Source organism: Adiantum capillus-veneris, chromosome 25 (genome assembly GCF_014529385.1).
Source record: "Adiantum capillus-veneris isolate H3 chromosome 25, ASM1452938v2, whole genome shotgun sequence".
NCBI lineage: Eukaryota > Viridiplantae > Streptophyta > Polypodiopsida > Polypodiales > Pteridaceae > Adiantum > Adiantum capillus-veneris.
Genome location: NC_140955.1, coordinates 90238433 through 90382611, shown reverse-complemented (window position 1 = coordinate 90382611; position 144179 = coordinate 90238433). Strand labels below are relative to the sequence as shown.

At 40.8% G+C, this 144179-nt stretch overlaps 1 protein-coding gene and 1 pseudogene across 1 annotated transcript; both read right to left on the bottom strand.

Annotated features, from left to right (window-relative positions):
- Positions 1 to 96379: 96379 nt before the first annotated feature.
- On the bottom strand, positions 96380 to 124883 carry LOC147425263 (uncharacterized). The gene is made up of 2 exons (XM_086500806.1): positions 121284 to 124883; positions 96380 to 97165 (listed from the first exon to the last, which is right to left on the bottom strand). The coding sequence occupies exons 1-2, from the start codon at positions 124678 to 124680 to the stop codon at positions 96630 to 96632; spliced, it is 3933 nt and encodes a 1310-aa protein (XP_086356932.1). The 5' UTR covers positions 124681 to 124883; the 3' UTR covers positions 96380 to 96629.
- An 8542-nt stretch (positions 124884 to 133425) lies between these two features.
- On the bottom strand, positions 133426 to 138977 carry LOC147425262 (uncharacterized; annotated as a pseudogene).
- Between the last annotated feature and the right edge of the window lie 5202 nt (positions 138978 to 144179).

Sequence of the window (144179 nt, the reverse complement as noted above, 5' to 3'; positions counted from 1 at the left end):
AAGGGCTATAAATAGGGAGGTTGGGAGGTGATCATTATACTAGTCCACCCCTTGATGTTAGTTCCATATTGTAAGGTTTCCAATTTTTGAAACCTTAAAGATTGAATAAAGCTTAATCAAATTGATATGATTATTGAAAAATCAATGTAGAATTGTCCAACCTTGGCAGATATTGGTATTTTTGGAACCATAATCATGACTTTACTATGGTTAGAAATTTTTATAACTGAATCCCGATAAAAACTAGCACAGCTATGGCCATTGGAAGTTTATATGCTAATTACATTAACTAAAAAATTTGTAGGTTTTAGTAATCATTGTTGTAAAAGACTTTTATCATAAAACCCCTAGATGTTTACAAATATGTTCAAAATTAATCATGTAATGGGTCAAAAAATAGCAGGGTCGATTAAGTGCATCTGGGGGCTGAGTGGAGTAGTAATGAGCCTGCCCAGGCCAGATAAAGAAGCAAGTGGTGCTAGGGGGAGGCCGAGGGCTGCCTTGATGTGCAAGGAACTGCCAAACACAACCTATGAGCCCTAAAAAGCTATAAAAAGGCCCCCCATCTTCACAATTAAATTAAGACTCATAGTCCTGGCCGTTTCTCTCTCACCTCGAGAGAACTCTACTAAAAAATCACTAGAGAGCAAAAACTCTAACGAATTATCCAAGATAATTAGCCTAATCTCTTTTTAATTAGCAAAATTATGTAATTTATCTTTATTTTCTTAATCTTAATCTAATTTTAGTCCTAATATGTCTTAATAATAAATTAAATTAGGATTAAGGATATTAATCTAATTTATTATTAAGCCATATTAGGACTAAAATTAATCTTTTTGGTCTTAAATTAAGGGTAGTTATCTTAAATAAACTTAGATTAGTACAAAATAATTATCAAAGTTGGATTAGACTATCAACAAGCTAGGAAAATTATCTCTTAATTTTTTAATTATTTTTTATAATTAATTAGGTAGAAATTAGCTGTTTTAAGCAAAAAACTTATGGAAAACCTACTTAATCAGCTTAAAAATTCTTAAGCTAATTATCATAGTTAGAAAATACTATTAAAAACACAAGGTAAATTAGTCATTAATAGATAATTTAATCTAAGTATTTAATTAAGTTGAAATTAGCTATTTTAAGCAAAAAATTAAAGAGGGGAATTAGTAAATCATGCTAGATAATTATGTACTATTTATCAAAGCTAGATTACATGTTAAAAAAGTCGTGGTAGTTATCTTAAAATTACAAAATTAATATATCTATTTATCTAAGTAAGATGAGACTAATTCTAGCTATAAATAAAAAGGGAAAATTAGCTAAATTACTTAGATAATTATATATTAATTATCAAAGCTAGAAAACACTATTAGGAAGCCAAAATAATTAGGCCATACAAAAAAAATTACTTTAGATAATTAAATAGGCTAAAATTACCGGTTTTTAAGCATAAATTAAAGGGGAAAAGTAGCTAAGATACTTAGATAATTATATAATAATTATGAGAGCTAGAAAACACTATTGAAAAGTTGGGATAATTAGGTCATGCACAAAAAAATACTTTAGCTAATAAATTGGGCTAAGTTTTTTTATTTTTAAGTATGAATTGAAGATGGAAACTAGCTAAATTACTTAGATAATTATCTAGTAATTATCAAAACTAAAAGTTACTATTAGAAAGAAGAGATAATTAGCCTCTGCACAAAAAATTATTTTAGCTTATTACTTAGGCTAAAAGTTTTTTTTTCAACTATAGATTAAGAAGAGAAATTACCTAATTAATATATATAATTACATAGTAATTACCAAAGATGGAAACTAGCATTAAGAAGTTTGGATAATTATCTTACATATAGATAATTAGTTTAGCTAATTATCTTTGCTAATATTGTCTGATTTTGACTATAACTTTAGAAAGGAAATTAGCTAATTAATTTATATAATTATATAGTAATTCTAAAGATGAAAAATAGCATTTAAAATTTGGGATAATCATCTCAAGTATAGATAATTAGTTTAGATAATTACTTGAGCTAATATTATTTGATTTTGATTATAAATTAGATGGGAAAATTAATAAAACAATTTACAAGTTAGAAAGGTAATTACCAAGGTTATAATACATCAGAGATCATTATCCCACGATTGGATAAGTAGTTCATAAATTACTAAAGCTAAATTAGGGTATTTTTGAAGGGATATTAAATAAGAAAACTAGTAAAATAGCTTTGATAATTATAGGATAATTATGGGAGCACAATAATAGTACCAAGAAGTTAAAGAAAAAATATCTCACCCAGATATTTATCAAAGATCCCTTTTTTGGGTAAAAGAAATAAGAGAAATTATTCAATTCTCTAGTCGATTAAGTATCCTTTTATAAGGCTATCATCATGGCTCCGGAGAGGACCCGGTGAAATTCTCATTCCGATGAGGACGATGCAACTCACAAGAGGGCTAGGGCGTCCCATGACCATGAGGTTGGGCTGTAAGGTACATGTTATACAGAAAACGACACTAATAGACATTCTGTACAAAATGACAAAATTGCTTATGCACACCTGCCTATAGTGGAAACGGAGGCCGAACTGAGCCCAAATCAAAAATCCGAGCTACGACCTGCGAACGCTCACCAAACCTCACTATAATCGAAGAAAGTGAGCAGGTGTGTGCCCGCTCAGTTTCTCCTATTTTCGGGCAGTTTTCACATCAGGTGCAACATTTACCATGGTTGACAACAACACAGATGTCTTCAAAATGTTTGTTGTTGAGGACAGGTTGGATGGGGACAATTACCCTATGTGGGCTTATATGATGCAACACGTTCTTGTGTCAAAGGGTGTCTGGAATATTGTGCAGGGCATTGATGTACGTCCTGGTTCTGAGGATGTAGGCGATGTTGACGATGTTGCAGGTCTTGCTGCAAGGATTGCTGCTATTAGAGTTGTACTCATTGGGATGTAAAGGATGTGCAGGCTCATGCATTTATTGTGTTGTCTGTGAAGCATCCCATTGTTCCTCACATCCGTTCAGCAAAATCTGCAAAACAGGCTTGGCATATTTTGGCTGGTCTTTATGCAAGTCACAATGAGGCTAAAACTGCTTTGTTGCGTAAAGAGTTGGAGTCAAAGATTATGCATGAGGAAGATGATATCGACACTTTCCTTGCTAGTGTCAAGGATTTCAATGAGCAACTTATTTCTACAGGTGAAGTCATTTCAAACAGTTCCCTTGTGCAGACTGTTCTTGATGCCTTACCAGATTCTTAACAGACTTTTGCTAGTACTTAGAGACTTATGACCAAAGGAAATCTTGAAGTTGTCAAGTTTGATGCATTATGCACATTGTTGTTGCAAGACTCACTTTCCAAAAAAAACAGGACTAGACAATGTACAGTTGAACAGGCTTTTATTGCTTCTCAAAGAAAGGGTGGTAATAGCAATGCAGCCACTTCTTATGGTTCTGCGGTGAGTGGCAAAACTTATGTTCCCAATGCTTCTGTTGGCAGCACATCGTCTGGAAATTCTAGTGATAAGGGCAAAAAGAAGATGCGTTGCCATTATTGTAAAGCTAATGATCACTTGATCAAGAAGTGTCCTAAGTTAAAGACCAAAGAGGCTAAGAAGAAAGAGGGTGGTTCCACTACAAATGCTGGTTTCACTACAAACGCAACCATTGTTGAGTCTTCTGTAAAAGGAGATTGTAATGCTGATGTTGATGTAGAATGGGCTTTTAGTGTAGAGTGCACTTACAATCCTACTGTCCATGATGTATGCATGTCAGTTGTTGTAAATTCACATGTGTAGTATTTTGATAGTGGTGCTACAAAGCACATTACCTCACATCATGGATTGTTCACCTCTCTTGAGTCTGCTATCCCTCATGGGAATTTAGTCACTTGTGCCAACAATGCCTCTTATCCGGTTCAGGAAGTTAGAAAGATTGTGCTTACTGCTGCTAATGGTAGTTCTTTCACACTTGTTGATGCACTTTATGTACCTGGGATCAAGAAGAATCTTTTCTCTGTATCTGCACTTGCTAGACTTGGACTTGCAGTCAAATTTGTGGATGGTAGATGTACAGTTCATGATCTCAGTTTTGGTGATGAAATCGTTGCATCTGGGCTTTTGTGCCGTGGGTTGTATAGCTCACTTTGTATCACAAGTGTGGACACAATTTTGCAAATGTAGTTGTCAATTCAAGGGCTATTTCAGATGCAAAACTTTGGCATGCACATTTTAGTCATCTAAATTTTGCCAGCTTGCTTTATTTGCAGAAATCTGATATGGTTGCTTCTTTGCCGCCTCTTGAAGCACCTGTCAAACATGTTTGTGAAGGCTGTATTTTGGGTAAGATGCAACATTCTAAGTTTCCAAAGGATGGTTCAGTTCGGGCCACATGCAAGTTGCAGCTTGTGCATAGTGATGTTTGTGGGCCCATGCAAACTCCATCCTTGGGCAATTACCTTTACTCCGTGACTTTCATTGATGATTACTCCAGGCATGCATGGGTATTTCTGCTTAAAGCGAAGTCCAAAGTTTCTATGTGCTTCAAATAATTTCTAGCTATGGCTAAAAATGTCTTGAAATGTACTATGGGCACCCTCTGTTCCGATCGAGGGGGGGAGTATATGTCTCATGAATTCAATGCATTTCTGGCTAGTTGTGGGATAAAACACCAATGTACAATGCCTTATACACCTCACCAAAATGGTATTGTTGAGAGGGAAAACAGGTCACTTATGAAAATGGCACAATGTATGGTCAAAAGTCATGCTTTGCCGCATTCGTTTTGGCTTGAGGCCATCATGTGTGCCACTTATGTACTAAACGGGTGTCCTACAAAATCAGCCTATTACTGATGCATATGTACATGATGTACTTGATGAGGAAAGGGCTGCAAATGAGTAGGCTAGAGGTATGCCAAAATGGCTGGTGCAAACTTTGCGTGACAGTAGATTAAATGAACCTTTGTCTAGTCGTACTCGTTCAGGCTCTCGCCATGCATCTTATGCATCAAATTGTTATGCTTTGGCTATGTCTAGCTTACATGATGTTGAGGAGCCTCTGTCTTTTGATGAAGCACAGGATTCAAAAAATTGGATGGCTGCTATGCAATGAGAATATGATGCACTTATAGAAAATGACACATGGAATTTTTGTGATTTGTCTTCTGGAAAAAAGGCCATTGGTATGAAGTGGGTTTACAAGTTGAAACGCAAGCCGGATAGTGAGATCGATCACCATAAGGCTCGACTTGTTGCAAAGGGTTATGCACAACAAAAAGGCATAGATTATGAAGAGACCTTTGCTCCCACTTGTTGTATGACTACTGTGCGTTTTCTATGTGCATTGGTAGCTCATTTTGGTTAGGATGTACATCAATCAGACATTGTTATTGCTTTCTTGAATGGTGACATATTTGAGGAAGTCTATGTAACACAGCCTTGCGGTTTTGTCAAGAAAGGACAACAGGACAAAGTGTGCAAATGTAACAAGGCTTTTATGGGTTGAATCTATCTCCTCGTGCTTGGTATGAGAAAGGTGACACACATTTGGTCAAACAAAACTTTTGTAATAGTCCAATAGAAAGCACATTGTATGTAAAGTGTGAGGGTGATGTACTTCTCATTGTGGTTCTTTATGTAGATGATTTGCTGATCACTGGACCAAATGAGAGACATATTGCTGAATTTAAGGCTGATTTGAATGCTACTTTCAAGATGAAAGATTTGGGTTTGTTGCATCATTATTTGGGAATAGAGTTTAAGCAGTGTGATGGTGGTATTGCCTTTTGTCAAAAAAGTTACATAGAGACATTGCTATGTAAGTTTGGACTTGAGGATTGCAAACCTATTGCCACTCCCACGGAAACAGGTTTGAAATTGAGTCTACATGATGCTGGCAACCCTGCTGATGTCACTGTTTACCAAACTACTGTTGGCTGCCTCATTTATGTATGCCACACGAGGCCAGATATTCAGTTTTCAATCTCACAGGCCAGCAAATTTATGCATAGCCCACGGTCTAAGCATTGGCAGGCTGTCAAGAGGATTTTTTGCTACCTTAGTGGAACTTTACGTCTTGGTTTGTTTTATCCCAAGGGGGATCATTACTACCAGATTTACATTCTTTTTTGGACTCAGATTGGGCTGGTTGTTTTGACACACGAGTGTCCACAAGTGGTTTTTGTCTCATGCTTGGTAGTTCATGTCTATCATGGTTGAGCAAGAAGCAACCTACTGTGGCCACTTCGAGTTGTGAGGCTAAGTATAGGGTAGTCTTCACAGCTACGGTTGAGTGTGTATGGCTCAGACGCCTTATGGCTGATTTGGGTGTTGGACAGGACACTTCCAGCACTATCTACACTAACAGTCAAAGCGCATTGGCATTTGCAAGGAGCCCAATTTTTCATGCTCGCACAAAGCACATTGAGGTGCATTACCACTATGCCAGGGAGAGGCTCTCAGCAGGAGAGATCAACTTGGCTTATGTGCCAACACAGGACAACCTTGCAGATATTTTCACAAAGGCATTGTCTCGTGAGAAGCTCAAAGATTTCCGCAAAGCTTTGGGCTTACTCCCCTTTGTGGACTGATCATGTCCTCGGGGAAAGCTCAAAGCTTTCCACAAAGCTTTGGGCTTACTCCCCTTTGTGGACTGATCATGGCACTTCCCTTTATTCATGTGCCAGCTCTCATTCACCGCATCACTCTAGGGGGGATTTGTTACCATATACACGTGGTAGTGATGTGTGTGAACACACTAGGACCGCCGGAGCATTTTTTCCCTCTTTAGCAGGTTTTTTCCCCTGTGTAATGTATATACGCCCATCACTCTAGGGCTATCTATCTTTCCATAGCACACCAAGTAACACACTCGTGATTGTGTGCTTTGAGCTTCCTTCATCTTCTCCAAGCTCTGTGTGTTTCTCTGCAACCCTAATTTCAACAAATTTATTGTCCTATTTTTGTTGCAAGACAAGACTAGGTCTTCTTCTAGGGCTCTAGACCCAAGCCATTGTCAATGGTAAAGATCTATTCCTTGGATTTTTCTTATTTAGAGACTCTGATTTTTATTAGGCCTAGAGACCTGTCAAGAACCCCATGCCAATTTTGGCGTCGGTGGGTTGGGGATCTCACAAGTGGTATCAGAGCATGTGTTAATTAAAGTCTTGGGCCTAGGAAAAATTTTAAGGTGTTTGGTTGAAATAAGTGATCTTTGACAAATTCAATTAAAGAGGTATTTAACTTATTGAAAAGAGGGAGAGAAATAAAGAGAGAGAGAAAGATTTCCACCAGGCCCACCACAAATCCATGGATTTCAACATTAGGTTTATGAGGGCTTGCTCCGACACTATTCAAATCAAAAAAGCGTGATTAAATGGCTAGATAAGATATTTTCTCCATCCACTTGGAGGATAAGCTGGTCAGGATCTAGTGGAATTTTCTAATTGATGCGGGAGAGTTAGAAGGTCTAGCACTAAATATGAAGAGACTCAAATGGGCTGAAGATCTTCAAGTGATTGAAGTATACTTTTCATTGGGACAGAGAATCCAGAGGAAGCCTTTGTAGTGGATGGTGCCCAAGTATCACAAAATCAGTGGATGTTTGATCATGTGTCTAAAGTAATCTACCCAGCTAAAATTAGACCCATAGGTGTAGGCGCTAGTTTTAGTGGACCAAAAGATGTTGTATATTTTGATCCTATATCTGATCCATCCAAAGTCCACAAGATTCTAGTATAGGATTGTCATTGCCTTTGTACATATTAGGATCTTCATGGATTGTATTAACTCTTGTACATACTATGGTTCTCGATCGTGGGTATGCTATAAGCAGTTTTGTTTATGGTTTGGCAATTTTCTTCATCCTGTGTGCAAAAGTTTTGAGTATGAGATAGTTAAAAGAATACGTAAGAGAGATTTCTTCTAGTACTAAATTCCACAAATTCAATCTCAGGATAATACTCGCGTAAATAGCCTTTACACTGTTACTCAAGAGAAAAAAAACTACTACTAAAGCAAGCCCAACTCCCTACCTTCAAGGGAAAGGGACCCAATTTAGAGCGAGATGCCAAAGCGTGGTTAGATGCTATGGATGACTATTTTAAAGCTGCAGGAACTGCTCAGGAAAACCAAACAATGTTAGGTATGTTCCATCTCAGCAAAGATGCCAAACTTTGGTGGAAGAAACATTGCAGAGATAATCCCACGAGTAGTCCGTCGTGGGAGAAAATGAAGCTGGCAATCAAAGAACTCTATCTCCCTCCTCCACATCAGGCTATCAAGACGAATGAATTCTTTGGTCTAAGCCAGCTAGGACTTTCACTAGAGGAGTACTACACCAAGTTTGTGTCTTTATGACACTATGCTCCCTAGATGACCATGGAGCAACAAATTTCCCGTTTATGTCAAGGCCTCAACAAATCCTTGAGTACACGTCTTGAAGCTATGAGGCATATATCAATTCAGGACGCCCTTCTTAGGGCCAAGTCTCTTGCAACTGAAGGAATCATCTCTACAAGGAACTATAAAGGATTTAATATCTTTAGGGGAAGAGTCAGGGGAACTTTCAACCAAGGAAATCAACAACGTGGAGTAGCTACAGCAGTGAACTTGGAGCAAACCTTCCCAAAAAATCAAGAAATTAAGGGTTGATCTAGCAAATGAGAAAGAGATTCTCAATAGTGAGACAAGAATTTGAATTTGAGAATGAGGTAGTTATCAAGAAACCAATTCACATTCTTTGCACACACGATAGCCTTCCTTGAAAAATGACCTAGATATAGAAGTATTAATGTACAAGAGTAATAGAAATCCAAAAAGAATTCTTGGTATGATACTTCTTAAAACCCTTTACATATTGTTGGTCAACCAGGTTAGAGCACAGAGGGGGTACCTCTGGTGCAATAGTGGAAGCTTGTGCCGAATGCAAATTGCTCAAGATCGCAAGAACACGCCGGGCGCATTCAGATTGGCAAAGCTGGAATACATGATACTTGTTGAACGCTGATTGCTTTAAATGGTCGGTTAGATCGAGCGCGTTTATGTTGATAAGGTGGATATATGGATCTTTTATAGAATGGATTTAACTTGTTTTTTGAGATGATACAAATGGTTGTGAAGGATTTTAAGATGGTCTCAACACTGAGAGTTTCTTGGGGAAAATTTAAGTAGCAAGTAATCAGTAAGGACTTGTAGAAACTCCAACCAGATTGTACCCTTGGAAATAGAAAGAACTCTTAATCAGTAACACTTGGTAAAATGCAAAGACTATCCCACTGAAGATGCCACATGAGAGGACAAGGTATCACTTCTCAAAGATTTTCCCAATTTCGGTTGAGATGAGGACATCTCAAATCCTTAAGTTGGGGTGATTGTAAGGTTTCCAATTTTTGAAACCTTAAAGATTGAATAAAGCTTAATCAAACTGATATGATTATTGAAAAATCAATGTAGACTTTTCCAACCTTGGCAAATATTGGTATTTTTAGAACCATAATCATAACTTTACTATGGTTAGAAATTTTCAGAACTAAATTCCGATAAAAATTGACATAGCTATGGCCACTAAAAGTTTATATGTTAATTAGATTAACTAAAAAAATTTAAGGTTTTGGTAATCATTGTTAACATATACATGTGGTAGTGATGTGTGTGAACACACTAGGACCATTGGGACATTTTTTTCATTTTTAGGAGGTTTTTTCCCCGTGCATTGTATATACGTCCATCACTCTAGGGCTATCAATCTTTCCGTTGCACATTTAAGTAATACACTCTCAGTTGTGTGCCTTGAGCTTCCTTCGTCTTCTCCACGCTGTGTGTGTTTTCCTGCAACCCTAATTCCAACAATTGGGATCAAAGCAGGTTGCATCCTCCCGGGCTTAGTCGCTCGCAGCTCCAACACATGCCTGCTCACTTTCTCCAATTTCAATGAGCTTTGGCGAGCGTTTGCAGGTCAAAAAAAAAATTGGGAGTGATTGTAGAGCTCAGTCTACTGATATTTATGGTTCGTGTTCATTTCGGCCTCCGTTTCCACTACAATTTTTACAACGTCTCTGGTGTCGTATTCTCTTCTCTATCTCTCAGTCTCATGCACTTCCTTCCATTCATAGTGTCCATTCACTTTGTTTGTGTCCATTTCACTCTCTCACTAAAGGAACGGAAGGCTCTCCCTTCCGTAAGTAAAAGGAACCTTGAGCACAGTTCGGAGCACTCATCTTGAGCAAAGCTCAAACATTCATTCCGCTGCACCTTACATTGATATCAGAGCTTTGGCAGTGTTCTTTATCACTCAAGGAAAGAACCACAAGAATCACAAGAATTTTTTTGCTTGTTGAGGTCGCACGAACCCAAGTTTTCTTGGGCGTGTCGATTCCTAATCGTGTTTTTGAAGAGTGATAGGAATCCCAGGAAAGAAGGGCTTGTCCACCCTCCCCTTGTGCCTCTTTTCACTCATTGAGAGAGGACCGTGCACTTAGTGGCCGGCCAATCGACGTGAGGTGGGAAAAAGAAACCTTGGTGTGAGCGCAAGGCCGCCAAGGGGTGCACCCGCGGAAAAGAGCAGAACTTGGGTGAAGAGAAGATCCTTCTCGAACACAAATTGCAAGCAAAAGAAAACCCTCAAGAACCTCAAGACCCTCAAGAACCCAAGTACCCAAGACCCACAAGAACCCAAGTTCCTCGTGAACTTAAGAACCCAAGACCACAAGAATCCACATGAACCCAAGACTTCAGTGGATGGTCATCACTTGAAGCGGAATGGATACTTAGCTTGGAGGTGATGAGCATGAGAGAGGCGAAGAAGAATTTTCCCCACCAGGAGGTTTTTTCAACCCTCCCCCTTTCCCATCTATGCCAAGGATTGCACTAACTCCTATGGAGGAGTTGGAGTAGATGTTTATGGAAAGGAAGTTAGAACATGAAGCAAGAAATGCAAAAAGAATGGCAGAAATGAATCACAGACACACGGAAAGAAAATCAGAAAGAGAAGCAGAAAGAAAGGCATCCATAGAGCATGAGCATGAGCAAGAGCAAGCATGATACATGCAAGAGTTCTTGCGACTCTTTTCTCAAGTGTAGGTGCACTTTGCACAGAATCGGGAAAAGGACACTCTCTCAGTCTCTACTTCTCCAAAGCAAGACACACATGATTTGCATGATGATGATTTGAATGACAATGATAAGCATGATGATTTGGATGACAATGACAAGCATGATGATTTGCATGATCAAGATGTGATTTCTCACAAGCATGATGAGTTGCATGAAGAAGATGTGATTGTTCACAAGAAGAATGATATGTTAGTTGATACTTTCTTTAGTGATTACAGCGATGATCAATCACAAAGAACCGATCTTGGCTCTTGAGTCGAGGTCCAAAGAACCCGCACAGGACGATTCGACCAATCACAAAGAACCGATCTTGGCTCTCGGGCCTAGGTCCAAAGAACCCCCACAGGAAGTACTATATGTTCGAATGATTTGTTAGCATGCATTGTACGAGTGTTTCATTCGTGATCGTTTCTTGTATTTTAGTCAGCATCTTTATGTGATCCCTTTTCCTCGGCATGACATATTGTATGTTGAGCATGTTTCACTCATGAATGAGCACAAATGTATGCGGATTGTTCATGAAAATCTGACAAGTGTGCATTCACGGAAGTCACATTCCATGTCTCTAACTTGGCATGACACATTTGTAGAAAGAGCACATGAAAGTATGAACACCAAGCATGGGCATTTCCATTGTGAATTGCCACAGTTCATTGCTTTAGATCAGAAGAGGACGATTTGATCTCATTGTTTGCGTGTGTGTGGTGAACGGTTTGCACTCCGTCTATTTGTTCATCTACATTGCATGCACAGTCTTTTAGGAAGACGAGATTTTTTCTAGTCACTTTACATGAAATAGGTATGTTCATGTTTTTGTGTTGGAAGTGGTTTCAGGAATTTTCAGCCTTGGATATTCTTGAAGAAGGTAGACGCATGACTATTGACGAAGTAGAAGCATTGAAGGAGCCACAAAAAACTTTGTGTCACTTTTGGCGCGGCTCAAAGAAGAAAGCATTGCAGACCTTTATGAAGTTCAAGTACCGCACAACCCACACATCAGTGGGCCGGTGAAGAGTCCCTTCTAGGATTCCGGATGTTATTGGTGATCTCCCTCGACACCATATAGTTCGGTACTAGTACCTCACTTTGAAAAGGAGGGGATGTCACGTGACACATCCAACCCTATGTGTCCGTGGACAAGCTACAGCAGGACAAGGGTTCAGTCAGTCCAGTCGGTCTAGATTTAGAAGTGATCTAAAACTTTTGTGAGTCTATTCGTAGATCGTGCATGCCCAGTCACTTAGTGTAGATGCATATCCTCTGGTTGCACACAGCATGATCATAAGCATTCCCATCAGAATCCTTCAGGGGAATTTTCCAGTTCATTTAGCCTATTTTCCCTATTTTTGACATTTTTCACTTATTATTTTTAAGTGACTTCTGTTGGAAAGTAGGTAGGAAAAATTGAGTAAGTTTGTATATAAGCAAACCTAGACTAGCACTAATTGGAGAAGAGGCAGCAAGAGCACCTTGCTCAATAGGCAACTTATCAACAAAACCCAAGAGGCCTAGCGTTTTTGCTCCATAGCAACCACCTAGTGTTTTTGGACCACATCAGCCAGCGTTTTTGCACTTGCAGATTCCGATGACAGCAGAACATCAGATCAGCCAAGAGTTTTGTATTTGCAAGACAACCGGCTGTAGCAGATCAGATTTTCAGTCCTAGCGTTTTTGGTTTGCAGATCAGCCTCGACGTTTTGCATATTCTCCACGACGAGATCTCAAGAAACCTCAGCGTTTTCAGTTTTCAGCCCTTAGACACCGCGGATCAAGTCCCAAAACTCACAGTAGTTCCTCGCCGCACGGTCACTTTTCACAAGGTTTACAGTTTCAGCCCGAAAAACGCAGATTTCAGCATCTTAGTTTTCAGCGCGTCGTCATCGCATCGTCGCCATCGACATGGTCACCAACATAGAGTCAAAATTCAGTAGATTCAAGATTTGCAGATTTCAGCCCTTAACGTTTCCAGATTTCAACCCGTCTCGTCGTCGTCCACATCGTCGTTGACATCGTCGGCAAGTCCAAGCATTGTAGATATTTGTGCAATCATAAGTAGACAGCTCTCGCCATAGAGAGTGGGGCCTTCGGAGGAGGGTTTTACAACGTCTCTCGTGTCATATTCTCTGCTCTATCTCTCAACCTCATGCACTTCCATTCATAGTGTCCATTCACTTTGTTTGTGTCCATTGCACTCTCTCACTAAAGGAACAGAAGGCTCTCCCTTCCGTAAGTAAAAGGAACCTTGAGCACAGTTCGGAGCACTCATCTTGAGCAAAGTTCAAACATTCATTCCGCTGCACAGGCAATTTTTTCATTTAGTGTAGAATTTTTGTCAGTGCCTTTTTTTGCATAACATTCCTATACAATCTACTGCGGGTTGTGCTATATATCACGTGCTGGTCTCGCTCAGTTTCTCCTCATTTCGGGTAGTTTTCACATCAAGTGAAGACATTTTCCATGGCTAACAACAACACAAATGTGTTCAAGATGTTTGTTGTTGAGAACAGGTTGGATGAGGAAAATTACCATATGTGGGCTTACATGATACAACATGTTCTTGTGGCAAAGGGCGTCTAGAATATTGTGCAGGGCATTGATGTATGTCTTGGTTCTGAGGATGTAGGGCGATGTTGAGGATGTGGCAGGTCTTGCTGGAAGGATTGTTGCTATTAGAGTTATTTTGCCTATGGCAGAACAAGCTCGTTGGGATGTAAAGAATGCGCAGGCTCATGCGTTGATTGCGGTAGTGCACCATTACTCCTCACATTTGTTCAACAAAATCTACAAAACATGCATGGGATATTCTAGCAAGTCTTTATGCAACCCGCAATGAGGCTAAAATTGCTTTGCTGCGTAAAGAGCTAGAATCAAAGATTATGCATGAGGAAGATGATATGGATACTTTCCTTGTTGGTGTCAAGTATATCAATGAGCAAATTATTTCTGCAGGTGAAGTCATTTCAGAAAGTTCCCTTGTGCATACTATTTTTGATGCCAGATTCTTACCAAACTTTTTCTAGTACTTGGAGACTTATGACCCATGGAAATCCTAAAGTTTTCAAGTTTGATGCATTATGCACATTGCTGCTGCAAGAGTCACTTGCCAGAAAAAATAGGACTAGGCAGCGTGCAGTTGAACAGGCTTTTATTGCTTCTCAAAGAAGGGGTGGTAACAGCAATGTATCCACTTCTTATGGTTCTGTTGCGAGTGGCAAAACTTATGTTCCTAATGCTTATGTTGGAAGCAATTTTTCTGGAAATGCTGGTGATAAGGGCAAAAAGAATATGCATTGCCATTATTGTAAAGCTAATGATCACTTGATCAAGTAGTGTCCTAAGTTGAAGGCCAAAGAGGCTAAGAAGAAAGAGGGTGGTTCCACTACAAATGCAGTCATTGTTGAGTATTATGTGAAAGGAGATTGTGATGCTGATGTTGATGCAAAACGGGCTTTTAGTGTAGAGCGCACTTACAATCCTATTGTCCATGATGCATGCATGTCAGTTGCTGCAGATTCATATGTTTGGTATTTCAACAGTGGTTCTACAAAGCACCTTACCTCACATCGTGAATTGTTTACCTCTCTTGAGTCTGTCCCTCATGGGAATTTAGTCACTTGTGCCAACAATGCCTCTTATCCGGTTCACGGGGTTGGAAAGATTGTGCTTACTACTACAAATTGCAGTTCTTTCACACTTCTTGATGCACTTTATGTACCTAGGATCAAGAAGAATATTTTGTCTGTATTTGCACTTGCTAGACTTGGACTTGTAGTCAAATTTGTGGATGAGAGATGTACAGTTCATGATCTCAGTTTAGGTGATGAAATTGTTGCATCTGGCCTTGTGTGTCGTGGGTTGTAGAAGCTCACTTTGTATGACAAGTGTGAACAAAATTTTCCAAATGAAATTGCAGATTCAAGGGCTATTTCAAATGCAAAACTGTGGCATGCATGTTTTGGGCATTTGAATTTTGCCAGTTTGCTCGTTTGCAAAAATCTGATATGGTTGCTTCGTTGTTGCCTCTTGAAACCCTGTCATACATGTTTGTTAAGGTTGTCTTGGGTAAGATGCAGCGTTCTAAGTTTCCAAAGGATGGTTCATTTAGGGCCACATGCAGGTTGCAGCTTGTGCATAGTGATGTTTGTGGGCCCATGCAAACTCCATCCTTGGGCAATTACCTTTACTTCATGACTTTGATTGACAATTACTCCAGACATGCATGGGTATTTCCTCTTAAGGCGAAGTCCGAAGTTTTTTTGTGCTTCAAACAATTTCTGGCTATGGCTGAAAATGTCTCGAAATGTACTATGGGCGCCCTTCATTTTGATCGAGGGGGGGAGTATATGTCTCATGAATTCAATGCATTTCTGGCTAGTCGTGGGATAAAACACCAATGTAAAGTGCCTTATGCCTCAGCAAAATGGTGTTGCTGACAGGAAAAACAGGTCACTTATGGAAATGGCACGATGTATGGTCAAAAGTCAAGCTTTGCCACATTATTTTTGTCTCGAGGCCATCATATGTGCCACTTATGTACTTAACATGTGTCGTATAAAAGCTTTGCAGTCTATTACTCCATATGAAGCATGGCATGATAGAAAGCCTTCTATTGAGCACATGCCTGTTTTTGGATGTTTGGCATATGCTTTGGTGCCACAAACACGGCGCAAAAAATTGGATGATAAGGCTAACAAATGTATTTTTGTTTCACGGGATGTAGTGTTTGTGGAAGATTTTCTTCAGCCCTTGCTGTCATGTACTAGAGACAATAATGTAAGCTCATAGGACATTTATGACACTTTGTTGCCTCTTTCCAGTGGTGGAAGTCCAAATGTAAATTCCAATGAGGCAAATCTACAGCCTATGGGGGTTTTCAAAAATGATACAGATCAGCCTATTACTGATGCAAATGTACATGATGTACTTGATGAGGAAAGGGCTGAAAATGAGCAGGCTAGAGGTATGCCAAAATGGCTAGTGCATACATTGCGTGACAGTAAATTGGATGCACCTTTGTCTAGTCGTACTCGTTCAGGCTCTAGCCATGCATCTTATGCAACATATTGTTATGCTTTGGTTGTGTCTAGCTTACATGATGTTGAGGAACCTCTATCTTTTGATGAAGCACAAAATTCAAAAAATTGGATGGCTACCATGCAATCGAAATATGATACACTTATAGAAAATGACACATGGACTTTATGTGATTTGCCTCTTGGCAAAAAGGCCATTGGTACAAAGTGGGTTTACAAGTTGAAATGCAAGCCAAATAGTGAGATCAATCGCCTTAAGGCTCTACTTGTTGCAAAGGGTTATGCATAGCAGAAAGGTATAGATTATGAAGAGACTTTTGCTCCCACTTGTCGTATGACTACTGTGTGTTTTCTATGTGCCTTGGCAACTCATTTTGGTTGGGATGTACATCAATCAGACATTGCTACTGCTTTCTTGAATGGTGACATATTTGAGGAAGTTTATGTAACGCAGCCTCGCGGTTTTGTCAAGAAAGGACAAGAGGACAAAGTGTGAAAATGTAAAAAGGCTTTGTATCGGTTGAAGCAATCTCCTTGTGCTTGGTATGAGAAAGCTAACACTCATTTGGTCAAATGAGTCTTTCGTAACAATCCTACAGAAAGCACATTGTATGTCAAGCGTGAGGGTGATGTACTTCTCATTGTTGTTCTTTATGTGGACAATTTGTTGATCAATGGTCCCAATGAGGCACACATTGCTGAATTTAAGGCTGATTTGCATGCTACTTTCAAGATGAAAGATTTGGGGTTGTTGCATCGTTATTTGGGCATATAGTTTAAGCAATGTGATGATGGTATTGCGTTGTGTCAGAAAAGGTACATAGAGACATTGCTATGTAAGTTTGGACTTGAGGATTGCTAACCTATTGCCACTCCCATGGAAACAGGTTTGAAATGGAGTCTTCACATGACGCTGGTGATCCTGCTGATGTCACTCTATACCAAATTGTTGTGGGATGCCTCATTTATGTATGCAACACAAGGCCGGATATTCAGTTTGCAGTCTCACAGGTCAGCAGATTTATGCATAGCCCAGGGTCTAAGCATCGGTAGGATGTCAAGAGGATTTTCCGCTACCTTAATGGCACTTTACATCTTGTCTTGTTTAATCCCAAGGGAGGATCATTGTCGCCAGACTTACATGCTTTTTTGAACTCAAATTTGGGCTGGTTGTTTTGACATGCGAGTGTCCACAAATGGTTTTTGTTTCATGCTTGGCAGTTCATGTATATCATGGTTGAGCAAGAAGCAACCTACTGTGGCCGCTTCTAGTTGTGAGACTGAGTACATGGCAATCTTCACAGCTACGGTTGAGTGTGTATGGCTCAAACGCCTTATGGCTAATTTGGTTGATTTGGGTGTTGGACAAGACATTGCCAACACTATCTACACTGACAGTCAGAGCGCATTGGCAGTTGCAAGGAACCCAGTTTTTCATGTTTGCACAAAGCACATCGAGGCGCATTACCACTATGTAAGGGAGAGGCTCTCAGCAGGAGAGATTAGCTTAGCTTATGTGCCAACATAGGACAACCTTGCAGATCTTTTCACAAAGGCATTGTCTCGTGAGAAGCTCGAAGCTTTCCGCAAAGCTTTAGGCTTACTCCCCTTTGTGGATTGATCATGTCCTCAGGGCATGGCACTTCCCTTTACTCATGTGCCAGCTCTCGTTCACCGCATCACTCCAAGGGGGATTTGTTACCATATACATCTGGTAGTGATGTGTGTGAACACACTAGGACCGTCGGGGCATTTTTTCCCTCTTTAGGAGGGGTTTTCCCCCGTGCAATGTATATACGCCCATCACTCTAGGGCTATCAATCTTTCCATTACACACTAATTAATACACTCTCAGTTGTGTGCCTAGACCTTCCTTCGTCTTCTCCAGGATGTGTGTGTTTTCCTGCAACCCTAATTACAACAAACATTGCTGTAAAAGACTTTTATCAATAAAATCCCTAGATATTTACAGATATTTTTAAAATTAATCATGTAATGGGTCAGAAAAATAGTAGGTTCGATTGTGTGGAGCAGTAATGAGCCTGTCCAAGCTAGATAAAGTAACAGGTGGCGCTAGGGGGAGGCTAGAGGCTACCTTCAATTGCAAGGAACTACCAAACATAGCGTATGAGCCCTAAAAAGCTATAAAAATGCCCCCCCCCCCCTCTTCACAATTAAACTCAAACCGGGAGTCCTGGCCATTTCTCTCTCACCTAGAGAGAACTCTACTCAAAAACCACTAGAGACAAAAAAATCTAACTGATTATCCACGATAATTAGCCTAATCTCTTTTTAATTAGCAAAATAATGCTAATTTACCTCTATTTTCTTAATTAATCTTATCAATTAAGAAGATTAATCCTCTTTATATTATAAGCTACTCACTTAACTCTTAATATTTTTCTAATTGCTTAGATTAAGATTAGGGATATTAATCTAATCAACTATTAAGCCATATTAGGACTAAAATTAATCTTTTTGATCTTAAATTAAGGATAGTTATACTAAATAAAGTTAGACTAGTATAAGATAGTTATCAGAGATAGATTAGATTATGAAGAAGCTAGAAAAAATATCTCTTAATTTTTTGATTAGTTTTTGTAATTAACTAGGTAGAAATTAATTGTTTTTAATCAAAAAACTGATGGAAAACTTACTTAATTAGCTGAAAATTTCTTAAGTTAATTATTATAGTTAGAAAATATTGTTAGGAACACGAGGTAAACTACTCACTAACAAATATTAATCTAAGTATTCAATTAAGCTAAAATTAGCTATTTTTAGCCAAAAATCAAAGGGAAAAATTAATAAATCATGTTAGATAATTATGTGCTATTTATTAGAGTTAATTTACATGGTAGAAAAGTTGTGATGATTATCTTAAAGTTAGAAAATTAATATAGCCATTTATTTAAGTCAAATGAGACTAATTCTAGCTATAAATTAAAGGGTATAATTAGCTAAATTACTTAGATAATTACATAGTAATTTTTAGATCTTGAAAACACTGTTAAGAAGCTGTCGTAATTAGACCATGCACACAAAATAATTAGTTTAGCTAATTAATTATGCTAAAATTATCTATTTTTAAGCATAAATTAAAGGGGGAAATTGGCTAAATTACTTAGATAATAATACATTAATTATTAGAGCTAGAAAACACTAATTAAAAGTAGGGATAAGTAGGCCATGGATAAAAAATTAGTTTAGCTAATTAATTAGGTTTTAAAAATTGATCTTAAGCATAAATTAAAGATGGAAATTAGCTAAATTACATGGATAATTTTATAGTAATTATCAGAGCTATAAACTACTATTAAGAAGCCAAGATAATTAGGCCATGCACAAAAAATTAGTTTAGCTAATTAATTAGGCTAAAGTTTTTTGCTTTTGACTATAAATTGAGAATGGAAATTAGCTTATTAATATATATAATTACATAGTAGTTATTGGAGATGAAAAATAGCATTAGGAAGTCTCGATAATTATTATAAGTAGAGATAATTAGTTTAGCTAATATTATCTGATTTTGACTATAAATTGAGAAGAGAAATTAGCTAATTAATTACTATAATTTCATAGTAATTACTAGAGATGGAAAACAGCATTGGAAAGTTAGGATAATTATCTTAAGTACCAATCATTAGTTTAGCTAATATTGTCTAGTTGTGATTATAAATTAGATGGGAAAATTAATAAAAAAATTTACAAGTTAGAAAGATAATTACCAGGGTTAGAATACATCAAAATCCACCCGAGATAAATATCCCATGATTGGATAAGTAGTTTATAAATTATAAAGCTAAATTAGGGTATTTTTGAAGGGAAATTAAACAAGAAAATTAGTAAAATAGCTTTGTTTATTATAGGATAATTATGGGAACACAATAATAGTACCAAGAAGTGCAGGAAAAAATATCTCACCCAGATATTTATCAAAGATATTTACTACGTCCAAAAATCCCTTTTTTGGGTAAAAGAAATAAGAGAAATTATTCAATTCTCTAATAAATTAAGTATCCATTTATAAGGCTATCATTATGGCTCCGGAGAGGACCCGGAGAAATCCTCATTCCGATGTGGACGATGCAACTCACAAGAAGGCTAAGGCATCCCATGACCATGAGGTTGGGCCTAGTAGTAGGCCTACCAAGGAGAGTCTTCAGGCGCCAGCACAGCAGCAGATGGCCGATAAGTCCCAAGTGGATTTTCCATTATTCAATTTTTTCTTTAAATAGTTTAAGCTCTTTCATAAGTTAGCATTGCATATGTAAGGAGTAAGTAAGAATCAAAAAAAGAATAATTGGTCAAAAAACGGAAGGTAACTTTCAAGAAACCAACGTGCATTGTTTGATAATTAGGAATGAATTGTTTGGATTAAAACTAGTTCAATTAGGAAAGATATGTTTGATCATCCTTAAGACAGCTTGTCTTAAGACACCTACGGCTCCTTGGTATATTTTGATGAATAAAGATGGCTTTCCAACCACGGATAAGTCGCTTACCCCCATAAACAATGAGTTTCTACTCTCTGTCATGTCTTGATGTTTCTACATAAGTTAGGATACCATTTTTATCCTAGGGGAGCCGTCTGATTATATGGGCAACTGGTTTGGTGTATGGGCACCCCGAACCTTGGGTGGGGATTTATCCACCCCGGATTTTGAATAAGGAATGGGTGCCATTCTTTCACCCTTAGGTGGTCTTGAGACAAGAAGAGTAATGGTCATGGTTATTATGGACAATGTTTTGATTGACAATACCCTATCTTAAGTTTAAAGATGTTTGTTTGCTAAAAGAATGCTTTTCAATGTTGTCTTTGATACTTGATTGAAGGAATCACTGTGACAAAAAGTTAAAAGAAACCATTATTTTAAATGTTAAAACAATGTGATAGTAATTAGGAAACCAAAGAATCATGTGTAAGTGCGGGGTGGTAAGTGGGGATTGACTAAGGTTTTCAATCATGGATGGGTGGACCTGATTATTCAAGTAACTATCCATCCCTGCACAGGGTTAAAACTGGTAGGAAAGATATGTTTGATCATCCTTAAGACATCTTGTCTCACGAGACCTTCGACTCCTTGGTATATTTTGATAAATAATGACGGCTTTCCAGCCACAGATAAGTTGGTTACCCCCATGAACAATGAGTTTCTACTCCGTGTCATGTCTTGAGGTTTCTACATAAGTTAGGATACCGTTTTTATCCTAGGGGAGCGGCCTGGTTGTATGGACAAATGGTTTGGTGTATGGGCACCCGGAACCTTGGGTGGGGGTTTATCCACCCGGATTGTGAATAAGAAATAGGTGCCATTTTTTCACCCTTAGGTGGTCTTGAGACAAGAAGAGTATTGGTCATGGTTATTATGGACAATGTTTTGATTGACATTACCCTGTCTTAAGGTTAAAGATGTCTGTTTGCTAAAAGAATGCTTTTCAATGTTGTCTTCAATACTTGATTGAAGGAATCACTGTGACGGAAAGTTAAAAGAAACCATTATTTTATATGTTAAAACAATGTGATAGTAATTAGGAAACCAAAGAATCATGTGTGAGTGCGGGGTGGTAAGTGGAGATTGACTAAGGTTGTTAATCATGGATGGGTGGACCTGATTAGTCAGGTAACTATCCATCCCTACACACTAGAAATATTTTTAAAACTTCTTCACTTGGAAGAGAAGTCCACCAGCAGTTGTGCTCTCACATTTGTTTGGGGGAAAAAAGCGTTGGTTGACGATACCTTAGCCCAACTTGTGGAAGTTATAGGGTCGAAATAGTTTTGGACTTTTAATTTGTTGTCCCGTTTCCGCTTTGCAAGATGGGACTAGGTCTTCTTCTAGGGCTACAGACCCAAGCCATTGTCAATGGTAAAGGTCTATTCCTTGGATTTTTCTTATTTAGAGACTCTTATTTGTATTAGTCCTAGAGCCCTGTCAAGGATCCCATCCCGATTTTGGTGTCGGCGGGTTGGGGATCTCACACGTACTCAATTCGTGCTTGACTCTAGTTTTAAAACCAATTTTAAGTCTTTGCTAACAATGTAGTCAGCAATGATTTGGTATTGATGGTTGATGTCACAAGCCACGCTTGTGCTTTGAGTACGTAAAGTGCACACACGAGTCTATTGCATATCACATTCTCATCAAAAAATAAAAAACCAACTATGTGCCTCATGAATTTTGCATGTCAATTTACTTTACCGGCCACATGGCCTATAGCCTAACTATGTAGCCCAACATTGGGTACTATGATCGTGCTTGAACAATGATTTGATTTCTTTGCTCGATGCCGAGAGCACGGTTTGTCCAAATTTCCATGCCAAGGCCGTTTTTGCGTGCATTTTTGACACCTTGTTTTCTGTAAATTTTTACATATGAACATGATGACTGATGTCAAAAGGGTGTGTGGGCTTTTTCTTTGTGGGTTTTTTAGCATGCTTTAGTAGGCACATGTACATGCAGGGTAAGTCGTTAGTGTAGCGCCAGCTGTCGGGTTATTGTAAGTACCCGTTAGTAGGTTTTTTGAAGTGAAACTTGTATATAAATAAAACTCATTTAAAAACTTTAAAAATCTCAGCCAAAGTTCAAACATTTGCAGGTTTTATCTCCTTGTGCCTCCTTGATGCTTTTGGATGTAGCTTTTGTCCTCACCTTGCCTTCTCTACGTGTAGTCGTATCGGGGCAACTCTTTGTTTGCGTCGATTTTTCATGTAGCGACGTGTAGATTCAATTTTTGTCATCTACAGCTTTCTCGCAAGGCATTTTTCAAGATTTTTTTCAAGCTTTAAAGTGTCCCAATTGGAGTTATGCTCTTCAAATTACGAATAGTTCTCTGCAGGGTTATGGCTATGGTAGCCTAGTGGCAAATTGCGTGCAGACAGATTGGGAGGGCATGTATCTATGAATTGTGGAGTTGATGTTGAAATTGTGGGTTTGTGATGTTCAATTTTGAAAGGGGAGTGTATTGTAAATTGGTACTTTGATAGGGTTCTGGTCCTATGTGCTATGGTCCTTTGGGTGGGCGTGTGCTTGTAAATTCCCAAGGGAGCATAGGCCTTTTGGTTAGGGTTTACTAAGAGTGGTTTTGATCTAATTTTTAGTGATGAGGCTGAAGTTTTAATGCTCTTGAGCTATAAAGCTATAGAGGTGTGCCACTTTTTCTTTGGCCCAACACACCGGTATCAAGAATCTTATCTATTTTTTTGTAAAAATTGAATTATATTTGTAGAAAACAGATATCGTGATGGCTTCGAAGACCGTGCCATGGCTTACTAACATGTCCAGCCTTTGAATTAATTTAGAACTATTTCTCGTTCTGTGCTTGTGGGAGAGAACCCTTACCAAGATGGGGTGGGTTTCCATGCTCGACTTGAGGATGAGAGAGAGAGAGAGAGAGAGAGAGAGAGAGAGAGAGAGAGAGAGAGAGAGAGAGAGAGAGAGAGAGAGAGAGAGAGAGAGAGAGAGAGAGAGAGAGAGAATGCATTGCCATGCAAGCTCATGCAAAAATCACGACCTTCCCCCCCTCTATGACTACCAAGCTCCCTGAGCTCTGATACCAGTGAAAGACCCCAGGGAGGTGCCTAGAGGGTTCTCCACCCCACCTCCCATTGTATAGGCCCTTGTCCATCCTTTTTAAGAACCCCCTATCCGCACCTAACAGTCAGCCCTTGGCCTGAGTCCATGACCCCCCTGGGTTTTCCCTTGGCCTTACATTAGTGAACGACCCCAGGGAACTGCCTAGATGTTTCTCCGCCCTACCTACCATTATATAAGCCCCTGGACATCCTTTTTTAGAACCCCCCTATCTACCCTAGCAGTTGGCCCTTAGCTTGAATCCATGACCCCCTTGGGTTTTCCATTAGCCTTACATTACTCCCCTCTTAGAGAAGCATTTTTGTCCTCAAAAACAAAAGTGTTGATAGCATCATAAAACAAAACATGAATATTTTTTATAATGGCAACCGGCATGGATCCAATTGTCCGTATGATCAGAATACAATTCAGTATGAGGTTCAATGAAATCAAGACGAGTGTCTTGATTTTTCACATTGTTGTATATACTCCATTTAAAACTTTCTTGAGTATAATAAACAAATTATCACAACTAACATGTACCAAAAAGAGTACCTCTTTTTACTTTCCATGAAAGTAACTTGCTGACATAACTCATCAGTAAAGTACAAGTCCTTTGACTTACTATCATTCTTCATTAGTGAACAACCCCACCATAACCGGTGTTCAAGGTTGAGAACCTCTGATTTAAACAGGAAGAGGCTAAACTTAGTCGCAACCTGCTTTATCGCATGGTAAGAAACCTCCAAGTAGAGAGATCAAGTGAGAGAGAGAGAGAGGGGGGGGGGGGGGGGGGGGGGGGGAGAGGGAGAGGCTAAACCTAGTCACAACCTTCATTTTTGCATGGTAAGAAACCTCCAAGTAGAGAGAGAGAGAGAGAGAGAGAGAGAGAGAGAGAGAGAGAGAGAGAGAGATTATGAGGGAGAGGGAGAGGATCTATGGTGCTCCAAGCCTTCTCCTCCACCATGGCTTCCCTCAAACCCAAGCTCTGATACCAATGTAAGCAGACTTGCAAATAACCATCGAATCCTCCTATATCTAAGCCCCTAGCCCTTTGGCTCTTAGTTATATATAGACTCTTATATTACAAGTTTTTCCAGCACTTGTCGAGGCTGTGCCCTCCTAGTCCTACCCTTGGCATGATAGTAATCCCCCCTTGGAGAAGCATTTTTGTCCTCAAAAACAAAAGTAATAAGTTCTTCTCAAGAACACTAATGTTTTCTAGAGTGGCACCTCTCAGAGGTCCAATTTTTCATGTGACACAATACACTGTTTAATAGGAGGTTCACTGAAACCAAGAGACAAATTTTGATTTTCTACATTGTTGTCCTTGTGTAACTATTGGTGTAACTGCCAACATAGTGTGTAGACTCTATTTATAACTCACTTGACTATTGTAAACAAGCTACCACAACTAAGAGGTGTCTAATGAATTACTAGGTTTTGGACTTTATAAAGGTACTAGAACATGCAGTAATACCTCTTCTCAACTTTCCATAGAAGTGACATGTTGACATAACTCATCAACATGTATTAAGTTCTTGACTTGCTGTCATTTTGAGCAGTTGACAACCCCAGCAGAACTTGCGATCAAGGTTGACAAACTTTACAATAACTTGCAAGAGCTGAACTAGTCGCACCATGCTTTGCATCATGAGAAGTAAAGTCCAAACTACAAAGATAATATTTCCAGTTGGGTTGCTTATTTCTAATGTATGCTCTTAGCATATCCTTGTTAACCCTCACGGCTCACGGACACCCTATCACCTATGAGACAGACGTTGTAACCTACGGTGGACATTGTATTATTTATTTGGTAGAGTCAGGTACCGGGCTTGTCGGTCCAATAGGAAAAGGGTAAGAGTGATCGCCGATGAGAGGCGCACTCTAACTGGGACATTCAAGGGATTAGTTGGCTAAGCATGGGCGTCCAAGTGTGAATGGGGTGAGCTCATATAAAAGCCAACTAAACCTAAAATTCACTTATTCTCTCATTTGTGCAATAGAAGAGTGCTCTTGCTCCATCTCCATCTCCATCTTCTTCTTCTTCACCTCCATGTGTGTGTGTGTATGTGTGTGTGAGAGAGAGAGAGAGAGGGAGAGAGGGAGAGTGCGATCGAGCATTGTGGCAGTACGACGGCGGTGAAGCGGTTGAGCGCGACGTAGCGGCATCTCCTTCTTCTTCGCGGCGAGGAATCCTCCACAGCAAGAGCATAGAGCGGTGAGTGACACACCATTGCCCTCTTTTGAGCTTACTAGTTAAGCTAGTTGTGTGCTTGGAGCCGTCTGTGGCTCGCACACAGTGTTAGGCAAGTCCCTTGCTTCGACAGTTTGGCAAGGAGTGCACATTTTTGGTGCCGCTGCCGGGGAACCGCTTTGCACTAAGCCCAAGAGGCACTTTGTGCTTCTCCTATGAGTTGTTTGTAGTAGGAAAGAAGAGGAAGAGGAAGAGGAATGAGTTATTTTTCTGCAAGTTGTTAATTTCTGTATTGTCTGCAAGTTCTGTGATTTCTGCATAATGTTGTGTTTTCTGTTTGCACACAGTCTGTACACAATTTTCTGTCAAGGTTTGCCTGCACACAGTCTTTGCACAGTAAGGTAGTGAGAGAGGAAGTAGATGGACAGTTAGCCCACTGTCAGTAAGCAGTTAGCAGAGTGGTTAATAGATTAGTTAGTAGATTAGTTAGTGGTTAGCAGCACTGTTAGTAAGTAGATAAGGTAGCGAGCTGTCTGTGAGTTGTTGACAGAGAGGTTAGGTAGGTGTTGACAGTGTGTGTGGCCAAGAAAGGGTCAACTAAACCGCGCACGGTCGTCGCCTAAAAAAAATAAAAAAATAAAAATAAATTAAAAAACCAAAAATATTTAAGCGTGAGTGACTGGGGGACTACACTAAAATTTTGATCGGGATCGGGATCGGGATCATTTCCCCAAGCCCAAGCACAATCCCAAGCCCAGGCCCAGGCCCAGGCCTCAGTCTTATGATATATAATAGACTCACTCTTATATATATACCCTACCCCCTCAAGAGGGAATGAGAGCATGTGGGGCAAGTCCTCCACTCTCGTCCCTTCTCTTCCCACTTGCACCCTTAGACTTTCTAATTTGGGCCTAGTTCCCTACTAGAAATTGACGGTTAGGGATTCTGAGGGCATAAAGTGACCAAACGGAGGGCTGTAAAGCACGGCACGTCCCTCTGACCGAGACGCTCGTTTTGAGCTATCATACGTTCTATTCTATAGCTAGGTCAGAAAAAAAAGGACCAAAAAATCAAAAAATAAAAAAAAAATTAAGAAAAGACTTGGGTTGCAAAACACCCAAAAATACTAGGTGAGCAGCCTTCACGGGCACTCACTGACACTTTTAAGGGATCCAAGTCATATGAACCTACGCTCTGGACGAGTGTTAGAGCACGAGCATATTGGTAGTGCCTCCACTTACGCGGGCACCCATTATTCCTCCACCCTAGGTTCTGGACCTTCGGCCGGGACTCAAGGTAGCGTGACCCAAGATCCTCATATCGCGTCTAGTGATTCTTCCTCTGACTACGAAGTCATGGAGGGGTATCCTACACCAAATCCTGATAGTTCAAGTCAAGACATGCATGCCATGGGCCCACGGCCCGGGTCCAGCGTGTTTAGCCGCTTAAAAGAGACCCTTAGTAGAGCTACTCACTCCGAACATGCGGTTAATAAAATAAATGAAGAGAGTGGGGAAGTAAATTCGTCATTCATGCCTAAAATAGACCCTATGCTTCTTGAGAGTGTGCATGTGAATGTTCCATCCACTGCACCTCCTGATCCTTTAGGACTATCTCCCTCTGAGATGTTACTACCCGATGGTAGGAGTCTTGCCGAAGTACAAGAGATCGAACGCTATATGCAAGCAACAAGGGAGAGGGAAATTGAGAACCTACGAAGGCTAGAACAAAGTCGAGCCCTGAAAGCAAAGGCTCCTATGACAACAATCATGCCAGCCGAGCAACCGAGTGCTCCCAAGGTAGCAGTCACGGAGGGGCAAGCGATGGGGAGCAATAATGCTTCCACTTCGAGGGAAACCTCCAACACGCCAGGCCTAGATGGGATATTCCTAAATGAAAATTAGGAGTATGACCTACAAGCAGAAGCTTTAACTGATCGGTACACAGGACACACCTATCATGTGGGTTGGTTAGATGTTCTACAATCCACATCGGGTGCTACTAGCATAGATGAGCAACAACAGAAAGTCTGTGATGTCCTCCATAGGATTGTCGAGTTAGAAAGACAGAACACAGGGATCAACAGGCCTAATGAGATTCTTGGATACGGGAAAGGCCAACCAACCAACCCTATCACAAATGGAGACTCCCTCAGTGAGCCCCATTGATCCTCCATATGTTGTTTCTCCAGGAGCCTCAGTACAATCTGAGCCCACAAGTGGCAGCTTTACCTTCCCAGATCTAGCTCATCTTTCTCTTAATGACACTACGGCTACCATGCATATCCCAGTGGTGAGCATGACAAGAAGTACACCATGGAGTTCATTTGTTAACACTGCGCCGATGCCTAGTAGCACAATGCCCCCAACTATACCTACATGTATGTATCAATCGTGTGCACCTGTCGTACCTCAACCTCATGTAGCTCCTACACCTCCGATTATTCCAAGAGCTTACAATCCACAATGGCATTATCCAAGCTCTTATACAAGTGGAGCCATGCCATTTAATAATAACATGCCATACCATGCACCCCCTTATGCCTAGGGCCACGCTTGTAAACTTTGGACCACCGTCTGGTACACCACCATACGAAATATGGGACCCAAGAGCCGCGCGTATGCCAAGGCTAAGGCCAACTCCCATCTCACATGTGGTTCCAGGAGCACATACACCCGTTATACCTGCTCGAATAGGAGATTTGGCAGCATTTGCTCAAACTATCGGTCGCTCTATTGCGGAAAACATGCGTAGTGCACCTGATAGAGAGCCTAGGAGCAAGGCAGTTCAAGTAGCTAAGCTCACACAGAAATTCAGTGGAGACGGATATGCTAGAAAGCATATGGAAGTCTTTGAACATGTGTGCGATTCCTTGGAAGAGCGCAATGAGCTACATAAGTGTAAGGCTTTGAGTTTGACCCTAAGCGGAAAGGCTGGAGATTGGTATAGAACCTTAAGAGTAGAAGAGAAAACGATATACTCTACTCTTAGGAGACTGTTCTTAAAAGAATACATATGAGAGGGAGTACTTTGGGGTGTAGCCTCTCAGCTCCAGAAAGCCCAACGAGAAGAAGGTGAATCCGTGAGAGACTTCATTAGTCGCCTAAAGAATTTGAATTCTCGATGCAATCCAAACGAGCCATTCAACAACAACCAATTGCTCGATAGATTCATTAGGGGACTACGACATGAAAGTATCTATAATGGCCTAGTCATTAGAGGTATCACTACTTGGGAAGCAATCACCATGAATGCAATCCAATTGGAGGATAATTTAATGATTACAGGAGAAAGAGTGTCTGCCGAGCAGAAGTCTAGTAGCTCGCAAGCGTCAGGGCATGAGCCAATGAAGATAAAGCCAATCGTGAAAGAGCAAACGATATCTGAGATGACTTTGGCAGATCTCACCAAGGCCATCCAAGAAAGCCTTAGGGGTAATCGTGCTCCACAAAACACTCATATGTATCCAAGAAGGGAGCAACAATGGTGCCCAATTTGCTTGGGCCCACATACTACGAGTGAATGCCCTACTTTCAGAGTAAAGTTTAACGGGACTTGTAACGCGTGTGGTAGGTATGTCCATCAAGCGAAGGATTGCCTAATGCTTAAATGCATCATGGAAAATAGACCGCCTATAGCTTGGGCAGACTCACCTCGAGTTCCTGCATTGATGCCTACCCCACCCATGGAGCAACAGTTGCCATTACAGCACATGGTCCATAGAACCCAAAATGTGGTCCAAACCACACCGTTGCCACCTCCAGTGCTAGGACCGCAACCCCCTCATCCAAGAGTTACACCTATGAACCAAATAGGTTGCGAGTCATCTAGTACTTATGTACATTGCGAAGAGGACATAATCTCTAGTATCACCTATGGAGTCGACATGCTTGAGGAGTGTCCCATGTACTATATGGAAGACCATTGGGGACAAATCAAACCGGTATATCAAGCTACTCCGCTAGCAACAAGAGGCCAAAACATTAATAGTTTTTCCAGGAGACCACCTCTTCAGTGCTACGAATGTGGTGGACCACATCGAGTAGTTGAGTGCCCCATTAGAATGCAAATGAATGCTGAACTAATGCAAACAAGTCAAGGGAGTGCATTGGCAATGCTAATAATCACTTGTAATCGTTGTGGCATAGATCATTTGATCGCACAGTGTCCTAACAATCCAAACGCACCGAAAATCACACCATTGAACTTAATAGAGATTGTTGATGGGACACCACCAACTATAAACATAGCACCAGTGAATGCACTCACACGGTCGATGCTCCAAAAGTAAAATCACATCCTCGAAGAGAGAGAGATGCTACATCCATTGGCCGAGCGAGAAAGAAGAAAACACGAAGAAAGAAATCCCTTAATGCTTCTAGCTCAAAACCTAGTTCAAAGACTAACATAGAGACAGGAGAGGATCCCGTGTATATGAATGACCCTGAGGATGACTCAGATTCGATAGAGACCACGGAGACCAAAACTGTTACTACAAAGGAAAAAGCCAGTGAGGAGGATCACGAGAGGGAATTACGACGAACACCAAAAGAGTATTCAAAGTTAAACCACCCAGTTGCGAACCCCCAAGATAAGCCATGAGAGACAAAAAATGAGGATTGCAAGAGAAAGATTGGAACCTATCCAAACCCAACAGTGGAAATTGAACGAGTCCAACAACTAAGGGGTTTGGTGGAAGAAACTCAACGAACATTAGAACCTGAACCCAAACATATCCAGATGTCGGACACAGTGTTTCCCACACAAGTTCAACCTCACAAGAACTACAGGCCGTTAGCTATACCCAGTATCATTCGGGAAGAGAGTGAGGGTAGGACATCTGAAAGTGGACACACACCTTTCCTACTAGAGAGAATGTTTGGTGAGGGAATGCCCGACTCCCTTGAGGAAGTGGATTCCATCTTCACCATTCTCTTGTCAGGGTCCTACGTCCCACAAGATGCCATTAAATGTTTCCAAATTGATGGATTTCATGTCTTCAGAAGTTAGAACCACCATCATGTCCAAACTATATAAAGACCCCGAGCTAGTCTCAGCTCTTCGAGCCTTCCTCAATGGAGAATTACAGGCCGGATTACCACAATTTGCACATATGAACAAACCTGACTCGGTAATGAATGATGAGGAACATTTAGCACCACCATCTGACCTAGCGGGACATGAATCTGTAATTGAAATACCCGTTAACAAGTTGGGGCAATACTTTGAAGGTGATGAATTTAATGCTACTCTACCAATCACTACTAAAGGATTAACTGTAAAGGGGGTCCTTGACGGTGGTGCGGGAGTCAGCATGGTGACAAAGAGTTGTTGGGAGTCTATGGGGAGACCTCACCTTGAAGCCACAAGCGTAGTGGTAAAAATGGCTAATGGATCTATTGTTACGCCTATTGGAATGCTAAAGGATCTCAAAATCAAGGTCTTGGGACACAAGGTAAGGCAGACTTTCATTGTTATGGATTTTTCCAAGGATCCTATGTCATTTGAGATGATCTTAGGGCGTCCATTCATGAGGGAAGCAAAAATGGTGCATGACTGGTCCAAAAACCACGTCTACTTACAGTTCCAAGACTCTGTCATTCGAGGTGATCTTTTAAGTGGTCGAACGCATCCTCTAGGAAATAAATTCATCATTGATAATCGATCAGACACAACAATTCACTCAGCTCCATTACAGTATTGTTACACGTGTAACAAAGACACGGATATTGGGGAGAACTCTCCTTATATGGATATCCTACCCAGAATGGCTGAGTCAGACAATGTCGATTGGGTGCACCTAGAGGAACCTATAGATACATGGGGAGCTAGAGGAACAACCTGGGTAACACCAGATGGGGAAGAGATACCACACATTGCACCAGTAAATATGTTAGGTGTAGCGCATGTAACATCCGATGATAAGAAAGAGGCACACCTACCTGAGAGTGAAACCGATGATTCCTCAAAGGCTTCAGGCCAATACACATCAGAAATGGAATCTCAGGGAGAAATGGATTCAGAACCTGAAGAAACATCGAGTGAACCAAGTATAGAAACTGAACACTCAAGGCCTAGTACGACCATCTATGGTAATTTATATGAGAGTGAAGAAGATACAAGCGAAGACCTATCAGGCGAGTCGAGTTCAAAAATTTACCAAAATCAAAACCTTAACAAGAAACAAAGGTCATATAAGAGACGACGATATCTAGCAAATGTGAGAGCTAGGATAAACAAGGAAAGATCTACTGCAGAATGGCTTAGCTATCTAGGGGCATGTGATGCTCATCGAAAGCTAGTAGACAATTGGGGTGAACATCTCCAGAGTGTCATGTGGTGCAGCCCGCGACCCATTAACCTCACTCAATTGGAGGTTACAGAGCCGAAATTGAGTCGAACTATAAGAAGACGTCAAAACCGAGAGTTAGCTCAACAACAAAAGGAGGCAGAACTAAAAGAAAGGTCTCCATCAGGACAATAGCCTGCTGACTTACATACGGCTCCTGAACATTTTAAATCTTATACCACAGGGGAGCGAAAGGTTGTGTATGCCAAAGCCCAACGAATACCTACCAATGGAAGCATTGGAGTCTTTGATGGTCCATCGGTAGTTAAAGAGATAGAATTAGCAGAACCAGGTGAGGAGTCTAAACCAGTATTTATTGCTCAAGACCTTACCGAAACTGAAGAGGCTGTACTTAAGGAGCTCCTCAAGGAATACAAGGATATCTTTGCTTGGACATATCATGACATGAAGGGCATTCCACCTTCTGTGGTGCAACATACAATTCCCATGATCAACATTGCTAAACCCGTCCAACAACAACCCTATCTAATGAATCCTAAGTACGCCAAAATTGTACAAGAGGAGATTGAAAAACTTATCCAATGTGGATTCATATACCCTATTGAGCACTCAGAATGGGTTTCTCCAATAGTCATTGTTCCAAAAAAGAATGGGAATCTAAGAGTGTGCGTGGACCTCAAGAAAGTTAATGCAGCTACTAGGAGAGATCATTATCCCTTGCCATATTCAGAACATGTGCTTGAAAGAGTTGCGGGCAAGGAAGCTTATATTTTTAGATGGGTACTCTGGTTACAATCAAATCACAATTGCATTAGAGGACCAAGCTAAAACTGCTTTTATCACAGAGTTTGGAGTGTTTGCATTTCGTGTTATGGCTTTTGGCTTAACAAATGCCCCTGCTACATTCCAACGATTAATAAACACTGCGTTTAAAGAATTTCTAAGGGAGTTTTGTGAAGCTTTCCTAACGACCTTTGTGTTTATTCTTTTGGAAGAAGCATTTGTTATATCTACGAAAAATATTTGAAAGGTGCAGATTTTATCGCATCTCATTGAACCCTTTCAAATGCCAATTTTGGGTTAAGCATGGAGTCATTCTAGGGCATATAGTGTCCAAGAACGGGATATCCACAGATGAGAGTAAGATTAAAGCCATTGCCGATTTGCCACCACCTACTAACTATAAAGGAGTTCAAAGATTTATGGGCCATGTTGGTTATTATCGAAGGTTTATTTTAAACTTTGCCGAGATAGCGGGTCCATTGTACAAGCTTCTTATCGAGTTTCACTGGACGGAAGAATGTCATCAATCTTATGAGTTATTAAAGAAGGCCCTAACAAGTGCTCCAATCCTGCGAACACCTGATTGGAATGTACCTTTTCATGTGCATATTGATGCATCAAATTTTGCTATTGGGTGTGTTCTAACTCAACCAGGAGAACATAAATTGGACTACCCTATTAGCTTTGCAAGTCGCCAATTAAATGATGCCGAGATGAAATACACTACTACAGAGCGCGAAGGTCTAGCTATGATTTACGCAGTAAAGAAATTTCGCTATTACCTTCTTGCTACCAAGTTTGTGTTTTATGTTGATCATCAAGCATTGCTATATTTGGTAAACAAGCCGTGTTCCACAGGTCGAATTACACGATGGTTGTTAATTCTTCTTGAGTTTGACTTCACCGTTGTTGTGAGGCCTGGGAGGAAACATCTCATGGTGGATCATTTATCTCGTATCCCTAATGGCGAAGCTCCTACGGGGGTTGATGATGAATTTCCTGATACTCCTTTGTTCATTGTTGAGACAATGCCTGAATGGAGTGAAAAGATTGTTAACTTCTTAGTTAATGGTTTTCCACCCAAAGAGCTGCGAAAAGATATAGCTCGAAAATTAATCAAGGAATGCAAACCCTATTGCTTACTGGCGGGAACTCTCTATAAGAGAGGAAAAGATGATGTTCTTAGACGTTGTGCCCGCGAGGATGAGTATTTATATATTCTACAAGAGGCACACATGGGCGTAGCTGGTGGTCACTTTTCAGGAAAGTTGACTGCCCGAAAGATCTTACAGTCAGGCTATTGGTGGCCCACTCTGTTTAAGGATGCATCACTTTTTGCAAAGGGATGTGATGAATGCCAACGCTTCAAGAAGCCACAAAGAAGTGATAGGATGCCTCTACATCCCATCAAGGTAACCCAACCATTTGAAAAGTGGGGCTTAGACTTTGTAGGACCGATTAGTCTGGCTGCACGTAACACGCAATCACGATATATCATTGTGGCTACAGACTATGTAACCAAATGGGCTGAAGCAAAAGCAACACGAAAGGCGGATGCAAAAACAACAGCTAAGTTCCTCTTTGAGAACATTATCACACGTTTTGGATGCCCCTTTGAACTTGTGAGTGACAATGGAACTCATTTTATAAATGAAGTAATAAAAGAACTCACATCAAACTTCATGATATCTCACCACAAGTCTACACCCTATTATCCCCAAGCAAATGGCCAAGCTGAGAGTACCAACAAAACTCTCATCTCCATTTTGACAAAGACAGTTGAGGCTCATTGCACTGATTGGGACCTAAATCTTACATCAGCTTTATGGGCTTATCATACTGCGTATAAAGTTACTATTAATTGCACACCGTTTAAGATGGTGTATGGCCAAGAAGCAGTTATGCCATGGGAGTTTGTCATTCCTAGTCTTCGAGTAGCTTCTCAAGAAGGTTGGGATGGTAACCCCTTAGTTGAGCGATTATATATTCTGGAAAGGCTAGATGAAGAGAGGCAATTAGCTGTGCGAAATGCTCTAGTGGATAAGGATAGGAGAAAGAAGTGGTTTGATAGCCATTTAAAGGATAAAGACATCAAGGTTGGTGATAAAGTTCTTATGTACGGGGTACGTAAAAATTGAAATACGCTGGTAAGGGACCATATCGAGTGTGTGAAATTACCCCGCAAGGTACCATTCGTGTGGAGACTCTAGATGGAGTTGAAACCATTGGATTCCTTAATGGGAGTAAATTCAAAAGATATTATGATCCTCTAAGCCAGGAAGAGTTGCAAAGCATCCATCAAAAGAAGGCTGCCAAGGAACAAGCATAGCTTTAAAAAATCCAAGCAAGAGTTGAGGCTCAAGAACGACAACAACGTCTTAGACGCCAACGAGAGGCTAATCTGGGAATCACGCAAGCATTTTTTGAAGACACAGATGACGACTCATTAGAATCTGAGCCACCCCTACGATACCCAATTGAGCTAAATAGCCCCTATGGGAAAGTACTATACAATGCCTTATTAGATACGGGAGCTAAACACAATTTATTATCCTATGGAGTTTGGTGTCAATTAGGGAAACCAACCCTATCCCCGAGTACGATGCAAGTCAAGGGCATTAATAAAAAGAAAACTGCTATTCTTGGAGTCCTTCAGACCCCTGTTGTCTATGACAATGGAAGCATAGTGCAGAGGTTTCTAGTCATGCCCGCGGGAGCTATGGAAGGCAACGTAAACATTGGACGCACATGGATGTTGGCAACCAAATTGCACTATTGATTGGGATACTGGTAGTGTCACGACGCGACCACCGACTCTAACCCCTATCATTCAAGCAAAGTCACCTACGTTGCAAACTCTAGCAAAGTTGAAGAATAGCCAACATTCACAAGCCAAGGTGGTTAACTCGTCTTTGCCGGCTACCCATGAACCTAGCACTTCAACACTTGTAGTTGCAGCAAGCAGTAATATTGCAAGTACTCAACCTGCACGACCTAAGAGTACATATCAATGGGTCCCCAAGGTCTTACTTCCAACTACCTCAACCCTCCCATCCATTCCAAGAAAAAATTTCCCCGAAAAACCAAGAGCGCGCCCTAGGAGAGTCAAGACCAAATCACGATGGATTCCAAAACAACTATTAGAAGCCCAAGGCTACTATGATGGAAATGAGCAAATTTGGGTACCTAAACGTAAAATGTGTCCTTCCCTATCAACAACAAACCCATATGAGTCAAACAATGTAACGCTAAAGCCAATGGCAGACCGTGGGAAGGGAAATATCACAGAATGCTACACACCTAGTCCAGAGCTAGTTTGGGCTCCAAGGCAAAACCAATTTATTCCACCTAGCTCAGGAAGGGGGGAGTTCCATGAAGCTTCTAGCTCCTCATGTAATACATCCATAGAGGTAACAGCTTCTACACAGCCTCCACCTACAATAGTGGACCTCCATGAAGCTACAAAGGAATCCACACCTTCCAGTGTTCAAGAATCACCTAATGAACCACTTCAAGTTCGATCCTGGGAGAGTACCTTACCACCCTTGCAACTCGACGAGGCACCTAAGGTAATAGACAACTACTGGCAAAAATCTTCACCTATAACAACTTGGAACAACTGGTTTCAAAGGGTGACGACATCATTTCAAATGATATGATTTACCCAAGGAAGGGGGGAGTGTTTGTGGACATCCATTATTCACTTGCTTCCCTCTCAACCTTTCTCCCTGACCTCTTAATCTCCAATCTTAGGGAATGTATATATAAAGCCTTATACTCACAAAAACAAGATAAAAAAGTAAAAGAGCAAGAGCCATAACACAAATCATAAAAACAAATTATGCACAAGAACACGACCCTTGTAATATTTGCACTCTAACCATCATCTATTTGCGTGTACAGATATGGCTAGTACGCTAGAGTCATCCACTCCTGCCTTGGGTGAGAGGTACCCTCGTTACTTTTCACAAATATTTCACATAGTCTTTCCAGTGCTTGCATGTGAATGGGATTTGATAGGTACGCTAGCATGTGAGAGGAATTTTGAGGAGTTAGAATGGTTGATACGTCTCTTGACCACGTCTGATCCATACTTAGTAGAGAGCGTTTCTCCCATTGCACAAGCCTACCCTTTTGATCAAGATGACTATAGGCGTCTAGTGACCTTCTTAGTAAACATGGGCACCTATGATGAAGAAGAAAATTTACAGGACTACACGGATGGCACATATGGTCTCATGGATGATGACTTTGTTTATCTCGACGATGAGGATAGGGGTTTAGCCTTAGGGTTTCCCCCCAACCTCTACAATATCCTATTCCCTTGACTCTCTAGGGGAGTGCAAATAATTAGGTTAGGGTTCCTTATGTTTTTTGTTGTGTTCAATAAGTGTTGGTACCTTTTCCCACTAATGTGCCTCCTGGAGGTATTCCTTTTGTTTCCTAGTGTGTACAGGAGCGTGTTGCTATTGATAGGATTTGGACCTTCATGAAATCTTTATCTCAACTCACTCTTCAAATCAAGCGCGACCATCGACACAAACAGGTGTTTCTTGTCCATTAGCATTGCCCCTTATTTTTTTTGCATCTATGATTGTCTGCTTTGATTGTGATTGGTAGGATAATATCCAGCACATTTGCTTAGTAACAAACATTTAATTCAATGTAATTTTTTGTCATAATCACTTGTCTAGGTTTAAAAATCAACCAGTCCGACTAAGCTAGTTTGACCAAGTTAGGTGTTAGAGATCTTCTCTTAATACCATGGGGAATGCCTTCCTAATAATCAATGGTTACTTAGGTTCTTAATCCGATTTAGGCAGCATTGTGTGAAATGTACTAGGGATTTCTAGTGGGCTTGACCCTATTGACCTTTCGCTTAAGTATTATAAAGGGAGTTTGCTAGTGTGATGAGCCTGGGAAGGTGTATCAGTGTTATATGACTCCCCAAAGTTACAAAATTAAAATGCTGAAAATGAACAAACAAAAAATCAAAGTGCCACAATGTAAAATCTTAAGCTGGAAGAGAAATATTAGCTTGATTTGGTACTTCACTCACATGTATTGCCTATGGTACTAGAGCCCTAGAGGTTCCCAGTGTGGGCGCTTTTCCTTGAAAAGCAAAAAACCCAAGGTATACAAAATAAGCACACACATCAAATTGAATCACTGTGAAAACACTTTGGGGGGTCAAAGAAAAGGTAATCAGTCAGGCGATGATTTCATGAGAAATTCCTTTTATCGTAGCTTAACTACAAGGTCCTCTAGGTATAGCCTCTAGTCAGCCCTCGAACATGAAATACTTGGCTCTCGCGATTAAACAACTTAATTAACCAGAGAAAATTAAGAAGCTTACCCATGGTATTAATAGTTGATCTCTAGTGCCTTTCGACCGTTAAATTAGCGACCCCAGACTTGTTTAATTTTTTACCTTTACATCTGTTTATGCATTTGATTACATTGCAATTTAATGCTTATTGCTGACAAATTGTTTAAAATTCTGTTACCAATCAATTGTCTACCTAAAATTACATATGCTTTTTAATCGCTTATGAAAATGCAATTACTGTGCAATGTTGTTTGATTTTGGAGTGACTAATGAAGGCTAAGGACATTCATCTCAAATGCTCTTCCACCTCGACCAACGAGCTTCAACTCAATAGCTTTCGAGGACGGAATCTACATCAAGAAGGGGGGCATGTTAACCCTCACGGCTCACGGACACCCTATCACCTACGAGACGGACGTTGTAACCTACGGTGGACATTGTATTATTTATTTGGTAGAGTCAGGTACCGGGCTTGTCGGTCCAATAGGAAAAGGGTAAGAGTGATCGCCGATGAGAGGCGCACTCTAACTGGGACATTCAAGGGATTAGTTGGCTAAGCATGGGCGCCCAAGTGTGAATGGGGTGAGCTCATATAAAAGCCAACTAAACCTAAAATTCACTTATTCTCTCATTTGTGCAATAGAAGAGTGCTCTTGCTCCATCTCCATCTCCATCTTCTTCTTCTTCACCTCCTTGTGTGTGTGTGTATGTGTGTGTGTATGTGTGTGTGAGAGAGAGAGAGAGAGAGAGAGAGAGGGAGAGTGCGATCGAGCATTGCGGCGGCACGACGGCGGTGAAGCGGTTGAGCACGACGTAGCGGCGTCTCCTTCTTCTTTGCGGTGAGGAATCCTCCACGGCAGGAGCATAGAGCGGTGAGTGGCACACCATTGCCCTCTTTTGAGCTTACTAGTTAAGCTAGTAGTGTGCTTGGAGCCGTCTGTGGCTCCCACACAGTGTTAGGCAAGTCCCTTGCTTCGACAGTGCGGCAAGGAGCGCACAATCCTTTAGCACCAAGTCAATACATACCAACTGCCCATCGTCTTTAGATGAGTGATAGTATACATTGTTGTATCTCCCCAATCATTTATAAACAATCCTCCAAAAATGACTCAGAAAAGTGCGTTCACAAAATGACTTACAAAAATACTTTTGAATCTATATAATCTATACAAATTGTGATCAAAAAACTTGGTTAGAGAGTGAACTTGTTTGGACTAAATGTATATAATTTAGTCAATCTATCTACAAACACACATACCGAGTTCTCACCTTCTATGGTAGTTGGTAGATCTAGAATATACGTTCTAGAATTATTGCATCTATGGTGCAAGATGCTTTGTAAGATATCATGGCCATGAATTTGCATGCCCTTCGAAACAAGCTTGTGTTAAACACTAGGGCCCATAACACCCAGTGTGCATGCATTCAACACAAACTTATTTGAACTTACTTTTTCATGACTAGCCTTTTTGTGATACGTACGTGAAAACCTTCCCACAAAAGTTGAACCGTAATAGAATGTGAAAATTCAATCACATCTAAGTACCAACAATGAAACATTTTCATTAACAAAACATAGCCTTGCTATATCTATAAAAACCATCCATTAGTTTTGTATACCGTACTTGTAACCTCAATAATTTTGTGCTTAGTACCCAACAATTTCTCGCCATTGAAATTTCTCCCAACATTATGTGCTCAAAATGGTCTAATAAACGGATGCGACCGGCAGGTAGGGAATTTTTTTCACACATCATTAGGAAACAGGCACCAATGTCAGTCCTAAGAGACTCATATTCTCCACATGCGGAATATGTCTCATAAAATGATGTCAAAAAAAGAAATGACAACTAGCAAGTACAAGATGTACTTGTGTGTGGAGGTAACTTGAAATACTTACCAACAAGAGCAAGAGGGACCCTCATGAACCTCACTCCACACTGGTTAAACTAAAGTCCATGATTTCTTGGACCATGTTTCACACCTTGTGACTAACAACATGTACCAAACAAAACTCTACCATATAGGCCTATCATTGCAACGTGTAGAAATTCACTAGTATAATACTTTTCCAAAGTGTTCGTGCAAAATGGGAAAAACATAAACATCCCATTATAGGAACACATAATCAAAGCATATACAAACAAGAACAACCAAAGTGCGTGATGGAGATTAAGTTAGAAACATATCGTAGAGTACCAAATCCCTGCTTCAAGTGGCTCAAAACTAACACAACCTATCAACTGAACACTAAAGAGAAATTATTGAATAGACAAAGACAGTTACCTGATGATTATTGTCCTTGTCTTGGCAATCTAAAACCCTTGGTAGATTCTAAATGATACGATGATTACTAATTAGTGGTGGATAAGAAGATCTTTCCTTGAAAGTGCAAGTGTGAGGTGCCAAGAATTGACCATCAAAACTTAGTAGTGATTTAGTAATTGCAAGTTGGGTCTTACCCCAAATTTTTTCTTCTATAGACACTCTCAATGCTATAGACAATGTAGGATCTCCACTAAACTTGGAATCGTATTCACAAGTAGATCTTTAATGGACTTGGAAGTCCATAATCTTGGGTTTTTTATGGAAAGCCATGATTCTTGAAATGTTTGCTTCATACATACACCTTGGTAGAGATAAGCCTTTACAACTTTACCAACATGTATAGATGAATCAAACATTTCAGACAACATGGCTATCCACAAAAAACCCAAGATTATGGACTTTCAAGTCCACCAAAGATCTAGTTGTGAATACGATTCCAACTTCAATGGGTCTCCTACTTTGTCTATAGCTCTGAGAGTCTCTATAGGAGCACGGTTTTGGGGTAAGACACAGCTTGCAATTACTAAATCACTTTCTAAGTGTTGATGGTCAATTCTTAGAACCTTCACACTTGCACGTTCAAGGAAAGATCTTCTTATCCACTAATTAGTAATCATCGTATCATTTAGAATCTACCAAGGGTTTTAAATTTCCAAGACAAGGACAATAATCATCAGGTAACTGTCTGTATTCAATACTTTCTCTTTAGTGTTTAGTTAACGGGTTGTGTCACTATTGAGCCACTTGAAGTAGGGTTTTGGTACTCCACAATATGTTTTTAACTTAAACTCAACATGTATTTGGTTGTTCCCGTTTGTATATGCTTTGATTATGTGTTCCCAGAATGGGATGTATATGTTACTTCCATTTTTCAACAAAGACATGACAAGGTCCTGTTGGAGCAAAACACTTTGAGAAAGTATTGTACCAGGGAATTTCTAAACTTTGCAGTGATAGGCCTATATGGTATGGTTTTGTTTTTCACATGTTGTTAGTCACAAGGTCTGCAACATGGTCCAAACACTCATGGAGTTTAGTATAGCTAGTGTGGATTGAGGTTCATGATGGTCCCTCTCGCTCATGTCGATGTGACTGTTTGAGGTTACCTCCACACACAAGTAGATTTTGTACTTGCTAGATGTCATTTTCTTGTTTTGACATCATTTTATGAGACATGTTCCGCATGTGGAAAATATCGGTATCTGGGATGGACATTGTTGCTTGTTTATAATGATGTGTTGTGATAGAGTCCATAGGTGCTGGTCACATCAGTTTATTAGACCATCTTGAGCACGTAGTGTTGGGAGAAATTTCAGTGGCCAAAAATTATTGGGTACTAAGCATAGACTTGTTAAGGTTACAAGTATGGTAAAGAATTTTGATGGATGGTTGTTTATATATATATTAAGGTTATGTTTTGTTAATGAAATGTTTAATTGTTGGCACTTAGATGTGATTGAATTTTCACATTCTATTAGGGTCCAACTTTTGTTACACGGTTTTCACGTACGAACCGTAGATAGTCTAGTCATGAAAAAGCAGGTTCAAATAAGTTTGTGTTGAATGCATGCACACTGGATGTTATGGGCCCTAGTGTTTAACATAGGCTTATTTGGAACGGCATGCAAATTCATGGACATGATATCTTACAAAGCATCTTGCACCACATGTGCAGTATTTCTAAGACGTATATTCTGGATCTACCAACTACCGTACGAGGTGAGAACTTGGTATGGGTGTTTGTAGATAGATTGACTAAACTATATACCTTTAGTCCAAACAAGTTTGCTCTTTAACCAAGTCGGTTGATCACAATTTGTATAGAGTATACGGATTCAAAAACATTTTTGTAAGTCATTGTGAACCCACATTTACGAGTCAGTTTTGGAGGACTGTTTGTAAATGGTTGGGGAGAAACAACAATGAATACTATCACTCGTCTAAAGACATATGGGCAATTGGTATGTATTAACTTGGTGCTAAAGGATATGCTAAGAGCATGCATTAGTAATAAGCAACCAAACTAGCAAGATTATCTTTCTAGTTTGGAGTTTTCTTCTCATGATGTAGAGCATGTTGCAACTAGTTTAGTTCCTGCATGTTATTGTCTAGTTTTCATCTTTGATCCACAATTTCTGTTGGGGTTGTCAACTAATCAAAATGACAGGGATTCAAGGACTTAATACAGGCTGATGAGTTATGTCAGCAGGTCATTTCTATGGAAAGTTGAGAAGAGCTATTATTGCATGTTCCAGTACCTTCAAAAAGTTTGGAACCTACTCATTTGTTAGACACCTCTTATTTGTGGTAACTCGTTTACAATACTGAAGTGAGTTATAGATAGAGTCTACACACTATGTTGCATTTAAGCCAGCTACACCAACAATTGCATAGGGACAGTAATGTAGAAAATCAAGATGTTTCGCTTTGTTTCATTGAACGTTCTTCTGAACTCTGTATTGGACACATGAACAGTTGGACTTCTGAGAGGTGCCATTGTGGAAAACATTGGTGTTTTTAAGAAGACCTTACCACTTTTGTTTTCAAGGATGCACATTCTTCTCCAAGGGGGGAGTAATATCAGCCAAGGTTAGGACTAGGGGGGCATGGCCTTGGCAAAGTATTCAACAAACTTCCAATATAGGGGTCCATATGTAGATAAGAGCTAGTGGGTCAAGGCCCTCGATATAGGAAGGTTGGGTGGTTATTTGTAGGTCTCTCTCCCCTCTATCTTACATTGGCATCATTTGGAATCCGCCATGGGTTGTAGATTTCCAAGACAAGGACAATAATCATCACGTAACTGTCTATGTGTATAATTTATCCTTTAGTGTTCACTTGACAGTTGTGTCAATATTCAGCCACTTGAAGCAAGGCTTTGACACTCCACGATATCTTTTTTAACTTAATCTCAACATGTACTTTGGTTGTTCCTATTTGTATATGCTTTGATTACGTGTTTTGAGAATGGGATGTATACGCTGCTTCCATTTTTCTCAACAACAAAGACATGACAAGGTCATGTTGGAGCAAAACACTTTGGGAAAGTACTATACTAGGGAATTTTTGAACTTTCCAGTGATAGGCCTTTATGGTACGGTTTTGTTTTGCATAGCCATTGTGGATTGAGGTTCATGAGGGTCCCTCTTGCTTATGTCAATGAGTGTTTCAAGTTACCTGCACACACAAGTACGCCTTGTACTTCCTAGATGTCATTTTATTTTTTTGACATCATTTTATGAGACATATTCTGCATTTGGAAAATATGAGTCTCAGGATGGACAGTGGTGCCTAACTTGGGTTGCAGGGGTGGTTTTTTTACTCTAGCCACTTTTTACCAAATTTGAAACTATATTTGGGCTCCTCTTTGAATTTCTGATCTGTAGAGTATCCACATGCCATACTTTTATCCATTGTATTGACCTCTATGCTGGAAAAGACAAAAGGTTGTATATGTGGCACCAATTGAGGTTGGAAGACCAAAGTATGATGGAAATTTGCAGTATGTCCCCATGAGACAACAAGGACAACCTATTTAAAGCTTTCCACTAAACCCAACACAAGAAGTTATACCCACGGGAGGAATGAAAAGAGCTCACATTTTGGGGAAGCAACCTCCATTATGAGGCAACAATGCTATTCTAGTATAATGATGCATCCAAAAGAAATGACGGAGGAGCATGCAATGGTGCCTCTATAAGACCCTATGAAGAATCTGGTTCTTGAAGAGCGATAGAGGAAGGTTGGTATAATACTGAACCACAAAGTTCCTATGCACAAACAAATATACTAAGCACAGTCAGAACACCCTTACTATTGTTTATTTCAAACGAGGGGGCTAGATCCACCAATGATGAGAGCTCCTCCACCTTGCAAAGCAGCGAGAGATGACATAAATAGGGAGCACATGAAAATTGTAAAAATGAGTGTCCACAAGACCAAGAGGGATTGGTGCTACCACCAGCCTAATTCACATAATGTAGTGAAAGGGGGGGAGGGGGGGGGGGGGGGGGTTCCTTGAGGACTGCCTAATAAATCCCAATAAGAAATGAAAAATACCTATGAAGTTCATCAAAGAGAAAACCAAGAATACCCATTAAGGTAGCAACAAGAGCAAAAGAAAAACTAGAAGAACTAGAAAAAAAATTAATTCAGATAACCAGATTGGTAGTTTTTTTTGCCAACAATCACTCTAGGACAAATAGTATCAATTTGGTTCTTTTTTGGCAACAATCATTGTAGGTCCACTTCCCAGCTCCATAGTACCAATTTGGTGCTTCTTTGGATTTTGCATTGTTCCACAATACAATTTTTTGGTTGCAATGCCCAAAGGTATGGATGCACATTCTCAATTTGGTACATTTGATTTTCGCCCAAACTTGGTAGTGTAATACCTAATTAGATTTTGGAAACAAATTTGGTGCCTTCTGTATATCCTGCAAAAGTACCAAACTAGAGAGATTGTACCAATTTTGTCTCTTTTGTGTATCTGAAAAAGTTTCCAATTTGGTACTTTGAATCCAATTTTTAATTATGCAATATATAAAAAAGTACCCAATTCGGTATTGCAAGTTACTTTAGGTGCGTCTGCATACTACCTAAAGGAATCCACAATACCAATTTGATACTTTTGGGAGATTCTTACACTCAAATGTATAGTACCAAATTGGATTTTTGGTGCTTTCAATGTTACCTACAAAGTACCAAACAAGATGCATAACACCAATTTTGAAGCTTCTTGGAAAATGGAAAGTACCCCATTTGGTAGTATTGAATTACATTGGCACAATGCGCATAAAAGTTTTTTTTTGGTGCTATGAACTCAGCTTGGTACTATGAAGTGTAAGGGAATGTACCCAGTTTGGTATTGTGTAAGGTGATTTGAGTTTGCCTACATATAACAGTCTCAAATTTTCACTTTTGGGCATAGCTGACACTTGGTAGTATAATACCAAAATAGGTTTGGAAACAAATTTGGTGCCTTTAGAGTATCCTGCAAAGTACCAAATTGGATACATAGTACCAACATTGGCGTATTTATCTACCCAAAAAATCCATCTTGGTACTAGGATCTAGTTTGGTAATATGGAGTTTAAAGAAAAATAGAAAATTGGGTACTATGCAGGGTGCCTGCATAGTACTATAGGGGATCCATAGTACCAAAGTTGGTGCTTTTAAGCAGCATAGTACCGAAGATCATATGCAATTTAATTATTTTGGACACCAGCCATAGTACGTAGTATAGTTCAAAAAACAAAGTATCTGCTTTTAGGGGACTTGCATAGGTCACATAGAACCAAATTTTGGTGCTTCTTTGCACCCAATTTGGTACATGATCTAGTGGTGGGACAAGGAGTTGTCCTTGCCCTCGTGCTTTCACAAGCATCTGTTTTGTAAGTATGTCAAAGTTTGTGTAACAGTATTCAAGACTTCCTTCAAACTTGAACTACTAATTGGCAAGGTTGTAATAGAGTCTACACACTCTGTTGGATTTAAGCCAGTTACACCAACAGTTGCACAGGCATATTTATGTAGAAAATCAAGATGTTTCTCTTGGTTTCATTGGACCTCCTAAATTGTGTGTTGGTCACATGAACAACTGCACCTCTGAGAGGTGCCACTGTGGAAATCATTAGTGTTCTTGAGAAGATCTTACCACTTTTGTTTTCAAGGATGAAAACACTTTTCCAAGGGTGGAGTAATGTCATGCCAAGGGTAGGACTAGGAGGGCACGACCCTGGCGAAGTATCGGACAAACTTGCAATATAGGGGTCTATATATAGCTAAGAGCCAGAGGGTCAGGGGCCTAGATATAGGACGGTTGGGTGGTTATTCATATGTCTCTCTCCTTTATCTTACATGTTAAGTATGGAGCCTGATTTACCCTTGTAATTTTATGTGGTAAAAGCGCACATTTGTAAGGCCCCCATTATGAGGAGAAGCCATCGTGCGTGAAGGAAAATCACTCACCGGAAACCAAAATTTTCACGGACAAGAATCAGGGGCAACTTTAGAGGCCTCGGGGGTGGAGCCCCCCGAGAAATTTTTTTTCGCCGGAATATTATGGTCGGACGGCGGCCGGAAAGTGGTCAGAAAACAACCAGTCGGTTGGCCGGTGGCCGGTAGTCAATGGTCAATGGCCGAAAGTCAATGGCCGGTGGCCGGTGGCCGAATTCAAAAACGGACTTTTCTTCTCAAGGGCGGCCACACATGGGCGGATTGGAGGGTCCGATTTGGACTTATTCGAACAAGGGCAGCTACACATGGCTGTCTCTCATAAGAGAGGGCAGCCCTTTTGGCCTATAAAAGGAGGCCATTTCTACACACATTTCATAGTGTGAAGTTGATGCAACAAGGTGAGTGTGAGGTGGTGAGAATGAAGCAAGGCGGGAGCTCTATCAAGGGTTTAATCCCTTTGTAAACTACTTCTTCTTTTGAAGTGCTAAAGCCATTGAGTGGATGCTTTCCCATGGACGTAGCCCACATTGGGTGAACCACGTATATCGTGTGTACTCTCCCTCTCTCCCTACTCTATAATCTCTTGTGTGTGAAATCTATCTCTCTCCATTAAGTAATCTACTCAAAAATCTATTTAGCTACGTCTTATTTCCTAACAACTGGTATCAGAGCAAGGTTTGCTCGTAGCTAAATTATCTCAAGGAAAGGATTCCTTGAATTGAGTGGGAGTTATGGCGGAGGAAGGGAAGCTCAAGATTGAGAAGTTCAACGGCAAAAACTACGAACATTGGAAGATGCAGATTGAAGACTATCTCTACCAAAAGGACCTCTATTTTCCACTAGGCGGTCTTGCGAAGAAGCCCGCAACAATGGCAGATGAAGCATGGATTGTCCTTCATCGAAAGGCACTGGGAACAATCGGTTAAGCTTGGCGTCAACGGTGGCCTTCAATGTTTTGGAGATGAAGACCACGGAGGACTTGATGAAGTCACTTGACGACTTCTACGAGAAACCATCGGCATCCAATAAGGTATTTCTTATGAAGCGCTTATTCAATCTAAAGATGGCAGAGAATGGTTCAGTTGCAGAACACCTAAATGACTTTAACACAAACATAAGTCAACTTCGATTAGTGAAAATCAATTTCGATGACAAAGTGCGAGCTCTCCTTATACTATCATCTCTGCCGGATAGTTGGGACAGCCTTGTGATGGTTGTAAGTAATTCTATCTCTGGCACAAATACTCTTAAGTTTGATGATGTTGTGGGTGTTCTCCTAAGCGAGAAAATGCGAAGGAGGAGCACAGGAGAATCATCAAGTGCTGCACTATCAGTGGAAACAAGAGGAAGGCCTAAGGAGAGGTTCAAAAACCAAAAGGGTCGTGATCGCTCAAGGCGGAGCAAGTCACGCACAAAGTCAGTTCTTGAATGTTGGAACTGCGGCAAGAAGGGCCACGTCAAGAAGGATTGTTGGTCCAAGAAGAAGAAGGAGACAGAGTCTCAAGACAACAAGCCAACATCGGAGGCCAATGTGGCAGGTAAAGTAGAGCAAGATGCTCTAATTCTCTCATTAGACAATGTGTCTATTTCTTGGATAGTAGATTCTGGGGCTTCATTCCATGCGACACCACACAAGCAACATTTCCAAGACTACACCAAAGGTAATTTTGGGTATGTATTCTTGGGAGATGAAGAAGCTTGTGAGATTGTCAGCAAAGGTACAGTTTCTGTCAAAACTGCTAACAAAAATGAATGGAAGCTTAAAGATGTTAGGCATGTTCCTTCTCTTCGCAAAACTTTGATCTCTACAGAACTTGAATTTCCCAAAAAACCATGTTCACATCGTTATGACAAAAAACATTATGAAAATGATGCTTTAGATGATCTACAATATCTGCTACACAATTCATTCTCCATGCATTTTGCCTCAATTTCTCATGCATCAATTTATCTTTATTATTGTTGTTGCACCATCGTGATCCCCCTTACCATGAATGAAGAAATTCCATTGCATATCCAGGCCATTAAGCTAATAATACATGGACACAAAGAAGAAGGGTGCCTTAATTTGAATTGAGTAGTAGCACAACCAATTGACCAAACCCAATGTATTTTCAAGAAGCTAGACCCGTGATCTTTCAACCATGCATTAGGTAATAAAATGTGGGTGGATTCCAAGCCTTACCATATCTTTGAGAGCAAAGAGAGAACCATAGACACATAAAATGTCAATCCGTGGGACGTAGCCAACCTAGTGCATGGAGACAACAAGATATAGTTAACCTCTCAAACAACCTAGTCTATCTCATTAATCCAAAGTGCTAATCTCAAGTGTGTCGAACAAAAAAATCTAGTCCATTTTCTCATAAGCCTTAAGTGATGTAGTGACAATTACAATACTCCAAATTCACTCAAACTTACTACAAGCATAGGCCACACCGTAACAAACATCCCATGTAGATAAATCCCTAGTACTTTGAATTCCCTCAAAGTTGCTACAGCAATACGCCAAACCATAACAAACATCCCATCTAGGGAAATCCCTATTTTGACACTTTGGAAAAATCATTCCTAATTTATATATCATATTTTTAGCAAGTCTATTTTGAGCACCTAAAGCACTCTATAGAATCCTCTAAGTGTGCTTTCTTTACCTTTATGCTCATAATTTGATTTAGACATGCAAAATGCAAGCTATGAGCAAAAGTGGAATGTAGACATATGTACTCGAAGTAGCACAATATTGTGAGAAACTTACATGGAAGCGGAGAGCGTTCATGTTTGGAGGTGATAACAACATACAAGTGCCCACCTAGCCAAGACGCCCGTTGGGTCAGCCGGCCAAAGTTTTGATGTGGTCACATTATCTTTCCAATGTTTAATACATCAAACCCTGTCAAAGCCTTATGACAATCGTCTATGTCAAGTCTAAGTCAAAGATGTAATTTTTCCAATGATGAATGTAAAGGTCCATGAGAAGTTGGCCGCCGGCCACTTTAGAAAGCCCTAGGTATGTAATACACTAAGGTTAGTGGGAAAGGGAGATTCTTTTTTGAAGATAAGTGACTATTGCGTTACGCACTGAGAGCTACCTCTTTGCTCCATCTTGTAATCATCGCTTCTGTGGCTACGATAACCCAAATTCACTTTTGTTTCTTGCATTGTGTTCCTCTTACTCTGCTCTTTCATTCAAGTGTAAGCATTCAAGATTCGGTGAAGGTTTCAAACGCATCTGTTTAGGCCTTAAATCGCTGTTTTGAGTATTTATATACGTATTTATGTTGTTTTGACCCTAAGAGAGGCTTTAGGGACCCAAAAACAACCCGTTAGGATCATCCATTTACTGTTTTTGTGTATTGTGGGACGAACGATCGCGATCTTTGTACCTCTTCAGAATGCTGTGACAATGATAGGATATGTTTCTTATAGTCCCCTGTAGCTTCCCTTAAAATTTCGTGCGATTCCAATATGATTTGCATGGTGAACGGGCGTGATGACTGTAGAGCTGTGTAGAAGGACATAGACAGATTACTTGGCTTTAGGGCGATTGATTTGCTTGTAGGTTAGTAGTTGCATCTCTTCGAGTTCACTTCATTAGGGTTGACATCCTAATGAGTTTCCATGCCTCATCCGAGTCGCTTCCCCTGTATCGATAATTTTATGTTGATGCTTGAGAGCTATGCTTTGGACGTCCGTCGCGGCGACCCGCAAACATTGGCGCCGCTGCCGGGGAATGAATCTAAGGTGATGAGTGACCAAGTGCATATTCAGAGTTTTCTTATTGTTCCAAAAGATAATTTCCATTCCATTTACATTTCAGTGAAGCACCTACACAGGTGTTTAGTGCTTAGTGGAGTCTAGGGTCGGTGGACTGGCTGGATCTACTCTTGAGAGATATAGGGAGTTGTGAGTGAGGTTGCTTTAAGCATTTTTTCTCTTCAAATTTCTTTGTATTGATTGAGTACTGATCCATCATCCGTTTTTAATCCTGTTTGTTTTGTTTGATTCATTTTCTTATGTTCTTTCATTTCTGTACTTAGGAGTAGGATAAGTAAATCACATTCCAGTCAGATTTGGGGCAAAAGATAGAGTCAAAAACACCAGAAAACCATAACTTTGGCAAAAGGGCCATAAGACTCTGAAATTAGAAAATCTGACCAAACAAAGCTGAAATTGATTCAAATCAGAAAGTGATAGCACCAAACACTGGGAAATACTTGTTAGAGAGAGCCTGTAAAATTTCATCAGATTTGGCTCTGGTACTACGATCGCGATCGGTGTACCTCAGTGTCAGAATTGTACAAGATTTGACATGTGACTTCCTGATAAGATTCTAAACAAGTTTGTCTAAAGCAACCACACCCAAAAACATCAAAAATCAAGGAAATCAGGCCACTTGGGTAAAACTAGCCTGACAGACCCAGAAACTGTAAAATATTGACTTTTGGTGATCCAAATGCAAAAAGACTTGGGGGATAGCCTTAAAACATTAGTGTCTACAAGCATGCCAAATCTGGTCTAATTTGGGCTCAGAACTACGATCGCGATCGGTGTACCTAAGTGCCATATTTTGACCAGATTTCATATGTGGGATCCTCAGGTGTATACAAACATAAAAGTCTAAAGGACCTAGAGCCAGAAACCTCAAAATACCTGTCAAACCATCTGAATACAGATCCAAGTCAAAAACTGCTAAACTAGCATAGAAATTGACTTTCAGTAGACCAAAACACATCAAAACTGGGAAGAAACCATGCAGAGGGATAGCCTGTGCATAGGACAAGCCTAGGTATCTCTCATATCCCAAATCAAACACCAAAATCAAGTCAAACTGATAAATTTGGGAAAACAGACACTTCCAACCAAGAAACTGTAAATTCTTGACTTTTTTGAGTTCAAATTCAAAAGTGTCTGGCAGGTAGTTTTGAAAGAGCCTAGTGAAAAAGCTGGTGAAGTTTCATCCAATTTGGGCTCCAAACTACGATCGCAATCGGTGTACCTCAGTCCCAAATTTTGACCAAACTTTACCCACACATACACCTAGGTTATATAAGATACCAGGAGTTTTCAAAATTCAAAAAAGTGACCAAAATAGCCAAAAATAGCAGACAGTCAGAAAACCACTGCAGTAGACCAAGATCTGGTAAAAACTTGTCTTTTTCTTGTCCAAATTCAAAAAGATTTGGGGAGTAGACTGTACACATCATTGTCTACCATATCCACAAGTTTCATCCAATTTGGGCTCAGAACTACGATCGCGATTGGTGTCCATAGTGACATTTTGAGTTGAGACTTGGTGAGTAGGTAGCTATAACTAAACAAAGAACTTTCTCAAAAGAACCAGGGTCAAAAAACCAAAAGACAGTTGTCAAATAGGGCAAACACTGATCACTAATCCTTCAAACCAAAATTTTGAGAAAATTCAAGTTTTTGTGATCCAAATGCAAAGTGGGGTTTGGGGATACACTAATCATACCCATGTCTATCAACTCCTAAAATTTCATGCAAAAAGGAGCTGGAACTACGATCGTGATCGGTGTACCCCAGTGACATGTTGGATTGAAAATTTATGAGTAGGTAGCTGACATCTAGTGCAACATATTTTCCAAAAGGAGCAAGGTCAAAAAAACAAAAGAAAGTGGTCAAAAGTCCCAGTTACACAATCAGGCCAATAACTGCAAAACCACATGGGATTTGGGTTTTCATTGGTCAAAACATCTCCAAATTCAAAAATACAAAGACACCTGGTATCAAGACATCAAGGGCTAGCTACTGTGCAAAAATCTTCCAAATCTGTGACATGGGGTCAACGATCGCGATCGGTGTACCTCTACATAGTGAGGGTATTTGACTTCATAAGTTTGTAGACCTACTTAAGTACATCCCAAATCTCAAGTTTGAGTGAAAAATACCCTCTGGAAGCCAAGATACAAGCACAAAATCTCTTTGTGTTCTGGTCCTGAGACTGTTTTGAGTGTTGTTTCAAGTGCAATTCACCAAAAGTGCTCTAACTTTTTATAGACAACTCCAAATTGAGTCAGGTATAGCTAGGAAGAAACCTTGCGGGCAATAGCACACACCTAGAGCTGAATTTTTCTAGTTTCCTAAATCCAAACTTTTAGGGTACCCCAAGACCAGTTTCCAGAGACCAAAAAAGTCATAAATTCCTGACTTTTTAGAGACTTGACCAGGGGCAAAAAGGGATTGTGGCTTTGCCAAGGTGTTCTTATCAAGGACCATCTTGAGAGTATTGAGTGAGGGTTAATCATGACAACTCATCCATCATTAGGGTTTCCCACTCAACTCAGAGCTATGCCACCTACACAAATAGCCAGAAATACTGCAACACCTATAACAAGAGGGTTGAGACAAGACCATGAGGCTTATCAATCATATCAAGCCAAACCTCAAGTCATGGCTCATGGATAATTTTCAAGTGATCATGTAGCTCATTGAAAGCCAAACCAATCAACTAAAATGCAGGAGTTTGAAAGAGCAAAAGTGGAAATTGCTGGAGACTTAGAAGAGAAGCATCCTCTAATCAACAAACCCAACGTGAGGTTCATCAAAACCAATGAAGCCACGAGAGTTCTAACGGATTACACTTATGATGGCCTTTATAGGTTACCTATTGGGGATCAAAAAAACTTCTATAGATGTTTAAATTCCATCATTGAAGAGTTGACAGACTACAAGAACCTCTATGCCTTCACATACACAAATGACCAGGGAGTGCAAGTTCTAATGGTAGATAAGTATGGACGAGAGTACAAACTTATAAGCCCAATTGAGCTAGAAAGACATACATACATGGGTACTCCAATCTCTGCTTACTACTTTCAACCGAGTGTAAGCATACCAAGGTTTTTGGAGACTGATTGGCAAGAAGCTAACATTGAAACTATGGGATCAAATGGACCTCAAACATCCAAAATAGCTATTCACAGAAGTGTAGCTCCTACCTCATTGAGTGGAACCAAGAGACCACCAATTAGACTTACAAATCCATCAACATTTCCAAAACATGTCTCAAAGGGGATTCCACCAGGATTTGCTCCAAGACGAGAAGAAGGAACGAGGGATGTCTTTGTGAGAGACCCCAACACGCTAAGATACATGGTTGAACCAGAACCAATGAGACCATATCAATTGGCCAAATGTGTCAAGAAGAAGTATGATGGATTAATGGATCCATACGTACATGCATCCTTGTTCAAACAAGTGTTAAGAGCCGAACAAGTATTGTATTTTCATACACAGTATGAGGGATTTGGCTTAACCTTGGAAGGGATAGCATTGAATTGGTTCCAACCGTTGTACAAAAATGCCTTCTCAAACGTTGAACAATTGTTGCAAGAATTTGTTGTGGAGTTCTCTAAAAGGGAATCAAGCATAACACAGTGTCCCAAATCTATGCATTCAAGCAAAAAGAATATGAGAGAGTGAAGGAAGCATCGCTACGCTTCAAACAATATATAGAGAGATGTCCGGAACGCGAGTTACCACAGGATGAAAGATTATCAATTCTCTTCATAGAGGGTTTGAAAAATGAAACTCTCAAGAAAGATTTGCAATTAAAAGGATGTACTTCCTTTGAACAAGTCACGAGAGAAGCGTTATACCTAGTTGACAATTGTAAAGCCTATGGCGAGGAAATTGGTGATACAAAGATCACTATGGATAATGCTCCTTTAGCATCTAGTGAAACCAACACAAGGCAAGTGGTTGTGTCTCAATTAATGACCAACCAAGATGAGCTAGCAGCGCAAGTAGCACAACGAATAAAATGGTGTGCCATTGAGCAAAAATGGATCAATCATGAGATGAGTGAGTGCTACTATAATCAAACCTACACGAGGGGGATAATATTGGGATATCAAATAGAAAAACAAATTCCATTACCAAATCATCCATTAATTCAAAATAGGGTTGTAGCAAGGGCTTTACAAAGAGCTGAGGTATCACAACCTAGGCTAGGGCACGAACCTATGAGAAACTCTATTCATTGAATGAGAACACTTTGATGTTCATAACCAATCAAGAGCGTAGACCAGAGACCATCCTGGCTAAGCACGAACAACCATCAATTGTGCCACCAGTGACTCAACAAGATGGACCATGCTACAAGTGTGGAGGTAATCATTGGGCCAAGAATTGTTCTTGTGTAGAGATAATTGGATATTGTTTGGAGTGTGCCATTACACATGTTGTTCCAAATTGTCCAAAACACCCAAAAAAACAGGGGAAAACAACAGTGAATGTTGTGGGAGTGGTACCTTCTCCAAGTGGATTAGAGGCAGAACCCAAAATTCCTGTGAAGGTAGTGACTAGAGCCCGAGCAAAAGAAAACGTTGAGGACCAAGCTAATGAGGAGAAAGATCAACAACCCAAACAAGGGGAAACAGCTAGTGTGTCAGTGAGGACTAGGAGAAAATCCTAGAAAGCCAAAAGAGACAGAATTAAAGCAAAAACAATTACAAATCAAACTGCACTACAAACAGAATTACAAGAGACAAAGGAGCAGTTAAAACAAGAACGGGAAAACAAAACGGTGGTGAGCGATAAGGAACCAAGGAAGGCGTCTTCCGGAGGATCTATGTTGGTAGACAAAGTCCTAGAGCCATTAGATGTTGCACTAGAAGCGTATGAGCCTAGATTGAAACCCAACCAAACCCTAGAGCAACGAGGGATGAAATATCCTCATGCTGAGGTAGAGACTGAGAGGTTGAAAATATGTAAGGAATTGGTAAAAACTGCACAGGCAATGATGGAGCCTGAAGCACCAATTCCACCTCCAGAAACAAAATTAAAAAGTGTTGGATTTGAAATGCCTAAGGCAAAGAGAATCACAAAAGGATGTGCAAGCAAAGACTGCAACACAAGAAACCAACAACCTAGAAATTCAACTAGATGATCAAGTAGTGGCCAACAACACTAATGATGCAAGTTCAAGATCACAATTTATGGCACCTATCCCAGAGATAGATGAGCCATGGCCAAATGAATTGTGGGAAGCAATTAGAAGTGCAAAAGATGGAAGTGCGACTTTCCAATCTGCACCCATAACTGAGGTCAATATAGGGCATGAAGTCTATCAAGAAGACATTCAATCTCTAAATGGAGATGCAGGGAAGGAAGTTTCAATTGAAAGCAAACCAGAGTCCTTGAAGACCTTACCCTCATACATAGGAGAACACGAGGCAGACTCAGAGACTAGAGTGGTGCCATCTCAGAGGAAAGCCATATCCAAGATGATGGATACAAAGAGTATGCAAGAGTTGATGTCAGCTCCAATCCAGTGCACCATTACTCTATCTGAACTGCTTAAGATTAGACCACATGTATGGGATGAAGTAGGCAACAATTTGGGGAAGATGGGATTAAAGATACCTCTTCAAGATCTACCCTCAAATGAACAATCAAACAAAACTCAACAAGAAAGTGCAAACGCTAAACCTGTGCCAATAAACAAGGTGGGGGAATATTGCGAATGAGAAGAAGGAAACACCACCTTATATGTGGAATACAAAGGAGTTAAAACATTGGCTATACTTGATAGTGGGGCTAGAGTAGCCATAGCCACAAAATACATTTGGGAAAAATGGGGTAGACCAGCGCTTAGGAAAACTAGAATGAAGCTGCAACTTGTAGATGGATACACAGAAAAACCTCTGGGTATCCTAGAGAAAATTATTGTGACTTCTTGTGGAATTGAATATGAACATACATTTGCAATAGTAGGTTTTGGAAAAGGGAACAATTTTCATGCATCAACTTAAGACGGTTCAAGATTGGGGCTATGACTATATCTACTTGAAACATAAAAAGATCACCACAAAAATAAGCATAAAAGACCATAGCTATAGAGATGTGAATAGAACTCCTTTAGAAGAAATTGACTCTACTATAGTCAATGGGAAAGAGATACCTACGTGGCTACAAACCAAACAAGAACTTTGGATGTGTGGTGCTTCGAAGTGTGGAAGCTCAGTGAAGGAGGATTGCATCCTAGAAAGATCAATGGACGATGAAGCTTACATACCGGAACCATTTTCAGAGGAGTTATTTGAGCCATTTGGATGGAGTCAAATATTGGCAACCTTGGATGTGTGTGTAAATGAGCTAACTCCAACCAAGTTTTGTAATGAAGAAGGCTACGACCTAGTTTCATGTTTTATGTTGAAAGTGTTGAAGGAAGCTAATGAAGTTTGTGAGTGTGAAAGCAGAAAAAGTGAGACAGATAGCTACATCCTGGAGCATGAGGCAAAATTGAAAACGAAGGAAGCAGAGCAACCACAAGAATATGTCATTATTGACATACCTGAAGAAACAACAAAAGCTGTTTCAAAGAAGCCGACTCCAGAAAAAGTGCAAATGAAAGTAGATGAAGGAGAAAAGCTTCCAAGTTCAATGGCAAATCTTCAACAAACACAAGATCAAAAGAAGAACAGGGACAAGGAAGAAGATAGACTATCTCCTATGATAATCAAATTCAGTATATGCGGAAAAACAGGACTCAAAATAACATGTTCAACTGTGATAGATCCAGAAGCAACAAAGAATCTAATGACTTATGGAACGTGGATCATGATGGGAAAGCCACCAATCAATGAGCTAGAAGAAACAGTTTACACAAGTTCAAAAATGCCGATTCCTAGCTTTGGAGTGGCAGAAGTTGTACTCAAATTGAGTACCGGGGAGTATAAAGATACTTTCCACATAATCAACTCCCATCATATCAAAGAGAGTCTAGTCCTGACACAAAGCTAGAGGAACATCTTCTTTCGACAACAATCAAAAGCTTCAACAACAACAACGGTAAGACTCCATGAAGCTTCTCAAATCCATGCAGAGAAGAAATCGCCAACCATCGCGGAAAAAGGTAAAGCAAAGGTAAACATTGAAGTATATCAACCTCGCCAGACGACTTTACCTTCAACGAGCCTCCATCAAATTTCCCATGAAGCCTCTACATCAAGAGCCACACCATCAACAATGCAATGGAAACCAAAGCAAAAAGTCTATCAACCAAAGTTCCAATCACAAAAAAGCATCCAAAAGAAGCCAAAGAATGTCAACCAAGTGTTGGTATCCAAAGAGCACATCCAAGTCAAAGACCCAGTTTGGATACATGAAACACAGGTTCAAACACAACAACAAAAGGTGATAGGGTGGGTAGCATCAAATGAGTCAATCATTGCTCAAGGCTACTTCGAAGGAAACATTAATGTTTGGGCCAAAAAGCCTAAAGTAACAGCCTGGATGTACTCACCTCAAGAAATAAGTTCTACAATGAGCGAGCCAAGCTATCAACGGAATAAAAACAACTCAAGCAAGAGAAAGAACAACAAAAAAGGACAGAAGAAAAGACCTTCCAAGAAAGCAACACAACAAGTATGGGTACCAAAGTCAAACTTCAACGAAGCTACCCAACACAAACAGATGCAACAGTGGATGATTCCAGTTAAGCTACTTGAAGCACAAGGATTCTATGAAGGTAACACCCAAATATGGTTACCCAAAGTAGTTGCTCAACCTAGAGCCACTAAGACCAACCAAGTAGCAAAGGACCCCACACAAAGACAATCAACAACAACAAAGAGCCAATGGAGACTAAGCACAACCAAGGGAGAAACAACCTCAAAATGGATCCCTCGTCTTCTACTACAAAAGCAAGGCTTTTACAATGGTAATAGCCAAGTATGGATAAAAAAGCCTAGTGTCCATCAGGTCAAGGGAGCAACTCATGAAGCAAGAACAAAGTGGGTCCCAAAACCACTATTGAAAACTCAGGCTCTTCACAAAGAAGAAAAAGTAAAGGTACAACAATGTGGCCTCTTTACGGAACATTCCATGCAACAAAAGAAGCTAGAGGTGTTGAAGTATGCCAACTTACTTGAAAAGATGGTGGCATCCAAAGACCACAGCAATGATAGAGGCCTTAATCTCAAGAACCTATGGCATTGGGTTTCAGGCCATGAACAGGTAAGTCCAAGTTGCCATTAAAAATACATGGCATAAAAGTCAAGAGCCGGGCAACTGAGCCACTAAATGAGCAAGGCATTAATCCCAAAGCTTCAAGTAATATTCTATGTGGCTAAGAGTCTTAGCTATTCTAGGTACTGCTCAAGGTGGAGGAGTTGAGCATATTTATGTTGTGTTCCTCATGTTGGTATAGGTGAGCATAAGAGTCCAAGTCTATGTATTTTAAGTTTGGTAAAGTGAAGAAGAGAGTCCAAAAGACACTCACGCACTATGCATAGTGAGTAATGACTGGAGAAGCTTCAACATCAAAAACCCTTCTTGGAAATGTGGAATCTATTGAGATGTCCTTGGATATCACATGTGCTACATTTGTTCCTTGAAGCACCCAACAACTCATTTTTCACACCGCATGATTTTCTTGAAAGAACTTTTGTGTGCATATAGAGTGTCCCATAATTTTCACTTGCACTACGCACTCTTACTTTATTTCTCCCAAGCACTCACCTTGGATGAACAGGTACTCAACTTCCAAGTGTTCAGCCCCAATAAGAGCGTATACCAAAGGCATTTTTTTCCCACTGGGTTTTTCCCTTTGGTCATTCAGCTTCTAGACTCTAATTTAGAAACACCCATCACTATTCTATTGTATATGGTCCTTCCATCAAATGAAACAAATAAAGAATTTGTTACACGATCTTCAAAGAGATAAAGTGGGGCCACATTGTTCTCAACTACACTTCGACAAGAGCAACTCTTATCTTCAAAGATACCAACAAAGCTCTATTGACAAAGTGGCAAAGAAAATCAAATTGGAGATGCCAGTGCACACATGTCAAAGTCTCAAACATTTTGAGGTACGAGCTCCAATAAAAGGTCAATTGCACCAGGAAGCGAAGTATCCAAAGAAGCAAGTATCATCTACCAACTACACATATGGAAAAGTAAAGCAGGATGTGCAACAGCATGCACAAATGCCTCGTCCACAACATCCAAATCACGAAGAACACATGTTCATCCATCAAAGGCAAATGGGCACCCCATTTAAACAAGCAAACCATGCCAGATATAACTCAATCAAGGAAGGGGGGAGTCTCATCAACAAGAAGACCTGACTTAAAATGGTCGTGTCAAGGGATGACACGAGCTAGGAAGGGGGGAGTGTTTGGAGGTGATAACAACATACAATTTCCCACCTAGCCAAGATGCCCGTTGGGTCAACCGGCTAAAGTTTTGATGTGGTCACATTATTTTTTCGATGTTTAATACATCAAACCCTGTCAAAGCCTTATGACAATCGTCTATGTCAAGTCTAAGTCAAAGATGTAATTTTTCCAATGATGAATGTAAAGGTCCATGAGAAGTTGGCCGTCGGCCACTTTAGAAAGCCCTAGGTATATAATACACTAAAGTTAGTGGGACAGGGAGATTATTTTTTGAAGATAAGTGACTATTGCGTTACGCACTGAGAGCTACCTCTTTGCTCCATCTTGTCATCATCGCTTCTGTGGCTACGGTAATCCAAATTCAGTTTTGTTTCTTGCATTGTGTTCCTCTTACTCTGCTCTTTCATTCAAGTGTAAGCATTCAAGATTTGGTGAAGGTTTCAAACGCATCCGTTTAAGCCTTAAATCACTGTTTTCAGTGTTTATATGCGTATTTATGTTGTTTTGACCCTAGGAGAGGCTTTAGGGACCCAAAAAGGACCCTTTAGGATCATCCGTTTACTATTTTTGTGTACTATGGGACAAACGATCGGGATCTTTGTACCTCTCTAGAATGCTGTGACAGTGATAGGATATATTCCTGATAGTCCTCTGTAGCTTCCCTTCAAGTTTCGTGCGATTTCGATAGGATTTGCATGGTGAATGGGCGTGATGACTGTAGAGATGTGTAGAAGGACATAGGCAGATTACTTGGCTTTAGTGCGATTGATTTGCTTGTAGAGTTAGTAGTTGCATGTCTTCGAGTTCACTTCATTGGGGTTGACATCCTAATGAGTTTCCATGCCTCCTCCGAGTCACTTCCCCTGTATGGATAATTTTATGTTGATGCTTGAGATCTATGCTATGGACGTCCGTCGCGGCGACCCGCAAACAGTTCACTTGCAAAATGCATATCTATGCTTGGAATTGAAATTTTACTCCATATGAGAGAGATACAAATGGAAGAAGTAAGAGGGTAGTCACAAACAACAACGATAGTGGTAGCTAACTTCGTATCATTTAAAACTTAGGTTATTTTTACATAAGTTGGTTTTTATACCTTAACCAGGGTTCAAAAATGATGGGTGGACTCAAAATGGGGTAATGTGGTTTGGGAATGATTACAGACATACGAGATCAAAGTTGATCTTGAGAAAAAGGCTCAATTGGCTATAATGGACCCAATTTGGGACGCAATTGGGGAAAAATTGGGCATTTTTCTTTGGGTAGGTTGCTTGGGTGTAAATCTTGGGGGCCATTGGAGAAAAATGTTGAGTTTGGCCATGCTCGATATGTGTGCCTAATGTGGTGCACTTCAAAAAGCACAAAAAGTGCTTGAGGAGCTTGTTGTCCAAAATGTTGCCTCTTGGAGTACATCAATTGTGTGGTATGCTAAAAAAATGAAGTGTGAAGTCTTGGCAAATCCTTGGTTGATAAATATGCAAAGCAGGAGCTTGGCAATGTGTTGTTCAAAATGTATGTCTTTTTTGGCCACCCAAGGGCACTATAGGGTTTGGAACTTAATGGATGGGTTCCCTATAGAGGTAATAGTATGAATGGGGGGGAAAAGTAGAGAAACTATGATGAGTGAGCAGCACGCAGGGTTTCATGGAGGATGATGGAGCTTGCATTGAGTTGTGCCTTGCTTGGATGGCAGCAAGAATGAGACAAAAACTACTAATGAGCACACCATGACACTTCTTTTCATCATTACTCCCAATTTTTTTTATGTATGCGGATTTTCAAGCTTTCTGCATCATCAAGATTCTTCCCACACTATCTAACATCGTCATGAAAATAGCAATGAAGGGATGCTAGAAATAGGAAGTGGAAGGAGCTAATTGTGGGGATTGGATGGTAAGAAGAGGGATCTTTTTGCATGAAAAAAAAGACAACGAGCAACATGGGAAAAATAACAGTAGGGCAAGGAGAACAAGGGAGATAGGGAGGACTCTCTCTCTCTCTCTCTCTCTCTCTCTCTCTCTCTCTCTCTCTCTCTCTCTCTCTCTCTCTCTCTCTCTCTCTCTCTCTCTCTCTCTCTCTCTCCCCCCCCCCCCCCCCCCCCCCCCACATAGCCAAAGGCCTCTTGCCTTCCCTGATCACCTCTTGAAACCCGAATACCCCAACATCTTTAGTGAACCCGATGTGAAGTGAGGTAAGTGGAGAATATTATCAGAGGAATATGACTACACCATGAGGTAGCAATGCAATAGATGATGTGGCAATTTGTTTCTTTTATGCAACAACAATAGGTTACCCAACAACAATTCCATTTCAATGAGACATACAAGCAGAATGGATAGTTATTTGTGAGGATTTGAAAAACCAGGTTTGATTGAGCATCTATTGCTTCTAGAAATATTTAAAGTTAATTCATATAGTCTAGCAAAAATGCCTAAAGAAAATGAAGCCGAGACAAAGCAAGAAAAGTAGTATAAAAAGAATTAGATACTACAATGAAAGGAGTAAATTTGATGGGTATGATGGCGAGGGATATCTTACATGCTATAGTTAGAGATGGAGCCAAGGGCATCTTGGTTGAGCACATGATCAAACAACTTGAAAAATTAGTAGCTCCAAAATTATGTGAGAAAATATAGGAACTTATCAGCACATATAGGGAAATCTGGACAAATTCTATATAAGCTATTGTACTCGACCGAAGGGGGGGGGGGGGGGGGGGGGGGGGGGGGGGCACTACAATAATAACGTGGAATTCCATGCCTTCAATATTTGAATACTCAAGCCCTAGGGAGGTATAGTCCATCACTTAGTGGCTAGTTGCAAACAAAGAACTAACCAAGCCAAGGTGGGCATTCAAGTGTGGAACCAAACTTCAACAACCTTGAATAAGTTGAAGGTGTCTCCTAAAGTCACAGGAGCAAAGAAAGGTGCCACAAATGAAAGGCAAGACAAAGGGGCCAATAGAATAAATAGGGGGGATCCTTCGATCACAGAGGTGGAAGAGATACCTGAGAGCCTAGATTTGTTTTCCATGTACAAAACTCTTATGTAGACAAACCATATGCTAAGCCAGTGGGCTCATTTACTTGATTAATGCATTACAATCTTTACCATTTACGATGTCATGTTTTTACTTGCAATACTCTTTGTCATTGTTTTGAAAAGCTTTATGTTGTCATTCAAATAGTGATTAATTGTGTGCACTTGTCTTGAAATACTACATTTTCTCCCATTTTCTAAGCCCCAAAGAAATTTATGTCGTTGTGACTCGGGTTAGCCAAGAACTTTTGTAATTGACATGTTCTTGTACATAATTGGATATCAATAGTGGTTGGTAAAAGGATGGTCATGAGGCACCATAAAACAAAGCAAAGATCATTATTTGTATTTCTAAATATAGGACATCCAAATCTAAAATGTGGAGATGAAACATGTAGTTGCTAATAGTACAATCAACCTTTATGGAAATTAGGAAGAGAATGGGTATAGAAAGGCTTTTTTATTTGGTAGTTTAAATACGTACTTAAAACTTTATCAATATTTGACCAAAGGCTAGAATGGTCGGGTGTCTTAACACTAGTCTTAGGATGTATGTATGGAAGTTCCTTGGGCCAAGTTAGTGATAGGCTTTAAGACATATGCACAAAAGTGCCTTGAATCAACTTAGTGGCTTATGCCACATAACTAATGCTAGTTTTTGATAATTCGACCATAAATTTTGTATACAATATGAAATATTCATGGAAGTATAGCTATATGTTCAAAAAATATGAAATATGCACAAAAGTGCTTTGAATTAGGTTAGTGGCTTAGGCACATAGCTTATGTTAGTTTTTTGGTAATTTGACCATAACTTCTATTTACAATATGAAATATTCATGGAATTATAGTTATAACATGTTAAAAGAATGATTATATTAATTTCAAAGGATCCAAAAAAAGATTTTTTTCTAAAAATAGAATATTATGCATTAAGTTGCAATTTATATTAAAGCTTAAATGAGTATTGAATTCCATCAATCTTTATTGAGACATTGTAGAAGTTTCACAACTTTACTATATACCTAGAAATGGAATTTTCAAAAAAGTTTAAGCCAACTTATGAAATATATGACCCGCATTGATGACTTACTAAAAGTTTCGATGACTTGACAGTTTGTCCCCTTAAAGATGGACATAAAAATATGCTAAGTATGGAGCTTGATTTACCCTTGTGATTCTTACTCTAGAAAAGCACATTTGATTCTTACTCTAACCCAATTTGACCTAGGCTTCTGTGCGTCATGGCGCACAGGGTCCTTTTTGGGCTCCTCAGGTCCTGAAACAACCCCCGACATGGTTCTTCAGCGCATATCATGTGTGATATGGCCATAATTTGCCTCGGGAACATGACTTGGCATGGAATTTTTCTCTTTCTGGCCTCAAAAACGTAGCATGCAACTTGATTATGGTGCAGTAAACACCTCCATACTTTAATGGACCCAACAAGTCATGGTGGAGTAAACACCCACTTTGATGAATCCAACAAGTCCCCAATGTAACGCATTTTTCTAGATATTTTTCAATTGACCCCATTTTCCCAGATAAGTCAAATTCTTGCAAGAGGTTACACAAGACTAGACCCTTGGTGAACATGCCAAAGTTTAAAAGAGGAAGAAAATTGCGGCTCAAACCACAAAGGAACAGACAGCCCCAGAGAGTGAAGAAAAAAGTATAAGAACAATGTCCTTGCATGGAAACGGTAACCATCTCCTCCCTCACCACCAATGAATAAGAAGAACAAGAAATGAAGAGTCAACATAGTGGCCTTGCATGAGATTAAAAAATATTAAAAAAGCACGAAGACCACAATTCCCAAAGCGCCATTCTAAAGGCTAGAGCATGAATAATTTAGAAATTTACTTATACTCTCAAAGTCCAAGAGTCTTTGAAATCTCAAAAAAGAAATTGATGACTCTCTATCACGATTGCATGCAAAGTGAGTAGATATAAGTTTAGCCTCTCTTGTATCACCTAATCTCCATCAATAACTCGATCTATGTAATACGTAGGGCCAAATTCCTATAGGAGAACACGTTTCATTGCGACCTCTTCATGCTCATTTATAACTTCAATGTCATAATAATCAATATCTAATTCTCCTAAATGATTTTCTCATGTTAAACTGATCATTTAATATGGGGAAGTGCCAAGGGAGAAAAAGCTAGAATATTGGTTAAGCTAGTAGACCGGCCACAGTAGGGATCCAAAGGAGGGAAAATAGGGATCCAAAGGGGGGGTCATTTGCAAAAGAGCCATGTGCAACAATGGGCTAAAAAGACCCTAAGGTTCAGCCCATTAAGACTTCCAAAATGCTAAGGTTCCAAAATTCAAAGGTTGTGTCCAAAGGTCAACCATGGGGGGAATTGGATGCTTTGTGTGTGTACCAAAAGTCTTTTCAAATCCCTACATAGGAGGGGGCGAGCCTAGCTTGTAGGGGATGAGAGAGAAAGTCACACACACACACACACACACACACAAGCTCCCTTTACATAAAGGGAATGAGGGACACATGTCAGCTCCCTAGCCCAGATGCCCACAAGGTGTACCCAATTCCTATTGGATGGCCTTGGAGGTGGACCAATGAGAATTAGGCTAGAGTAAATCTAGTTTAATTAATTTAAAAACACTTAATAAAAGAACCAATGGGACTTAAGTCCTCTAGAAGACTATTGGACAGTCTCCCAAGGGGTCCAATGAGCATTCAGCAGCCCAATGGCTTGCCTGATTCCTATTGGCCAGGAGGCAAAGGGGTGCAATGAGAGTTTAGTTGAATTATTAGATTACCTAAAACTCTCACAAAAGGGGAAAGCGGGACACATGTCAGAAGGCTATCACTTATACTTCTTAATTACCATTGGCTAGGCCTAGGGAGGTCCAATGAGAGTAGAGCATGAGCAAATAGCAAGAGGGGTCGACCAAGAGAGAGAGGGGGATAATTTTTGCAAGGCATTATCACACACACACTCACAAAATCTCATGTATGAAGTAAAGAAGACTCTCTCTCCTTCTCAAGCTTTAATGGAAAGCTTATCACCTACTCCAAGCTTGTGAGAAGGGAGGCCTACACCAACAACTCTTGGCTTTGTGATGCAAATCCAACCAAGAGCCAAGCTTCAATGCATGCTCATCTCCTCTACCATGCTAATTACTAAGCTAAGCTATGCTAATATGAGTGATTATGTGAGGAGATGTACATCTTTCTCGTAAGAATACTCCTTCTTCCTTTCAATCTACTCGCATACCCTGCTAGCTCTCACCATCTTTGAAGGTGTGTGAGGTATTGGGTCTGAGACCGGGGATAATTGATGTTGTGTTTGCTAAGTGTTTTGCTTAGTGCATGAAGCTTTCATCTTCATTGCACTAGCTAGTCTTGAAGGAACACAAAGAATTGTATTGTACAATGTCTCTCTTGATGGGAGAAACCATAATACAAAGCCTTTTGGAGGGGGAACCGGCTCCATGCAAATCAGGTCCTCAACTGTTGTCAATAGCTTAATTTCTCTCTCTTTCGAAAATATTGTTCATGCTATCTAACTAGGTGTTATGATTTTGTGCTTCATAATGGAAGCTTTAAGAGCTTCCATTATGAAGCAGTTTTTGGCCACCGATGCCAAAGACAAAGTACTCACCGAATGGCTACAACTCAAAGCCACTGTCTTCAAAAAGTTGAATTTTGGAGAGCAAAAGCAACAAATTTGTGCGGGCTTAACCGAAGAAATGGCGGAGTATGTCAACTCCCAAAGGCCACGTACCATATCGGCGGTAATACACCATACTATGGTGGCCTCTCGAATCAATTTCCAAACAGGGGCTAAAAGAAATAATAAGCCCACGGTAAACAAGGGTTCCAACGAGCCTAAGGGGAAGGACAATGTCCAAAAGTCTCTTAAGGGCAACTCCAACAAAGCTAAAGAGAAGGGAGTTTACAAAGGTAAAAACAAACTCTCTCCTGAAGAGCTTGAGCGTTATCGCAAGGATAACCGGTGTTTCAAGTGCGGCGAACAAGGGCATGCGTACCGCGCTTGTCCCCAAAAGAACAACCTCCAAGATCCTCTTAGAGCTACCTTGGTTGAAATCCAAGAGGAGGAGACTCACCAAACTCACCACAAAGGATCTCCTCTATGCCATGCTTGGGGAAAGGTAAGAGAACATGATGCTTTTATTCTCTTTGACCCTGGTTCTACTCATAATTTTATATCTATAGAGTTGGCCACCAAGCTAGGCATACAAGCCTATGAGATGGGAGATGTTCTACCCGTAGACAGTGCTTTCAAGGGGCAAGAAGCTTCATTCACTCCCTTAATCGGGAAATTGAGGCTTCATGTCCAAAGCTATGTGGACAAAGAGGACTTCTTTATCTCTCCTCTAAAGCATGAAGATGTATTCCTAGGGGCACCATGGTTTGATCACCTGGCTGCCCATATTAAATTCCCTGAAAGGAGAATCTCCTTTAAGTTCAGGGAAAAAGACATGTATATAGATGCTAAGGAAATGGGTAACACTATCCCCATTGTACATACACCAGCTTTCAACAAGTCAATAAAGAGCTCTATTTCCGTGTACATGATTTTTGTTGAAGATTCTCAAAATGAACCTAATGCTTTAGCAAAAGAAAATAAAAGCAACCAAAAGGAATTAGAGTTATCCAATTTTCTCAAGGGGTTTCAAGATGTTTTTATTGAAGACATCCCTTGTGAGCTACCTCCTAAACGAGGTAATGATGACCATGCAATTGAACTTCTTCCAGGAAATTCACCGCCTAAAAAACCTCGTTATAGAGTTTCTCAAGCTCAACAAGAGGAGATTATGCGGCAAGTGCATGAGTTAGTTGAGAAGGGCATGGTTAGGCCTAGCTCATCTCCATTTTGCTCACCTGTGCTATTAGTGCAAAAGAAAGACGGCACATATCGTATGTGTGTCGACTATAGAGCACTAAATAGGATCACTATCAAGAATAGGTTTCCCGTTCCACAGGTAGAAGACCTATTTGATAAGCTACAAGGATCGACCTACTTCAGTAGGATTGACCTAAAAAGTGGCTATCATCAAATAAGGATAGTTGATCAAGACATTGTAAAGACCGCATTTTGCACCACATTTGGTCTTTACGAATACATTGTCATGCCTTTTGGCTTGACCAATGCACCAGCCACATTCAACCGCTTGATGGAGAAGCTGTTCAGGCCTCATCGAACCTTCACTGGAGAGTTCTTTGATGATATTATCATCTACTCTAATTCATTAGACGAACACAAGCAACACCTCCAGGTAATATTTCAAGTTTTAAGAGAGAATAAACTTTATGTTAATCGAAAGAAAAGTGAATTTTTCTTGCAAGCGATTCAATATTTAGGTCACATTATCTCTCAAGATGGGATCCAAATGGATCCATCAAAGTTAGAGGTAATAAAAGCATGGCCTAAACCAAGGAATCTTCATGAACTAAGAAGCTTTATAGGCATGTGTGCATACTATAGATGCTTCATAGAAAAGTTCTCACAAATTGCGGGACCATTACATGACCTAACAAAGAAAAGCGTTAGGTATACATGGTCTTCTAAGGAGAACAATGCTTTCAAAAAGCTTAAAGAAAAGCTTATCTCTCAACCTGTGCTTACACTACCGGATCTCTCAAAACCATTTGAGGTCTAATAATGCTTGTGGTGATTGCCTTGGAGCTGTTTTGCTCCAAGAAGGGCACGTTATAGGCTATGAAAGTTGAAGGCTCGACTCTGTTGAGCAAGCTCTAGGCATTTATGAAAAGGAACTCCTTGCAGTTCTACATGCCTTAGACTCATGGAAGCACTATTTATTTGGGGACTCCTTTCATTCTGCGAACCGATCACCAAAGTCTTAAGTACTTCATGACACAGACCAAGCTCTCCGACAAACAAATGAGGTGGGCAAATTTCCTTTCGCAATTTCATTTTCATATTGCTCACATTGCTGGCAAGCATAATCAAGTAGCTGATGCACTCTCAAGACGACCGAGAGTGAATGCGGTTTCCATAGCAACTCACAATGATCTATCTTCAATGATAGATGAGTATGCTATTGATCCCGAATTCAGAGATGTGATTTCAGCCTTGCATTAGGGAAGAAAGAAGAACCATTTACTTTACAAGTTGGTTATATTCTCTATGGCAATAGACTATGTGTTACTAACTCACTACGTGAGAAATTAATGTATGAATCTCATGCTCCACCTTATGCGGGGCATAGAGGGATTCAGTCTACCTTAAAGGGAATTGAAACATATTTCTATTGGCCTACCATGAAAGTGAACATACAAGAGTATGTTTCTAAATGTGTGGTATGCCAAAAGACAAAATTTGATAGAGGGAAGCAAATTGGATTGCTTCAACCCTTGCCAATCCCTAATTCACCATGGGAGAGCATATTTATGGATTTTATCTTTGGATTGCCTAATTCTATCCATGGGAATACGGGAATATGTACGATAGTAGACAGGTTCAGTAAACAAGCTCATTTTATACCTGTCAAAAAGACTATCAAAGCCCATCAAATGGCAACCCTCTTCATTTCACAAATTTTCAAGTACCATGGCTTGCCAATGTCCATAGTGTCGGATAGAGATCCTAGAATGACCAGTAATTTTTGGAAGGGTCTCTTTGAGAATTTAGGCACAAGGCTAAACTTCTCTTCGGCCTATCATCCACAAATGGATGGCCAAAGTGAAATAGCTAACCTAACAATTCTCGATCTACTAAAAGCCTATGTAACGGAAGTAGATCAAAGATCCCAATGGGAGAAGTACTTACCCTTAGTGGAGTATGCTTATAATAACACTGTACATACTTCCACGGGAAAAACACCTTTCGAGGTAATTGAGGGAAGATCAAAAAGTCCCTTTCTACTTAAGGTACATGGGAAGATCTTTGTTGCAGATGAGTATAGCCGAGACCTACAAGAATCTTTTCAAAAGATTAAGGATGCTATCTCTATCTCACAACAAAGGCAAAAGTCTGCTGCTGACAAGCACAGAAGATCCCAAGCCTTTAAAGAAAATGATTGCGTCTTATTAAAGTTTCCCAAGGCTCGATTAAGGCACACGACGGACAAGAATCCTACGGGACACCAAAAGTACTATGCTAAACTAGCAAAAAGGTACTATGGTCCCTTCCAGATTCTTAGTCCAATCAATGAGATGGCCTATCAACTCAAGTTTCCCAATCATTGGCTCATACACAATGCTTTCCATGTGAGCCTATTAAAGCCTTACAAAGGAGAGCCACTTTCAAGAACCAACTATTGAAGACCCACCGGAGATCGAGGACCAAGATGAGGTGTTGCAGCCCGAATCCATTCTCCGATATGAAGACAAGGTACTAAGAGGCGGTAAGACTATCCGACGATATCTTATTAAGTTTAAGAATTATCCTTTTGAAGATGCTAGATGGATGCAAGGCATACAATTAAAGGATAACCTAAACCTTGTCAATGCTTACAATGCTTCCCAAGAGTAAGAAAATGTACAAAATGTTAAAAATGAACAAAGTTTTTGTCTTATAAGACTCTCTTTTTCTTTATTGTGCACAAAAATGAAGTAGTATGCATGCTTAGATCAAGTTTGTGGAGATGACGTCTCCCAAACACCAAGTAGAGCTTGTCACTCTACTATGGAAGATTGATAGGACTAATGTGCAGACATGCTTGCGGCAGCCTCAGGCTCTCAAGCGCCAAATGGACTAGTCATCCAGTGTGGAATGATGTCGTAGGGTAACATAGGGATCCTCTACCCACTAAGAAAAGGACTCATGAATATGATTTATCTTCTCTACACCATAGTCGAGGACGACTATGATTTCAAGAGAGAGGTAATGTCATAATAATCAATATCTAATTCTCCTAACTGATTTTCTCATGTTAAACTGATCATTTAATATGGGGAAGTGCCAAGGGAGAAAAAGCTAGAATATTGGTTAAGCTAGCAAACCGACCACAGTAGGGATCCAAAGAAGGGAAATAGGGATCCATAGGGGGGGTCATCTGCAAAAGAGCCATGTGCAACAATGGGCGAAAAAGACCCTAAGGTTCAGCCCATTAAGACTTCCAAAATGCTAAGGTTCCAAAATTCAAAGGTTGTGTCCAAAGGTCAACCATGGGGGGAATTGGATGCTTTGTGTGTGTACCAAAAGTCTTTTCAAATCCCTACATAGGAGGGGGCGAGCCTAGCTTGTAGGGGATGAGAGAGAAAGTCACACACACACACACACACACACACAAGCTCCCTTTACATAAAGGGAATGAGGGACACATGTCAGCTCCCTAGCCCAGATGCCCACAAGGTGTACCCAATTCCTATTGGATGGCCTTGGAGGTGGACCAATGAGAATTAGGCTAGAGTAAATCTAGTTTAATTAATTTAAAAACACTTAATAAAAGAAACAATAAGAATTAAGTCCTCTAGAAGACTATTGGACAGTCTCCCAATGGGTTCAATGAGCATTCAGCATCCCAATGGCTTGCCTGATTCCTATTGGCCAGGAGGCAAAGGGTTCCAATGAGAGTTTAGTTGAATTATTAAATTACCTAAAACTCTCACAAAAGGGGAAAGGGGGACACATGTCAGAAGGCTATCACTTATACTGCTTAATTACCATTGGCTAGGCCTGGGGAGGTCCAATGAGAGTAGAGCATGAGCAAATAGCAAGAGGGGTGGACCAAGAGAGAGAGGGGGCTGATTTTTGCAAGGCATTATCACACACACACTCACACAATCTCATGTGTGAAGTAAAGAAGACTCTCTCTCCTTCTCAAGCTTTAATGGAAGGCTTATCACCTACTCCAAGCTTGTGAGAAGGGAGGCCTACACTAACAACTCTTGGCTTTGTGATGAAAATCCAACTAAGAGCCAAGCTTCAATGCATGCTCATCTCCTCTACCATGCTAATTACTAAGCTAATCTATGCTAATATGAGTGATTATGTGAGGAGATGTACATCTTTCTCGTAAGAATACTCCTTCTTCCTTTCAATCTACTCTCATACCCTGCTAGCTCTCACCATCTTTGAAGGTGTGTGAGGTCTTGGGTCTGAGACCGAAGATAATTGATGTTGTGTTTGCTAAGTGTTTTGCTTAGTGCATGAAGCTTTCATCTTCATTGCACTAGCTAGTCTTGAAGGAACACAAAGAATTGTATTGTACAATGTCTCTCTTGATGGAGAAACCATAATACAAAGCCTTTTGGAGGGGGGACCGGCTCCATGAAAATCCGGTCCTCAACTGTTGTCAATAGCTTAATATCTCTCTCTTTTGAAAGTATTGTTCATGCTATCTAACTAGGTGTTATGCTTTTTGTTGCTCTCTCCACCCAAGCACTCTTGTAATTCTCATTAGGAATCTATTCTAATGAAATGCCCACTATGTTTATGCTAATTTCCGCTACACACAAGTTTTTAGGCCATTAAAAGTTACATCAACCTCCCCAATTCTCTTCTCAACAAAGATTGCAGGGGGATCTTGCTTGCTTTTGCCCTTGTTTTTACCCCTCTCCATGTCCTCAAGCACAACTCCTCAAGTACCAGCAAATCTAGGACCATGTCCCAATTAAAGAGTTAGGTTCCTATAAATCCCATGCTCAATCCCCGATGAAGTCATCTTAATCCTCTACCTTGTTCTCCCTCTTATCATGCCCTTTGACAAATATCAGCATGCAAATTAAAAAAATATTGTCATATTTGCACATATGCTTTAGAAAATCAATTGATAACCATATGCTTTAAGTCCTTTAAAAGGATAACATATTCACACATGTGTGCCTCCATGCACTACTTAAAAAACATTTACGCACTAAAATTTGAATTTGAAATTAAAATTTAGTGGATAAAATGAATAAAAAACTAAGCTTGTGCACTTGCACAATAATACAACTGTTGCACACCATTTTCTAAGACTTGATTACTTTTAATGTTGACATGCTCACATTAAATTACCACAAGAGTCACCTAAATTGAATTAAAAATTAAAGGAAATTACCTTAAACTTTACAATCAATATATGCACAGATATGGGATGTAAAAAAATAAATTCATTAAGATAAAACCCTGTGGTTGAGCTTGTACAATGATACATCACGGGAATGAGATGTCCTTACAAATAAAACCCTTGTCCTACTATTCACGCAAAAAGAATACTGCTCAAGGAATGTAAATGAGATACTCACAAAGATTGCTAAGATGTCAGTCATCATTGATACAAATATTGAGCACAATATCAGTGTGCATATTTAAAGGTCCACAGTCTCTCAATAAAAATATCGAAGTCGAACAACTCTCATAGCCCCATTGTTTGCTTCCATCTTCTGTACGAAAACTTCATTGACAAGCCTTGCTTTGTAATCGTATCCACATCCCAATTTTAACCAGTAATAGAGCACTCATTGTGACATAAGCATGGATATAGAAGAATTTCAAAGCTCTCAAGGTAAACATTTTGTATATAGAAATTTGTCAAGGTGTGCATGGATAGCTTCATAGATGCCTGTAAAAGATTCCACTAGCTCCCACTCTACAAAGCTAGATGGAAAAATATATGAAAGAAAAACACACCAAATCATGCACACATTAAAAGCAACCTAAGAGTTAAATGCATATAACAATACAATCCAAAACATTCAAATAGAAGTAGAATACATACAATTTCAAGAAATCTAGGTTGAGATAAGATGTGTCAAGTGAAAATTGAGAAGCTATACACACATGTTGTACCTTTGCCAAACACTTGCCATCTGAGTTTGATTGAAATCCACAATTTCCCCTTTCAATGATGTGTTTGAAAAGCCATATTTCTGCTTGACACATTGTGTGCACCTCTTAAATTTCATTGCATTTTCAACCATATAAATAATTTTTTGTCATGATAACAAGCCAATAATTTCTATCATCTTGCACATTGTTGCAAGTTAGGAGTCAATAAAACTCCCATATTAACAAGCACCTGAAGAATTCATGAAAGGAATGCAACACACCTTGAGGAAAAAATCAAGATTAGTTCAAATACACAAATATTCTTATTGAGGCATAACCAAAAATGCTAAGGTGTATGCAGACAAACAATGGTACTGCTACCAATCTCTACATACAAGATGGAAACAAAACTCAATATTGTGAGTAAGCAAAGTTACAAGAACATTGGAAATAGAAATGAAGCTCACTATTCTTACCAACACATATGTTGAAAGAAGCCTGATGATTTTACCAAACAATGCTCCTATGAAAAACCTCCAAAATGATATGGATGAGTGCGGGGAGACCATTTCAAATTGAGATGAGGAAGACGGACCAAGGACGGTGTTGATGACGATACTCTAGAAGTAGCGAGTTCTTCAGAATCTACAACTTTATATAGAGGTTTGGAGGTGAGGATGAGTGATCAACCTCACCTTCACACCTAGATGAGGAAGAACGACCAAAGAAGGTGTTGATGAAGATACTCTAGAAGTAGCCAATGCTGCATATCTACAGCTTTTTGTAGAGGTTTGAAGGTGAGATTGAGTGATCCATGGAGAAGGGAGGTGTTCATAAAGATACTTTAGAAGTAGAAAGTGTTGCAAATCAGATCTTTCTGTAGAGGTGTGAAGGTAAGGCTAAGTGATCAATGAAGAAGGGAATTTTCAAACCTCTATTGCAAGAGGTGTGAAGGTAAGGCTAAGTGATCAATGGAGAAGGGAATTTTCAAACCTCTATTGCAAGAGAAATTTGGAGGGAAAATTGGGCTTGAAGAAGGAGATACAAGTTTCATATTTGGAGGGGAGAGAGAATAGATATAGCACCCTTGGAGAGATTAATGAGGAGAGAGAGAATGTAAGCTTGTTTTTTGAAAGACCTCTTTTAGGGGGGAGGTGGATGGGAGTGAGCAGCCTCTCTCGAGAGAAAGAGTGGATTTTTACTCCAACTTTATGGAAAAAGATTCATTTTTTTTATTCTCTCATTTTATTAATAAAGAAAGAACCCCTCCACCTCTAGGCCTATAAGTTTGACCACTCACTTTGAGGACCTCACACTCCCACCATTACAATCGACATGGAAGTACTCCATTTGCTCATTTCTTAATCTCATTTTTAATCCCATGGAAAATAAACAGGCCCTCCTATACCCCATTCCCTTCCTAATGTATTGTGTCCATGGAGTACTTGACCAAATGGGATGAGGCAAGAGCTAGGAAGAATGATGCTCGAACCACTACAACATTCATGTATGAATGCATATTCACGAGGTATGGACTTTCTATTGAGCTTCTAAGTGATCGAGGATCCAATTTTCTCAATGAGATGATAGAACACTTGTTGAACGAATTTATGGTGATCCATACCAAGTCTGGACCCTAACATCCTCAAGCGAATGGTCAAGCCAAACATACAAACAAGATCCTAAACTTTGTGCTTACCAAAAAAAAAATTACAGGACGAACCAATTGATAAATGCATCTTCATTCAACCTTGTGGCCTATAGGGTGTCATTCAAGGCATCCTTGAATAAAATTCCTTTTAACTTGGTCTATGAACTAGATGTGATATTGCCCATGGAATTCTTGCTACCCACTCTTAGAGTTTCACACGAGTTGGATTGGAAAGGGCACAAGTTGTCAGAACAATTCGAGAACTTAGAACAACTAGATGAACATAGACTAGCAGCCATTGATTTTATATATGCACAAAAACAAAAATAAGAACAATTTTTAAATTCACATATGCTGACAAAAATCTTCAAACAAGGGGATCTGGTTCTAGTGTACTCCCTAAAACACCACATACCAAAATTCAAGAAAAAGGGACACAGTCCTTTTGTCATTGAGAGTGTTTCACGAAGTGGGAAATGTCAAACTAGCTACATCAGATGGGGAGATCATGGAATACTAGATTAGTGGATACCGACTTCATAAATATCATCGACCTTTAACCAATGATCTTTTGCAAAGAATGCATGCAGCCAAGGAACATACGCTTAAATGACAGCAGGTGATTGACGAAGCCCAAGAAGAAGCACACGTGAGAGTTCTGAAGGGAAAAGTAGTAGTAATGCAACCAATCCCTCAAGCTCTACTCGTCAATACTCTTTAGATTCGACCCCTAGGAGATGATGAGGTGGAGATAGATGACGAATGGTAGGATGGATTATGACCTTGAAGGATGGGTTCAAAGTCAAAGCACTAATGGAGACAAGTGCATGGCTCAACATGTTCAACTACTCAACATACAAAAGAGCAACAACCCAACCGTTGGAACATTGCAGAGCACAAGTCAAAGGCTTCCATAAAGAACTAACACCAATATTGGGTTTGATCAATCTTAACATTTTTGTCCATGGATTTGTATGTCCACATACCTTTATTTTTATTCTGGATGAGCATATGAATGAAGATATTGTGTTGGGATTTCCTTGGATGCGCACCTATAAAGTTGTTCAAGACAGGGATGACAAGGTCCTAGAGTTAACGCTCAAAGGTGGAAAGCTAAGAATTTTCTTTGCTTATAGCTGTGAGGAGTGGAAAGCTATTCTCAAGTCTCTGACACCACCAGACAACAGGGAAAGCTTAAAGCCAGTAGCCAATGTGCATTACCAAATCCCTTTGCACAATGGACAATGGAGATAGAAAGTGAGGAAGGAGAGAGCATCGAGATAGGAAATATGGATGTCCCTTCCCACTATAAAGAATTCACCATCGAGGGCAGGAAGATAGTGATGACTCAACCAATTAGGGAGAGACCATATGTTTATGTATATATATATATATATTTGTGTGTGTGTGTGTGTGTGTGTGTGTGTGTGTGTGTGTGTGTGTGTGTGTGTGTGTGTGTGTGTGTGTGTGTGTGTGTGTGTGTGTGTGTGTGTGTGTGTGTGTGTGTGACAATTAGACAAAGAGGCTAGTGATGGCCAAAAGGACTCCTTTGGCAAAGAACTCTCCTCCCACAAGATCAAGCCCTAGAAGGTCACCCATGAAGGTCTCCCAATAGAGAGATCGAGGGCTACTTAGTGCTCCAAAACGGAGTACTGAATAAGTGGAAAAGGGCAAAGGACCCATTAAGGTTGATAGCTAGATATTCCTATAGGAGTGAAGATTTTCCTACGAGCCAAGTTGAAAACTTGCCCATACCAATAGTTGTCTAGTATGTGGGGCTCCTCCAACTTAAGCACACAAAGAGGCTTCCACACTGGTGGACTCAAGAAGAGTTTAAAGGTCAAATTCTACCTAGTAATTGTAAATAAAGATCATTAAATGTGTTTATATCAAGTGAAGAATTTAGCCCTTTGTAAAGAAAAGACTCTACATCTGTATCTACAAAGAGTTCTTGTAGTGCAAAAGTAGAGTCTGAATCAACATCAAAATAATCATCACCCTCCTACATATGTAGTTGCATATGGCACCCATATACTTGCATGCTTCTCTCCTTAGAAATCGCTGGTTTGTCTAACAACACTACCAACTTGTCAAGCAAACACTGCTTCAGTCAAGTTGTGTTTGCCGCTCGATGACATCTGATAGCTAAGTTTCAGGTGCTAGATCTTGAGTATCTCTTTTTGGGCAATCTCATGATTCTCAATAAACTACACGATTTGGCAGGTCTCTTTCTCTATAAAAGTTTGAGAAGATTGATTCATTTCTGCTTTGACATGAGCACCTATTAGCTAGGAGCACTCAGGCTCTGTTCTTCTCATCTCCTTGATGAAGTTATGCAAAGAAAGGCTTCTATTTAGGGCATTTAGCTTAGAAGTTTCCAAGGTTTGGAATATGCTATTAGCATATGGACTTGGGAAAACTTGGCAACATGTTGAATTGTTTTTTTATTGGAGGTCGTATGAATCAAGCCCCAAGGGCATACAAGGTACATCTGAAAACTCTAAATTTCTCAGCATACATGGCTACGAGCCACATTAAACAATTGATCTAGAGGGGCATCAAGGTTAGAGAATTTCACATTCTACTTGTATTTATGTCTTACAATTTTCATTTGGATAAGATTTCTCTACTGTGCAAAGCAAAGTGCTTTGATAGACTTATTGCAAAGCAAGGCTTCTATTTTGTGCCACAGTACTATCCATTGACTTAGGATCAAGGATAGTGACACACCGATTTGACAATAAGAGGATATAAGCTCACAATTACGGTTGGCAATAACCAATTGTGATGTCTCCATGCTAGTACGCATTGTGCAAGGCATGTATGACATCTACTCACATTGGAGACCATCATTGAAGCCAAGGGCTTATCATACTATTTTTTGATACGCATGCATGGAATGCTAGTATTGTGGACTCATTCCCCTAAAGCATGGTTTACGCTTCCGCTATAACATCAGCTACTCTATTTAGAAAGAGTTGAGGCTGGTATCATTGCTTGTGATTGTTGTATATGATTACAACAATGAGCAATTTATGTGCACAAGGTGCTAGCAATATAGATGATTCTTTTTGTGGATAGAAAGTAAGCAAGGCCTCGCTATCAAGCAAATATTTCATGGGATGACATGAACATATCAAGAAAACCTCCTAGTAGGTAATCTCATCTTGAAAATCCACTATAATTACTTTCTTTGAAGTGTTAGGAATCATTCTCTTCTATTTGAGGAGAGATATGATCATTTTGAGATTTAGTTGTGAATAAGATTCCAACAATGAGATGATCTATGCTTATTGCAACATTGATTGTGTCTCTCAGAGTAGTAATTGTACGGGTATGACCCGTCTACTATACAATCACTCCACGGTAGTTGAAGGTCACAATTTGATCTCATCACGGTTCTCCTTTCAAGGAAAATAGTCCATAAGCTGCCAAGGGGTAGTAGCCAAATTCAACTTCCAAAGTTGACTTCAATCACTATTAGACATGGTACACTGTGTTGGCCAAGGTTGACTACTAGGTTGAGCAATTTTCATACAGAGTCTAACCAAGGGGTTTGAAATTATCAATTTTAACCAAGGGGTTCAGATTGCAAAGACAACACCCAGGGTTACCTGTGCAATACTACTTGATTTTCACTAATCCTTCAATTAGTGTTCCTATGCAAACGAAAATTTTCTTATATGCATTTGACTACGAGTAAGTGAATGCTATGTTCAACCTCCAGATTTGGTTTTATTTCATTTTTTAATATGTTTTGATTAACTTTTTCGAGTAGGATGTTTAAGCTTCACTACTTTCATCCACTTTGCTCCTCAGAGACATGACAAGGTCATGTAGGAGCACATACTTTAGAATGAAGTGTCCTAGCTACATTTTTGCATTCTACACCGAAGGACCTACATGGTAGGGTTATATTTGGCACATGTTGTCACATGAGGAGAAATGTAAGGTTTTCAAAAATTCCAGATTGATTACACTGTGGCTAAACTATACTTACAACTCATAAACACAAAAAGTGAGAAAGTACTATTCCGAAATTAATTAAGATTGGGATTTTTGGAATCTTAAGCAGGGAAATACTATAGCTAGAAACTTTCAAAATTCAGTTCGGACAGAAATTGACCCAGATAGACTCTCCGGAAGTTTTCACTGTTAATTTAACCCCTTAAAAATTTAAAAACAATAGCCAGTAATTATATCACATGGCCTTATGGATAAGAAATCACATGGCCTAAAGATTAATCATTAGCTATCCAATCAAAATTGGTATAGAACCCATCTACATTAGCAGACTTGCACTGCAAGCTGAACAGGGGTGGCCAGGAGAGTTCAAAAGTCCACAGAATCCAGTGAGCAGCTTGGGGGGGTGCCTCCTCCTTTGTAGGGCTTAATTGGATTGGCCAGAGGCCCTGTACACACTAGTCCTAGGCACCAGAAAGCTATATAAAGGCCCTGAAGCTCTCATTTTACACACTCTCCGGGAATTCCTATCATTTTCTTGAAAGAAGCTTCACAGAACTCTTAAGAGATAAAAACTCTTGAAGAGGATTAGTCCAGGTAATTGGGATTAATGAATTAATTAGCAGTTAAGCTAGGTTTAATTTTCTCTCTCCTAATTGTAAATTAGGAATGATTAGGCCTCTTATTATTATTAATTACTCTTATAATATCTAATTAAACTAAGTAACCTTAATCCTTTGATTTTTAACAGTAATAGTTAAAATAGCTTGATTTATGTCTTAAATTAAACATAACTCCTCGTAAATAGCTTCATTAGTCTTATGATAATTTTCAAAGCTTATTTACATTCTTATTAATCTGTAGTAATTATTGAAAAATTAGGTAATCATTTTACTAATTATTAGAGGTAATAATTGATTATTTTTGTTAAAAAGTAAGTGGAAATATTAGTCAATTAGGCTAAATAATTTCAAGATAATTTCTAGAGTTAGAATACATTATTAAAAATCCATGGTAATTAGCTTACCATAGAGAATTAATTTAGCTAATTATCTTAGTTAAAAAATCAAATTTTTGAAGGTAAATTAACAAAGGAAATTAGAAAATTAGATAAGATAGCTTTGATATAACTTTCTAGAGTCAAAATACATTATTATAAAGCTATGATAATTATCTTAGCCACAAAAAAATTAATTTAGTTAATTATCTTAGTTTAAGAACCATGTTTTTAAAGGTAAGTTAAAGGGGGAAATTAGTGAATTAGATTAGATATCTTTGAGATAATTTTTAGAGTTAGAACACATTATTAGGAAGTCATGATAATTAGCTTAGCCATAGAAAACAAATTTAGCTAATTATCTTAGTTTAAAAAACACAATTTTTGAAGGTAAATTAAAGGGGAAAATTAGTAAATTGAATTAGATAGCTTTGACGTAATTTTTAGAGATAGAATACACTATTAGGGATCTGTGATAAATAGCTTAGCTATAGAAAATAACTTATCTAAGAATTTGGCTTATTTAGAATGAATTTTTCTATAAAACTAATTAGGAAAATAGCTAATATAATTAAGTATTAACTACTAGAGCTCAAAAATACCCTTGTAATACTTAGATAAAAATTTCATAGCCTACTTTATAGCTAAGGAGCTATTAGGGTTAAAACATGTAAGTTGGGTCCTAGAAAAGGGATAGGAAAATAGAAAAGTAACTGGACAATCAAAATTAAAAATATTCAAGGATTGGATTATGTTGTTGGATCAGTCCTAGGGTTTTTTAAAAGGGAAAAAAAATTGTTACCATAATCTAATGTCTGAAAATCCTTTTCAAGGATATTAAGATGGCACCAAAAAGGACACGCACCAGCAGCGAGGCAGAGGAGGAGTATTCGCCCAAGAGGGACAGAGGTACGCATGACCATGAGATTGGCTCTAGTAGCATTCCTTCAGATGAGGCCATGCATCCTCATGAGGTACAGCAGATGGCAGCTCCTGACCAACCACAGGTGGGTTTAAGTTATTAAGGTTCATTTAATTTTTGTAAAGGGTTGAAATAATTTAACATTGCATACGTTAGGTAATGGTTAGAATCAATAGGAATGAGTAAATTGGCTAAGAATGGAAGAAGAAATCTTCCAAGAAACACCAAGAATTTGTTTGAGAAGGAATAGGAAAGAAATGATTTGGTTGGACTGGGTGAATAAGGAAAGAACTGGTTGACCATCCTTAGGACAGCTTGTCTCAAGATCACCCCTGACATTTCGATGTTGTTCTCTTAGGTGGAGAGTAATGAAATCTATGTGGCTTCAGAGCAGTCAGCTACCTCCATGAGTATGGAGTCTCTACTCCACTCATGTCATTGTGGCTTCAGAGCAGTCAGCTACCTCCATGAGTATGGAGTCTCTACTCCACTCATGTCATTGTGTCTTTAATGTTAGGATATTGTTTTTATCCTAGGGGAGTCGCCTGGTTGTATGGGCAACTAGTTAGGGTGTATGGGCACCCAAACTTTGTTTATAAATAAGAAGAGGTGTATGGGCACCTGAGACTTGAGTTTTGGATTAAATAAAGGGTGTATGGGCACCCAATGTATAGGTGATCTTGAGACAAGTAAAGTGCTAGTCAGATTTGATGTGACAATACGGGTCTTAAGACAAAGATGTTGTTTGGAAAAGAATGTCTGAAATGTTGTTTTAAAGGCTGCTTGAATAAACAATGTGATGGAAATAAGAATAAACCATTATTTTAAATGTAAAATAACGTGGTAATAATTAGTAAAAATAATCTATGTGTGAGTGCGGGGTGGAAAGTGGGGATCAACTAAGGTTGTTGATCAAGGACGGGTGGACCTGATTAGTCAGGTAACTATCTTTCCCCGCCATAGTAAACGTTTATCCTGCTTTCCCATTGTAAGAGGAACCTTTCAACGGATGTGCCCTCACTTAAGTAGATGGAAAAAAGCGTTCACAAAAGAATCCTTAGCCCTATGCGGAGGCTTAGGGCCGGAAAAAAAAAAGTCTTAGACCTTTAAGGTTTTATACCGTTTTCGCTTGCGAGACGGGACTAGGTCTGTTTCTAGGACTATAAGTTCAAGATATTGCCAATGGTAAGAACTTATTCTCTGGATTTTCCATACTTAAAGACCTTGTGTTCGTTAGGCCTAGTGACCTGTCAAGGGTCCCATCACAACTTGTAGAGTTGTGGGTTGGGGACCTTTCAATTGGTATCTGAGCATGAGTTAGGAAGATCTTGAACCTAGGGGAAAAGGATAACAACCTTAGGGTTTTATAAGTAGTTTTGCAATTATAATTGTAGAATATTTTGAAATTAGAATTTCCCTACCAATACAAGAAAATGTCCACCAAGCTTACCGGAAGTTTATGATCTTCAATATCATGTTCGAGGCTACTTGCAAATCCAGTAAATTCTTATTTCGCAAGAGCATCATGCAATTACTAGACGAGATGTTTTCTCCTCCTCCTACGTGGGGAATCAGTTGGTCACAGTTTGGCAGAATTTTCCTGATAGATGTGGGAGAGATAGAGGGATTGGCACTAAACTTGAAGAGACTCAAATGGGCCGAAACACTTTGAACCATTGAAGTTTACTTTTTCAGTGGGACTGAAGATTAGGATCATACCATTAATATAGATGGGATAGAGGTGTCTCAAAATCAATGGGTATTTGATCAAGTAGCTAATGTTATATACCCAGGTAGGATCATACCCATGAGGGTAGGCCCCAAGTTTAGAGGGCCAAAAGATCTTATATTTTTTGATCCCGTGTCAGACCCACTAGTAGTTAAGAAGATTTTGGTATAGGAGTGTTACTATCTTATCAATAGTGTGAGTCCATCTTGTACATAGTATGAGTCAGGGATTGTATTAACTCTTGTATATACCATGGTTTTATAAAAATGTCTTGCTTTGTGTAAATCAATAGAATGCTTATGGTGATTGTTGGATTTTGTTTTGTTTGCATTTAAGTTTGAAAGTATATACATGGATTGCAATTTTGTATGAAAAAACAAATTATTCTTTAAACACTAAAATAATTTCATTAATTAAAATCTTAGCACAATGCAAAAAGCCTTTACACTCCCACCCAAGAGAAGAAACTATTGTTAAAGCAGGTTCAACTCCCGAACTTCAAGGGAGAGGGACCTAACTTAGAACGTGATATTGAAGCATGGCTTGATGCCATGGACAATTATTTCCTAGTAGCAGGAACTACTTCAAAAAATCAGGCAATGCTGAGAATGTTTTGACTCACTGGAGATGCTAAACTCTGGTGGAAATAGTATTGTAGGGATAATCCTTCCATTAGTACGTCCTAGGAGAAAATGAAACAGGCAGTAAAAGAGAGATATCTTCCTCCGGCACATCAAGCTATAGGAATGAATTAATTTTTTGCCCTCAGATAGTTAGGGCTCACTTTAGAAGAATACTATACCAAATATGTGTCCTTACGGCGCTATGCACCACCGATGACAATGGAACAGCAGATTGCTCGCTTCTTCCAGGGCCTTAACAAACCTTTAAGTACACGCTTAGAAGTTATGATGCCCACATCAATTCAAGACGCCCTTCTCAAAGCTAAACCTCTTGTGGCTGAAGGAAACCCCCCTGCAAGGAACTATCTTAACTAAAACAACTTCAGAGGAAGGGCGAGGGGAAATTTCAACCAATAAAATCAACAAAGGGCAGTACAATTGCAGCAAATATAGAACAAAATTTTCCAAATGTCAGATGTTATGGATGTAATCAAATGGGGCACTACAGGAACATATGTCCTGAGGAACAAAACCCTAGAGTGGCTGCTGGGACAATTTCTCAGTCTCAGACAGGCCAAATTAATCAAAGAGGAGGAAGAAATGGAGAACGAGTCCGAGGAAGAGATAGAGGAGTTAGAGCCTATGTTGCAGTGGGAGAACCAACCTTGATGAATGAAGAAGATGAAAGAGCTACTCTTTTTGCCGCCATTGATAATCCTGGAGCTCGGGAACAGTATGCAGTCATCCAAACTACTGCAAATAAACAAGGTGAACAATTTGAATTACTTATAAATTGTGGTAGTACACTCTCTCTTCTCTCCCCTAAATGCTTAAGAAAGCTGAGATTAAACCAATATCCAACCAAGAAATTAATAGTAGAACTAGCAAATGGGAAAGAGCTTCTATCTCAATTTACAACAACTGGGAAAGTAGAATTTGGACTAGGAGGAACCCTTACTTCATCTTACTTTCGGACCCTACCAGTGGGTATGTATGACGGCATTCTAGAAATGGATTGGTTAATCAAAAATCAAGCCCACATTCATTGTGCTCAAGCAAACCTATCCTTCAAAAATCACTTAAGTGAAGAAACTTTACTACAAGGATCCAATGGGAAGCCTAAGGCTCATTTAGTTAAGGCTAGCCAACTTTTGAAAGGGTTATGCAAGGGGCAACAAATCTTTGTAGTAAAACTCAACAAGGCTGATGACTCAAAGGACAACCCAACTCCATAATGGCTTACGGAATTTTCAGATATATTTCCAAAAGATCTCTCAAATTTACCTCCCCCAAGGGACATAGATCATGAAATAGAAACCTTTCCAGGGAGTGAACCAGTTTCAAAGAGACCCTACAAAATGTCACTCCCAAAAGCTATTGAATTAAAAGAACAACTTTGCCAACTTATTGAACAAGGGTTCATACGACCAAGCATTTCACCTTGGGGAGCGCCTATTTTATTCCAAAAGAAGAAGGATGGATCTTTACGTCCCTGCATCGATAATAGGGGACTTAACCAGGTATCTGTAAAGAATAAGTATCCCATTCCTCGCATCGACGAATTACTTGATAGACTACATGGTTCCAAGGTATTCGAAAAATTGACCTCAGTTCAGGCTACTATGAAATCCGGATTAATGAAGCAAATATTTATAAGACCGCATTCAACACGCAATATGGGCATTATGAGTTCATAGTAATGCCTTTTGGTCTTACAAACGCCTCGGCTACTTTTAATCAACCCATGCAAAATATATTCAGAGGATATTTAGATGATTTTGTATTGGTATTTTTTGATGATATATTTGTGTACTCCAAAGATGAAAAAGAGCATGAAGGCCATGTACGTAAAGTACTTTATCTTCTACGCCAACATCAGTTGTATGCTAAGATGAGCAAATGTGCGTTCTTTACTCCTGAAGTTAGTTACCTCGGGTTTATCATAACACCTGAAGGAATATCCGTGGATCCTGTAAAGGTGAAGGATATAGTGGAATGGCCGACGCCAAAAACTCTTAGTGAAGTCAAAGGGTTTTTAGGCATCACAGGATGGTACAGAATATTCGTCAAAGATTATGCCCTGATTGCTGCACCCTTAACCCATCTACTCAAGAAATCGTCTAAGCTTTCATGGTAAAATGAGCAAGAGGATTGTTTCAATCAATTAAAATAATATCTTACCTCACCCCTCATACTCAAACTTCTTGATTTCACCCAAGAGTTTGAGGTAGTTACAGATGCAAGCAGCCTTGCTGTAGGAGGAGTTTTATCACAAGAAGGCCGTCCCGTAGCTTTTACCTCTCGGAAGTTAAGGCTTCATGAACTAAATTATGCAACTCATGACCTTGAACTTTTGGCCGTCATTGATGCTTTCCAATTATGGAGACACTATCTCCTAGGACGTAAGTTTCAACTAGTCACTAACCATCAAAGTCTAAAATGGATTTTTACACAAGCAACATTAAATATGAGGCAAAGAAGATGGATAGAGCTTTTACAAGAATATGACTTTGATATAAACTATAAACCAGGAAAGGACAATGTGGTAGCCGATGCCCTCAGTAGGAAGGCATTTCTTGGGGCCATTTCTATGGTCAACCATCCGGTCTTGGAGAAAATTAAGGAAGCTTCTGTGGAAGATAAAGTTTATCTTCAGCTCCTTGATATCCTTAGCCATGAAAAGTCAACCGAATAAGAAAAGACTATGTCTAAGGACTATTCAAAGAAATATGGGCAGTTATATTATAAACAACACTTATACATTCCCAGGAATTCAGCTTTAAAGGAATTAATTCTATATGAGGGACACAATTCCCCAGTAACTGGACATCCACGTTATGCAAAAACTCTTAATGCCATGAGGAAGAGTTATTTTTGGCCAAGAATGAAGGGTGAAATACTTTGTTACATTAAACAATGACTTTCATGCCAAAGGATTAAAGCAGAAAGAGTAATTATGCCCGGAAAGCTTCACGCTTTGGACATTCCACAAATGAAGTGGGAATTTATCAGCATGGATTTTGTTACCGGACTTCCCAATGTTCAAGGTGGTTATGACTCCATCATGGTAGTAGTGGATATGCTCATTAAAACAGCTCATGTGATGCCTGTAAAAACAACTTATACAGCCGCGGATATAAGCCGTCTCTTTGTTAAAGAAATTTTTTGACTTCATGGGCTGCCTAAGAGCATAATTAGTGATCGGGATGCCAAGTTCACTTCTAAGTTCCGGAAGGCTTTGTTTGAAGCTTTGGGAACACAACTATGTTTCAGTACAGCCTATCACCCTCAAACAGATGGCCAGACAGAGAGAGTAAATCAAGTAATCGAAGATATTCTCAGAGCTTATTGTAGCAAAGAACCAAAAAAATGGATACAATACCTTTCCTTGATGGAGTTTGTATATAACACCTCATTTCATAGAAGCATAGGAATGTCACCTTTCAATGCTTTCTATGGACACGAATGCGTATGTCTCTTAACACTAGGTTAGTAATGGGACACTTTTATGTCCTGGGACACTTTTATGTCCTGTTAAGTGACCATTTTCCTTGAATTATGTCAAGAGTTTCAAAATGGATTTTAAGGTGCTATCTATCTAGAAAGTTGTCTCATGAGTTGAAAAAAACTCGACATTTTTTTGGAATATCAATTCCATCTTTAACATTGTCCTTGCACAACATTTCACAACCTAAACTGTGTGAAAAAACGGGTCCTGTTTTTGGCTTTTTTCAACTTTTTGCAGCTATACCACTCTAGAATTCATGTTTGTGAGGTCTATAATGCTATAGAACTATCTTTAGTAGTCCTCAACATGTCCTAATGCTTCTAGGGAGAAATAAATATTAAAGTTGTAAGTTATGACCAAATTACAAAAATTGTCAAATCCTGCTTTTTAGCCAATTTTAGCTCTTCTATGATTTTTTTGGTGGATTTCATGATATCCAACGATGGTTGATTTTTTCAATTATAGAAGAAAACAAAACATTCTAGTATATCAAGTATAGCTTTTTTAATATTGTTAGTTTCTTGTGACAACTACATGCATTTTGTAGGTAGTAACCATATCTAGTCACATAAGGATCAAATTTGGCTAGATATTGAATAGTTTCTATGGGATTCTACAACTCATAATGTTGAACCCAATTTTTTCACGTTTGCTGTATTTAACACTTCATCTTTGTCCCCAAGATTCCCCTTGGTAATAAATGTATTATTCTTTTGACATGCTTCATGGCTGCTTATGAACATAAAGGACAATAGGGAACTAAGAACACATGCATATATTATTTGTATTGAGCGTGGCTATAGAAACTTTGATGATAGGTTTGCAGAATGGTAAAAATTCAACTTTTTTGTACCTATTTATTTTGGCAAAACAAAAAATAGTGAGTGAGAAGCAATCATATGTTCTGATCACCAACCCATTGAAGTTAACTAGGGAATTTATCTCAAGTCCTACAAAAATCCCTAATCTTGTTTTTATGCAACAAAACGTAAGAAATGACTGTTTTGATGAAAATGCACTGGTCCATCAACTTTGGAGGCTTGGTGTGACCAAAAGATGAGAAATTTTACAAGTTTCTTATTTTTTCCATGTGTAGTAGGCCTTGAACTATAACCTCATGAAAGGATTTTACAAAATGAGTGGATCTACTATGGTTTTGGAGGTTTTTTTCAAAACCCTGAAAGGAAACTTTTATGTCCTGTTAGGTTACCAACCTAGTGTTAAACTTCTCGGACTGAACTATAAGGGTGGAAGCCACAAAGAAGATGTTAGAAGAAATGTAAGATCATACCAAAGCTATCCGACAGGATATTCAAGCTACAAAGGATCGTCAGAAACACTATGCTAACTTGAAAAGGTCAAATTGAATTTTCAAACAAGGGGATAAGGTTTTTCTACGCGTTCGACCAAAGAAAAGTAACTTGACCCTCAGAAATTTCAAAAAGCTCAGTCCCCCGATATTGTGGTCCATATGAAGTAACCAAAGTACTCAGCGATCAGGCTTACAAGTTAAAACTTCCTGAACATATCAAGGTTCATGATGTGTTTCACATTAGTCTTTTTAAACCCTATATCTCTAACCCTAATCATGCTTTGGATGATGAGAAAATTGTAATGTTGAAGCAAGGAGTCCTTGAGCTTCAACCAGATTGTGTACTTTAAACAAGAGAGAGAGCCCTTAGAAATAGAATAATTAAAGAATATCTTGTAAAGTGGAAAGATTATCCCATTGAAGATGCTACCTAGGAGGATGAGGCTTCCCTTTGTAGAAATTACCCTAACTTCTGTTGAGATGAGGACATCTCAAAAATCTAAGTTGGGGAGAATGTAAGATTTTTAGAAATTTCAAATTGATTATACTATGTCTAAACTATACCTACAACCCATAAACACAAAAAGTGAGAAAGTACTATTCCAAAATTAATCAAGATTGGGATTTTTGGAATCTTAAGCAAGGCAATACTACAACTAGAAACTTTCAGAATTTAGTTCGGATAGAAATTGACCCAGATAGACTCTTTGAAAGTTTTCACTGTTAATTTAACCCATTAAAATTTTGGAAATAATAGCCATAAATTATATCACATGGCCTTGTGGATAAGAAATCATATGGCCTAGAGATTAATCATTAGCTATCGAATCAAAATTGGTATAGAACCACCTAAAGTAGCAGACTTGGGCTGCAAGCTGAACAGGGGGTGGCCAGGAGAGTTCAAAAGTCCATAGAATCTAGTGAGCAGCTTGGGGGGGCGCCTCCTCCTTTGTAGGGCTGAATTGGACTGGCCAGAGGCCTCGTACACACTAGTCCTGGGCACCAGAAAGCTATAAAAAGGCCGTGAAGCTCTCATTTTACACACTTCCTGGGAATTCCTCTCATTTTCTTGAGAGAAGCTTCACAAACCTCTTAAGAGAGAAAAACTCTTGAAGAGGATTAGTCCAAGTAATTGGGATTAGTAAATTAATTAGCAATTAATCTAGGTTTAATTTTCTCTCTCCTAATTGTAAATTAGGAATGACAAGGCCTCTTAATGTTATTAATTACTCTTATGATATCCAATTAAACTAAGTAATCTTAACTCTCTGATTTTTAACAATAATTAGTTATTACTATTATTAAAATAGTTTGATCTATGGCCTAAATTAGGCATAAATCCTTGTAATTAGCTTCATTAATCTTATGATAATTTTTAGAGCTTAATTACATTTTTATTAACTTGTAGTACTTATGTGAAAAATCAATTAATCATTTTACTAATTCTTAGAGTTAATAATTGATGATTTTTGTTAAAAATTAAGTGGGAATATTATTTAATTAATCTAAATAATTGCAAGATAATTTTCATAGTTAGAATACATTATTAGGAAGCCGTGGTAAGTAGCTAAGCGACAGAAATTTAATTTAGCTAATTATCTTAGTTAAAAAATCATATTTTTGAAGATAAACTAAAAGGGAAAATTAGTAAACTAAATTAGATAGCTTTGAGATAACTTTCAGAGTTAGAATACATTATTAAAAAGCCATGATAATTAGCTTAGCCACAAAAAATTCATTTAACTAATTATCTTAGTTAAAAAATGTTGTTTTTGAAGGTGAGTTAAAGAGGAAAATTAGCTTAGATAAATTTGAGATAATGGTCACAGTTAGATTACATTATTAGAAAGCTTTGATAATTATCTTAGACATAAAAAATTAATTTACCTGATTATCTTACTTAAAAAACCTATTTTTGAAGGTAAATTAAAGGAAGAAATTAGTAAATTAGATAAGATATCTTTGAGATAATCTTTAGAGTTAAAATACATTGCTATAAAGCTGTGACAATTAGCTTAGCCACAAAAAATCAAGCTAGCTAATTATCTTAGCTTTAAAATCTTATTTTTGAAGTTAAATTAGATTAGCTATCTTTGAGATAATTTTCAGAGTTAGAATACATTATTAAGAAGCCATGATAGTTATCTTAGTCATAAAAAAATAATTTACCTAATTATCTTAGTTAAAAAACCCTGTTTTTGAAGATAAATTAAAGGGGGAAATTAGTAAATTAGATTAGATAGATTTGAGATAATTTTCAAAGATATAATACACCGGTAGGGAGCTGTGATAAATAGCTTAGCTACAAAAAATCAACTTATCTAAGAATTTTTCTTATTTAAAATGAAGTTTTCTAAAAAATTAATTATGAAAATTATGAAAATTAGAAAAATAACTAATATAATTAAGTATTAATTACTAGAGCTCAAAAATATCCTTAGAATCCCTAGATAAAAATGTCATAGCCTACTTTATAGCTAAGGAGCTATTAGGGTTAAAACATGTAAGTTGGGTCTTAGAAAAAGAATAGGAAAATAGATAACTGGACAATCACAATAAAAAATACTCAAGGAGTGGAGTATGTTGTTGGATCAATCCTAGGGTTTTTCAGAGGAAAAAAAAAATTGTTACCATAATCTAATATCTGAAAATACTTTTCTAGGATATTAAGATGGCACCAAAAAGGACACGCACCAGTAGCCAGGCAGAGGAGGAGTCTTCGCCCAAGAGGGGCAGAGGTGCGCATGACCATGAGGCTGGACCTAGTAGCATTCCTTCAGATGTAGCCATGCGTCCTCCGAAGGTACAACACATGGCAGCTCCCGACCAATCCTCACAGGTGGGTTTAAGTTATTAAGGTTCAGTTAATTTTTGTAAAGGGTTGAAATAATTTAACATTGCATATGTTAGGTAATGGTTAGAATCGATAGGAATGAGTAAACTGGCTAAGAATGGAAGAACAAACCTTCCAAGAAATATCGAGCATCTGTTTGAGAAGGAATAGGAAAGAAATGATTTGGTTAGACTGGGTGAATAAGGAAAGAACCGGTTGATCAACCTTAGGAAAGCTTGTCTCAAGATCACCCCTGACATTTTGATATTGTTCTCTCAGGTGGAGAGTAATGAAAGCTATGTGGCTTCAGAGCAGTCGGCTACCTCCATGAGCATGGAGTCTCTACTCCACTCATGTCATTGTGTCTTTAATGTTAGGATATTGTTTTTATCCTAGGGGAGTCGCCTGGTTGTATGGGCAACTAGTTAGGGTGTATGGGCACCCAAACTTTGTTTATAAATAAGAAGAGGTATATGGGCACCTGAGACTTGAGTTTTAATTTAAATAAAGGATGTATGGGCACCCAATGTATAGGTGATCTTGAGACAAGTAAAGTGCTAGTCAGATTTGATGTGACAGTATGGGTCTTAAGACAAAGATGTTGTTTGGAAAAGAATGTCTGAAATGTTGTTTTAAAGGTTGCTTGAATAAACAATGTGATGGATATAAGAATAAACCATTATTTTAAATGTAAAAGGAACGTTGTAGTAATTAGGAAAAATAAGTTGTATGTGTGAGTGCGGGGGTGGAAAGTGGGGATCAACTAAGGTTGTTGATCAAGGACGGGTGGACCTGATTAGTCAGGTAACTATCTTTCCCCGCCATAGTAAATGTTTATATTGCTTTCCCGTTGGAACAGGAACCTTGAACGGCTGTGCCCTCACTTAAGTAGAGGGAAAAAAATGTTGAAAGAAGAATCCTTAGCCCTATGCGAAGGCTTAGGGCCGGGAAAAAAGAAAATTAGATCTTTAAGGTTTTATACCATTTTTGCTTGCGAGACGGGACTAGGTCTGTTTCTAGGGCTATAAGTTGAAGCCATTGCCAATGGTAAGAACTTATTCTCTGGATTTTCCATACTTAAAGACCTTGTGTCCATTAGGCCTAGTGACCTATCAAGGGTCCCATCACAACTTGTAGAGTTGTGGGTTGGGGACCTTTCAAGAAACATGGTCCAGGAACTCATGGAGTTCGGTTTAGCCATTGTGGAGAAAAGATAATGAGGGCACCTCTCACTCACGTCATAGAGTGTTTACAGTTACCTCCATACACAAGTACATCTCGTCCTTGAAGGATGGTCTTCTTTCTGACATCCTTATCTGAGACATATTCCACATGTGGAGAATATGAGTCTCTGGGACTAATAATGGCACCGTTCTTTGAATGATGTATCGTGACTAACATCCCTTGGTGATGGTCCATTCCATTTACTCGACCATTTTGAGCACATTGTATCATGAACAATTTCAATAGCAAGAAATTGTTGAACACTTAGTAAGACTTGTTCAAGTTACAAGTATTGTTAAATAATTTTAACGGATGATTGTTTATACACGTAGCAAGGTTATGTTAAGTTGATGAACTTGTTCATTTGGTACCTAGATGTGAGGGATTTTCACATTTTATTATGGTCCAAATATGTTGACACGATTTTCACATTAAAAGTACTTAGCTCCTTTAGTGAGCCGTGAGCATAACATTAGCATTAAGCATTGGCAAATATAGTTATGGATATGCAGGCTTGAATCTATTTTTGCTAAATACAAGCACACTAGGTGTTATGGGGCCCTATTGTTTAGCAAAGGCTGATTTGGAACGGCATGCACTTCCATGACATCAACAGCTTCTAAAGCATTTTGCAGTCTTGGTGCACTATCTCTATGGCATTATTTGTTGATCTGTCAGTCACCAATAGAGGTCATGTCTCAGTTTGGATGCTTGTAGATCAACTCACTATAATTAACCAAGATGGTTGTTCCTAAAATCTTATTGACTAATCAACAATGATGCAAGGAATTGTAATCCCTATTTGCCAGTCATTTTGGAGGAATGTTTGTAAACGGTGGGGAAATACACCTCTGTGCTTTCAGCTATCTAGAGAGGATAGTCCCTTTACTAGTCTCAACCTTGTGCTAAAGGATATGCTAAGCGTGTACGTTAGCACCAAGAAATCCAATTGGGAAGATTATCTCTCCAGCTGGAGTTCGCTTACCATACAAGAAAGCATGTTTGCGACCAAATTTAGTTTCCTCATGTTTAAGTCAGCTTCGCAACCTTGAATATCAGTTATGGTGGGATAGTTTACTGATAAAGGTTGATAAAAGGGCAAGGACTTATAATTTATTGATGAGTTACGTCAGTCACTTACGTTCATGGAAAATGAAAAGAGGTACTCTTTTGGGTACATCATCTAAAAATAGGAAAAAGTTGTCCACCTACATGTGAAATTAGGGCATACGAATGGTCAAAGTGATGGGGTTTTCTTCCATCATGATTAACGTTATGTGATAATTTTATACGATGCATGAAAACTCAAAGGATAGATGTGGATTTATTATGTACATGCATGTACTGTTTTCCACCTTTTTGGGTCAAAACTAGCTTTATCTGCAAGGAGGGTGATGTGCGGTTGTGGTACATCACTTGCATTAGGTTCTAAATTGGTGATTTGAAATTATGTTTAGTTGTCGGTCAGATTCTTTTTTTATGCATAAAAATTTGAGCTATAAGGGCCATGTGTGTTGGTTCAATCGATTGTAGCAAGTATATTCAAAGCTCCAAGTGCATGAGTTGGTTTTAGTGCTAAATATAGTTTTTGGTCAAGCGTTGAAGGTCCCTTATGGTTGGCCTTAGTGCTAAATAGAGTTTTTGGTCAAGCGCAAAAGGTCCCTTATGGTTAAGGTTATGATTTTTGGTTGTGATAGCTGGTGTGGTTCTTGGATTGTTTTTTTGTTATGCTTATGTTGCTGAAATTTACACAGCCATTTTTGTGTGCTAAAATGGTTTTGCAAGATGGATGTGTATCAATCTAAATAGGGTAGAGTGCTCACCCACGAGAATTTGGATTACCATAATTTTTGCAGCAATCCTTGATCTTCTTGTTCTTCTAGAACCTTGGTGTTACCCTACTGCTGTTTAGGTATCCATATATATTGGGATTTGCTTATTAGACGCTCTTAGGTACAAAAACACTCCACTTCTTTGCATGCCACTCTTGATTGGTCTTTGACTACTGCAGATGCATTCTTGGTTCTTCAAACTAGTTTGTTTAAGGATAATCACTCATGTAAAATTCAATTGTCCATAGTTCTTGCGGTATATTTTTAGCTATAATGAATTATCTTATCAGTTCAGAACAACACTATAAGTTCAAATTCAAGGTGTTCTAAGGATTATCTTTTTAGCTAGCTTATCATTTGTTTTAAAACAAGTGTTTGCATGGAATATCCTGAACAATAACATCAATATACACTTATGGCTATGAAACACAGAAAATCATCATCCTCACTCTCTCCCTCACCTTCCATGGATATGGCAAGAAAGCACGCAAAGAAGAGAGAGAAAGAGTTGTGCCAATGCAAGAGAGTTTGAAAAGACTCGTGTTAGAGAAGTTAAAGGAAGAGAGGATTCAACTTCCTCAACCACCCTTCACACGGCTCTCTCCTTTCCCTTTTCTTTCTTGATATTCAAATTTTGAAATGAGAGTACAATATTGGCTAAGGTCTTTGACCTTCCATTTTGCACCTAACAAATGAACTACCCTACAATTTTTGAGATACACACGCACATATTGGACATGGCAGTTTATATTTTGCGGACTCGCAAAATATGCCAAGCCAAATTTCATCACATTTTACAATGAAAAGATCAATTTTATGAACGCTTGTATCCTATAAGTTGAAGGTTTGCCGATGTAATCGATAAAATGTGTCAAATTGCACAAAAAATTGGGTGTCATCATGACACTATGTACTGTATATTGATCTCTACTCCATTATAAACGTTTGGTAGCTATGAGCAAGTACACTGCAAATTACATGCAAAGTGAATAGTTCAGAGAGAGAGAGAGAGAGAGAGAGAGAGAGAGGATATGTTGCAGTAATTATGGAAAGAGATGTCAAAAGGGATAGGGAGCTAGAGTAGGAAAGTTGATGTTGCTGCACATAAGAAAGATATATACCTAGATGAATCCAGGATATACCCAGATTCACCCTTGAAGGAAAGTGCAAGGTATAGACTCATGGTAGTCACCCACGAGACAATATAACCATAAGAAAGAGGTTATGTAACTTGAAAGAGAGATGCAAGCTTTGGAAGACAGAGAAAGTGGACTAAAGAACCTTGATAAGGAAGGAGATGTTGGAGCTATGGAGAAAGAGGTTACAAATCTAAAAAGTGGAGGTGGCATATCTAAAAAGAGATGTTGGAGCTATAGAGAAAGAGGCTGCACATATGAAAGGAGATGTTGGAGCTATGGAGAAAGAGGTTGCAGATCTGGAAGGAGATGTTGTAGCTATGGAGGAAGACGTTGCAGATCTAGAAGGAGATGTTACAGAGCTAAAATGATGTGTAGTAGATTACTTTACAAAAAGGTACCCTAGCCTGATAATAGGAGTTAGCGATGTCAAGGCAATTTAGAGAGAGAGAGAGAGAGAGAGTGGGGATAAAGATTGCAGACCTTCACTTTTCAACATTTGAGGGGAGAAAAAGAGAGCTTGGGACACTTTTGAAGGGGGAGAAAGAAGAAGAGGAGGAGTTGCTCTTTGCCTTGAGCGTTTCAAAGCGCTCGTGATTCTTCAAGAGGCTATCGCATGCATTTTACTCCACATACCATCCGGTGGGGCATTTTGAAATGCAACCAGTCCCCATGCCAAAAAAGGACATTGCATATTGAAATGCAACCAAAAACGCCAGTCAATTCACCGGCACTTTCCTTCTCCACGAGCTCCTCTTCTTCGACGCGTGCAACTTCTCCAAGTATCAAAGATCCAAATGCTCTGATACCATGTCAAAGTCGACGATGCGGAAGCGTAGAGGGGGAGAATACACGAGAGAGAGAGAGAGAGAGAGAAATGAATTGATACATACTACAACGGAGGCTAGTGGCCCTTATATAGCCACCTCAGTAAATTGCCCTACCCAAACTTTGACAAAAAAGTGAAATAAATACCTAAAAGCCAAAATAAATATTTGGAACACATTGGGCAGTTCACTTGAGATGCCAGAACTTTGACAGAAGGCTCTATTTCCCACAAACTGCTTGATTCACCTAGCTTTACACTCGTCTGCATTCCTGAAGAAAATCTTGGAGAGTCAACCTCCTTCACTCTAAACAATACCGAATAGACTACACAGGAAGCTTCAAATAACCACTAAGTATAAAATTTACCAACCCATGATCGCTAGCCAATGGTGGGTCCTCATCGACATGCCCGATAGACACGTCGGGAGGGTTTTGTTCTGATTGGGTGCGTTAATGCGCTGCATGAATTGTGTACAAGGCATGTATGTTCACAAGTTAAAAATGAAGGGGATGTGCAGACCTCTCTCATCGTAGGTCATGCTAGTTGAGGTCTAGATCTCTCCATAATCTTCATCATCAAATGCTTCATATCTGTTTCCATTCGCAGTTTCATAATTTCGTACTCACGGTGGGATCTCTCCAAAGCTTGCAGCTCTTCCAGACGCTTTCTTCGCTGCTGCTCTGCTGCATCAAGCCTCAATTTAGCAAATTTGAGGCTGTAATCTTCCTCCATTTCCTTTGTTTTTAAGAATATGATGCGCTGAAGGTTGATTGCATCCTCACGGGCCGCATCTGCCCGTGCTTGGTACATGAGAACATCTGTTAGTTTTGCTCCAATTATGCTGTGCAAGCCCTGAGAACCATCAACTTTACCATCTGTCTTTTTCACATTTTCTGCTCTCTCCGTCTCTCTTCCCTCCAATCCCTTGTTGTCCTCCACAAAGTTGCTCAATTTCCTGGCAACTAAGGAACCCATTGTTGCAAAAGCTTTGTTTGCACCTTCCACGTTGTTTTCTATTCCACTTGATTGCATTATGTTGGGAGCAACAGGGCTATATTGAGTACGATCCTCTGTAAACAAAAAAGAGCTTCAATCTCTCTCTCTCTCTCTCTCTCTCTCTCTCTCTCTCTCTATATATATATATATATATATATATATATATATATACACACACACACACACACACACACACACACACACACACACACACACACACACACACACACACACACACACACACACACACACACACACACACACACACACACACACACACACACACACACACATATGGATTTAGTATGGGCAGACTACCCCCTTTCCAGTACAGCTTTCTACAGAGAGCATTTTCTCCAGCTCACAGAGGATGGATATGTGATCAGACCTGCCTATATGGGCACTCATTCATCCCATAAGATACGATGCGCTATTGGTCAGATGCGCACATCATCACATCAGCTAAAAACTGAGACTGGCAGATTTAGGAGAGTACCAGCAGAAGCCAGGATTTGCCAGTTGTGTCATATAGAGCCAGAGACAGAGTTACATATGTCATTGTCCGGTATACTATGAGATCAAGGCCGCTTTCATTGTCTATTCAGAGAGGGCTTTGGACCAGTGGCTAGAGTCGTGAGATATTAGGATCAGGGTTGTTTTTGCTCGAGCTGCGCAGACATAGGGAGAGTCTCTTGAGGAGATTAGACAATGGGAGACATTCACAGAGGGATCACTGACTTCTTTAGAGCAGAGATCGGTAGTCAAATGAGCCAGCTTCACAGCAAACTTCAGACTCCACCTACACTAGATGTATATTGACTAACCGAGACATTGAGCTTGGGAGAGCTAGACACCCACCTCTACAAGGGCCCACAACGACATCAACGGAGGCTCCATCAAAGACGTCCAGTACGACTATTTACAGAGGCGGACATTAAAATTTGATGATGCTCTTTGACGACCGATACAGTACATCCTCGCACAGTGCCCAATGAAGGACATTTACACTGATGTTCATTTTAGCTTTTATTTTACTTCGTTTTATTTTTGTACCCAGATGGTCTCCACGTCATTTTGGCCTTTTGAAGACGTTTAGTATAACATTTGATTTCACCATCCATCTCTGCAACTAAGGAGAAGGGAGACGACCAACCTTCGGTGCTGAAGGAGCTCGAGGACATGAAGGATCAGATGAAAGCTCTACGGGAAGGAGATGAACAGAAATCGAAAACGGCATCTTCATGGGCGGAACGTCTTGTTAAGACACAAGAAAAGGTTGATGAAGCAGAGAAATGGATTGAGGATACGAAGAAAGGGAAGGCCTAGATGCCTGAGACCACACCTACTTCCACCATTATTAATATGACCATTGAGGAAGAGCAGAAAAGGAAGACTCGGGCTCTGCATGTGCGGGTCACAGGAGTCAAAGACAAAGAGAATGTAGATGAAGAAGTGAGGGAACTGTTACAACGCATGGGCATCACAGAGCCTACTCACACAAGTGCATGGAGAGTGGGCAAGAAAGGAATCAATGAGAAGGGAAACGTAAAGGATAGGGCACTTATTCTCCGCTTCCCAAATATAGAAATAAGGAAAGAATTTCTAAAGAAGAGGCCAACTCTTAAGAAAACCGGTATTTTCCTGGGAGATGACCTTACATTGGCACAAGTGGCACACATGCAAGAGTTGATGCCAGAGATCAGGGCAGCAAGAGAAAAGGGGAAAATCGCCTTTTACAGAGGAGGGAAAGTAGTGGTTCTAGAAAAGTGCTCTCATCATGACGGTGCGAGACCTATGGGGCGACGCTCCGGATAGCGGAATGGAACTGTAATGGATCATATAGGCTAGATGTAGGTGCCTTTGAAGACAGCTTTAGGGACAGAGACATAGTTTTCTACTCAGAGACACACCAGATACCGGGACAGCTTATGCCACATGTGAAGGGGTATTTGTGGGAAACAGCTGGTCGACCAGATAAGAGATCTCTACGAGGTAGCCGGGGTTCAAGAGGAGTAGCAGTCTTATTTAAAGAGGAGCTGAAACCACTACTACAAATTATCAGGAAAAATGAACAAGCAAGGTATATGTGGGTGAGAATGAGAGCCGAGACAGGTAGATTTCTATATATCACTATATGCTACTTCCCTCCAAGTACATCAGTCTACTCCTCACCTAAAGGACAATCCCCTTTCTCCATATTGAATAATGACATATGGGAGTTCTCTAGAGATGGAGACATCGTTCTCTTAGGAGACTTTAATGCCAGAATGGACAACTCTCAAGCAGTATTCTATGATACTTCTGAGGAAATGCTCAGAGAAGTGGGTTTATCACAGGAGGGGCTTACTAGAAACTCACAGGATAAAGAACACACTGAATATGGGAGACATCTCATGGAGATGGCAACTACACATGGTTTGGCCATACTTAATGGTCTAGAGAATTTCCCTTTATCTGGGGGATTCACATGCTTCCCGCACAGGCATGGGGCCAGTACAGTGGATTATGTCATGACTTCACCAAGCTCTATTTCTAGTATCGAGGACTTTAAGGTGGGACCCAGACCGGTTGGGATTGCAGTGGATCATGCTCTCTTGACCTTATCAATCTCCTTCCAATACAATGCCTCTCAAGTACAAAGGAAGAAGACGCACACAAGATATACTTTCACACCAGAGACTGATTCAGTCTATGTGGAACAGATCTATAATAGGATGTGGGCAGTCGAGCTAGTATATACTGTAGAGGAGATTACTTCTCAGCTAACAGAGATACTACATGGAGCAGCACAAGAGACATACCCACATACTCAGCCTGATCAGAAGAGAGGATCTGGGAACATGCCTCAAAACAGTTGGTACGACGAGGAATGCAGAGAGACAAGAACCAAGGTCCAGAAAGAGCTTACACTTGGGATCATCACATATAAACAGTCTCGGATTGCTCTTCGGCGTATAGTACGTCGCAAGAAAAGGGCATTTTTAGTCAAACTGGAGAAGGATTTATATCAGCTCTTCTTGAGTCAGGACTCACATGAGGCCTGGCGTTTATTTCACGAGCACTCATCGCCTCCGACAATTACTTCTCTTGAGATTTGGGGTCAATATGTAACATCATTATATATGGTATCTGGACAACCTCCATTACCAGATACGCTAGAGCCATGCCCTGCTACTAGTACTTTCTTTACTACGGAAATGGTGGAAAAAGCCATCGATAAGATGAAGACAAGAAAAGCATATGATCATGAGGGTCTCGTAGCACAACATCTGATCCATGCAAGGGATCTACTTTCAGAACTCCTTGCTCGTCTGTTTAATCGGGTCATGTGTGAAGGATTACCTGAATCTTGGAAATTATCTACTATCGTACCTATTTTCAAGTATTTTCAAGTCAGGGGATCCTATGATACCCGGGAACTACCGTACCATTATGGTGGGTCACACATTGACCCGACTGTACGCATCCATTCTGGAACAAAAATTGAGTAGATGGGCAGAGAATGAGGGCATAAGGGCAACAGGACAAGCTGGATTCAAGAGGGGTTATTCCACTCTAGATCATATTCTTACGCTCAAAGCCATTATTGAGGAAGGAAGAGCAAGCGGGAGAAGGATGTATTGTTGCTTTGTGGATTTTCGGAAAGCTTTTGATACAGTACCAAGGGCCAGATTGATGCGCAGAATGCAAGAGTTAGGAGTCCCCAAAGAGATTATCTGGGGGATCATGGCCTTATATGGGTCAATAACTGGTTATGTACGTACTCCAGAAGGGGATTCCGACATTGTTCATTCCACCGTTGGAGTAAAGCAGGGATGCCCACTGTCCCCTACTTTATTTGGTATGTATAAAGATGAGGTATCAGATTACATTGATAGAGAGGGTGACAGAGGTGCTCAACTTGCAGGGTCATGGATCCCTTTGTTGTTGTATGCAGATGATATTGTATTGATAGCAGAATCACTAGATGGAATGCAGAGGCAGTTAGATGAATTACATAAATTCGCAGAGGACAGCGGACTGTCGGTGAATTTGGGTAAAACCAAAGTTATGGTGTTTAACACCACACCGCAGTGGGTTAGGAGATCGGCACCTACATTTGCATATGGCCAGGATACAGTAGAGTACACAGATGCATACACATACCTTTGTGTGGTATTTATAGGACCGAAGTTTACTCTTAAAAAAGCAGCGGAGGCTAGATTGTCCAGAGCCTCTGCGGCCTTGGGAGGGTTGGAGAGGATGTGTTCACAAGTGCAGTTTCAGGAACCACGAACAAAACTTTGGCTCTTTGATACTGTGGTGGCTTCGGCTATGCTTTATGGGGTCCAAATTTGGGGACCATCTGTGGATCGGGATAATTGGAAGTCAATGGAGAGACCGTTGGTATCTATGATTTCCCAAATGATTAGAGCCAAGGCCTCCGTACCACACGCGATTATCCGAGCGGAACTAGCTGCCCCTCTGATAGAAATTGAAGCTCTTATCAGATCAGTGTCCTTTATACATGGTCTGTGGGATACAAATAATTGCCGATATACTAGATTGGCCCTCGAATCCTCTCCATAGTTAGCAATGAAAGGAGATACATCATGCTGGTATGCGCAACTCTCTTCGTGGTTTCAGAGACACGGGTTCAGTATGGAAAGATTACCCCCCTTCCAATACTCTTTTGAGGCTCCATCACTGGCAATCACACGAACGGAGATTAATAAAATCATCCGCCAGGATCTTATACAGTTGGACACTAAGAGGACATGGGTAGACCCTACACAAGAATTGGGCACGAAGATGACTTTCTACAGCTATCTGAAGATGGCTGTGATTCGCCCGAACTACATGGATACCCACCTGTCTCATGGTTTGAGATGTGCTATTGGTCAGATTCGTACATCCTCACACCAACTGGAAATTGAATTTGGCAAATTTAGGGGAATCCCACCTGAGAGCAGAATTTGCAAGTTATGCGGAATGGAGCCGGAGACAGAATTACACTACATATGCCATTGCACCGTTACTATGAGATACGTGGGCGTTTCCATTGCCTATTTAAAGAAGGCTTTGGACCTCTAGATAGAGTCATGCAATACCAAGATCAAAGGTGCCTAGGCCTGTACCTACTGGAACTACATCGGCACAGGGATAATCTAATGAGAAGACAAAGAGCACTACAACCTCAGAGGCAGATCACAGATTTCTTCGGATCGAGAGAAGCAGGAATGGAAGGAGAAGCAAGAGGCCAGCAGCGAGCACAAAGGAATACCCACATTCATACCAAAGGCACCCTCATTGACAGGGCGGCTGAGCTTAGGAAAACGAGACGACCACGACCGAGATGCAGAAGCACACTTCACCGGAGGAGACTACAACAAAGGATTAGAAGCATTCTAGCCAGACACCCAGAATGCTCCTAAGAAGTTTATCTAATAATTTGTATTTAGTTTTTCGCATTTATTTTCACAATCTCACACTTTTCAGACATTGTACCAGATTCACCACTTTTGTATCAGTTTGGTCTCATAGGTCACTCTGGCTTTTTGAAGACATTTAATATAACATTTCATTTCATTTCTCTCTCTCTCTCTCTCTCTCTCTCTCTCTCTCTCTCTCTCTCTCTCTCTCTCTCTCTCTCTCTCTCTCCACACACACACACACTTGGCTGAGTTTCTGCGGACCCTCATCCGCTCAACCCATCTTCACCCTCCCAAATCTCATCTATCTTCCACACATCAGCCATGAGTTCCTTTTCACACACTACTCACACCGAACACAAAGCACATCCCCCCCCCCCCCCGGCGGGGACTATGCCATAGGCCCACTAGTAAGATGATGAGTACAAAGGGCTTTACCGTGCCCTCACAACAGGAGGCCAGACAGCAGCTGATGACTCTCACACACCACAAGCAGCAAGCTTTTGAGGAGGCGGAGGAACTTGAGCTTTACCACCTATTCGTGAGCATTGATAGTGTGACAACATTGCGGACTCTTAGAGAGCCTTGCCCGACCACACCCATTAAGGACCCACAAGCACAGTATGAATCATGATTATGAGAGGTTGTATGAGGTCTCTAGGCAACCTCCAATCCCAAAGCCACTCAAGCCACGACCTACCATCTCCATTTCTTAACCACAGAAAAAAAAACACGAGTCATACACCGACTACAACACCGCAGACATGTTGACCACACAAGACTACCGAGTGAGCACCTTATTTACATAGCCGACACCATAGCCCCATTGATTGCACGCATCTTCAACAAGGTTATGGCGGAGGGCTTCCCGGAGAAGTGGACTAGACACGCTATTGTGCCTATCCACAAGTCTGGTGACACCCTAGACCCAAGGAATTACAGGATAAACCCAAATTCACCCTTACAAGAAAGTGCAAGGTATAGACCCATGGTAGTCACCCACAAGACAATATAACCATCAACTCCATCATGCATAGTGTTGAAAAAGACCACGACATCCCCACTAATGTCGTCAGTGCCGGTGTAGAACTAGATATAAACATATGCTCCCAAACACAACACACGCACACACACATGAGCATACATCAACGCAAAGTTCAACGTACTGAGTTTCTGTCATGACTTCAAAGATCAAGGGTAGACTCAGCCATATTGAAACCTAGCACTAAAAGAAGCATTATCGAAAAAATTAGCACAAAAATGAGGAGTTGATAGGGCATCCACACCACAAAAGATAGAAAGAATTAGCAAGGAGAGTACGATGCCTCGGCGGGGGGCTTAGCAAACCCTATTACTAGCACCATTGATGTGAAGCAAGGATGCCCACTCCTTCCCGATCCTCTTTGGGATCTACATTGATGAGATCTCAAATAGCATACTGCGAGCTGATGGCAAGGGCTTGAAGGTACCCTAGTACCTATCATGCTTTATGCTGCCGACATTGTTTTGATCTCTAAATGACAGAGAGCTTGCAATGACACCTAGAGGCTCTTGAAGAATTTAGTACACAAGGAGGGAGACAATGAACATTGGGAAAACCAAGGTCATGATCTTTCATACTTCCAGGGTAGTCAGGACTTATGTATACTTGGGAGTCACCTTTGCTAGCCCACCCACGCGCTTTACCATGGCAAAGAAAGCTACAGATAAGCTCACCAGATATGCATTTTTGGCCATGCTAGAGAGGAGATGTCATCAGGCACACTTTCACGAGCCCTTCCCACCCTACCACAGGTCATGGAGTCTAGAGATCAGCGCCAGTTTGGCCGGAGATACGTAGACATATACATAGTTGGCACCTGTGGCGGCACTAGAGGATGGCAAGTAACAACTTGCACACTTCTTCCAAAGGACCACCGCCCTACTGTCACCCATCAAATAGACACAAAGAGGGGTTACCCTATAGAAAACTAAGACCGTTAGAGCTAGGAGACACTCCTGAGCTCTTAGATACACAGCTCCAAGAGTCCATCGCATGCAGATCCAGGAGATCCACACTTGCCACCACCAGCAGCCCAGGAGACATTTGCTCCGATGTTGGCAGACCCAGCCACAATCATACGTGCAACCCTTACACCACACCCACCCATGTACGAGATTTTACACCCCCACTTCCGTGCCCCCACCATATACCCCACCCACACCCCCCTGCCCCCCCCCAAAAAAAAACACCATGTAACTTGGATCTTGGCCCCCCATGGATAACCCCCTCCCCTTACCACCAGGACCACAATTTGTTACCTTGTACTTTTGTCCTTTCACGATCGATGGAGGTGTTAAAGTTATGGCATCTCAAGTGACCTGCCCAATGTGATCCCAATATTTATTTTGCCTTTAGGTATTTATTTCACTTATTTGTCAAAGTCTGGATAGGGCAATTATTGAGGTGGGTATAAATGTAACCCATTGCCCATTGAATTATGTATCCATTATTCATTGCCAAGGTTGGTTGGTTTAGGACTCTCTCTCTCTCTCTCTCTCTCTCTCTCTCTCTCTCTCTCTCTCTCTCTCTCTCTCTCTCTCTCATATGCATTCTCCCCTTCGCTTCCGCATTGTCGACTTTGACATGGTATCAGAGCCTTGGTAGATCCATTAGCACCAGTTAAGAAGACGAGGGGAGAGCCCTCACCCTTGCCAGCGACGCTATCCTCCTCATCACCTTCTGCACCTAGCATTGGCCATGCTAGAGAGGGGACGTCATCAAGCACAGTTTCACGAGCCCCGCCCACCCTACCACAGATCATGGAATCTAGAGATCAGCGCCAGTTTGGTTGGAGATACATAGACATAGACATTGTTGGCGCCTGTAGCGGCATTAGAGGATGGCAGGTAATCACAACTTGCACACTTCTTCCAGAGGACCACTGCCCTACTGCCACCCATCACATAGACACAGATAGGGGTCACCCTATAGAAAACTAACACGATTAGAGCTAGGAAACACCCTTGAGCTCCTAGATAGACAGCTCCAAGACTCCATTGCATGCAGATCGAGGAGATCTACACTTGCCACCACCAGCGGCACAAGAGAGATTTGCTCTGATGTTGGCAGACCCAGCCGCAATCATACGTGCAGCCCATACACCACACCCACCCAGGTACCAGATCTTACACCCCCACTACCGTGCCCCCACCATATATACCCCCCCCCTTCTTTGGCGCCGATGGCGACGGACATCCCCACCTTTCTTGACCTAGCATTTAAAAACACCGTTTGCTACTAATTGGTGGGAGGCAAAGGCGTTGCAAAAGATTGAAAATCGATCCTCTTGGTGCTCTGGAAGGAGAGGTCTTCAAACCCCTTAAGTTTGTGGAGCAGCTTGGGAGTTTTGTTGTGACCACCCCTTGGAGTGCGAGAAGGAACCCAAAATGTCCAGATCTTGCAAATTCAATATGGCCCCAGCCAACGACAAACTGAACGACAATAAGTACGCTCATTGAAAGTTGATTATGCAACTCTGATCCACGCGGAAAGGCTTATGGGACATAGTCGACGGCTCCGAGCCCCGTTTTACGAGCAATCCCAACAAGTAGTACACTCGCCTTCAAGATGACAAGTATCAAAAATCGTGTGTCTATGGGGATGCGGGTAATGCGAAGGCAATGTTGGCCATTGTGGAATCTCTTACGAAGGAAATTTCTCCAACCATTCAGACTTTGAAGACTGCAAATAATATGTGTTTCAAGCTCGTTGGAATGTTTGATCGAGATTCTATGATGCGAGCAGTCACCCTTCTTAGACAGTTATTTGCCATCAACTTTCCACCCGGAAGTTCCATGGAATCACTTCTTATGAAGGCTAAGGTTATCATTATGTCCCACTCACAGGAGAGGGGATCCGGTCTAAGAAACCGTCAGGATGGGCGTCTGGTGTCCGGGCGGATATATTGTAAACCTGGCTAGTATGGCCGGCCCCTAATATAAAAGGGAGGCCAAGGCCTCATTTGTAGTTATCGACCCCCACTGACAAAGTGCCAGTGGTTAGCCCGTGAGGTTAGGAGTGCGCGAGGTCACCTCGAGAAGGTGAGGCCGAGTAGTATGGGACGCTCGGTCTTATAGGTGCACGCCTATGTCCTCAGACGCTAGCCCCAGCACGGCGGTGCTACTAGATGGTGACTATGGTCGGGTGTTTTGTCAAACGTGTGTCTATAGGTGGTCCGTGTAGCCGTGAGATCCTCTCCACGTGTTTGTTTCATGGTATCAGAGCGGGCTTGTGGCGGCATGAAGAACCACGTGCAGTTCGAGTCGGATAACCCCAATTTCGCTTGATTTTTTAATGACTACTTGCTAAAATTGTTTGTTTTTCTTCTCATAAGCATGTTTGCAAGTGAAAATTGACGTTCTTTTGCAGATTTTTTATTTTAAAAACAGCAATTTAACAGGTGGGAATGCTGGAAATTGAAAGCTTTCTGATGATGTCACGTGCACATCTAACCCTATGTGTACGTGGACAAGCTACTTCATGACATGGGTTCAGTTCAGTTCCATTAGGAAGTGTTCTAGCACTTTTGTGAGTTTGTTCGCAGACCGTGCATGTCCAGGCACTTAAGGTAGATGCATATCCTCTGGTTGCACACAGCATGATCATCAGATTACAGTCAGAGCCCATCAGGAGCATTTTTATAGTGCATAAACCTATTTTCCCTATTTTAGCCAATTTTCACTTATTATTTTTAAGTGACTTTTGTTTGGAAATTGGGTAGGGCAAATTCACTAAGCCATTACATAAGAAAACTAGCGCTAGCACTTTCTGGCAGAAGAGGCAGCAGGAACCAAGGTTCAACAGGCACCTTCTCAAAAAGACCACAAAGACACCTAGCGTTTTTTGCAACAACACCCCTAGCGTTTTCTGCATCAACAGTTAGCGTTTTCAGCAAGAACCAGGCTGGCGTTTTGCACAGCAGATCAGCCCAGCAGCAACAAGACAACAGATCCATAGCGTTTTTGCATCAGAGCCAAATTCAGCCCTAGCGTTTTTACATCAGCCTGGCCTCTCAGCGTTTTGCAGATTCATCGCGATGGAACCACCACAAGCACCAGCGTTTCCAGTTTTCAGCATTTAGACGCAGCAGAACAAGTCCCAAACCTCGCAGATCTCACCTTCCTGCAGCAGATTCTCGACGCACGGTCAGATCCAGCGTAGTTTGCACCCTGGAAAACGCAGATTTCAGCATCTGCGTTTTCAACGTGTCGACGTTGCATCGTCGCCATTACCATCATTACCGACATAGAGTCAGAATTCAGCAGATAAAGATTTGCAGATTTCAGCCCTTAGCGTTTCCAGATTTCAGTCCGCCATCTCGTCGTCGTGGACATCGTCGGCAAGTCCAAAGCATTGTAAAGATTTGTGCAATCAATAGTAGACCACTCTCACCATAGAGAGTGGGGCCTTCGGAGGAGGGTTTGACAACATTCTGGTGTCGTATTCTTCTCTCTCTATCTCTCAGTCTCAGCACCTTCATTCACAGTGTTTATCCACTTGTTTGTGATCACTTGCACTCTCTCATTAAAGGAACGGAAGGCTCTCCCTTACGTAAGTAAAAGGAACCTTGAGCACAGTTCGGAGCACTCATCTTGAGCAAAGTTCAACATTCACTTCCATTGCACCTTACATTGGTATCAGAGCTTTGGCAGTGTTCTGTATCACTCAAGGAAAGAATCGTGTTTTTGAAGAGTGACAGGAAACCCAAGAAAGAAGGGCTTGTCTAGTCTCCCCTTGTTTCTCTTTTCACTCATTGAGAGCGGAACGTGCACTTAGCGGCCAGCTAATCCACGTGAGGTGGGAAAAAGCAACTTTGGTGTGAGCGCAAGGCCGCCAAGGGGTGCGCCCGCGGGAAAGAGAAGAGCTCGGGTGAAGAGAAGATCCTTCTCTTACACAGATTGCAAGCGAAAGAAGAACCTCAAGACCCTCACAAGACCCTCACAAGACCCTCAAGAACCTCAAGAACTCAAGAACTCAAGAACTCAAGAACCAAGACCCACAAGAACCCAAGTTCCTCGTGAATTTACGAACCCAAGACTTCAGTGGATGGTCATCACCCGAAGCGGAATGGATACTTTGCATAAAGGTGATGAGCATGGAGGTGGCGAAGAAGAATTTTCCCCACCAAGAGGTTTTTCCGACCCTCCCCTTTCCCCATCTACGCCAAGGATTGCACTAACTCCTATGGAGGCTTTCGACAAGATAATGATGGACATGAAGTTAGAACGCGAAGCAAGAAAAGTAGAAAGAAAGGCAGAACACAAAGAAAGAATGGCAGCCATAGCGCGTGAGCGCGAGCAAGCACGCTTGGCAGCCAAAGAAATATGAGCAGAAATGGATCGCGAGCACCAAGAAAGAAAAGCAAAATTGGCTCACGAGCGCGAAGAAAGACGACACGCACTTCGCGGCCGAAGATAGAAGGGTAGCCTTCGAGCGTGAGCGTGAGCAAGCGTGCTTGGTAGCCGAACAGAGAAACCGACACATGGAAGAGTTGTTGCGACTCTTTTCTAATGTGCATGCACAGATTGAACAGAATCAAGAAAAGGAGTCTCTCTCAATCTCTTCTTTTCCAAAGCATGACACACATGATTTGCATAATAATGATAAGCATGAAGGTTTGCATAATCAAGATGTGAATATTCACAAGCATGATGATTTGCAGGAAAAAGATGTGATTGTTCACAAGGATGATGATTTAGTTGATACTTTGTCTAGTGAAGCTAACCTCATTGCAGATTTGATAGATCACGAAGAACCGACCTTGGCTATCCAGTCAAGGTCCAAAGAACCCCCTCAAGAAGTTTCTATCCCTCATGAAGAACCGATCTTGGCTCTCGAGCCTAGGTCCAAAGAACCCCCACGTTCGAATGATTAGTCAGCACGCATTGCTCGAGTGTTTCATTCGTGAAACTTTCCTGTATTTTAATCACCGTCCTTATGTGATCCCTTTTCACAAGCATGCCATATTGTACGATGAGCACGATTCACTCATTAAGCATGCCATATTGTACGATGAGCACAGATGTATGCGGACTACTCATGAAAAGATGACATGTTGGCATTCAAGGAATTCACATTCCATGTCTCTTCCTTGCCATGACACAGTATCCGAAAGAGCACAAGAAGGATTGAGCATCAAGCGTAGGCATTTCCATTGTGATTTGCCACAATTGATAGATTTAGATCAAAAAGACAAGTTTTGATTCCATTGTTTGCGTGTGTTTAATGAACGGTTTGGCACTCCGTCACTTTGTTCACTTGCATTGCATGCACAGTTTGTTCGAAGGAATGGTATTTTTACAGTCACTTCACATGGAATGGGTACGTTCACGTTTTTGTGTTGGAAGTGGTTCAGGGATTTTCATCCTGTGAGATTCTTCAAGAAGGTAGAAGACAAAGTTAAAGCATTGAAGGAGCCACAGAAGACTGTCGCTTTCGGCGCGGCCCAAAGAAGCAAGCGTTGCAGCCCTTTATGAAGTTCAAGTATCGCATGACCCATGCATCAGAGTGGGCCGGCGAAGAGTCCCTCCTAGGATTCCAAACGCTGTTGGCGATCTCCCTCGATATTGTGGTCCATTCTTGATCACAAAGAAACTTGGCCAAGTTGCCTATAAGTTGGCTCTTCCTTCGGCCACCATAAAAAAAAAAAGGCAAAGCCGGCATTGTTGTGCCTATCGAGGAAAATATATGGCAAGATATGCAAATTGAGTATATTCCTCAAGAACCATAGCTTGTTCTAGATCATCATACCCGTCATTTGCGCCATAAAGCTTATGATGAGTACTTAATTAAATGGAAGGGTCAACCTGAAAGGTTTGCTACTTGGGGATCAATTAAAGCTTTGAAAGCTCAGTATCCCCACTTCATTGATGAGGACATCAATGGTTCTTAAGGGGGGAAGTATGTTATGTCCCACTCATAGGAGAGGGAATCCGGTCTAAGACAGTCGGGATGGGCATCCGGTGTCCATGCGGACGTAGTGTAAACCCGGCCAGTATGGCCGGCCACTATTACAAAGGGAGGCCAAGGCCACATTTGTAGTTATCGACCTCCACTGGCAGTGCGAGTGGTTAGCTCGTGAGCCTAGGAGTGCGCGAGGTCACCTCGAGGAGATTAGGCAGGGTGGTATGTGTCACAAGACAGGCACCACGTGCCAATAGAAAAGAACAGACTGAACAGACTTTTAGCACTTCAATAACAACTAAACTGAGAGAAAGACGACACGCGACATCGAGTGGCGGAATTCTACCCCAGAGAGTATTGACCCCAAACCTTGGCGCCCCTTGCGGTATTTCTTTATATTGCATCATTAAAGTACAAGCCGGTACTCCATCCTGTCACAAAGTAATGACGTGGCTGCCCGCTATACACACACCCCCTCTGCAGGAAAAACCCTAACCCTAACTGCAAAAATCAGAAATTTGCTGATGTGGAGAGCTAACACATGGCAGCTGTACGGACCCCCGCGAATTGCGGCGAGATTTCTGGCAGAAGGACAGAACAGCGGCAGATTTTTGGCATTGCTTTTATGCTTTATTTTCTACGCTGGAGGATGTGCTTTTTCTACGCAATAGAGAGAGAAAAAGAGAGGGGAACTCTTCTGCTTTATCCAAGAGCTTGAGAGAGAAAGTGGAACTACTTTATTTTACAAGCTTTCTATTTTCAGCTTTTAGCTTTTGGGGCTCTGCTTTTGGCAACCCTTGTACTTTAAATAGGCGGGCTTACCTCTCACAACTCATAGCATCTGGACGCAGAGTCTGAGTATGAGCGCCTGCCAGCACTCTTGTACTTTGAACTCAGATTAATACAAAAAGAAATACCGGAAGGGGCGCCAGTCTTTGGGGCCAATACCTCTAGGCATGGAACTCCGCCGGGCCAGTGTTGAATCAATTGTAAACTGTGAACTGTATTTTGAAGTGGTTATTTGTGCTGTCGTGGTAGATTCTTGACTTGGAGTATCCAAGTCTGTTACAGTGGTATCAGAGCACAGCCAATTTCTCTTCTATGGGAAATTTGATCCCAATTCTTTTTTCTGCGGCACCTATGGCTTCAGGCAAGGAACAGTCGACTCCCCCTACATCCGGAGATGCGGGAAGGGATCACAACGAAATTTCAGGCAAGGAGTATGGCCCGCCTCGGCCTACTTCGACAGAGCGTCGAGAGATGGAGTGTCAACGATTGATCGACGGTGCAACAAAGATGATGCTCAATTTTACCAAGGACCCGAAAATGGCAAAATATATGAGCAAGACCTCTTTAGAGGAGGTGCACACGCAGTGGCAGAAAACCACAATACCACCCCCAAAACCCGCTCTCAAGAAACCTCCTACTCCCAAGAAGTATACAGAGAAAGAATTAGAAGAGGTGGTGGATGCACGAATTGCTCAGCTTTTTGACGCGCAAAACAAAGCTGAAAAGCATGGCAAAAAGCAGAAGAAAGGCACTGACTTCCCGGGCTATTTGGGTCGTCAATTGACATTTGAAAAGGCAAAGAAACAGAAGAAGCGTGTTCGATTCAAAGGAGTACCCAGTTCTTCTTCTTCTCCTTCTTTTCTGAAAGTTCTTCTAGCTCATCTGACTCGAGCAAATAAGACCGACAAGGCAAAAAGCGAAGCAAGAAGCAACGCTTCGGAAAGGGCAAGAAAAAGACAAAGAAGTCTAAATCTCGCCCCGTGAGTGACAGTTTTACAGAGGACTCGTCTACAGACAGTTCAAACTCTGACGACAGCAACTTTTATGCAAAGAAGAAGAATTTTTACAAAGCCAACCAGTATGACTTTTTGGAAGACAAAAGCAAGAAGGTCCGAGAGTTTAAAGAAGGTAGACAGTCAATTAAATTTGGCACGTTTTCGAGATATAGAGATGCTTCGAAGGGATTGTCTTTTGTACAGCAGTTTGACATCGCTTGGGAGGACGTTACTCAGAGCACTCTAAGATTCGAAGAGCTGCCTAGGGGAATGCTCGAGTTTGGTGGTCCACGCTTCTTTTAAGCAAGACTGCGCCAGTTAAATGACTGAAATTCAAGAGGCTTTTTATTTCTTCATGGTTGACTCAAGAGCATAAACGTGATATACGAACTGCTTGGAACCATCTTCGGATGACCAAGAAAGATACAGTGGACGCTTATTGAGATAGATTCTGGAGCTCTTTTCTACTCACCTCTTCATTTAAGAAGATCTCGTCCAAGGAGCAGATTGAACGGTTTACCTTGGGTCTTCCTACAGAGATCCGAGATCACTGCTTGCAACAGAAGTCAACTTCTATTCAGAAGTTGATGAGTCATGTGAAACGGGGTTTTGCCATTCACTCTGGCAGTCTAACTTACCCCACCAATGAGATCATGACACAAAGAGCTGAACAGACTTCGGCAAATGACATTAGAAAGAGAAAGAGCAACTCAGAAAAGAAAGATGCACGACCCAAGCTTACTCCTCAGGAGCGGGCTCGCTTCATCAGGGAGGGGAAGTGCTTTGGATGCGAGGAAACTGGACATATTTCCGCGAAGTGTCCTAAAAAGGCACCAAAAGAACAGAATGACAAGGACGACGAAAGGCCTGAGAATTAGAGAGCAGCTGAGGAACGTGGAAGAAAAGGCAAGATGAAAACAGGATTGGTTCCAGATTGCATGGGTACCGATCCCAGCATGATGGACGAGAGTACAAAACTTTGCCGAGCTTGGGGCAAAGTGAAAGACCAAGAAGCCCTGATCTTCTTTGATGGAGGAGCGAAGGCCAACTTCATTTCACCGGAATTGACGGCGCGGCTCGAGATCACTCCCGATCGGATGGGACCACTTGCGGAGGTTGTTCTAGCGGCACCCGGCAGGGATGTAGCCATTACACCTGTCATTGGCAAACTTCAGTTGCATTGTCAGGGGTATTTGGGGCATGAGTACTATTACATAATGCCTTTGGAAGGTTGTGATGTCCTCTTGGGAATTCCCTGGTACCACAAGAACAACGCCGTGGTCGGCTCTCGGGCGAGGAAAGCGACATTGACTACAGAAAAGGGCAAAACAACTGTACTTGATATTAAACTTAAGGGTGAGTCTGTCCCTATTGTATCGGCTTCGACCATTTCAAAGTTAATGAAATCCAGTCTGTTTGTTTACACGATCTTTATGAAAGAGTTGAGTGATGAGGATAGGACAAATATGTCTAAACTTGATAAAGAATGCCAAGATTTTCTCCACTCTCATGTTGATTGCTTCTCAGAGGGCCTGCCAGACGAGTTACCACCTGCTCGTCCTGAAGATCATACTATTGATCTGATACCCGGAAGCACACCACCGAACCGGCCACCTTACCGTGTGAGCCAAGCATAGAACGAAGAGATTCTGAACCAAGTGAAAGACCTCTTGGAAAAGGGTCTTGCCCAGCCTAGTACTTCACCATATTGCTCTCCAGTGTTGTTGGTTTTGAAGAAAGACGGATCTTGGAGAATGTGCATCGATTATAGAGCTCTCAACAAAATCACCATCAAGAACAAATTTCCGATTCCTACGATCGATGATATACTTGACAGATTACGGGAATCCTCGTGTTTTAGCAGGATTGATTTGAAGAGTGGATATCATCAAATCAGAATCGCGTCGGGAGACGTCTATAAGACAGTCTTTCGGACGACTTTTGGGTTATTTGAGTTTTTAGTGATGCCTTTTGGCTTAACCAATGCTCTTGCGACATTTACCCGGATGATGGACAGGATTTTTTGAGAGTACGGGCTATTTGCTGGCACTTTCTTTGACGATATCATTGTTTTCTCCAAGAATGAGGCAGAACATAGAGATCATCTACTTCACGTCTTTCAGGCATTACGAGATCACAAGTTACAGATATATGCTACCTGAGATACACTTTTTGGGACACATTGTGTCAGTAGCAGGAGTGCAAATGGATCTGGCCAAGATAGAGACTATCTGAGATTGGCCCGATTTGAAGAATGTCCATGAAGTTAGAAGCTTCTTGGGACTGTGTTCGTACTACAGGCGGTTCATTCGAAAGTTTGCAAAGGTTGCTTTCACTTTGCATATCTTGACACAGAAAGGAATCCCTTTCTTGTGGGGACCTACACAGGTGACTGCCTTTCAAACTTTGAAAGAGACATTGACTACGGGACCAGTTTTGACTTTGCCACACTTGCAGAAGTCATTTGAAGTATATTGTGATGCTTGTGGTCGTAGTCTGGGTGCGGTCTTAATGCAAGAAGGCCATGTCATTGCTTACGAGAGCCGACTGTTCTCAAGGCCGGAAATGACGGCACATATTTGTAAGAAAGAGCTTTTGGCGGTTATCCATGCACTTACTCAGTGGCGGCATTACCTACTCGGAGCAGATTTTACTATCTTCACAGACCATCAGAGTTTACGCTATTACTTGTCACAGAAGCAACTATCGGAATTGCAGATGCGGTGGGCGAACATCTTGTCACAGTTTCACTTCCAGATTGTCCATGTTCAGGGACAGAAGAATGTGGTGGCAGATGCTTTGTCTCGGAAGCCGTTGGTTCTGGCTATTTCCGCGATACATCATAGGAGCTTTGAGGATATGGTCGACTAGTATGCCACCGATTCGGATTTTGCAGACGTTTTCACACGGATGCGGGATGGGGAAACAGTAGCGGGATATTCCATTCGGGGTGGCTACTTGATGAGGAAAACCATGTTGTGCATTACACAACCGTTGAGGGAAAAGGTTATGACTGAATGCCACAGTCCACCTTTTACGGGTCACCACGGCATTGCTACCACCATGAAAGTGGTAGAGAAATACTTCTTTTGGCCGAGACTCAAGAAGGATGTGGACAAGTTTGTGCGCAGTTGCTTGGTATGCCAGAAGGTCAAGTTTGACAGGCATAAAGCACAGGGATTGTTACAGCGTTTGCCCATACCCACCCGCCCCTGGGAAAGGATTGCAATGGATTCCAATTTTGATCTCCCGAAAACACAGAGTGGTCACGATGGTATCTGGACTGTTATTGACAGATTTAGCAAGCAAGCTCATTTCATTCCAGTGAAGAAAACAGTCAAGCATGATCACTTAGCGAGACTGTTTGTGGCCTAGATTTTCTGATTACATGGCATGCCTGAGGCGATTGTCTCCGAAGGGACCCCAGATTTACGAGTTTGTTTTGGAAGGCAATTTGGGAGAACATTGGCACGCGGTTGCAATTCTCGTTATCTTTCCACCCGCAGACTGACAGGCAATCTGAGATTGCCAATTCAATGGTTTTAGATTTATTGAAGTCTTATATCTCGGATCAGAAGACTCAATGGGAAAAGTATCTACCTTTGGTGATGCGAAGGTTCCACCCTTCCTGAGCACGAAAGATAAGATTTTTGATACACGCGCGACTTAGATACGGCTTTTGCCAAAGTCCGCGAGGCTTTGCAAAAATCATAAAAATGACAGAAAAAGGTAGCGGTATCGCCATCGTCGCGATTTGAAATTGAAGGAGGATGATTGGGTGCTCTTACATTTTGAGAAGACGCGCCTGAGAAAGAAAAAGGGAAAGGAAAGGCTTTTTCCAAAGATTAGTATGAGATACTATGGACCTTTCCAGATCTTTGAAAAGATCAATGATGTCTCCTTCCGACTGAAACTGCCTGACACTTGGAGGATTCACAATGCATTTCATGTAAGTCTCTTGAAACCTTTTAAAGGTGATGTGCCTAACGATGGGGAGCCTGATGAGCAACCCTAAGTGGAAGAAAACGAGGAGATCCTTGTTCCTGAACAGATTTTGGCACATAAGGACACAAAGAATAAGGGTAAAGTAAGAAGGCGGTTCTTGGTTAAATTCAAGAACTATCGTGCATTGGATGCGAAGTGCATGCAAGAGGAGGACCTAGCAGATACTCCTTAGAATGTGAACCTTTACCTTGAAGCTTTTGGTTTAGCATAGTCTATTCCAAATGGAACCCAGAATTTAGCTTGGCCGCAGATCTGGTGCAGTGGGATGCACAAGAGGGGAGTTGCTCCACTTCTTTGTCAACAAATGCCTTGATTTTTAGAATACTAGAGTCATTGATGTCTCTTTGAGCTTCAGGGATACTGAGAGCTGACAGTATTCTGCTGTATGACTTTATGAAAAGGAATTCCGGGATATGAAATTGATTCGTTCTTGACTTGTTTTTAAGTGCAGGAACTGATAGACGAAATGACTGTAGCATTTTGGTCTAATTGATCTCGAGACAAGGTTGCAATAGGGTTAGTCAATCGGACATCTATGAGGTCCCGACTGGATCTAGATGCGATTGCTAACTACATTGCCGATAAATCATGGTCTAAGATCCGAATGAATGTCGAATGTCATGTGATGTCCTATGATGTCGTGTGATGTGACTGTCGATTGGTACATGTGCTAGATGTGTGTTCCTAGTGCGTAGGTACTAACAATCAATGTCTGCTAAGACAGTTTTTGGCCTTTCTCTGTTTTGCAGGCGTAATCGAGGGCGATTACAATGCTTTCAAGAGGCGAGTATGTCACAAAGTGATGACGTGGCTGCCCACTATACACACACACCCTCTGCAGGAAAAACCCTAACCCTAACTGCAGAAATCAAAAATTTGCTGACGTGGCGAGCTGACACGTGGCAGCTGTACGGACCCCCGCGAATTGTGGGAGATTTCCGGCAAAAGGACAGAACAGCGGCAGATTTTTGGCATTGCTTTTATGCTTTATTTTCTACGCTGGTGGATGTGCTTTTTCTATGCAATAGAGAGAGAAAAAGAGAGGGGAACTCTTTTGCTTTATCCAAGAGCTTGAGAGAGAAAGTGGAACTGCTTTATTTTACTAGCTTTCTATTTTCAGCTTTTAGCTTTTGGGGCTCTGCTTTTGGCAACCGTTGTACTTTAAATAGGCACGCTGGCCTCTCACAACTCAGAGCATCTGGACGCAGAGTCTCAATGTGAGCGCCTCCCCGCACTCTTGTACTTTGAACTCAAATTAATACAAAAAGAAATACCGAAAGGGGCGCCAGTCTTTGGGGCCAATAGCTCTAGGCACAGAACTCCGCCGGGCCCGTGTTGAATCAATTGTGAACTGTGAACTGTATTTTGAAGTGGTTATTTGTGCTATCGCGGTAGATTCTTGACTTGGAGTGTCCAAGACTATTACACATCCTCTGCACCTTCGTCCAGAAGCATATCAGAGAATGAGCCCTAGCCTCATAATTAAAGGCCCTAGGCCCAAAAGCAGTTTACATAAAAAGTCCTAAACTCAAAAGCATCTTGTCCAAAAGCTGCCAGCGCAAATTACGAAAATCCATGCAATGCCACGTCAGCACCTGTCAGCACAAATCAGGAAATCCCGTACAAGTTATCAACGTGAAACGTGGAAATCCATATACGTTGCCACGTCGGCAGTAGGCGCAAAATGCGGGCTGTCCGTAAAGCTGCCACGTCATCAGTTTTTGTTGCTTTTGCTTCTTAGGGTTTAGACCCCTCGGCCTAAACCCTGGCTCCGTTCTTCAGTGACTTGACACATCAACAATTTGTGACATCCCCCTTTCTTGAAAGAAAGTAATCATCCGCGATTACAGCATATCTCCAAAACAACTCAAGTTAGCTCAAAAATTTTCGAGGGTCATTACGAGGGACAATTGGAGAAACAATCAGTTTGCTCTTTTTGTTAAGGAGTTGGCTTCTCCTTTCGGCTCTTTTGATCAAGGAATTGGCTTCTCCTTTCGTCCAGATTGGGACTCTTGATATTCCAGCGTAATAAAATTAGCCATCACACCCAGACCGCACTGATCTTCCATGGGTGTCTTGATGCACTAAAATTACATACCCAGGCAATCTCCTCCAATTAGGAATATTCAGTGGTTGGCACATCACAATGCAACACAAATGCTCACATATGCATGTTACAAGATATAGAAACATAAAGTCGCCAATGAACACTCCCCTTGCAAATAACCATCAAGGTCCGGGCCATGAGCTCATCAACAACTCTCTCATCACTCCTCCCGCAAATAACCTAAAGAGGTCCGGGACATGAGATAATAGATATAGAGGCCTTTTACAACCAAACGCCCCCCAGACCGCAGCCTGTGTCCTTTATAAGTGTTGAGAGTAACCACTACTGAGACTTCTTAATACTCCCCCCGCAAATAACCATCCATGTCCGGGCCATGAGACACCTACTGAGAAATGTTGAGAAATTTCAAGCTATAATCTTTTAGGGTTTCCATCACAAGCATTTCAGGATACCCCACTCAACCAGAAGTTGCACTCCGAAGGAAGATGTCAGAAATCATATATCTTTGGGCAAGAATTTTCTTGAAAGCTTGCCAAGTCCTTGGAGTATGCGGCTTGGTAGCTATAGACTTCCACCACTGCATGGCACTACCTCTGAGAAAAGCAGCAACTCGAAACAAATCTTGGATCCTTCTCTTGCAAGTGATCTTTATGGCTTATGCCCTTAAGACACGAGCGCTAAAGACGAGAGCGCGCCCGACGCGCGATGAAGTAAGGGTGGAGTGAGTCCGGGATCGGTGTCCGGAGATACTTCAAATAAAAATCTAGTAGTCTCTGGTTTGCTCTGTCTCTAGTGAGTCCGGGGTCGGGGCTCGAAGATACTTCAAATAAAATTCCAGTAGTCACTGGTTTGCTCTATCTCTAGTGAGTTCGGGGTCGGGGCCCGAAGATACTGCTCTTTTGTAGGACCGGTATGCTTTCAAAAAAGCACACGCCTGATGCTTTGATACCACTGTCACAAGACGGACACCACGTGCCAATAGAAAAGAATAGACTGAACAAACTTTTAGTATTTCGATAACAATTGAACTAAGAGAGAGAGACGACACGCGATACAGAGTGGCGGAATTCCACCCCAAAGAGTATTGGCCCCAAATCTTGGCGCCCATTTTGGTATTTCTTTATATTGCATCGTCAAAGTACAAGCCGGTACTCCATCCTCTACACCTTCGTCCAGAAGCATACCAGAGAATGAGCCCTAGCCTCATATTTAAAGGCCCTAGGCCCAAACGCAGTTTACATGAAAAGCCTTAAACTCAAAAGCATCTGGTACAAAAGCTACCATCGCATATTACGGAAATCCATACAATGCCACGTCAGCACCTGTCAGTGCAAATAACGGAAATCTGTGCAGGGTGTCAACATGAAATGCAAAAAAAATCCATACAGGCTACCAAGTCAGCAGTAAGCGCAAAATCTGGATTGTCCGTATAGCTGCCACATCATCAGTTTCTGTTGCTTCTACTTCTTAGGGTTTAGGCCCCTCGGCCTATGGCTCTATTCTTCAGTGACCTGACACGTCAGCTGTTTGTGACAATGTGGGACGCTCGTTCTTACACGTGCACACCTACCTCCTCGACCGCTAGCCCCAACACGGAGGTGCTACCGAATGGTGGCTATGGTCAAGTGGTTCGTGTAGCCAAGAGATCCTCTTCGCGTGTTTATTTTAGTTATTCATGATCAACTATCGGCTATGAAAAGTCATTGACGAATACTTTTTTTGTTTTGTTTTAGGAGTCGAGGATGGGTACCCTCTGTCGTCTCCCCCAAACAACACATATGTAAAGGAAAACAATAGAGACTTCAATTGCACCCAAGTTCCTAAGGCACATGCTTTTGTCACTAGTTTCCCCTCAACTACGTGAGGCTTCACTTCCCCAAGAGGCGAGGATTATCTACTCTCTTAGAGCAAAGCCCTTGAGAGACCCATCTCGCTGAGCGTGGCAACAACCAAGTACCTCAGTACCAGGAGCACATGGATACAACCGACACAATAGTTGGGCACGAAGATGGCCTTCTACAGAGAGCATCTTCTCCAACTAACGGAGCATGGTTTTGTGACTAGGCCTGCATACATGGATACACACTTATCTCATGGGATACGATGCGCTTCTGGGCAGATACGCACATCCTCACATCAGCTCTAGATTGAGACTGGCCGATTTCGAGGAGTACCATTAGGGGCCAGGATATGTCACCTATGTAGCTTAGAGCTAGAGACAGAGTTGCACTACACATGTCATTGCCCGGCGTACTATGAGATACGAGGCCACTTCCACTGTCTGCTCAGAGAGGAGTTTGGACCACTTTCTAGAGTCATGAGATACGAGGATCAGCGATGTCTCGGATTGTTTCTACTAGAGATGCGCAGACTTAGGGAGAGCTTGCTAAGGACATCAGGGGAGAGACAATCTCAGAGACAGATCACAATTTCTTTACACCAGCCAGGGGAGAGGCAAAGGAGCGGTCATCACAGCAGATCTTAGAGCCCACCCACACTAGAGGTACGTTGATTGATAGAGCCATTCAGCTAGGCAGATCCAGACGCCCAAGACCTCGAGGGGTCTCCCACCATCGACGAAGGCTGCAACAAAAGATCCAGATCACTCGACATGCAAGACGCCCAATCAGAGTACTGACCATGGAGGATATTGATGAGATTCGACAGCGACCAATGAGAGATTTCATTTGAACCCACCACCACCCCTCCCTCTATCTCGTTTCAGTTCCGGATCAGCTTCAGACTAATTTCCTTAGTATTTTAGTGTTTTAGTTTTAGTTCTTTGTACTTTCCATACTCAGACATGGTATCAGTTTCACCAATTGTAACTTTTTGGTCTCATAGGTCATTTTGGCCTTTCGAAGACGTTAATATAACATTTCATTTCATTTCATTTCTCTCTCTCTCAACCTCTCAGCTTTCAAGCAGAGATCTCTCCTACAGATCATAGAAACACAGTTTTGTGAAAAAAAGTCTCACCACTGAAGAAACATAGGATACTGCTGCACACATCTTGGACAGAAGCAGTCCTCTCCAACATCTGCAGCAACTCTTCAGCTTTCCAGCAAAGTTGTTTTCCTCTCGCATCTTCACTTCCATGGAAAATCCTCCTAACACAGTCCAACTCTTTTGCCAGTGGTTCAGCTTCCCAGGTCTTGGCAAAGTTCTCAAAGACTCCCTTCACAAAACCATAAAGCTCCATGTAATGGCCACAAGAGAGGCACTGGTACTGCATTTCCGTGAATTCAATGCCATTGTGAGATAAAAGAGTTGATTTTATGTGTGACATTCGTATGCCACAATCTGTGTGACACCAATGCATGCAAACGTCACATCCAACCCAGCGACATGTGTTGCTATCAGAATCAAATTTGGAGCACACCATGCACATGCACTCATGGCAAAAGCCTTTCTTTTCTGAGCAAACTTTGCACTCACAACCATCTACAGGCAATAACTGCTGACAATCAACATTCCGGCACCTTGTCTGCAAAAATATCTCAATTAAAGCCTTATATGTTAGACTTTTGGCTCCCTGTTGCACAAAGCTTTGCATTCCTGTCTTCAAAGAAACAAGAATTTCCAGCTGCGTGGGATGCGCCCGCAAAAGAGTCTCTTCTGAAAGGTCTGTCCTGGTTCTTATGATTTGTTGAAGACCAAGAAACTCCTCTCGCTTTGCGAAGCTCCCTAACAACTCTTTGACTAAGCCTTTGAGACCTTCCAAAAAGCCATCTGGGAGCTCTTGGAGCTTCTGAGCCATAGCTGCAATTGGTTCTGATGCTATTTCAAGCAGACCGATCTTTACATCAGCCACACTTTTGACTTCTTGGAATTTACTCCTCTCTGAGTTTGATTTGAGCAAAAAAGAGGGAGCATCATTGCGAAGTATCTGGTCTTGCATAGTAACATTTCCATGAACCAGAGCACAGTGATTCCTACTGGTAGATTCACTAGTTATGTAGCCTATGGCACCAATGGTATCAGAGAGCAATCCAATACCAGAGCCAAGCAACTTCCCATCCAGAAAAACCTCGTGAGATACAGGAGAAATAGGTTTGTGTTCTCTTCTGGTGTTTGACCGACTGCTCAAACTCTTCTTTACATAACCAAGCCCTTCAACGTCTGAAGTGGCCTCCCTTAATTGAAAGGTTTGTCTGCTTCCACCACAAGACAACTCTTGATCCTCGAGTGAAGTAAAATTGAGGGAGCAGCTAGGATTATGGACAAAAGATGAGAGCGATAAAGAAGTAGTAAATCCATTGGACAGAGAGTCTGTCCGCAAATGTGATAAATTCTGTGCACGTCTCAAAACCTGTGTTCTGGAAACCTCATTATCTAATGCCTTCGGCAGAGATTTCAATGAACCTGAAGGACATTGTGGAAGAGCCAATGATAACTGCAGAGATTCAACTTTCAGCCTTTTCTGCTTGTGTCCATGGCCAGACAACTCATCCAACTCATGAACCTGGAGAGTGGAGTCCCTATTGTCTCCACCTTCTGTCTGCATGTGTGATTCTCGTATGTGCTTCTCACCAATAGTAGGAGGAATGTTTAAGGGCCCATATGATTCACCCCCTTCATCTGTTATTTGTCTCTGTGCTGCTGGTTCCATAGAAAGAGGACCACCCATTTTCGAAAAATAATTGCCTTCCCCATGTGAACTTGTGTCTGTTACTTGTGCATTCAATATCATATTAGAATGACTGTATTTCAGTGAATTAAAGGCCGTGGCAGGTATATCCGTGTTGTCATTTCTGCAATTGTCAGAAACTTTTTCACAAAACCTGGCAATACCATTCCTTTGCTCCTCCACGCTTATAACATCAGAATCAATAACAAAATCTGATGTTGGGACACTTTGACTTTTCACTGCCTCAAGAGCATCTCTGCTGCCTTCTGCAGCAATGCAATGCCTGCTTGGTTCAGAATGCAACAGAGAACAACCAGATGCTTCGTTGCAGCCATTCTGCTTCTCCACACAATCACTATCTTGTCTTCTCTTCTCCTCATGCCTTTCAAAATTTTCTGCGGGTAATGTAATATTCTGCCTGCTCGACTCTGAGAGCAATTGCCGGCCACCAAATGGTTCCTCGCAGCCCTTATTATTTACCAAGTCATTACAATCCTGACTCATCTTCCCTACATGAATTTCAAAACCTTCCCCCTCTTTCACCTCATTTCCCCCTCCAGAAAAATTCTTTTCAGTAACTTCATGCTCTGGTTCTAACTCCCCCTCCTCCCTTTCATCTGCTTCTTCTAATGACGCTCCTTTCTGTATACCACTCAAAGCTGCCGAGGTGAAGGCATCACCAGAGTCGCTCGACAATGGTTTACTGGCTACTATATCAACCACACTCTTCTTTGTTTCTGCGACAAGTTGTTTTTCTGAATTCACCTCAGCTTCTTGCTTTGTCAGGAGGACTTCTTCCAGCTCAGCACAAAACCCATCAAGAGAAGCACCTTTGCTGGAGTGACTCTTGCAAGAATCATCTCTCCTTCTCTCAGACCTTGCTCTCCTGGTAACGTGAAGAAAAAGAAGTGGAGTCTCTGCAACCAAACTTTCAGAAGGCATCAGTTCTGAATGTGAATTTTGAGCTCTGCTTGAAGCTCTGGCTGATGATGAGCTCTTTGAAGAACTTTCATCTGGGCTTCCATTGTTACTCTTCGATGGAGAACAAGCAAGATGGTTCTCCTCCTTAACTCTAACCCTACATAAGTTTGATTCTTTGCTGCCCTCAGAACCTGGCATATGCTTCGCTTTGAGCTTAAGAATTCGCTTGAAACTATCTCTCTCTGAGGATATCCTCAACTGTTCAAGCGATCTATCCCCACGGGATAAAACTCTGCCTTTGGAAAGAGATCGATCTGCATAGTCCGTGCCATGTCCAAGAGCTTTGGACGTGTCAGCTGTCATATCATTAACGTTAAGCCGTGCCCTTTTCAGATTTCCGCCAGAGTTAAATCCCTCTTTAATGCTCCTCGAAAAACCCTCTTGCTTCTCATCTGCGTTCTGCTTGAGATGATCTAGCTTCTTCGGGGCATAAGAAGATCCCTGCGAATTCTCTCCCCTATCCATAAACCCTTTCTCACGATTTCCAGTATCAGATCTTTTTTCTGTGCTTGTAGAGGTAAAAGTACCAAGTTTCGTGCCACTCCTGGCTTCTGAGTCTTTCCTTGCGAAGCTACGAGCTTTGTCCAGTCTTGACAAGTTAGAAACGCTGCGATCAACACGGCCATGGCCATGGAGTTCACTCTTCACATGCTTCAATGGCTGATGCAGGTGTCTGTCGAGAGAGGACGAACGCTTGATTTCATCCTGGCCAGAGCTCCAGGAAGGGTGGTCGCGCTTGCGTTTGAGGGAAGAGGAGGAGTCCATTGTCGAAGGAAGCAATCATGGACGAAGGAAAGCCATAGATCGAGAGCAGGGAAGGAGAGAGTAAAGAGAGAACCATGCAGGCGGCGATGGCGGTAGTGAGGGAGAGAGGAGAAGAGAGAGAGAGAGAGAGAGAGAGAGAGATGCCTAATTGGCTAACATGCTATGGCGATGAAAGGTAGTAGATGGGGAGGCTGAGGCCATAAACATTTGCCGTCTCTGTTTTAGAGGACAAGTTCTAATTTTAGTCAACGCATACGTAATTTCATATCACACATCAAAATTAACGTCAACGCGAATGGAGAAAAACATTTAATTATACTCAGCCATAAATAGAAACTACATTTTTTCTTCTCACTTGTTCCCACCCAGCTTTGGGAAGTTGCAGCCAAGTGCCACAACGAGGTATTTCAGGGGAAGTGGTGGGACGACAAGACCCCAAATTCAATGCACCATCGCACTTCTCTCCAAGATTTGGAATACAGCTCTAGAAGTGATCATTGGCCCAAATCGTCTGATGAATGCTAGTCGTTCATCCCTCCTAACCTCCATCAAAATAATCTCGTGGCATACATCCTAAACTCTTGTGTTTCTAATCATTTTCTTCTATGTTTAGGGAAAACCGACCTTTGGTGTATTTTTTCACCCCTTAAAATATGTTGGATTTAAGCTTATCATGTAGAACTCAGGCAAAACTTTATAAATGTTAGCGTAACAAGTATGAGAAACGTTACATCATTTAAGATGGTCTGCCAATTAGATAGAACTAGTATGTGACCCGCGTGTTGGCGCGGCTAGAAAACTCATGTCTTCTATTCTTACAACTACAAAGGTGGAAAATTATGTAAATTCTATTTTTCTACATGTGTACACTCTTTTGCATTTCAAAAAAATGATTCACAGCATCTCTTTATGGATTCTTTAAAAAAATTATAGATCCAACATACTACAAATATTCCTTTAATAGCAAGCTTGGTAGTTTCTCACATGTTACTTAGGATTTTCTAGACCTTATTCAATGGATTTATGAGTGCTTTATAGCTATTGAAAAGAGAAGAGAGAGAGAGAGAAAGAGAGAGATTAATATTTACATTCTCCTCCTCCTCCTCCTTCTCTCTGTTTAATTGGTGGATAGTTCTCTAAGTTGTTTGTAGTTGTTTAATTTTATCATTCTCTCTCTCTCTCTCTCTCTCTCTCTCTCTCTCTCTCTCTCCCCAAAAAAAACTTTAAATACTAAATACCTTCATATTTTGTAGGTTTTCTTACCTTATAATTTATAACTTAGAGGTAATGTTCAAAATTTGTTAGGTGACATTACATTTTGTTCTCTAGCTTTGCTCCTAAGTCATGAAGTCTCCAACGTTTATGGTGTCTGTTGTACACACACACACACACACACGGAGTCTAATTGTCTGAGAAAAAAGAGGGCTACATAGGGCCTTGTAGCTCCATGATTAAGGAGAAATTAACCTTAAATAGCTTCTCCAAGGAGCTGTTGCACATCTTTGGCCAACATGGAAGACGATCATGCCTATGTGTACCACATCTGAGAGATGCAATTGGCCATGGACGTGCAGAAGATATGTAGTGCCATCAATCATCACCCAATGAGCCATCTTGTGAGGAGTACCATTGCCACTTGGTTGCACTCGCATCGAGCTCATATGCTTAAAATGAATGATTCCAAGCCTTTAGAAGAGGTGAAAAGAAGCATAGCTCATGTTTGCTCATTGGATGACTTATACATCAGACTTGACATTCTCGAGTCCACGGGATTGGCTCCTAGCTTGATGTAGAAAGAGATGAAGAATGGTTTACAGACATCGAAGCACGTTGTTGGGCCGCTAGCCTTCAAAGGATTATCTCCATACCCATGCAACATTCAAGCAAACCAATAGTTCAAGAAACCATTAATGTGTTAGCCATCATGCAAGGTCTAGATGAGGGAGAATTTGCCTCTTTACCATCATCATTAGATGTTGGATCAATGGCACCTTCAACAAATAATGTGTAAGGCACTTCGACACCTTCCCCTCCCTACTAAAAGTCTCAAAGCTTTCATTTGTAACATTGATTTTGTGTATTCCAATGCTGGAAAAAGGGCTAGGTTTAGTGCAATCACACCTAGAAATGTAGTTGAGTGTACGCTTACTGCAATCATAAGTAGATTTTATAAGTTTTTTGAAAAAAATATTGTGTATTTGAGTGCTAAAAAAAAAACCTAGGTTTAGTGTAATCTCACCTGCAAAAGAAAACCTAGAAATATAGTAAATTTTCCTTTAAAATTTCTCATATGTAGGTTTTCCAAGTTTTTGGGAGAAAATATTGTGTCTCTGAATGTTTTAAAAAAACTATTTTTATTGTAATCTAACCTACAAATTTTGAGATTTACCTCTAAATTTTAGATTTGAAGGTAAGAACTCCTACAAAGTTTATACAAATTTAGTGTAAAAACCATTAAACACAATAAATTTGCCTTTAAAATTTTCTCATAGGTAGGTTTTTCAAATTTAGCATTGTGTGCCTGAGTGCTCGAAGAAAATCTAAGTTTAATGTAAATATGGTCAATTTACTCCTTGAAAGTGACCCTAAAGAGTAAGAACCCCTAAGAATGGGGGTGCCAAGGGCCACATAAGTGCCTTCCAAGAGGTTACATATAAATATGGTGTACATGTTCACCAAAACATTTTGAAACGGGATGGTCTTTTAAAGAGCCCCTCAATAGCCATTTTAGTTTGCTTATGCCAAGTACTTGCATGATGCCACATGCCTTTGAGATATAAGGACACAAAATTGTATCTCGACACGAGTCCTCACCTTGCCTCATTTGAAAACTGCTCACAGCTTCCTTACCCTCACCCTTCTCCTTCTAGGCATATGCAGCATCCTAAACTACAAACATTAATATCATCAAGAGCTTGTTGTGCGTTTTTTAGTACATGATCACACTTAGTGTACATGTTGAGTAAAGCATTTTCAACCACAATCTTTTTTTTGGGCTTCTCCAAGAGCCCATGATAGGAATCTCATCATGAATTCTTTCATTCATGTCAACTTCTTGAATGTCGGTATTGAATAATACTAACATACCTTCAAGGTGCAAGCCAATGTTGACATCCTTTAGGCCATTTAATAAGCAAAAACAATGCTAGTTGTGTTGGCACGCAAAGCGGGTGACTTGGATGTAAGTTTTTAGGAAAGGAAACTATGAATGATGCCTTCTCAAGTTCCTTAGAGAAAACCTGAAGATTGACACCAACAAAACACACTCTAGAGGGATCCACAAGGTAGAGAGCTTAAGGAGTTGCAAGTTTTACTGACTTCGGGACCAATTAGTAGGGATGAATTACAAATCAGAGGCATTCAATCATCATCATACATGCAATTTGAGAAAATCAAACTTGAAAACCTTCAAATATAGTAAATTTTCTTCTGAAATTTCTCATGCAGAATAATTTTTTGTAGGATTGTCCCTTGATGGAAACCTCTAAATTTAGTAAAAATCCTCAAATTTTAGATGCAAATCTCCAAGCTTTTTAGGAAAATTTTAGAAAGATCATGTAAAAACCTTCAAATATAGTAGATTTCCCTCTAAAATTTCTCATATGGAGGTTTTTTCAAGTATTTGGAAAAAAACACTATATATCCAAGTGCTCGAAAAAAAACCTAGGTTAAATGTAATCCCACCTACAAATTTGGAGGTTTATATCTAAATTCTAGATTTGAAGGTGAGAAAACCTACAAAGTTCATAGAAATTAGCAGTATGAAATACAGATCAAAGGGGAGACATACAATCATCATTAAACACACAAACTAAGAAATTCAAATATAAAACCCTTCAATTATAGTAAATTCATCTCAAAAAGTTTATCATATGTAGGATTTTCAATTTTCAATTTTTTGTGGGATTCTCCAAGAGCCCTTGATGGCAACCTCCAAATTTCGTAAAAACCTTCAAATTTTAAAGGAAAATCTCCAAATTTCAGAGGAAAATTTAGGAAAATCACATAAAGACCTTCAAACTAGATGAGCAGCATCATGACTATGTAGCAGACAAGTCAATAGCTTCAAAAGTGACTAATAACTCCATATGTCAAGTACTTTTCTCATATGTAGGTTTTCCAAGTTTTTGAAAAAGAGCACTATATATCCGAGTAGTACTGGTGCTAGGAAAAAGGCTAGGTTTAGTGTAATCCCACCTACAAATTTTAAATTCTAGATTTGAAGGTGAGAAAACCCATGAAGTTTATAGAAAAGCACTATGTATCCAAGTGCTTGAAAAACCCTAGGTTTGGTGTAATCCCACCTACAAATTTTGAGACTTCCTCTAAATTCTAATTTGATGGTGAGAATGCCTATGAAGTTAATAGGGAAAAAACTAAGTCTAGTGTAATCCCACCCACAAATTTAGAAATTTACCTTTAAATTCTAATTTGAAGTTGAGAACACCTACAAAGTTCAAAGAAATTTAGCGCAAAAACCTTTAAACAAAGTCAACATTTTACTCCACCTTCCATCGTTGTTAACTTGCAATTGCTCACCACTCCTCCTAGATTTTCTCCCTATCCTAAATTTCTCAACTTGGCTTACTCGCCTTTGTTCGTGATTGGCTATGGGACCAATTACTCTCTCTCTCTCTCTCTCTCTCACACACATACACACACACACACACGCGTGCACACACACACACATACATCGGCTACGGACAGTTGTGATCTCACGCTCTCTCTCTCTCTCTCTCTCTCTCTCTCTCCCCCTACACACACACACACACAGACACAGGCTACGGACAACTGTGATCTCTCTCTCTCTCTCTCTCTCTCTCTCTCACACACACACACACACACACACACACACGCACGCGTGCGCGCGTGTGCACGCACACACACAGCCTTGGGTACGCACACAGGCTTCCTCAGCTAGATTGGACTCTCTCACAATCGCATTGTAGGCTGAGATTCAAGTCTCATACACATACATAGCCAACAACCAATCGCGTTGCTTCTCTCTCTCTCTCTCTCTCTCTCTCTCTCTCTCTCTCTCTCTCTCTTTCCCACACTAACACTAACACATGAACACACTACACACACACACACAACATGGACATGAACACACATATAAGTAGCCGTTGCAGGCCGAGATTGGTTTGGGACCTTTAAACATCAAGGTCATCGAGCTACAGTTATTTCATAGAGTTCCAAACCTAAACGGTTGTGCAAGTTATAATAGATGACACGTGGGAGGCCTCTCCTTGCTTGAAAAATTTAAGCTCCAATATATATGTATAAATTTACTTTAAAATGATTTCAATCAAGAAAAAAGTTTTGGCACTTTCTTTGAGACCTCTCTCTCTCTCTCTCTCTCTCTCTCTCTCTCTCTCACACACACACACACACACACACACACACACACACATGCCTTTCCATTTTGGAGCTATCCGAGACCACTATTCAATGTTCGATTAAAATTAGGGTTTAATGTGTTAATTGCAAAATCTTAGCGATTTTAATAACTTTGATAAATCGGTAAAATTTTGATAGCGTACATACGAACAATTTCTTAAGTTCTAAACTTTTATGGCAAGTTGAGCCACCCTTCAATTGGCTTTCAAAAGAAAAAGGAAAGTTTTAAAAAGTAAGAGTCATTTTGTTTTATTGCTTGAAAGGTTGAAAATGTTCACAATTCCAACATTCCAAACTACTAAGTTCTCTCTCTCTCTCTCTCTCTCTCTCTCTCTCTCTCTCTCTCTCTCTCTCTTCCTTCGCTGACACATGGCATCTAATCTCTCTCTCTCTCTCTCTCTCTCTCTCTCTCTCTCCCTCCATGTGCAATCCCTTTTCCCAAAACAAGGAAAAATAGACCTTTGCCTTTTACTTTTCCCTATGGCCTAAGGGATCCAACACGATTCCCCTTAACACAATTGAATTCAAAAATTGTTGTCACCTACTAGGTTTTATGTTAAGTGAAGCAGTGAGTGACACATGGAAGGTCTCTCCTTCCTCGAAAAATTTAAGTTGTTTCATATATAGTATAGATTCAAACTATCTGAGTGTCCATCAATGAAAACTAGTATGACCCTCGCGTTGCTACCAAAAAACATGGCTTCTATTCTTAAAATTATATCTTCCCTTCCAAGTATAAAATAATCAATGCTTTCTTTCTACACATATATATCCTCCGTTGCATTCTTGAAAGTGATAGTCAAAGAGGTCATCCTCTCCCCCGAGGCTTCCACTAGGAAATATGTAAGATATCACGTGCAAACAAGATAAGGGATTTATAATTAAGTACATTTACACAAAAATGCACTTACATAAAGAGTTTTTTTTAATAGAAAAAGTGAGAATTTTCATACATAAAGGCCTTTTTTTTAAACACAAAAATGCATACATAAGAGTTACATATAATACTTGAAAATATATTGATAAGGGATTATTTAAATACCTCTTATACGTGCTATATGCAATTTTTACATAGTGGACTCCCCAGGCCTCTCTCTTGGACTACATTGGGATCACAACGCTACAAATCTTGGTGGTACAAACCATCTATGTTAGCATATTGTGAAATAATGAGGGTTAAGAGATGAATTAGCTTTCTTCTAATATTGGAAGGTAATTGGTTCCTCCATCACGATGCTCTTTAAATGGCTCGCATGCGTGTATTTCTATCTATGTTTTGTGTCACGTACGACACAAGATATGGCAATAGCATACATCGTCATCCAATTATAACAAGGCATATGCAAGTTATTCTTTATAGGTGTATTCAAGCATCATTGGCACCTCAAAACTTGGTAGCAATGAAAGATGTAAAATTTTGTTTAGTTATTTATCTTTGCAAGTGTTTCGGGCATTATACTAAATTGCAGAAATGCCACAAAATTGAAGTTCTAACTCATAAGCATGCAATGATCTCTCTCTCTCTCTCTCTGCCCCCCCCCCCCCCCCCCCCCCAAAACCGATCTTTGAGGTCTATTGTGATTGTTCCTATGACAATAATATTCCCCCTCCTCTAGCTCTCCATGTGTATGTATGTACGTGCAAGCTCTCTAGTTTTCAAGAATCAAGAATGGCCAGCTATATTTTGAGGTCTTGTTTTAGTATTCCTACTTATTCTTCTCCTTCTCCCTCACTCTCCCCCTCCCTATATTTTGAGGTCTTGGTTATTGTTCCTACTTATTCTTCTCCTTCTCCCTCCCTCTCTCTCTCTCTCTCTCTCTCTCTCTCCCTCTCCCTCTCCCTATATTTTGAGGTCTTGTGTTATTGTTCCTACTTATTCTCCTCTCTCTCTCTCTCTCTCTCTCTCTCTCTCTCTCTCTCTCTCTCTCACACACACACACACACACACACACACAAAACCCATCTCTCAATACAAATGAAACAAAACACTACACTTGCAAATAAAATGACCACTTATAATTAATTGCATACTTCTTCAATAATAAACAATAATTAGCTAGCTCCTCCTCTTCTTATCCACACTAGGATGTTCTCAACTTTTAACTCAAGCTACCCATGGAGTCCCCCGTATCTTGTGACCTCTTCCTATGTTCTAATAAACAATAATAAACAATAATTAGCTAGCTCCTCCTCTTCTTATCCACACTAGGATGTTCTCAACTTTTAACTCAAGCTACCCATGGAGTCCCCCCTATCTTGTGACCTCTTCCTATGTTCTAATCTATGGCCCCTCCTCTCAAGCAACCCATCAACCGCAAAGCAACTCCTTGCCCATGGCTTACTCATAGCACTCCCTTCCTCACAAGCTTACCATCTCCTTAGCGGCATTCAGCCCTTGAGAAGCTCTCCTCCTATATCTCACCCTTAGAGAGTGGCTCTTTCTCAAAAGACCTAGCTACTTATGTAGCTCCTTTTTTGTAAGCTCTGTGTGTGTGTGTGTGTGTGCGCGCGCGCGTGCATGTGAATGTGTGTGTGTGTGTGATTCCATGGGTCTTGCCTATTCACTCGCATGCATGGAGTGGCTCTTCTTTTTGTATAATTTCCAATTGCTCAAATTCACTTAGCCTCGTACTTATCTTCTTCACCTGCCTCGTCTTCTTCTTCACCTTGGTCTTCATCCTAACCATGTCCTCTCTCTCTCTCTCTCTCTCTCTCTCTCTCTCTCTCTCTCTCTCTCTCTCTCTCAACAAGAGCTAGCTGAGTCTCTCTCTTTGATGCCTTCTGGTAATAGCAAACATGTATGACCTCTAGGGTGCCATTATAGGACACGTGCATGGGTTGCACGAAGTGCATTTTTAAGTGTCTTTAGCACTTCCAAATGGACTAAGGTTAATCCTTGGTGCCCATGTCATTCCTCCTTGTGACGCCCTCGTTCGGAGCGTCGTGGAAAAGGGGCCGCGCCGGCTCACCTGCGATGCAAACGGGACCTGCAGGCAAGCAAATGCACATACGAGAACGCAACTTGAAAACTGAACGCAAGAGGGACACGAGAGTGTGGGACGCGAACGAATGATCAATATCATAAGAAAGTGCCGAATACAAGGGACGCAAGTAATCACATGAAAAACGGGGCTGGCAAGTTGGGAGAAGTGGCACATACTTCCCTTATATACACCCCCGGTTTGAGAGAGCTTGACGCCCACTTCAAGCCGGGGTTTTGAAAGGTGCCGATACAAAAGTTGATGCCGAGGTTTTGGGGCGGGTATGTACAAGGGGGGGAGTGAAGTGTTGCCCAAACAATGTCTAGCTACTTAGGTTTATGCTAGTTACAAGTGGGATGGAGGACTACTCTATATGGTTTTCATTTAGTGGGTTGTCCTCCTCTTCAGTGGGCATGTTGTAGAAGTGCAGCACAAGGGGTCTTCCGAGTTGGAGCATGATTTCTTCAGGGACCCAAGTGCATTCTGTCATGGGGCGATTTCGCCATTTGACATAGAAGAGTTGTCCCCGGCGCCCAAAGCGCGACTTTAGGATGGCCTCCGGCTCATGTGGCGGCCCATCCTTTACATATTCGGGGAGGCTTTTACCATAGGTGTTATCCGACACAAACCTTTTGAGTAGACTTACATGGAAGGCGTTGTGGATGTTGATGTGTGATGGGAGATCCAGCTTGTAGGTGATGTCGTTGTAGGACTTGAGCACTTTGTAAGGCCCATAGTATCGGTGGTTGAACTTCGGGGAGAGGCCTTGAGGGAGGGTGATATTCTGGGAGCTAACGAGGACTAAGTCACCTTCTTGGAAGAGTTCGGCAGGCCTTCGCTTTTGGTTGGCGTATTTGGCAATGCGTACCTTGCTTTGCTCGAGACTCTTCTTTGCCCTTTGCATGCGGGTTTGCCATTGTTGAAGAAACTCTTCACATTCCAGATCCTGGGCATGCACATCGCCGGTTGCCAGTGCAAGAGGTGTGATGACTTCTTTACCTGTGGAGAGCTCGAAGGGGGTGTAGCCAGTGCTGCTGTGGATGGAGTTGTTGTAGTGGAATTCCAGGACGTCCATGTTTTCGGAACAGTCCTTCTGATCGGCCTTGACGTAGCTGCGGATGTAGTCTTCGATGCCTTGGTTGACTCTTTCAGTTTGGCCGTCAGTTTCAGGGTGGTAGGCGGAGGAGAAGCGGAGCTGGGTGCCTAGCAGCTTGAAGAGCTCGCGCCAGAGGTCGCTGAGGAAGCGGGTGTCGCGATCAGAAACTATGGCTAGGGGAAGGCCGTGGTATTTGAAGACTTTGGCGAAGAAGTGTTTGGCGACCTGGTAGGCGGTGACGGGATGCTTTGCAGGTATGAAGTGGGCTTGCTTGGTGAAGTAGTCGACGACCACCATGATGGTAGTGTGGCCGTGGGAGGGGGGGAGGTCGACGATGAAGTCCATACTTACCATGTCCGAAGGCCTGGAGGGTGTTGGCATGGGGTGGAGGGGCCGCGTCGGCTCACCTGCGATGCAAACGGGACCTGCAGGCAAGCAAACGCACATACGAGAACGCAACTTGAAAACTGAACGCAAGAGGGACACGAGAGTGAGGGACGCGAACGAATGATCAATATCATAAGAAAGTGTCGAATACAAGGGACGCAAGTAATCACATGAAAACGGGGCTGGCAAGTTGGGGGAAGTGGCACATAGTTTGCTTGCCTGTAGGTCCCGTTTGCATTGCAGGTGAGCCGGCGCGGCCCCTTTTCTGCGACGCCCCGAACGAGGGTGTCACACTTGGTATCAGAGCGCAAGAGGGACACGAGAGTGAGGGACGCGAACGAATGATCAATATCATAAGAAAGTGCCGAATACAAGGGACGCAAGTAATCACATGAAAACGGGGCTGGCAAGTTGGGGGAAGTGGCACATACTTCCCTTATACTCCTTCTCCTGTAAATTGGCAAAGTTACCCCTACCCCCACCTTTTCAAAGCATTCATGCAAGGGACACTTATGAAACAACATCCAACGACAAAAAAACCTTACATCAGGACACACACTGCCAGCCAACATGAAAAAACTCTCTTACAGATTGGCAATAAAAAGATTTTCCTCTCTCTCTCTCTCTCTCTCACACACACACACACACAAATTGTAATAGCTCTCTCGAGTAAGCGCTTGTAGGTAGCACTACGAACAAGAAGTAGGAAGTTGGGTGTTATTCGCCCATGGAGTGCTTTCAACTTCACAAATGTGGGTGCCTCCGAGAAGTCCTTGCTAACTTGCCTCTGTCGACGAATAACACTTTAGAAATATATAAAGAGTACTATAGACATAACAAATAAATTTAATACATACGTACATAGCGAAAACTCTAGCAAGAAGAAGAAAATGTTAAAAAAGAAAAGAATAAAAACTCTAAAATTCTAAAGATTGATATGCCTATGCACACCGAAAGTACTTTTTTGAAGTGAGCCAGCGTGTGACAAGCGGAAGTGTTGATCCGTCAATTTTCTCAATCTCTTTAATAAAAAAAATATAGATGTGACTCGTGAGAATAGTTTGTCAAAGTAAACATTTGAATACTTTTAAATAAATTAAGTTAGCAAGTTTCTAAGTTTCGAAGTACCTGTGAACAGGGCTAGAAAAATACATTTTTCCTAACCAAAGGAATTAAGGGCCAGGGCTAGACAAAGACAATTTTCCTAACCGTAGGAAATAAGGGCAAACTTGAAATACTCCCGGTTTTTCGAAATTTGAAGCTTTTGCCAGTAATTACACCAAAACTTGTGAAAATTGCCCGGTTTTCTTCAAGGCAAGTTCAAAATCTAACTGGGATTTTAGGATTTCACTCAGTTAAAATACACTGGACCCCGGTTTTTTCCTAACATTGATAAGGGCAAACTTGAAATTCTACCGTTTTTTTGTCAAAATTTGAAGCTTTTGCCGGTGTTTACACTAAAACTTATGTAAAATTGCCGGTTTTCTTCAAGGCAAACTCAAAATCTAACCGGGATTTTATGATTTTAGCCGGTTAAAATACACTATATTCGGTTTTCTTCTGACATTGCCTATGAAGTTTCAAAGGTAACTGTAAAGGGACATCTTTTTTAAAGCATCAGCACTTTTACTTAGATTCTGGCTAACAAAAACGGGGTGCAGCCCTGCTTGATATGAGTTAGTTTAGTATTTGATGATAACTTCTACTTTGCAAAAGAAACTAAACCCAAGTGGGATCAACACCGGAGAAAAATCAATTTCAAAGACATACACAATTCCTTTTAGGGTAGATTAAAAAAGGAAATTTTGCAAAATAATTAGCATTTTTTATAATTTAATTCTATTTTCTTAAATTTTTTAAGCGGGTTTTCTCCTTTTTCTCCTCCCTTCAACCGACCAATTTGGTTTCTCAAATGGCTCAAGGCTAAGCTAAGGCACACTTTTCCCGAAGTAGTGGGATGCCTCTTTCCCCACCTTTGAGGCCTTGTAACTTTTTCTTTTTTTTAATACAATTTTTGTTTATCTTCAAAAAACCCGATAACTATAAAGTCATGATGGCCTTATCTCCAAAACTAAAAAAACAAAACAAATGCTAAGGCCTTTGCCATTGGCCAAAAGCCAAAGACCACTCACACCATCCTTTAGATTTTGACACAAAAATTGAGAATGTTTTCAATGTTTTTTTCTTCTGATTTATTGGAAATTAAGCTCAACTTCTCTAAATAAAGGCAAGATATTGTTTAATTCAGGCACGTTTCAAATGGTGCATCAAACATGAATCAGTGCTAAGCTACTCATATCCCCTCTTATTATCCCAATCATCAAGCCTTCACACAAGTTTGTGTGTATTAATAATGTAGTGATGTCAGGACAAAGGTAGGATGCCAGAGGGTGGGACAAGGTCCTAGACAAAGCCGGATAACATGCTATATTATATATAGAGTTCTTCTAAAGATAGGACCAAGGTGCACCTATACAATCTGCAATCCCCAAAAAAATCCTTCTTTTCATATTCTTTGGGGGCACTTCCAAAGAGGGTTTCTTGCAGCTAAGATATCTCAACCACCTAGAGCTACATGAGCTCCTACAAGGGCTGTCTAATGCTTTTGAATGGTGTTTCCTCAACCGTCACGAGCTCCATGAGCTTCTACAATACGAGAACCTTGAAGATCGCACGACCACACAGAGCTTGAAGATTAAGAGCCTTGAAAGCCTTTAAAATGATTACAAGACTGGTATGGCCCAAGCCAACTGAGCCAAGGGATTAAGTGGTTGTTGATTTTGCATGCTTTCAGGTAGATGATAATTTCAAGACCACTTCAAAATTCAAGCATGGCAAAGTTTCTCCAAGCAAGGCATGAGTAGTTCACTTGACTCCAGCAAGGGTTTCAAGGACGAAACTTGCAATGATTGAGACTTTGTCTCCAATGTTGGAATTAGGGTTGCAAGAAAACACGCACAGCTTGGAGAAGACAAAGGAAGCTCAAGACACATAACAGAGAGTGTTTTACTTAGTGTGCAATGGAAAGATAGATAGCCCTAGAATGATGGGCGTATATACAATACACGGGGGACAAAACCTCCTAAAGAGGGAAAAAAGCCCCGATGGTCCTAAGTGTGGTCACACACATCACTACCACATGTATACGGTAATAAAGCCCCCCTGGAGTGATGCTGTGAACGAGAGCTGGCGCATAGAGTAAAGGGAAGTGCCATGCCCTGAGGACATGATCAGTCCACAAAGGGGAGTAAGCCCAAAGATTTGTGGAAAGCTTCGAACTTCTCACAAGACAATGCCTTTGTGAAAAGATCTGCAAGGTTGTCCTGTGTTGTCACATAAGCCAAGTTGATCTCTCCTACTGAAAGCCTCTCCCTGACATAGTGGTAATGCACCTCAATGTGCTTTGTGCGAGCATGAAAAACTGGGTTCCTCACAACTGCCAATGCACTCTTACTTTCAATGTAGATAGTGTTGGTAGTGTCATGTCCAACACCCAAATAAGCCATAAGACGTCTAAGCCATAAACACTCAACCGTAGCTGTGAAGACTGCCCTGTACTCAGCCTCACAACTGGAAGTGGCCACAGTGGGTTGCTTCTTTCTCAACCATGATATGCATGAGCTACCAAGCATGAAACAAAAACCACTTGTGGACACTTGCAGAAGCATTAGGAATAGGTGCTTTTTCACTCACAGAAGAACCATGAGAAGTGGCTGCATTACTGTTACCACCTTTTCTTTGAGCAGCAATAAAGGCCTGTTCAACTGCACGTTGTCTCGTCCTGTTTTTTCTCGAAAGCGACAACAGCAATGTGCATAATGCATCAAACTTGACAACTCAGGATTTCTTTGGGTCATAAGTCTCCAAGTACTAGCAAAAGTCTGGTAAGAATCTGGCAAGGCATCAAGAACAGTCTATACAAGGGAACTGTCTGGAATGACTTCACCTGCAAAAATAAGTTGCTCATTGATATCCTTGACATCAGCAAGGAAAGTGTTCATATCATCTTCCTCATGCATAATCTTCAATTCCAGCTCTTTACACAGTAATGCAATTTTAGCCTCATTGCAACTTGCATAAAGACCAACCAGAATATCCCAAGCTTGTTTGGCAGATTTCGTTGAACGAATGTGGGGAGTAATAGTGCGCTTCACGGACAACGCAATCAATGCATGAGCGTGCGCATTTTTTACATCCCAGGGAGCTTCCTCAACTGTAGGCAAAACGACCCTAACATTAGCAAGACCTGTAACATCCTCAACATCGCCTACATCCTCAGAACCAGGACGTACATCAATGCCCTGCACAATATTTCAGACGCCCTTTGACACAAGAATATGTTGCATCATATAAGCCCACATAGGGTAATTGTCCCCATCCAATCTTTCCTCAGTAGCAAACATCTTGAACACATCTGTGTTGTTGTCAGCCATGGTAAATGATGCACCAAATGTGAAAACTGCCCTAAAAGAGGAGAAACGAAGTGAAAACAACACGTGCTATATAGCACAAACCGTAGAAGACTGTAAGCGACATGTTATGTAGAAAACTGTAAAGTGTGAGCTTTGTCCTAAGGTGTGAGTCAAGGAGAGGAGAGTGGATTTATCCCACATACTGTGGAGCAAGGTTGTAGAGCTACTTAAAGCTCATTTCTTGAATCAATAAACAACAACTCATTTTGCACTACATGCTTGTCTATGGTGAGCTTGTGCTAAGCTAAGTCAATACTCAAGATTGTGTTTATGAGTCCAAGCTAATCTATCTTGGAACCTAATTCACTTGAGTGATAACCTTGCTTACACACACTCACACACTTGCACCATGTTTCTCTTTCATCCACCATAGCTAGCACGATCCAAATCCTAACATTTGGTATCAGAGCTATGGTGTGCTAGCTAGGATTTTCATTATGCATTAGTGTGTGTATCATTAGCATCTCTACTAGACCAATTAGCATTTCATTGTCATGGCCCATTAACATTTTTCATAACTAGTTGCATTTCACTAATTAGGCCCTAATCTAGTTATGTGTGGGCATGTCCTTGGCACACCCAAGAGGCCACTACCCTCCATGGCTAGATAGGCTTGATTAGGGAGAAGATTAGCATTCAATTTTTGCATTTCTAAGCCATTCTCGTGTCAATTTTCTAGTGATTTTCACCTCCAATTAATCTCTCCACCTTTGCAATTGCCTAACAACCTTAACCTCATCTCGAAGTGCTGAACACAAGCTCTCCGTGGAGCCTTCAAGCTCTGCAAACGGAGCCCGAGAACTCCATTAAAGCTATCCTCAAAATTGCCTAAAAATAGGTGTGTCTGTGTGTGTGAGTTTGTGTGGGAAATTGCCTGCCAACTTCAGCTTAAGAATTTCTTTTTCGGAGCTCTTCCACAACCAAGCGTGTGAGGCTTGTTGGTTAGCCCAAAATAGCCATACTATACTTGGCATTGATGTTCCGTGGTCAAATACCCTCGCCTCAATCAGGGAGACAAGGCGGACGCCATTCAACAATGCAAAACAGCTTTTGAGCGTGGCGGGTCCGCAAGGGGGATTTCCCACGGCGCACGCCTTTTGGCTTTGTCCGCTGCCCGACGCTCCTGCCCGGCCCTGCCCGCGCCTGCCCGGTTGTGCCCGTGCCGCCCGGCCTGCCCTCGCCTTGCCCGAATTACCCGACACTTGCCCGGTTGACCAACTGCCCAAAGGCGCTTTGACTGCCAGCTAACGGACACTGCAAGCCCCCCTTCCCACGGTGCTGCCTCAAGGGCATGAAGCTCGCCTTGAGCACCGGTTCCCACGTTCACTCCGGGCCTCAAAGCTCCAAGGCAAGGCTCTTTAAGCCTTTGCTCCCACGGTGCTGCTCCTGGCCAAGCCTGCATAATCCTCTCTTCACGTGCTAACTCCCAATTCCCACAAAGGGGTGTTCCCACCCTATGCACCGGCTCCAAGGAAAACCTCCAAGAGACTTCAAGCCATCGAGACCCCTTTAAGGGCTTGCTCCCACCAAAGCTGCAGTAAGGTTTTCAAGGCCTTCCAAAAGGCATTCAAAGGCAGATCTCATCGCGCTTCAAAAGGCATTTCCAACCAATTTAAGGGAGGGTGAAACTTCAAAATTTTATCGAGCATCCAAGGGCTGCCAAAGGGGCCGTTCTCACCGACCGCGGCATTACCAAGCTTCAAGAAGTTCTTTCGAGCATCAAAAGTAAAAACAAAGAATCATTTCCCCTATCTGTGAAGAGGGGCTTCACCGACAGTGAAGAGGAGCTTCACATTGAAGGGAAAAATCTGAAGTACAAATTAAAATCTTACAGCCAAGCACAACAAATTTCTTGCAATGTATGTAATTGTATTTGTCTACATGGATGACATTATGTGCTTTTGTAATGGGATAGACATTGGCATTGGAGAGTCTCCAAATCGCTAAAATCTCTCCATGTGTGAAGAATTTGTGACAAATTGTATGAGAAATTCCGCATGCTTGGGCTCTCGGAGTATAACCAAGATGGAAGAGAGCATTAATTTTTGCATAAACCTTTTCATAGGATATTTTCGCATATTGTTGCATGTCATTATGACGCATGGAATAAAGCCTGATTGTACCACAAAAAAGGGGACATAAGTACTCATTCGAGGGGAGGATACGAAGTGAGACCATGAAGCAGTTAAAAGCAACAGTAGAAGCAACGAAAACAAGAGACCTGACAGAGGATCAGCTCACATAGTAGAAGACAAAAAGGACGAAGACGAAGGTAGTGTTTGGGAAGACCCATTTTGAAGATGCGGACTCTCTACTTGTAGGGGAGGACTGTTTTCCTGTGTGGATACCAACTTATCATCCTATGTGGACATCACCATCCTTTGTGGAATTTTCTTGTGTGGACTTTACCATCCTGTGTGGATATCACCATCCATTGTGGACTTTATTTTCCTGTGTGGATATCACCATCCTATGTGGATTTTGTTAGCCTGTGTGGATCGTGCATCTTCAGTATCTTGTCTTAATCCAAACCTCAAGGGGAGGATTGTAAAGTGTGAGCTTTGTCCTAAGGTGTGAGTAAAGGAGAGGAGAGTGGATTTATCCCACATACTGTGGAGCAAAGCTGTAGAGCTACTTAAAGCTCATTTCTTGAATCAATAAACAACAACTCATTTTGCACTACATGCTTGTCTATTGTGAGCTTGTGCTAAGCTAAGTCAATACTCAAGATTGTGTTTATGAGTCCAAGCTAATCTATCTTGGAACCTAATTCACTTGAGTGATAACCTTTCTTACACACACTCACACACTTGCACCATGTTTCTCTTTCATCCACCATATCTAGCACGATCCAAATCCTAACAAAAACGCCACTGACAAAATAGCCTGCACAATACTGTCTGTAGTGGAAACGAAGGCCGAAATGAACACAAAATAGCCTGCACAATACTGCCTAAAATTTTTGTTGACCTACGAACGCTCGCCAAAGCTCACTGAAATTGGAGAAAGTGGATTCACCAGTGGATTCTCAAGTTCATACATACAACTTTGATAATACAATTGGGGCTATGACATAATGGTAATGTCAAAATGTTACAAAAATGGAATCTCATCAATTAAAAATAATTCCCATCAAAATTGGCAAAGCCACTCCAACAAACTCTCCGTTGGCATTTGCCAAGAAGCCCCCTCATAGCTCATGTTGCCCCCAACATGATCTCCAAGGTTGTGTGTACATGGCATGAGCGCAAACTTCACTTCTTGTTGTTAGCGATTCAAGCTCCTTAGTAAGTAAGCTAATAAAAAGAAGACTTGCAATAGAGGAGCTACTTGCACTTTCTTCCTCCTCTTTCTCAATTTTGAAGATCCTTTGTCTTCATCAACAAGAGTCTTTGGACTCTATTTTCATTTTGGAGCTTCTCTCTTGGTTGGTTTCCTTTGCATCTACTTTAGTAGAAATTTCTACCTTCCATCTCGGTATTCTTTGCTCCTCCTTCACTCTTAGTTATACCATGTTGCCTTTGATCTTATTATAGTCTTTTTAACATAGCTAAAGCTTGTGTGTCCTCTTTTGTTTCGCTTTTGTTGGGGTCCATCTTTCTCTTTGCCCTTAACTCTCTTCCCACATTGAACGGTTTTTCCATTGCTCTCCCGATATTTGTCATGGGTGGCCTATCTTTTTATTCATGTTGTGATTCCCCTTCAGATTCTTCACTCCTTTTTGGCCTTCTTGCCTTTGACGGTCTCCCCAATAGATGTAGTGTCTTTATCAAATTCTTGTACTTCTGGCTCTATGTGATGCTTGGTAGACAATGCAGTGATCGATTTTGTAATCCTTAACATTGTTGTAGGGCTCACTCTCTTTAACCTTAGTTTTGTTGTGAACTTCACCTCTTGGAGTTGGAGATAGTCTATTATGCATGCAAAAGCATGTTTTGTAAAAGGGTAGTATATACTTTGCAAAGTTGAAATTTTGTATGTAACCTTGCTCTGTATCTCGAATGTGTTGTAAGCTCAATGGCTAGCTATGTGTATCATACCCTGAGGGAAAAAGTGCCTTGACAGTCCTAAGTGTGTTACACATCCCTACCATCATATGATAACGAATCCCCCTTGGGAGTGATTCAATGAACATGAGCTAGCAGTCAATATTGGAGAAATGCTAGACCTTATAGATCTCATTCTACAAATAACAATTGACCAAAACTTTGCAAAACGCTTCAAATTGCTCACGAGGTAAAGCTTTGTGAAAAGATCAACATGACTATCCTTCGTAGGCACTTAAGCCAAGTTGACCTCGCTTAACACTACCTGTGAAAACTACCCTGTACTTAGCCTCATAACTAAAAGTGGCCATTGTAGGCCACTTCTTGCTCAACCAAGATATGCACAAGGTGATGAGGATGAAACAAAAACCACCAGTGAACACTTGTGTGTCATAAAATCTAATATCTAACCAACCCAAATGATTTTCTTATATTAAACTGATCGTTTAATATGGGATAATAAACTGGAACAAGGGTTAGAATATAAACATGTGCTTACGGATCTATCTCAACACGGAGCCAATGGTAAAGGGGTTGACCTTGAGGTGGGAATCCTACCCAAGCATGAGATGCTTGTTGGTTTGCTAAGTTTTAGTGGGAACTTTACCCAAAAGCTTGAGGTGTTTCTCATATGCTTAAATGATTAAAGTTCTTGAAGTATTCAATTCAAAGATAACTCTCAAGAGGCATGAACGTGCCATGCTTAATTGAATAAGTCCTTGAAGTATTTCATTCAACCAAATGACTTAAGAAGCATAAAAGACACATGTTCAAATGGTCCTCCACATGTGGCCCTCATGATGTGTTTGAATGCTATTGGATAGGTTTTAAAGGGGTCCAATGAGAATTTAGATACATAAAAATAAATAATTAAGTTCTTTCTCTCAGAGAGGAAAAAGAGGACACATGTCCAAAGGAAATAATAAAAGAATACGAGAGAGAGAGAGAGAGAGAGAGAGAGAGAGAGAGAGAGAGAGAGAGAGAGACCAAGCATGAGAGGGGGGTGATACTGTCCCACACACACACACACATTCTCTCATTATGTGGAGTGAAAAATGCAAGAGCTCCATCTCCTTCTCCGAGTTTGTTGAGAAGTGGAGAGCCTACACAAACACTC

What these genes read in the sequence shown, in the direction of transcription:
- LOC147425263 (XM_086500806.1), bottom strand. Translation starts at nt 124,680, where the DNA reads ATGGACTCCTCCTCTTCCCTCAAACGCAAGCGCGACCACCCTTCCTGG. An exon ending in TATCCTATGTTTCTTCAGTG is followed by an intron (nt 97,166 to 121,283) that starts GTGAGACTTTTT and finishes TTTTGTTTACAG; the next exon opens with AGGATCGTACTCAATATAGC.